This window comes from Rhododendron vialii, chromosome 13a (assembly GCF_030253575.1).
Source record: "Rhododendron vialii isolate Sample 1 chromosome 13a, ASM3025357v1".
NCBI lineage: Eukaryota > Viridiplantae > Streptophyta > Magnoliopsida > Ericales > Ericaceae > Rhododendron > Rhododendron vialii.
The window spans coordinates 28,045,254-28,186,633 of record NC_080569.1 but is presented as its reverse complement, the minus strand read 5'-3'; the positions used below and the strand labels follow the sequence as shown (position 1 = coordinate 28,186,633).

The 141,380-nt window shown below is 37.8% G+C and overlaps 12 protein-coding genes, 2 long non-coding RNA genes, 1 other non-coding gene and 1 pseudogene across 35 annotated transcripts; 9 read left to right on the top strand and 7 right to left on the bottom strand.

Moving 5' to 3' along the window:
* The first annotated feature begins 5,839 nt into the window (after window positions 1–5,839).
* On the top strand, window positions 5,840–7,762 carry LOC131312819 (senescence-specific cysteine protease SAG12-like). The gene is made up of 2 exons (XM_058340822.1): window positions 5,840–6,503; window positions 7,037–7,762. Exons 1-2 carry the CDS (start codon window positions 5,903–5,905, stop codon window positions 7,633–7,635), a joined length of 1,200 nt encoding a protein of 399 aa, XP_058196805.1. The 5' UTR covers window positions 5,840–5,902; the 3' UTR covers window positions 7,636–7,762.
* On the bottom strand, window positions 7,549–7,888 carry LOC131312825 (uncharacterized). The gene is made up of 2 exons (XR_009195988.1): window positions 7,803–7,888; window positions 7,549–7,768 (listed from the first exon to the last, which is right to left on the bottom strand). It is a non-coding gene; the product is annotated as an uncharacterized LOC131312825 (long non-coding RNA).
* A 10,667-nt stretch (window positions 7,889–18,555) lies between these two features.
* LOC131313394 (ervatamin-B-like) lies at window positions 18,556–20,254 on the top strand. The gene is made up of 2 exons (XM_058341682.1): window positions 18,556–19,051; window positions 19,472–20,254. Exons 1-2 carry the CDS (start codon window positions 18,613–18,615, stop codon window positions 20,065–20,067), a joined length of 1,035 nt encoding a protein of 344 aa, XP_058197665.1. The 5' UTR covers window positions 18,556–18,612; the 3' UTR covers window positions 20,068–20,254.
* A 12,847-nt stretch (window positions 20,255–33,101) lies between these two features.
* Window positions 33,102–37,936, top strand: LOC131312297 (putative transcription factor bHLH107). Its single transcript, XM_058339959.1, has 2 exons — window positions 33,102–34,415; window positions 37,276–37,936. Exons 1-2 carry the CDS (start codon window positions 34,095–34,097, stop codon window positions 37,747–37,749), a joined length of 795 nt encoding a protein of 264 aa, XP_058195942.1. The 5' UTR covers window positions 33,102–34,094; the 3' UTR covers window positions 37,750–37,936.
* Window positions 37,937–41,280: 3,344 nt separating this feature from the next.
* LOC131312295 (ubiquitin-like modifier-activating enzyme atg7) lies at window positions 41,281–52,672 on the top strand. 5 transcript variants are annotated; one of them, XM_058339957.1, is made up of 15 exons: window positions 41,281–41,359; window positions 46,913–47,121; window positions 48,061–48,275; window positions 48,371–48,562; window positions 48,646–48,700; window positions 48,788–48,882; window positions 49,014–49,203; window positions 49,317–49,422; window positions 49,500–49,644; window positions 49,718–49,876; window positions 50,282–50,470; window positions 50,622–50,822; window positions 51,393–51,508; window positions 52,078–52,237; window positions 52,320–52,598. In XM_058339957.1, exons 2-15 carry the CDS (start codon window positions 46,986–46,988, stop codon window positions 52,485–52,487), a joined length of 2,127 nt encoding a protein of 708 aa, XP_058195940.1. In that variant the 5' UTR covers window positions 41,281–41,359; window positions 46,913–46,985; the 3' UTR covers window positions 52,488–52,598. The 5 variants fall into 5 exon arrangements, with proteins under 5 accessions (XP_058195940.1, XP_058195938.1, XP_058195941.1 ...); XM_058339955.1 differs by having other exon boundaries at window positions 49,284–49,422; XM_058339954.1 differs by lacking the exon at window positions 41,281–41,359 and adding an exon at window positions 45,480–45,594 and having other exon boundaries at window positions 49,284–49,422.
* On the bottom strand, window positions 41,744–43,207 carry LOC131314077 (uncharacterized). The gene is made up of 2 exons (XM_058342571.1): window positions 43,028–43,207; window positions 41,744–42,146 (listed from the first exon to the last, which is right to left on the bottom strand). Exons 1-2 carry the CDS (start codon window positions 43,205–43,207, stop codon window positions 41,943–41,945), a joined length of 384 nt encoding a protein of 127 aa, XP_058198554.1. The 3' UTR covers window positions 41,744–41,942.
* A 1,567-nt stretch (window positions 52,673–54,239) lies between the features above and the next one.
* LOC131313171 (UBP1-associated protein 2C-like) lies at window positions 54,240–64,091 on the top strand. Of its 12 annotated transcripts, XR_009196094.1 has the most exons (6): window positions 54,301–54,869; window positions 55,846–56,577; window positions 59,469–60,633; window positions 60,690–61,007; window positions 61,157–61,238; window positions 63,580–64,091. XR_009196094.1 is itself a non-coding variant. In XM_058341320.1 (3 exons), exons 1-2 carry the CDS (start codon window positions 54,389–54,391, stop codon window positions 56,574–56,576), a joined length of 1,212 nt encoding a protein of 403 aa, XP_058197303.1. In that variant the 5' UTR covers window positions 54,240–54,388; the 3' UTR covers window position 56,577; window positions 62,319–62,578. The 12 variants fall into 12 exon arrangements, 6 of the variants coding, with proteins under 6 accessions (XP_058197303.1, XP_058197305.1, XP_058197306.1 ...); XR_009196093.1 differs by having other exon boundaries at window positions 59,469–61,007; XR_009196095.1 differs by lacking the exons at window positions 59,469–60,633; window positions 60,690–61,007 and having other exon boundaries at window positions 54,300–54,869; window positions 55,858–56,577.
* On the bottom strand, window positions 56,329–57,457 carry LOC131313172 (uncharacterized). Its single transcript, XR_009196097.1, has 2 exons — window positions 56,843–57,457; window positions 56,329–56,750 (listed from the first exon to the last, which is right to left on the bottom strand). It is a non-coding gene; the product is annotated as an uncharacterized LOC131313172 (long non-coding RNA).
* A 2,520-nt stretch (window positions 64,092–66,611) lies between the features above and the next one.
* LOC131314423 (uncharacterized) lies at window positions 66,612–73,064 on the top strand. Of its 3 annotated transcripts, XM_058343028.1 has the most exons (7): window positions 66,612–66,902; window positions 68,488–68,668; window positions 70,052–70,436; window positions 70,539–70,604; window positions 70,710–70,799; window positions 72,211–72,380; window positions 72,686–73,064. In XM_058343028.1, the coding sequence occupies exons 2-7, from the start codon at window positions 68,597–68,599 to the stop codon at window positions 72,866–72,868; spliced, it is 966 nt and encodes a 321-aa protein (XP_058199011.1). In that variant the 5' UTR covers window positions 66,612–66,902; window positions 68,488–68,596; the 3' UTR covers window positions 72,869–73,064. The 3 variants fall into 3 exon arrangements, with proteins under 3 accessions (XP_058199011.1, XP_058199009.1, XP_058199010.1); XM_058343026.1 differs by having other exon boundaries at window positions 70,052–70,604; XM_058343027.1 differs by having other exon boundaries at window positions 66,696–66,902; window positions 68,595–68,668; window positions 70,052–70,604.
* A 1,319-nt stretch (window positions 73,065–74,383) lies between these two features.
* LOC131312324 (uncharacterized protein YNL011C) lies at window positions 74,384–92,941 on the top strand. Of its 4 annotated transcripts, XM_058340002.1 has the most exons (15): window positions 74,386–74,506; window positions 74,738–74,957; window positions 77,351–77,467; window positions 77,917–78,049; window positions 78,980–79,076; window positions 80,012–80,055; window positions 82,947–83,103; window positions 84,584–84,655; window positions 85,479–85,562; window positions 86,722–86,823; window positions 87,296–87,343; window positions 87,610–87,735; window positions 90,471–90,563; window positions 92,034–92,229; window positions 92,506–92,941. In XM_058340002.1, exons 2-14 carry the CDS (start codon window positions 74,780–74,782, stop codon window positions 92,136–92,138), a joined length of 1,356 nt encoding a protein of 451 aa, XP_058195985.1. In that variant the 5' UTR covers window positions 74,386–74,506; window positions 74,738–74,779; the 3' UTR covers window positions 92,139–92,229; window positions 92,506–92,941. The 4 variants fall into 4 exon arrangements, with proteins under 4 accessions (XP_058195988.1, XP_058195985.1, XP_058195986.1 ...); XM_058340005.1 differs by lacking the exon at window positions 87,610–87,735 and having other exon boundaries at window positions 74,384–74,506; XM_058340003.1 differs by lacking the exon at window positions 74,386–74,506 and having other exon boundaries at window positions 74,685–74,957.
* Window positions 92,570–94,571, bottom strand: LOC131312326 (senescence-specific cysteine protease SAG39-like; annotated as a pseudogene).
* Window positions 94,572–95,745: 1,174 nt separating this feature from the next.
* LOC131312327 (large ribosomal subunit protein bL34c) lies at window positions 95,746–97,936 on the bottom strand. The gene is made up of 2 exons (XM_058340006.1): window positions 97,661–97,936; window positions 95,746–96,230 (listed from the first exon to the last, which is right to left on the bottom strand). The coding sequence occupies exons 1-2, from the start codon at window positions 97,845–97,847 to the stop codon at window positions 95,974–95,976; spliced, it is 444 nt and encodes a 147-aa protein (XP_058195989.1). The 5' UTR covers window positions 97,848–97,936; the 3' UTR covers window positions 95,746–95,973.
* A 12,503-nt stretch (window positions 97,937–110,439) lies between these two features.
* LOC131312673 (protein trichome birefringence-like 38) lies at window positions 110,440–115,202 on the top strand. Its single transcript, XM_058340593.1, has 5 exons — window positions 110,440–110,948; window positions 111,957–112,128; window positions 113,387–113,562; window positions 113,842–114,000; window positions 114,652–115,202. The coding sequence occupies exons 1-5, from the start codon at window positions 110,614–110,616 to the stop codon at window positions 114,941–114,943; spliced, it is 1,134 nt and encodes a 377-aa protein (XP_058196576.1). The 5' UTR covers window positions 110,440–110,613; the 3' UTR covers window positions 114,944–115,202.
* Window positions 115,203–116,344: 1,142 nt separating this feature from the next.
* On the bottom strand, window positions 116,345–120,135 carry LOC131312675 (uncharacterized). Its single transcript, XM_058340594.1, has 4 exons — window positions 119,700–120,135; window positions 119,502–119,578; window positions 117,190–117,301; window positions 116,345–116,601 (listed from the first exon to the last, which is right to left on the bottom strand). Exons 1-4 carry the CDS (start codon window positions 120,014–120,016, stop codon window positions 116,472–116,474), a joined length of 636 nt encoding a protein of 211 aa, XP_058196577.1. The 5' UTR covers window positions 120,017–120,135; the 3' UTR covers window positions 116,345–116,471.
* A 3,715-nt stretch (window positions 120,136–123,850) lies between these two features.
* On the bottom strand, window positions 123,851–129,451 carry LOC131313322 (uncharacterized protein At4g04980). Its single transcript, XM_058341575.1, has 6 exons — window positions 127,890–129,451; window positions 126,787–126,918; window positions 126,454–126,635; window positions 126,229–126,340; window positions 124,220–124,354; window positions 123,851–124,130 (listed from the first exon to the last, which is right to left on the bottom strand). The coding sequence occupies exons 1-6, from the start codon at window positions 129,198–129,200 to the stop codon at window positions 124,002–124,004; spliced, it is 2,001 nt and encodes a 666-aa protein (XP_058197558.1). The 5' UTR covers window positions 129,201–129,451; the 3' UTR covers window positions 123,851–124,001.
* On the top strand, window positions 124,903–125,010 carry LOC131315388 (small nucleolar RNA snoR100). The gene has a single exon (XR_009196722.1). It is a non-coding gene; the product is annotated as a small nucleolar RNA snoR100 (small nucleolar RNA).
* Window positions 129,452–141,380: the final 11,929 nt, after the last annotated feature.

Genomic DNA, 141,380 nt, shown 5'->3' with positions numbered 1-141,380 from the left:
TTATCTTTTCAATTTTCCTGGTGAAAAAACATAGAGGGTTCCTATATACTTCTAAATTCTTTGGAACCATAATCTCAAGGGTCGGCTTAGCGGTCATGGCCTGAAACGGTCTGGTCCCTCTTAAGATTTCCTTTTTGAAACTTTCCAAAAGCTATCAACTCGTGTGAGGTCAGCTCATACGGGGTTTTACTCCAGCTTTAAATGAGCTCTTGGCTAGTAGACAATGGGATAGGTCCACCAAGAATTAATCGAGGTATGCGTGAATATTGTCTCAAGCACCATATATTAAAAAGGGATTTGGAGATGCTGTAGGCCATCAACCGCCCTACAGCGTGTAATGCGGTCGATCTGGTCCCCGTTTGGGACCACAAAAAGATCAAGATCAGGAAAATTTTACTCCAGGAGCAATAATATACTGCTCCTTCTCACAAAAGTGTGTGGTCCTCCCTCGTACGAAAGCGTGGGGCCATAAAATATTCGAAGTGTTCCATTAGTGGAAAGTGTTTCTAAAATTGCCTGGTTGAGTGATGGATTATGAAATACTGAAAGTACATGCGAAAGCATTTTTTTTTTTTGGATTTTCTCAAGGCTCGGTCCAAATTTGCTGAGCAAAAGATTCTTCTATTTCTCTTAGGCCCGGGGTGCCTAGCTATGAATTTAGTTATACAATGTCATTCTTTAGGATTACTCTAAAAATAGACTCGCAAATGTGACATCGAATGCAATGATAGATTTAATTGAAGCATTTTTTAACACCGATTGATTTTAAGAGAGATGGTGAAAAAACGTTCCGACACTCTTTGGTAGGGGAATCTTGTTGAATCTCTTGGATTTTGTTTTGTTTCACAGATGTGTTTTCTCCACTGATTTTGAGATGTATACAGCAATTAGTTTCTATCAGTCCATCAGGAGTAATATTTTGATGATGGGGTTGCCTTTGAAAATGAAATTCAAGGTACGTAGGAGTATTTCTTTTGGTATTTGAACAGTATGGCTCTCTTGATTTTCATTATTTTCCTGAAATGACGTGCATCCTATTTTTCTTAAGTAGACTATTTTTAAGGGTCCAGCGCACCTAGGGCATTTAGGTCCCGTTCTTTTGAATTTAACTTAACCATAATTTATTTTTTCTCCTCTTTTGAAACTTTAATGAATTTAAATTAAATTCATCCATTCTTCTAAACTTAAACTTAATACACAATTACAATATTGCCCTTTCATTTTTAAATGAATTTAAGTTAAATCTATGCATATTCTTCTAAACAAATGGGTATTTTTGACATTTCACATATGCCTTGAGGCTGCTTTGGGAAGGATGAGAAATAAGTTAAATGTAGAAGAATGAACTGAATTATAAAAATGGTCTCGCTAATAGGTGCCTCTTGGGCATAAGTTTGGGGCACATGTTTAGGATTCTTTAAATGCTTTAGGTGCAATAAATTCATTTAAATCCATGAGTTGTGTTTATGGATACTCAATAAGCATTACTTTTCACCACTATTTTCTAAACTACCCGTAAATGTTTGTAATACTTTTTTTTAGTGACAATACTAACCTGATCATTTCCTTTAAAAAATGAGTTAGGTGAAAGGTTTTCAGTACAAATAAAAGGATTAGATACAAAGGGATTTATTTTTTTTCCTGTCGGCTACAAGGAGAGGAAAATGCTTTTGGAGTTGGTGATATGAGAAACATGCTCAGTTAGGTCAACCACATCAAAACAATGGTGAAAAAAAAACTAACATTAGAATATCTTATAATAAGGAAATTAACAATTGGATAATATACTATAAAACAAACAATTAAATAAAAATTTAGGAGTTTCAATTTTTAACGTTTCAAAGAGAAAAAGAAAATTACAATTGTATAACAACTGTACAAAACTTGGAAGAGTTGTTATACAAAACTTGGAAGACTACCATGGTTGGCATGTTTTTGAAGCTCAATGACCCGCATAATTTGCCTGATTGAGAAAGGCCTCCTTTTTTGAGCAAGAGGATACGCTTTTTATCCTCTTCCGTTTATAGTATGATTTTATGGAAGGAATCGGGTTTCTGAAGGGGATAATAACTCGTGGTTGTGATCAACAACAAATGGTGACATGTCATTCTTGTGGAAAAATATCAGAAGATTTTTGTAATTTGATACGCATATGAGCTTGACATCCACATTTCAATGATAGTCTGTTCCGTTCGGATTTTTGCCTTTTTGGTGTTCCATCCAATCTTTTACTCCCTCCGTCCGGATTTAATAGTCTTTTTTTGGAGTTCGTGTCATTTTTCAATCGATTATATCTTCCAATTTATAATGTTTTACGTGATTTTGAAAATATTGTATCATAGAATTAATCGAGATCTATCAAACAAGATCCATATTCCTAATATGAAATTATTTACGGATTTAAAGATATAACACATTTTTTAGCCGATTAGAATAGAACTAGGGACAATTAAATCCGGACGGAGGGAGTATTGGACACTCGATATATCCTTTGTCGAGTTTTAATAAAATTTTATTGCTGATAAAAAAAAAAAAAAAGAACTAATTAGCGTCCATCAAAGTACTAATCCCATGCACATGGGCAAAGTTTGATTCCTGTAAGTACTCATCCTCTACCCCAAGTCCCCTAAGATCAATAGAATAGATAAGATTTAACAAATGGCAAAAAAAAAAAATGCTAATCCCGTGCAAGTGGAGTGGAGAGCAATCAGTGCCTCCCTATACTCTCATACATATGGGCAGTGTTCAATTGCCATAAGCACTCATCTCCTTCCCAAATCTCCTAAGATAAGGTAGATTAAGTTTAACGCATGAAAAAAAAGAAGTAGTAATCCCTCAAATAAGTAGTGGGACGACAGATTAAGTACTCTGCCGGCTGCTGTACACATGCATAAATCAAAGAACCATTTATAAATTTGTCTAAGCTTTTTCATTGATGCTAAAATATTTGTAGTTTTCCTTCACACTGATACATTTGCTTCTACTGTATATACTACTTTTAAAACCACGAAGATGTTTAGTTTTTGCTTTCCAAAAATACCCCCACCAGTTCCTATGAATTTCAATCCTATCCCACGCCCCTTACCCACCCGGCCACCCCTCCCAACCAGTATGTGTCTTTTACCAAATTAAAACATTAACTATTTGGCTAACCATTGCCTAACCAATGGCAACTCTTCGAAAAAAGGTGTACACGGTGAGCAGATTAAAGCTAGAGTTGTTATGTGGATAAAGACAAAGTTCAACATTAAGGTGTACATGGTCAAGGAGTTTAAGGTTTTTTTTGGATGGAATTAGAATGTTGAAACTGTGAAGAGTTGGTTGAGGTGCTTGTTTTTTCTTCCAACTTTCTGTTGGAAGGCATTGTAAGGGGCCTGTTTTTTTTTTCTTTTTTCTTTTTTTGGTTTTCTGCTTGAATGAGTAAGTTTGTTTAGCTTACGACGTTCGAGCCCCCTTGATGTACCCTTTCAAGTTGGTATAATAGCTTCATTTGCCGAGCAAAAAAAAAACCCTTCGAAAAAAGGGAAAATAACTGTCATCTGTCCGTATGATATTAAAACAAAAAACAAATGGCCTTTGCAGTTTTGGTTACAACCAAGTGACCAACACATCTCGTAGCCCTTCTGGAATGCATCATGTTTGATAGTAAAGCCTCTTCCCTAGTTAGCATGGCGTTCCTCTCAATTTGACATAGTAAGGATTGAATAATCTGTTAATATTTAAGCGCATTTCACTGAGTCACACTGTTTCATCTTCTACCCTCCCGTGCATTTTTCGGCCACAAGTACCTGTTCAAGCTTGTCACGCGGCCGGGCTGGTTGACCAACAAACTTCAACTTCTCCAAAGGAACAAAGATCGTGGGTATTAGTGTCAATTTATTTCCCTTCGGTTTAATTTTGAATAGATACACATCAATACATATTTTTTTTAACATGATTAATTGCTCTCCCTTTGATTTAGATTTTATCATTAGTTGGTTTATTCCTGAGTAAAATACAGTGAGTTTAGTTGTACGTAGGTTGCACTCCAATTGCTCGACAAAATGTCTAAACAATAAATTAACAAGTGCATTGTTTTTTTAATGAGCCTAACGGCCCATCAACAACAGAGATTTGTTCCTTGGTTTGCAATTCTCGCATTTTTTTTATTTTTAGAAAAAGTACGATTCTGAAATGAAACATAAACAGTATTGACTCCAATGGTTGTCATTATAGCAAGAATCAGAGAAGAAGACATTGCATAACCACATGCTCGCTACGCTGCCTACTTCATTTGACGATAATCAAACATGGCATCCACACTCCTATTTGTTGTTCCAACACCGAATTTCCTGTCCAAATTGTGATACCAAGTTCATTGTTTCACTGGCTGAAGTAAGCCAATTTTTTTAAATTGAATTCTCAAGTTCTGTGACCAAGTATGACCCTTCAGTTGCGGGAGTCCACCCGCACACATAGCATATTATTTATTTGACTTCATGTCAATTATTAAATTTTGCCATTTGATACCCAAGCACATGGTTCCTACCAGTTGCAGTGAGCCCAAGAAATACATCCATCTTAAACTTTCATTAACCCAAAGTGGGATGAAACGCTTAGAGATTATAAAAGTGACTGAGTTGAAGTGAGCCACAGTCATTCTTATGACAGTTTTAACCAGTTAATGGCCCAAGATGCAAAAGAGGTCATATTGTTTCTTAAATGAATTGGAGTCGCCTTATGGAGTAGATGATAGGCAAAGTAGGCCTTCGTTGAGGCTTGCTTTAATTTCTGATTTAGATATTAGAAATTTGACGTCTATTTTTTTTTTTTTTTGGATGATCAGATGTTCGAGTCAGTTTTTGCTCACCTCGACTAATTCAATTTGCCGTGAAGTTAACAACCTAGCAAACCTTGCAATGACCCCAATGTTTAGCATGTTTGGCCTTCGTGCATGGGATTCGAACACACGATCTTCTGGAGGACAAACACTTATTTTCTTTCTCATACCCAATTGAACAAACTCCTTGGCGTTAGAAGTTGGAAGACTATTAGGATTAGCATGCTAACTTTTATGAGCTATATGCATGCCGAACTTATCAATTTTGAATTGTTGGCTTTTAGTTGCGGAAAATGTAAGATGGTTATACATTCAAGGAATTTGAACAAGCACAGAAAAAGTTGTATTTGTTTACATTAAGTTGAAGATCGCAAACTATTCATGTGCGAAGCAGGTGCATCCTTACTAGTATTCCCAAAAAAAGGAGATGGATTTGCGTGCTTCTATCCAACGCCTTCCAGTCCTACTAAACTTGCCAGAGATTATTTCAGACATTGACAATTATACCCTCCGATTTCTTCTTGATAATGGCCACTAGTCCTTGTCCAGTTATACTTTAATCACCAAATTCGTATTTACGTACTCAAATAGAATGAATGTCCCCCTTTCTTCAAGTGTACTTTCCGTGCCAACTTCACTGACTTCATTTTCAGGCATGGCAATCGAATCGCTTGATTTCAGAGGATAAAATGTACTCCCTCCGTCCCTATTTTAGAGTCCAGTATTCCATTTTGGGCTGTCCCTTAATAAGTGTCCATTTTGTAAAGTTAGTGGGTAAAAGTTAGTGAATTTTTCATTTTGCCCCTAAAAGTAGATTTCATTTTGAAAAGTTAGTGAGTAAAAGTGTAATGATGATGGGTAAGTAGGGAAAGTGAAGGAAAAAATTGATGTGAAAGGTATAATGATGATGTCTTTTTAATAAGTTGGAGTTACGAAGCAGGACACTTAAAAAGGGACGGAGGGAGTATCTGTTTTTTTCTTTTTCTTTTTAAGATGGGGATAACTAAAATGCTCTCTTTATATATCATCGAACTTCTGTACTTTTAATCCTAAATATGAATATACGATGGTTATATCTGTGGCATGATACATAACAAGCGGTGTACCTGCACGATACATAACGACGATAGTTTACGGGAATCTTGGCCTATAAAACCTCAGCCATGCAACGACCCACTGACAGTACTATCATCAAATTCCACAATATTCCTAGCTGAGGTGCAAGTTAGTAGTACCATGGCTTCTACCACGTCCTTCTTGGTCTTTGTCTTTGGAATTTTAGCCTCTCAATTAGTAGTAGCTTCCTCTCGCCCTATGACCGATGAGGAATACTCCATGCTAGAAATGCACCGGCAATGGATGTCTCGCCACGGGCGGGTTTACAAGGATGAACGAGAGAAGGGCGCCCGGTTTAAGCTATTCAAGGACAACATGGACCGTATCAACACGTTCAATTCCGGTCCGGACAAAGGATATAAGCTGAGCGTGAACAAATTTGCTGACCTAACCAACGAGGAGTTCCGGGCTTCTCGTAATGGTTACAAGAGGCAATCACCTAGTGAAGTGATTTCTGGCTCAGAACGAGCACCTTTTCGGTACGCAAATATAACTGTTATGCCATCTGCTATTGATTGGCGGAAGAAAGGCGCGGTTACTCCCATCAAGAACCAAGGCGATACATGTGGTAAGCATCAAAATATATATATTGGCATCATTAGTATATAGTACGAAACAACCCCATAGCCGAACCTGAATTATCAAAAAAAAATTTAAATCAGACACTAGTCTAAGCTTTAATTTTTTTCGAGACCTCAAACTCGTACGTTTGTTTTAATCTTGTTGAAGGGTCCCGGAACAAATCCTTCCTGTTTGAAGTCTCTGCATAAATTTTATGATTTGTCCATAAACTCCAAAGGCTTAGAAAACTTTGTTATTCAAAAGGCCAGCAAATTCAGACACTAGTCTAAGCTTTAACTTTTATGTTTTTTGATACATGTTGGGTCAAATATTGTGTCAAATTCTAGTAAAAGTGGTAAATATTTTATGTCAGTCGGGTCAAGTGACGTAACCCAACTAGGTCTTCTCCCCTCCGCCCTTGCTCATCCTTGAGAGCCAAGTCGATCATGATTCTGTCTACATAATACTGATTTATGTCCGACCAAATTCCCATGACATAAAATAGTTTTCCATTAATTATCGTCACAATCTTTTATACAGGAAGTTGTTGGGCGTTTTCAGCAGTGGCAGCCATGGAAGGTATTAACCAAATCAAAACCGGTAAGCTAGTATCCCTATCTGAGCAAGAGCTGGTTGACTGCGACGTTAAAGGACCAGACAAGGGTTGTGGCGGCGGGTCAATGGATTCCGCCTTCAAATTCATCAAGCACATCAAAGGTCTCACGACAGAAACCAATTACCCCTACGTGGGACGAGACAGAACTTGCAAAAGGAAGAAATTACACAAGCCTGCTGCTGCCAAGATAACGGGATACGAAGACGTGCCAAAGAACAACGAGAAGGCCTTGCTTCAGGCCGTGGCTAACCAACCGGTATCCGTTGCCATTGATTTCAGTGCGTCCGACTTCCAATTCTACTCCAGCGGTGTCTACAACGGAATGTGCAGCACGATGCTTGACCATGGTGTGACCACGGTTGGATACGGGACTAGTAGTGATGGGACTAAGTATTGGTTGGTTAAGAATTCGTATGGCTCAGGATGGGGTGACAATGGGTATATAAAGATGAAGAGAGATGTGGCTGCCAAGGAAGGCTTGTGTGGGATTGCTATGGAGGCTTCTTACCCAGTAATGGATTAGTACTGATCAGTGGAAGTGTGATAATGATATATGTTATTACAATTATAGCCATGATATATATTGTGGAATATTTTGGTTTCAAAGTTCTGGCCATTATATATTTTAAATAAGATTAGTTGCTACTGTATGTCATCTATTTTTTCTGGACTTGTATATTTGGTTTCAACGCCGCCAAAAGTCTATTTCGTTGTTGTAACTCTGGGAGTATCCAATAATTGACCGGAAATTTGTGGTTGCAAGTTAAGACTTCACCTTGTATTAGGCCATTCATGACCTATGAGACCCCCAAAAAAATGCCAACAACAGAATAGAACAAAAAGATCAGCTAAATCGAACACCCACCCCGAGCAAACGAATTTGATTTTTTGCTTAGGGCCGCGGCCACATATAGTATTTCAAAAACGACGACCTCCAAAACTTGTGCAGTACAGTATTGTATTATTCATTAGGTTTACAAAATTAAACCCGTTGAAAATAGATCTGCTAAAAAAGGGGGCTGAATCGCATAAAAATGCAAAAGTTACTTCTACTAATTGATAATTTTAAATGTTTGTGATGATGAATAGCTATTTAAATTTTTAGCCTACTGAATACTAGTAGAAATATTTTTGCTCTGTGAGTTGATTTATCTTTTCAATTTTTGTGGTGAAAGCACATAAAGGGTTCCTATATATTTTTTAAAATTCTTTGGAACCACAATCCCAAGGCTGGCTTAATGGTCCGGAGGCAATTGGGTCTATGATTTTCTTTTTGAAACCTCTCAAAAGCTATCAACTTATGTGAGGTGATTAGTTCATACGAAATTTCCCTCCAGCTTTAAATGAGCTCTCGACTGCTAAACAGTGGCATAAGTCCTCGGAAAATTATTTGAGGTATAAGTGAAAACTGTCTCAATCACCAGAAGGGCACCCACTGCCACACAATGTGTAATGAGGTCGATCTAGTGGGACCACAAAACGATAGGATAAGAAAAAAAAATTATATTGTGCTCCAGGAGCAATACTCCCTCCCACAAAAGTGTGCCTCCTCCCTCGTACGAAAGCGTGGGGCCATAAAATATTGGGAGTGTTTCATTGGTGAAAGTGTTTCTCAAACAAACTAACCGCAAAAAAGTAGTCCAAATTTGGGGGGTATAGTTGAGTGATGGATTATGAAATACTGGAAGCACTAACCAAAGTACAAAAATTCTAAGGTTCCGACGGAGGGATTCCGACCGGATTTCCGGCGGCGCACTTGCCCCACTTCGGCCACTGGACGGTTGATCCGATCCGCCCAAAAATTCTATAAAAAAAAAATTGAATGAGCCTTCGCGAGAATCAACGACATCCGACATGTGTAGGTGGCCGATTCAAACACTCTATTTTTGTGTGTATATATATATATATATGTGTTGATGATGGGGTTGGCTTTGAAAATGAAATCGTTTCATCTTCAAGGTATATATTTCTGATGGTATTTGAAGGGTGGCGATAATGCCACGACATCATTTGTTACTGCCACGAAACTAGCTATATACTGTTCGGACACTTTTGCCCTCCGTCTCTTCATCTGACTGGATCCTTTGCTCTTCAACTTTTTCTCTCACTAAAACTCGATCGCAATGACTCTTTGCTCTTTTAAATTTTTCTCTCACTAGAACTCACAGCAAATGGGTTGAATTGAATCTCATCCTTTCTCTGTCTTGCACCATAATCCCAGCAAACCTCATCGGCTCATCCTCATATCCGACAACGCTACTTCATTCAACAATGAATTGGATTGTAGATTCATTGAACTTGGGGTTCTATACATACATGAAAGTATGAAACACAAGTTTATACATATATGTTTGGAATCAATTCAATAAACAATTAATAATCCGCCTCTTTGATCATCCCCATGAGCCAACACCGCAAACGACAAGGCCGTTGCTGCTGTCCCGCTTTTTGTATTAGGGTTTCGAGTTGATCTGGACTTTGTTTCAGACCCATCGATCTGAATAGAGATCCGAGTTCGAGCTGGGTTGGGCTTCTGTCGTCGTTCTCGTCAAAACAATTGGAAAATTTCTCTCAACTCTAGTGTACGTGCTCTGGTACTACATGGATCGAAATTCGAAACAGTAATGAAGGAGAGAGAGGGTTATACTTCTGTTACCTTGCTTTGCACAGATTGCCAAGAGAGATGAAAAACGTGAAAAAAGGACAATAGTGTCCGAATAATGGATAGTTTCGTGGTATTAACAAATGATGTCGTGAACATGTATGGCTGGCGCTTGATTTTCATTATTCTCCTCAAATGACGTGCATCCTTGGGGCATTTAATTTAGGGTACTATTAGTTTAGTACCAATAAATGATTTTCATAAATCGGAGATAAGGTCAAAGAGAGAAAGGGAATCGAACATCTTGTGACCAAAGAGAGTCTTTAGTTGTTCTTAAAAAAATTAATTACTCGCTTAATTTCTCATTTGCTTGAGTCAAGTCTTTGAGAGCTGAAGAAACTTTTAGGTATACCAACCAAATTGCACAAAAAATCAAAATTGGGTTTTGATTCGGTGTGTTTTTTGATTCAGTTTTGGTTTTCTTCAATTTTCACATGTGCCGATCATGTATCAAATAAAGTCAAATGAACACAATTTTTGACATGATTAAGGTTCTTGCCGAACTCTATAAAATGAATAAAATCAATTATCCAAATGTGATCGGAAAATGAATGAGCCCGTTCTAGAACACTTTTTTAAAAAATAAGTACTTATTTCATATTTTCAAACTAAAAAATAATGTAAACGAAAAATAAATTTTTAATTTTTTTTGCACCGTATTAAAGATCTCATTGAGATCTCTTAAACAAGATCCATATTGCATAGTTTTAGATTTTAATAAGCCCATTATTTTTTAGCTTGAAATTGCCTTCTTAAAAAATAAGTACTTATTCTGCTTTCTGGAACGGAGCCTAACTCATCTATCAAAGTGGTAGGGCCGGTTTTAGGCAAACACTGAGGATGCAGCCACATCGAGACCCAAAAATTTTCAGGCTTTTAGGAAGAGGAGTGCTAGGTACCCTGAATGAATACACATAAATGATCCCGAATTTGAAAATCAATGGTCCAGATTCATTTAAGGTCAATCAGGACCATTGATTTTCAAATTCAGGGTCATTTCTGGATACTCTTTCGGGGTACATAAAATTTTCCTTTTAGGAAACTCCATTGGCTGGCGAGAACTAACAAAGAACTAATTACAAATTGAGGAAAATCTTTTCACGGAGCTTTCCATAAATAGTTGTTTACGGAGGAGAATCTCAAGCATCCAAAATGTTTTGGACAGTCCGGATTCTAATGAAATCAAATTCTTCCCCGGAAAAGTGTTCATTTAAATTCGAACTGTCCAAAACCGAAATCGCGCGGCTCTGTGAACAATCTATTTATAGCACGCGGCTCCGTGAATAAGTCTATCTCTTACTAATTAGCGTCCATCAAAATAGTAATCCCTCAGATAAGTAGTGGGACAAATTAAGCCAGCTGCTGGCTGTTGTACACATGCATAAATCAGAGAACCATATTTATACATTAATTATCCAAGCTTTTTCCACCCACCATTGATGCTAAAATATTTGTAGTTTTCCTTCAAAGTACTGATACATTTGCTTCTCGAGTACATATTCAGAGAAGAATAATGTGCGAAAAAAAGGAGATGGATTTGCGTGCTTCTATCAAACACCTTCCTAGACATAACAGAGATTTATTTTTGTCATACCCTCCAAGTTCTTCTTGACATAGAACTAGTCCTTCTGTTCGATCGCATTCGATTCTTGGAGACAAGCCGCAAGAGAGTAATTTCTTGTGAATTTTCTAATTCCGACGTGAAAGCAACTGGTTTACTGTATGATGTATAGGAAAGATATATTGATTCATCCTAGTACTTATGCTTGTCGTGAATTAATGGACAAAATCCTCAACGATCGAATTGTGGCTACTGTCATCTTTTTGTTGGTGCAAATATATACACGGATTTAGCTATAATATTATTCCACACTCCGTGTACATAATTGTTTTTGGATGTGAGAGTTTCGATTTAACTTTGAATCTTTTTTCTTTCCAACTTTAGATTCCAAAAAAGTCTATAACCGCAGCCAAAATGCAGCCAGAATGCACGCATACTTACACAAAGCGCACACATAAAATGTGTATGGCTCACGCACACTACATTATCAGTATGTGTGGTCTTATGCATTTATATGAGCTTTGTGCATTTGTGTATGTATTTTGGGTGTTAGTAGACTTGTTTAAATTCTTGTATAGTTGTTTGAGTTAATTTTTTTTCCTCGTTGCTCTACTTTTTGTGATTCTCAAGTATAACTGTGCATGTATTCATGTAATATGCTTAATCCTTTTATTCCCTTCAAGTTTTATTTTGCTCAAAGATTCCTCGTTGTACATCCTGTATTTAACTTTGTTGCTTTTTATTGCGTGTATTAGAACATCTCCAGTAGACCCCTCAAACAGTAAACATCATAAATTTACAGATTTTTGTACCTCGTACATATTTCAACAAGTACCTCAAATATCTCACCCCACTACAAGAAAAATGGTCATTCCCGGCATTTTTATTCTCGACATTTTAATTAATGCCGGAAAAGCCACTATTACCGGCATTTCAAGAAATGCCAAAAAAAAAAAATTATTACCGGCGTTTGTTTAAAAAAATGCCGGCAAAAGTTGAGTTTTCCGCCAAAATAAGTACCGCCAAACTATTACCGGCATTTGTTGAAAAAAATGCCGAGAAAAATCTATGTATAATATAAATATTTTTCATTGAGCAATATAACCCAATATGGTAGCTAGCCCAGTTGGTAGCTTCACGCGCACGTGAGGCAAAGGTCGCGAGTTCGAATCTTGGGGCAAGCAAATTCTTCACAAAATTTGCACGACACGTGGCGGACACATGGGCGGCACGCAAGCGACATGTGGCTGACACGTGGGCGACACACAAGCACCATGTGGGCGTCCCGTGGCGCCCATGTGGCATATTGTCTTACAGGGTACAATTTTTCTCGGCATTTGTACAAATGCCGCAAATGAGTCTATCTATTCCCGGCATTTATAGAGACCTTTCTCGGCATTTGTACCTTTACCGACATACACCTAGACGGCATTTGTTATAAATGCCGGTAATACTTGACAAATGCCGATAATACTCTTTACCTGCATTTTTTGAACTTTTAGGAGCATTTATGAAATGCCGGGAAAAACAAAATTTCTTCTAGTGCCCCTCGGATTTTTTTCCTCACCCTTCAGTGAAGATAACAATACACAAGAACACTAAAATTTAAAATTAAAGTCTGTTGGAGTGCACTTTGAAATCAAATTCTGAAGTTAGCTAGTAGTAGTAAAGTGCATTGTTGATGATAAATTTTGTAATTTATAAATCATACTAGTGTCCACTCTGAATTAGTTACGTACGTGTTCATGATAATTCAAAATTGTCAGCAGACGCTCAATTAATAATCCATAAGCACATCATCAGAAGTTGTCCCTGTGCTTGCTTTTTTTTTTTTTGTAAAGAACAAGATCATTCCAGTTATATTAATACCAAAAAAAAATAAAGTACAATCAAAACATCCAAACAAAATTTAAAAAAAATTAACAAAGCAGAACAAAGTACAAAGAAAAACTACATGACTTGATTGATGACTTGCTAAGGCACAAATGGGAGCATGAAGAGAGCAACTTTGATACAATCATAGACACTTACACATATAATCTCTCTAACTTTACGTCAGGACACATATAATTTCTCTCACATTAAGTCACGCTTGACTTTTTTTTTTTGCTCGATAGAAGAAAATTTTATTAAACTCAAAAAGGGTATATCGAATTTAAAATTTTATTAATCTCTATATTAAGTCACACCTAACTTAATATAGAAATTTTGTATTTATAAGTATTTGTGATCGTAAATTTATGAATAAGAAGGGGAGCAAACTAAGCGTGAATCCCAAAAAGCAGATGATGGGAAAGCATTATTCATAGGTATTCAAACACTCATCTACCTTTTCGAATTTTCAAGATTTCACATTGGGAATTGGGTTTTTCCATCTTTTGCCAAAAAGCAGATGATGGGAATCCATTTCCAACGTGAAATCTTGAAATCAAATATCAAAAGGCTTCCAAAATACAAAAATGCTACTCACACAACAATCTAAATACAACAACTTACACAACCTCTCACATGCATGTGGGCTCCACACACTGTGTGTGGAGCCCACATGCATGTGAGAGGTTGTGTAAGTTGTTGTGTTTTTTTTTTTTTTTGAAAAGAGTCATTCATTCAACACAAGCCCATTGGGCAAACAGATTCCAGAACAGATACAGGAAAGAACCAAAGTAACCTAAACGTTGATCTCAAGCACCTACTGCCGAAGCAGGCCCCGCGATAACGCCGGTACATAAAAGCCAATCTGGGTCTAGATAACAGAGGATCTAAAGATATCCACAGCTCAAACCCTAAATAAATAAGCATCGCTGAAATCTGAAGGCAAACAACAACAAATCAACTAAAATCTAACAGGTCTCATGGACAAACCACACGGGGCACCGGAACAGGATGAGCATTGAACACCACCAAACCACGGCGACCGAAGACCAGTCTTCTTCCAGCCAAAACTGCTGCGCAGCCCAAAACAAACACCACCGGACCACCACCAGCCCCAACACCACCACCGAAACCCACCAGCCCCAAAAACAGACATCCAAATACACGGAGATCACCAACATCGGACCATTCCTCAATAGGCGCCGAGTTATTTGCCCACCACCATCACCCACCAGATCTGGAACACTCAGACTAGTACAGAAACCGGACGGGGGAGACCCGCCGGTAGAAAACACTGAAAAACAGAAAACAAAACTCACATCCCGGAACACATCTCCCTTATTCAGCCGCATTGATGTCCACCGCTGGGCCGCCCTCCACACGCCGCTTTCCTTGCTCCGACTTGAACCTGGAGAAAAAACCAGACATCACGGACGAGCACCGCCACGGGAGCCGGATCTCTGGGTCAAAAAAATCAGAAATCAAAAACAAGCAAAACAGGGAGGACGGGAGAACAGAGGGGAAAACGACAGTGGGAGGTCAGGAGATGGGGGAGGGGAGGAGGAGGGGAGGTGGAGGAGGAGGGGCCAGCCCCCACCCCCCAGGAGAGAACCCTAGCCGCTGCAAAAGTTAGAGAGAGGGCAGAGGAAAAGTTAGAGAGAGAGAAAACTGTAATCGGTAAGTTGTTGTATTTGGATTATTGTGTGAGTATCATTTTTGTTCAAAATATAAATTTGGCAAATGCTAACGGTTGTCCCGGGCACAAGTTTAATTAAGCATATCAAATGACTTAAAAAGCTGGTAAACACCATTTTGACTAGTAATTAAGGATAATTAACTACATTGGTAAAGGAGGAATTCTCCTACTACTTTCATTTAGCGTACGTAGTAGAACTGAATATTATAGTATCGAATCTACTCTTGTTCAAAGTCTCTTCTTTTTTTTTCCTTTTTCTTTCATTTTTGAAAATATATATATTTTCTTTTGAAGTGATAATGAATAGGTTTTTGTTTTTAAATTAATCTCAAGATTTACTTTTGAATTATACGGGACTTACAAAAAAAAATTATTACTGAAATTTCCTCCAATTACAATTATGATGAAAATTTCTGTAATGAGGATTGTTAATTGACCTTATTGTTAGCAAGGTTGAGGACTGTTAATCATGCTATATTTTTGGTATTTTTTCGTTTTTTATTGCTGAATTCAATTATTATTTTTTGGATTAATCATCCATCTCAACAAAAGAGTCTAAAAAGTAAAACAAATGGGAAAATGACGGCCAAGAACGTGTTTGATAATTAATATCCGCCAAGGATATTTTCAACATTAACAAATATTCTTAGCATGTCTTTGGCTGGTATTAATTATCAAAACATATCCTGGACCGTCATTTTCCCAAAACTAATTATGACCAAAAGCCGAGAAATTCATTATATACAAATAAATAAATAAATATTGCCATCTTATATGAACATTCAAATTTCATATAAGATGTTGTGCACATCTGGCCGGGCATCTCAACCATCTGAGCATTCAAGCCATTTATTGCCGAGGTGAAATTTGGACCGTTGGATTACCGAACGAACAGCTCGAATGCGGACAGCGCACAGTGCCGTACAGCACCATCCCCCAGTTCATTTCGGTGTAGGGGTACTACCAGAAACAATCAGAACCTCAATCAATAATGTGTTGTTCTCAAAAAAAAAACAATTATTGTTTTGATGTGGTCCATTAATCCTAAACTAATGATAGCTCATGTTGATTACAATGTAGTGCATAATAACTTTCTAGTATAAACTTATGGCATTTCTTATCAGAAAACTAATGCCCCAAAAGATATTGGCCACTGATTCTTTACCTTTGACCCAAAAGATAGTGCGAGTCAAGCCACTAGCCAGAGTCATCGGCTCTTTTTCCCCCTACCCTCTCTGGTCTTCTTTGTACTGCAAATTGTGGTCAAATGACCTGGAGTCATCTCAATATGTAATCCCACTTTCAAAATAACGTGCAGCGTGGTGTGGCCCAGGCGCGACGTCTCCACCAGAGTTTGAGGGGTTCAAAAAATAAATTAAAAATTTGTACATTTTTGCGTGTAATTTGATATTTCTTGTTTATTGTTGGCACTAAATCAATCGTGCAGATCGAGCAGAGTAAGGGAAATTTTACTTAAATTTGTGAGTAAATAGATATACCATACATATAGCTCAACAAAGTAAAATAAATTAGGCTCGATAAGTCTTCAAGCAAAATAAACATAATTATCTTATATAGTGTTTTGTATGCAAAAAAATTTGTGCACGCTTTTGTCACCATTGAGTTAAAATTCTGTAGCCACTGCGGGTGTGGTCCAATATGCAATTCCACTTTCCCGACAACAATTTTTTGCACACATTCGCAGTCCACGCCATCTAGAGGGCGTACTCGATGGTAATGGTAATGGTACAATAGTAAATAAAAACAGTCGTTCGTGCAAAATGCGTCTAGACAACAACTTAACTTGTTCACACACTATCCGAAAAATATGTTTTTCCTCTGTGGATTCTACTCACAGAAAGTCTAATGGTACAAATTTATATCTGCACCAGTGGGTACAAACCCTATTTTGGGCCTCAAAAAATTGATCGGAGTCGCTCATTTTGTTTAAAATACTTTGCTTATGATCCTTGCAAAAAATAAGCTCAATCCAATATCGGCAAGTGCATTTACGAAACATCCAACTTTGCTTTCGAATTCAAGCTTAAATTTTGGGACAAAGTTGGACGTTTTGCAGACGCCCTAACCGATACCGGATTGAACTTATTTTTTGTAGGAGCTGTAAATAAAGTATTTTAAATAAAATGAGTGGTTCCGATCTTTTTTTTAGACTCAAAATGGGACCAAAAAGAGATTTGTACACACCAATAGCACCTCTCACTACTACTAAACGGTATCATGATTAATTGATAATCATGATTCACTCTCCCGTCATATAGCAACAACATAGAGGTCATTTCCCAGGTCACTTCTAAGCGAACTACCCATTTTTCCAGGTGACACTTTGACCCATTCTTTTTGAAATTTTGGATTTGAATTAGTAAGTAACGAGTGTTAAGAGAAATAGAGTAATGATTGAAAATAGGGGTAATGAATGGAGAGAGATAAAGCGAAAAATAAGATTAATGATTGGAGAGAAATAGTATCATGATTATTAGAATTCAAAATTCAAAACCCTTAAACGAAATGATCTTTTAGCTTCCGTCACTAGTTTTTCGAACCTTTTTTTGTTTTGTCCTTGTTCAAAAAAAAATGCGTTTGTTAATCTTGTGTCAAACTTTTGTGAAAAGTAATTCGTCTCGATGAAAAGAATTGGAAAAGGAAAAAAAATTACTTATGACTTTATACAGTATTTTTGGACATATCCAAGAAAAAACCCAAAAAACTTGAAACCAAAAAAGTTTGACGCAAAATTAACAAATACAAAAAATTAAAATTGAATAAGGGCAAAACCAAAAAAAAACCAACACAAAAAGCTATGGAGAATAACACCTTAAGCAAACTACTATCATATACTCGTGCTTATAAACTTTTGTCAATAGAAAAAATTCCATCTATAAAATGATAAAAAAAAAAATGCTAAAAACAGCCCAATGAGATTGTCTGTCATTAAGGTTTAAAAAGTGACGTAGAAAAAAAAAAGGTTTAAAAAGTATATTGAAAGTTTTGAAAAAAGCACTCTCTCATCCCATTTCGATAGTCCCATACAAAAATACCTGCAATTTTTGGATAAAAATAAACTACTTCTGTTCGTAGCTTTTTAAATTGAGGGGGCTTATTGAGGATACAAATAATAATTAAAGTAGCTGTCATTGACAATTTAAACTTTTTGACGAGTTGGTAGTTAATAATCTAATAAATGCAAGATATTTTGGGCCAACTTACGCGCACTTCAGACTAATTTCTACACTCTCTTCCACACGTTGATGCATGCATGGGAGTGAGGTGACCGCAAATGTTATTAACAATAAGAGTGGAACATGAAATCCTAAGAATGATTAAACTTCTAAGTCTCAGAACAAGCACCAGGCCAATTCATTGGGCTACATAGACTTTGTCTCGTCTTTAATTTGCTTAGAACCACTCACGGAAAAGAAATTCAAATGATATAACCTCAACTTTGTGTCATGATCAGAAAGGAACATGAGAGCCTGAGAGGCTAAACGGATTTTGTTGCACTTGTGGAGGTCTAAATCAGAACATTTCTTCCACCCAAAAACAAAAATATCAGAACATTCCGTGAGCTCTCTCTCTCTCTCTCTCTCTCTCTCTCTCTCTCTCTCTGCCTATAAAACCTGAGCCATGCAATGCAACGACCCACAAACACTATCATCAACTACCACAATATTCCTATAGCTTTATTAGTTCTATGGCTTCTACCATGTCCTTCTTGGTCTTCGCCTTTGGAATTTTAGCCTCTCAATTAGTAGTAGCTTCCTCTCGCCTTATCAATGAGGAAAATTCCATGCTAGAAATGCACCAGCAATGGATGTCTCGCCACGGACGGGTTTACAAGGATGAACAAGAGGAGGGCGCCCGGTTCAAGATATTCAAGGACAACGTGGACCGTATCAACGCGTTCAATTCCGGTGCGGACAAAGGATACAAGCTGAGTGTGAACCAATTTGCTGACCTGACCAACGAGGAGTTCCGGGCTTCTCGTCGTAATGGTTACAAGAGGCAATCACCTAGTCAAGTGATTTCTGGCTCAGAACCTTTTCGGTACACAAATGTAACCGTTGCATTGTCTGCTATTGATTGGTGGAAGAAAGGCGCGGTTACTCCCGTCCAAGACCAAGGCGCATGTGGTAAGCTTTAGGATATACAATATTGACATCAGTAAAATATACTAAATAAATTAGGTCCTTTTAAAATATAAATAATAAACTTGTATGTCTGTTTTAATCTTGTCAAAGAGGTCCGGGGAAAAATACTTCTTGTACTTCGAAGGATCAGCATAAATTTTTATGATTTGTCTATAAACTCCAAAGGCTTAGAAAACTTTGTTATTCAAGGGGCCAGCAAAACAATGGACGGCTCTTAACAACAACTATTTTATGCTAGTCGATCAGGTCAAGTGACGTGACCCCACTCTATGACCTTCTTCCCTCTGGGTCGTGCTTGAAAACCAATTCACTCTCTCTACTAATTAATTTCTGGCCCACAAAATTCCCATGTCGTCAATTGTTTGACATTAATATATTATTGTTACAATCTTCTATATATAGGAAGTTGTTGGGCGTTTTCGGCAGTGGCAGCCATGGAAGGTATTTACAAAATCAAAACCGGTAATCTATTATCCCTATCCAAGCAAGAGTTGGTTGACTGTGACGTTAAAGGAGAAGACGAGGGTTGCAGCGGCGGGTATATGAATAATGCCTTTGAATTCATCAAGCAGAACAAAGGCCTCACGACAGAAGCCAAATACCCTTACGTGGGACAAGACGGAACCTGCAAAAGCAAGAAACTACGCACGCCTGCTACCAAGATAACCGGATACGAAGACGTGCCAAGGAACAGCGAGAAGGCCTTGCTCCAAGCCGTGGCTAACCAACCGGTGTCGGTTGCCATTGAAGCCGGTGGAGACGACTTCCAATTCTACTCGAGCGGTGTCTACAACGGAACGTGCGGCACGATGCTTGACCATGGTGTGACCGCGGTTGGATACGGGACTACTAGTGATGGGACTAAGTACTGGTTGGTTAAGAATTCGTGGGGGACTGGATGGGGTGACAATGGGTATATAAAGATGAAGAGAGATGTGGCTGCCAAGGAAGGCCTGTGTGGGATTGCTATGTATGCTTCTTACCCAGTAATGGATTAGGACTGATTAGTGGAAGTGTGATAATGATATGTGTTCTTACAATTATAGCCATGATATATATATATATATATATATATATATATATATATATATATATATATATATATATATATATATATATATATTGTGGAATATTTTGCTTTCAAAGCTTTTGGCCATTATATTTTAAATAAGATTAGTTTCTATATGTCATCTATTTTTACTGGACTTGTATATTTCTTCGGTTACATGACATATAATATAGTCCATTGGAATTCCTTATTGAGGTAATCCATTGCGAACTTTAAGCCAATCATGACCATATAGCAGATCGCAAAGCCACAATGTAGGTTTCGTCACTAGGTTTCAACGCCAAAAGTCTACCTTATAAAATGTAAGATATAATAATATTTTTGAAAGACACGAATTTCGATAATTGGATAAACAAATTGGGACAGAGGGAGTAACAAGCAACGTTATATGTGTGTAACACAAAAGAAACATATAACATTATATATATGTTATTTTATCACACAATAACACATACACACAACGTTATACGTGACACTAAACAAACATTATTGCAATTTGAATGCGATTGAGTAATAGTTTCATTTCTCTCGATTTGTGTGTGTAAGCGTGTTTGGTTTTGATCCTTGGCATAGAATATTTGTGCATTTAAGCTTGTTTTTTCTTGTAGTGGCAAATAAGATTTTTCCCTTAGAGCCCAAATATTTTTCAAAAACATGGACCTCCTAAACTTGTGTAGTATTATTAATTTAGGACTACAAAATTAAACCCGGTAACAATGGGTATTTTAAAAAAGAGGGCTAAAGCATATAAAAATGCAAAAGTGACTTCTATTTGATAATTTTAAATGTTTGTAATGATGAATAGCTTTTTAATAGCTTATTGAATAACAATAGTATAGCTTCTTCTTCTTTTTTTGGTGAAAACACAAAGGGTTTCTATTTTGTACGAGTAAGTTTTTTGGGACAATTTTTCATGGTTAGCTTAGTGTTCAAGACCTGAGGTTTAGGGCTGGTGTCTACTCCCTTTGAAGAATTCAATTTCAAAACCTCTCAAACACTAAGTTTATACGGGGCTTTGCTCCAATTTTAAGTTAGCTCCTCGCTCGTAGATAATAGGATTAGTCAGTCAACCAAGAATTAATCCAGGCGCACGAAAATTGTCCCCACCAGAATTAAAAAGTTTATTTGGGACCACAAAAAGGTCAGGATCAGGAAAATTTATTTTATCCTCCTCCTTCTCACAAAAGTGTGTGGATTCCACTGGCAAGTGCGTGGTCTCGTATACTTTTGTGAGAGCGAGGAGTATGGTTCCCGGAGCGCGAGTTAATCTCTCGAGGATCAGCCCCGGTTACGTAAACCACGCTAGTTTTTGGTCCACACAACCTAACACCAGTGTCATGAGGTTTCACAATTGGGCTAACAAAATCCAGGTAGTGTGGGCTTCCAAAGCATAAATTCATGGGCTGTTTTCACTTGTTCAGGGCCTCAGCCGAATTTCCCTCTATCGAACCAACTATACATAGAGGGCTTCTTCCGGGCCGGTTCTGCCTCAGTGGACAACGCCCCAATAAGTCCTGTCCGTTATTTCCAAAAGAAGCTTATACGTATTACATATGCAAATTTAATAACAGAGTAATTTGAAAAAACAGAAAAATTAGTAAAAGATAAAACAAAAGAAAAACTGAATGCAAGAATTGTGGAGGTTATCACTTTACACATGGTTCTTCTCATAGTTTTAGAGAAGAAATTTATTAAGCTCGTAAAGACATATTCCTTTCAATGGATACCGTAACTGTTCAATTTTGTATTTCTTTTGTCTCAGTTGACCGAACGTAAGATTTGATCACTTCGAATTTGCAAAAACTCTTTCTATGATGGCTATTTATCTAGTAGACGAGTACAAATCAACGTATTTCTACAATTAAACAACACATGCATTTTGAAGGTTTATCTGTAGAGATTTGGTGCTTTCTGAGACATAATTTGAGATTTCACCGGCACCAAACAAACTTTGTCTGAGATTTTCTAGGCACCAAACAAACTTTGTTTGAGACACCTTTTGAACGAGGATATTCATACTCAAATATCCGGCATGGGTTTGGTAAAGATTTAAGATCCAAGTCACCACACTCTACACAATATGCTATGAGGGATCTAAAATCACAAAATGTTAAAATATGGACCTGACTCTAATTTTCAGCATCACAATATGTTGGTCACCCCTTCCCACTCTTTTTCCGGACATTCTATTTACTTTTATCAGTCAAAAGCACACATCATCACCAGGCTCAGCAACCCCAAAACATCATCTTTGTAGGAAAAAAAAATGGAGCAACGTATTGCGAACATTTGACTGTCTTTTGCCAAGCTGAATGTCCACTCAATGAAAAAGACTTGTTCATACAATGTAGTGGTCAGATAAGTCTAGTGGTCAATTTAAGAGTTTGTTCCTTCTCAAAGTCTCAGGTTCGAAACTTTCCAGTTGATGTTCTCAACTCTAATGAGTCTAGTTTATGTAGGATTTCATTCCGGCTTTAGTTGGACCCCCGCTAGTGAAAGATAGGATTGATCCCTCAGGAATTAGTTGATGTACACTACTTAAGCTAGCTCAAACACCCTAACTTATCGAAAAAACACAATGCGCACAATGGCCTTCGGCTAACTAAAATTTCAACAAATCTATAAAAGCCCTTATAGAACAATTGACACCATCACTTCACCACCGCATCTCCACCACCACCAAAGCTACCATCATTTAACACATTGTTGTACCTACACCATAAAAATTTGAAACTTCTCTTTATTTTCTGATCTACCACATGCACCACCTCCACTGCCACCAAAACATAGTGAGAATATTCTCAATCCAAAAAAATATTGACTTTTTCTAATTTTTCGGATTGAGATGATCTTTCCTCGGCACCAGACAAACTTTGTTTGAGACACCTTTTTGAACGAGGATATTCATGGGTTTCGTAAATAGTAAGGATTCGACTCTACACAATATGCTTCAAGGGATCTAAAATCACAAAATGTTGAAATAGGGACCTGACTCTAATTTTTAGCATCACAATATGTTGGTCTTCCATTTCCACCCTTTTTTCGGACATTCTACTCAAGAGCACACATCATCACTAGGCTCAGCAACCCCAAAACATCATCATCTTTGCCAAAAAAAAATTGGAGCAACGTATTGCAGACATTTGACTGTCTTTTGCCAAGCTGAATGTCCGTTCAGTGAAAAAGACTTGTTCATACAATGTAGTGGTCCAACCCCAACGGATAAGCTTGATGGTCAACTTAAGAGTTTGTTCCTTCTCAAAGTCTTGAGTTCGAAACCTTTCAGGTGTTCTCAACTCTTATGAGTCCAGTTCATGCACGATTTTGTTTCGGCTTTAGTTGGACCCAGCTAGTAAAAGGTGGGATTAATTCCTTCGGAATTAGTTGATGTACACCTAAGATAGCTCAAACACCCTAAACTATCGAAGGAACACAAAGCAGAAGTGGCCTTCAGCTAACTAAAATCTCGACAAATCTATAAAAGCCCTTTATAGAACAATTGACACCATCACTTCACCACTGAATCTCCACCACCACCACCGCCACCATCATTTAACACATTGTTGTACCTACACCATAAAAATTTGAAAGTGTTCCTTATTTTCTGATCTACCACACCACCTTCACTGCCACCAAAGCATAGTGAGAATATTCTCAATCCAAAAAATTATTGAATTTTTTTAATAATTTTTTGAATTAAGAATATTCATTCATTTTGGAGTATGTCTGCAAAATGAGAGAAATACTAAAAGAGCTTAAATTACAAATCTATCTAATTCCAACATGTGGGACTCCTGAGGTGATTTTAAAATAGGTCTGACTTTTTAGTAAAAACCTTACAGAAACCAAAACATCTGACTTTTGGTTACGGGGTGGTTCATGTATATGATGAGCAAATTAACTTGGACGAATTAGCTCTCCTTTTTTGAAATCAACATCATCACATTGATAAGTTGAATCTGGACAAAGCACCGCAACACCAGATTCATTTTCTTGTGGGTGTGCAAATTATTCAACACATGATTATCCAGTGTTCCCGAGTACTACTGTTATACAGTCTTGGGTATAACTCAACTCCAAAAGCTAGCTATTGAAGTAAAAGTGCATTCACGTTTATATTCTTCATATTACTTTGGTGCTCAAGCGATGTGGAACTTCGCTTCACACCTTCCTCACGCACGGCGTGCTCACTCGGCAGCACCTTCCACGTGCAGGGCAAGGACACGCACCGTACCCATCATTGGCATACCTAGCTTTGATACTATGTTATACGGTTTTGAGTAGAACTCAACTCCAAAAGCTAGCTTATGAAGTGAGGATGCCCTCACGTTTATATTCTAGCTTTTGAAGTTAAGTTCTACCTAAGATCATGTAACATTATCACATTGATAAGTTGAATCTGGACAAAGCACCCCAACGCCAAATTCATTTTCTTGTGGGTGTCTACAAATTATTCAACACATGATTATCCAGCGTTCCCGAGTACTACTATTACACAGTCTTGGGTAGAACTCAACTCCAAAAATTAGCTATTGAAGTGAGAGTGTCTTCACGCTTATATTCTTCATATTACTTTGGTGCCCAAGCGATGTGGGACTTCGCTTCACACCTTCCCTCACGCACGGCTTGCTCACTCGGCAGCACCTGCCACATGCAGGTCAAGGACACGCACCCTACCCATCCTTGGCATACCCAGCTTTGATACCATGTTACACGGTTTTGAGTAGAACTCAACTCCAAAAGCTAGCTTATGAAGTGAAGGTGCCCTTATGTTTATATACTAGCTTTTGGAGTTGAGTTCTACCTAAGACCATGTAACATTATCACATTGATAAGTTGAATCTGGACAAAGCACCCCAACACCAGATTCATTTTCTTGTGGGTGTCTGCAAATTATTCAACACATAATTATCCAGTGTTCCCGAGTACTATTGTTACACAGTCTTGGATAGAACTCAATTCCGAAAGCTAGCTATTGAAGTGAGAGTACCTTCACGCTTATATTATTCATATTACTTTGGTACCCAAGCGATGTGGGATTTCGCTTCACACCTTCCCTCACGCACGGCGTGCTCACTCGGCAGCACCTGCCACGTGCAGGTCAAGGACACGCACCCTACCCATCCTTGGAATACCCAGCTTTGATATCATGTTACATGGTCTTGAGTAAAACTCAACTCCAAAAGCTAGCTTATAAAGTGAGGGTGCCCTCACGTTTATATACTAGCTTTTGGAGTTGAGTTCTACCCAAGACCATGTAACACTACATGGCATTGCCTACGTACGCGATATTCTCAACCATTTATGTAGCGACAAATCACGTGACTGAGACATTATCATTCACCTATGTTGGGTGGTCGGGAGACAATTCGTTACCCACATTGCGTGATACCAGTTTTTTGTTTGCGAGGAATACCACGTGGCAATTTCACATGACCATACTCCCAGAGTACCCAATAATTGGCCTCAATGACATGACCTGATAATGGACAGTTGTGAAAATGCCAAGCCTCTAAAGTCCACTATTAATTGAAAGCAAGTGATCAACTAGTAGTAGTAAATAATTGGGCATTTGTGGTTGCAAAGTTTTGTTTTTCCTCTTGTATAGTTGCAATTTGGGGAGGTTTATTTAACTTCTAGTTGCTCTTGGCCTCTGGCATTACCTAAACAACACAATACCAGATTCAAACACAAATTTTTTATTGCTAAGAAAATGAGTTCCAAATTTGGCCTCAATTAGCTCAATTCGGTGATAAGGTAGACTCAATATCATTTGGTAATATTATCTTCACACCTTGCATCCCTCACTGGACATTGATGAAGTAAGAAGCTGCTATATACTACAACAAGAAACACAATAATGGACTACTATATATATATCTTTTGTAAGGGTTCACAATAATTAAATCAAACTTAACAATCCAACTTACCCAAGCAAATAATAAATAAATGAATAAGCCATTGAATAAATTAAAGGCCAAGATTACTTGTGTTCGGTAAAATTGAACTCACTAACCTCCCCCACGTACTAACCCAATAATTTTCCTCTGAGCTAATGTATACTGTATTGGCAAAACCTCCCTACGTACTTAAAATGCCGAGGGTAGCAACAACTAACTTCCGTCTAAAGTTCTCTTTCATCTTTCCTCTTCTTTCTTTTTTTACCCTTTCCATTCATCTTTCGGATCATGAAATTATTGGCTATCATGATTTTACTGCGCCTACAATTGACCCTTTTTTGAGATTTTTAACAGTTGTTATCACACCAAATTATTAACCAACTATATAATCAGTAATCACGTCCCGTAGTTCCATATTAAATTGAATGACAAAACTCCGAGGTTGGTTTGGTGGTCAAGAATTGAGAGTTAGGGATTTGCTCTCGATCTCCTTAAGATTCGAAACCTCTCAGGGTGCTAGTAATTCTTATGGGGCCAACCCGTACGGGGCTTTTTTTCGACTTTGATTGGATTCTTTGCTAGTGGCCACTAGGATTGGTTTCCCAAGAATAATTAAGTTGCGCATAAGCTAACTTGCATAAGCGAGTTATAAAAAATAAAAAAATAAAAAATTTGATTAAACAGAAAAAGGCACATATTACCATGTTTTATTTTAATGCTACAGCTTTCTTTTCTACATTATCTTAGTGCAATGCCATGACGTCCTTCGACTGATTTATATATATATATATAAAATAAGAACCTAGAAACTCACATTTAAACTTTCTGTGAGACATCATCGATGACATCTAATAAACCTAATTAATTAGTTGCACAAATGGAACCTAATGAGAACTCCAGTGGCATATCTACCACTTATGATAATTATGTTAGTAGACTCAGAACCTAATTATTAGTCCTGTACATGATTAAACTGACGAGTCAAGAGTTGGGATTCCTTTTTGAGACTGTCTTATTTACAGATATACTGTAAACAGTCTGTTCTAGACGGTCCGGATTTTAATGAAATTTTTTCGGAAAAAAGCTTAACTCTTTTCCGGAAAAGTTTCATTAACATCCCGACCATCCAAAACACGTTTTGACGGTCACGATTGAGTGTTGTAAACAGTCACTTGTTTACAACACTTCCGTAAACAAGATTTTCTCTTCCTTTTTTCTTTTTGGAAAACAAGATGTCCGGGCCATTATGCGGGCACCTCGATTGATTCCGGAGCTCTGAAGTTAACGAACCCTCTAGTGCCTTAAGATTTGAAATGTTTTGCCTCGTTTGGATGGACAATCACTTATTTGCTCATGCCTAGCAGCTTAGGCAAAATGCCATTTTTAGAAGTTTAATTTGGATTCTTTGGTACCAGATTGGATGGTTTTGACACCAGAAGATACTTTAATCACGGTTAATTAGCATGGTCTTTGTACGTCGCAGCAATTAGTCCAAAGTCCGGGCCTTGTTCGGTTTGGGGTTTCAAAACCCCTGAGCACGGTCTCTAATAAATTGTCTATTTCTCTCAAAAACTTCCCTCAAAATCCAAACCGTGCATGTCACCTTACTTATACACAATTAGGCTTTCTTAATAGTTTTTTTCTTCTATCACAGGATCTCAATAAATGAGCTCCAATAACAGGCCATTTCTCAAGCCAAAAAAAATAGCTTTCCCATGTATGAAGCCAAATTTGGCACAAGAAATGGCAAAGCCATGTAGTGCCACATTAATATAGGTGCGTTACTACATTTTTTTTTGGGGTCAAAATACCAATGTCAGTGATCTAACAGTCGTCATAAGTTAAAAGGGAAAAAATGGCTTTGACACCATTGGATTGGATCACCATTGTCAACTTTTGGCAAATACTACTGTAGCAAGCCAAAAAATAGTTTTGGCTGAGAAAAATAGCCCAAACCATTAGAAATGTTCTTAGTCACATAAGTTGTCCAATTATATGGTACCGAATTTTTCGTTCAACCGTTACCAATCGAGAATGCTTGTTCAAACTCGAACAGACTCCTTTTGTTTGGTGCGATAAAGCTCAGATTTTTAACCTGTTATGCAACTAAAGGTACTGTGAGGACAGCACAACAGTGGGTGGATTTGGCGTTAGTGGTGACCGGAGGAGGAAGAAGTACTAGCGCTAACATTGTGACATTGGGTTGAGGTTAGAGGTGGTGAGTGGATAAGGTAGGTGGGAGGCCTAGTGGTGGCGCTAGTTTGGGTGGAGATGACCTAAGTCACATAGACCCCGTTTGTTTAAAGATTTTGAATTTTGGATTCTAATCATTATTTTACTTATGTCCAATAATTTCACTCATTTTTTTTTTCTATTTCTCTCCAAACATTACCCATATTTTCAATTATTACTCTATTTTTCTCTGCACTCATTACCTATAAATCTAAATTCAAAATTCCAAAACCAACGGGGTCATAATCTTTCAGCATGACTTTCTGCTCTCGTGACCCATAATAATATTCGATATAGGCCCCTCCGTGTGCTTGGATTACACGGCCAGCCATTCAAAACCTTACGCATCAGCTAATATGTAATGATTGCATCAAAGAAGTGATGCAGCCAAATCTAAACCGTGGTTTGAAGCCGGCACGCCAGGAATATTTTATGGAAATTGATATTCGCGCTCCGAAAATTACTGATAGTGCTCCACTTTGTTCGTGACATTATAGTGGAGCATCATCAGTAATTTTGGAAGCGTGAATATCAATTTTCTATTTTATAAATGGATGTTGACCAGCTTGAGTGCATCTTGACTAATTTTGGAACCTTGAACTGAAAGACCGGACAAATCTCCAGTGGCCCCAAAGTTTGAAATGTTTGGCATCTGTAAGGAGCACTTATTGTTTTTTCGTATTCACTTGGATAAATCCCTTGGAAATTGAAAAAACCTTAAAGCAGGCTTTTCACGAGTACTAATTTAGGGCTACAAGCAAACCGAGTTGTTCATAAATTGTTCAAAACTTAACTCGACAAATACTTATTTGAGTTCGATTTGGATACTAAACGAACCAAATTTGAGCATCAATTTTAATTGTACATAATGAATTTTTTATATCTTGTACATGTGTAAACTTTCAAAAATACTATAAACTTAAATTTTTTGCACGTATTCTAATTTATATAAACTATTATGTAGAAAACAAAATTCATTTGCAATTTTAAACCTATACGAGAGTGTAAATATCTAATATTTTGATTTGTTAAGATTCGTAAACAAGTTCGAGTTTGAGTGAAACATAGGGAAGCTTGGCTTGTCAATTTTTTTTTTTTTGAGCTCAACTCGAGTTCATTAAAGTAGTTATCAAATGAGCTTGAACAATTTTAAGCTCGGCTCAATTCGGCTTGTTTATTGCCCGAAGTACTATCGCAATTGTTTCGACTTCTCCAGGAGTATTGGTAATGGGGTATTTAATCACAAAATTTTGACTTGTGAGGTCACATGTTCCATTTCTATAAAAGCAAAATATTTCAAATTTTGGGACCATTAGAGATTCGCCCGATTGTTAACTTTTAAATTATGAAATTAGTCAAGATGTGCTCAAATTAGCCCAGACATCTAGTTACTAAGGGAAAAAAAATCATTTTTCCCCCATGTGGTGGTCTCAAAACACGGCTTAAATTTGGCTGGGTCCTTATTAGCATTTCTTTGTTGTAATAGCAACGTGTAAGTTTTTGAATGGCTGGTTGTGTAATCCAAGTACACGGAGGGGCCTATGGAAAAAAGTGAAGTGCCAGAGAAAGAGTACAATTAATTCGAGGAGAAATTATTCTATGCCCTTGGGGCAACACGTCATTTTTGGCAGGCAGTACCTCACACCAATCAAATCCTGCCTTATTGACTTCTTGTCGGTTTTTTGCCACGTCAATAACTCTCAATGGCCAGCCAACCAAAACAAATAGCTAGGCACGGCGTTAACATCTTACCCACCCCTGTCTTATCAATTTTGAACCTTGCTATTCTCTCTCCTCCTTTAATTTTGGCTCACATTTTTTCCCTCCAGTTTTGGCCGCTATTTCTGCAATCCTATGTACAGTATATATGTTTTTTTTTCAATCAACAGAAAATATCATTTTACATCAGATACAAAATACAGAGTACAAACTCAGGACAACCAAATCCAACAATTTAATCAATAAAAAAAATAAGTCCATTATAGGGTAGAGACAAAGAGAGAAAGGAAAAACCCTCTATGGGAAAAACACTTACACGCAGATGGAGAGACTCAAACTTCTGAGTTTCTGATGAGATGCAAGAGTCCTGGCCAACTGATTTTTTCACAAGTATTTTGGGAAATATCCAAGTAAAAGCTCAAAATTTTTCCCTGGATATTTTCCAAAATATTTGTGTAAAAAATATAATTTCATATTTTTTCAATTCCTCTCGTCCAAACGAACCAATATTACATAAATGTTTGACGTAAAACTAACAATAGCAATTATTTGATATTTTTCGTCTTTTGTGATTTTTCTTTTGGGTCATAATTTTTTTTTGTAAATTGTCTCTTCGTGACAGTTGATTAATGAATAATAAAACAAAAATAAAAAATATCAAAATTTAGGCAGAATGGGTAGTATTCCGTATTTATTCTCGTCGTTCTTTGGTCCTTTATTAGTGGGGTTGACAATTTTGGCCCAATCCAATCCGTTCCCCAACCCAAATGGGTAGATAATTCGGAGATTATTTGGAGATTGAGTAGGGTATGGAGATAATTTTTAAAAATATGTGGGAAACGGGTAGGTGGTGAATATGAGTTAGTCCCTGCCCCGCCCCGATCCCCAACCCATCCCCGCCCCACCCCGCCTTGAATCCCCGTTATATATATATACATAAAAATTAAGAAGTTAGGATTTCATTTTTTTACACCTCCCACACACACTGACGCACACAAGATCTCCATTCCCCACCATCTCTACGACTCTACATCTCATTCTTGCTTGTGTTCTTGTTCCAGGCTTCTCTAATCTTCTTCAGACTAAAGCTGTTCTCTCTGAATCCGAATGGTTTGCTATTATGGAGAATAAATCGACTAAACTTAATTTCATTTGTTTTGTAATGCACTATGACAACCGCTATGTGACTGCTTTAATTTAAATTTAGTTTGTCATGGCACTATGACAGCAGATATGTGACTGTTTTTATTTTAATTTGATTTGTAATGATAGCCTAGATTTTTCTTTTTTTTATTTTTTTTGAATTTGATTTCATGGTTTGTATTTTGCAATAGCCGGTGACTTTTCTTTTTAAAAAAAAGTTTTGGAATCTTTGGATCTCCGATTTTCCGCGGGGATCCCCATTTCCCGTTTGGGGCGGGGATGGAGGGTAAAAATAAATCTTCGGTGGGGATTGGGGTGAGAATGGGGAGGAATTTGGGTTTGGGGACGGGAATAGTGGCATCCACCCTCGACCCTCCCCATTGCCATCCCTATTTATTAGGTCGGTTTGGCTTCAAAAGTCATTTTGACTTACGGAGTAATTTTTTTGTTTTTATTCATTTTTTTTTTTGCACATTTGTTAGTTTTGCATCAAACTTTTTGACTTATTAATTCGTCTTGACGAGAGAAATCGAAAAAGTAAAAATTTTTGATCGAAACTCATAATTTTTTTCAAAAAAAAAAAAGTAAAAATAATTGTCTTATTGACTTATTTTGTCTTTATTTAAAAATTTATGAGTTTCGATCAAAATTTTTTACTTTTTCGATTCCTCTAATCGAGATGAATTAATTAGTTATAAAATTTTGATGCAAAACAAATAAATACAAAATAAAATTTGAATAAAAACAAAAAAATACAAGTATCCCTTTAACTTTTTGATGCAGAAAACTTGTTGAGTGTTTAAATATTCAGATGTAAACCCAAAATAAACAAAAGGAAATTCAAATCTTACGCGCCTATTGTATTTTAGAGAGTGAGAAGTTAAGAGAGGAAGATTGAAAAGACGAGGAAGACTGAAAAGGCTTTGTGTTGTCAGTAACTATTATTGCCTCAAACGGTCAGTTAAATGTGTTTTGGGCAATGAGAGCAAGTTTACCGGTATAAAGGTAAATTATCCTGTGAACAGTTCTTAATTTTATTTTAATTATCAATTTTTTCTTTCGCAATTACACTAATATAATTCATTTTACCTATTATTTATTAAAGTATTATTTTTTTCTTTTTCTAATATTAAAAATAAAGAGAGGAGGAAGGAGAGAGAAAGAAGAAACAATAAAAAAGAAAAGAGTATGAACAGTACTTAGGTAAAAATGACTAAAAACTATTCACAAATGAGTTTTACCTCTTCTTTTACCTAATTTGGTGCAAATAAGTTTTTGTAATTTTTCTCTTCAAAATAAAGAAAAAAACATTTTACGTTATTTGATGTACTTGCTCTAAGAACGATGTTTGACGTGGAATGATGACCAACAATCTTTCCATAAGATATTCAATGATTGGTGTGAGACACCACTTGTCAAAAATAACGTGTTGCCCCGAGGGTATAGAATAATTTCTCAACAATAAGACAGAAAAGAAAAGGCAAAGAAGGAGAGCTATACAAAGAAAAAACGGGGAGGAAAATAGAATCCCTCCAACCAGTTCTAAAAATCGAATAAAAAAATTTAAAAAATGGCCAATTATTCCATACTTTCGGAGTACCACATGGTATCACCGGACACTGCCACGTGTTATTCCGTACAAATAAACGATCGCCACAATATAATGTGAGTCTTTCTTGTCTCCCAAATACCAAAGAAAAGTGAATATTACTGGCTTTGATCGTTTTCTATTTTAATTTTGTTTTGTTTTTGTTTTTTAATCATTACCTGAGTTTTTTAATTATTACTTTCATTTCTCTTTTTATCCCTTTTTACTCATTACTCGTCTCTCCAATTATTTTCTTATTTCTCTCTACACCCACGACCAAAACTAAAATATTCAAAGATGAAAACCAAACAAAACCAATGTACCTGCCGCATAATTTGCCCCAATATAAATGGTCACATGGTACTCCGGGAGCACCAAATAACATAATATTCCACCAAACTAGCACACTCTCTCTATAAGTTGAAAATTCAGAAGACCCAAAACCAGCATAGCTGTTTGTTTGTTGGGCGGCGCTATCTCCAAACTCTGATCAGATCTTCAAAATCTCTCTCAAACCCCAAATCTTTTGTCTCCTTCTCTGCACACTCTCACACATATTTTCTTGGGTTTTTGATTCATCCCATCGTAGATTCATCAATTTCCTCAACTGGGTCTCACGTATTCAAACCCCCACACATCGAAATGCTCACCATCAAGAAGAAAATGTGGATGTTTACGTGATCTTGTCTCCAAACCAGCCAAAAGTTTTCATCTTTCACGTGATGGCAGGTATGACCACACCCACAACGACAATAGCTCAATTCACTGCTTCTAAGCTCAAGTTTCGGCTCAGAATCCTCTCTTTCTGGTTTGCACCCACCACTCGCCCTCCTGGTTCCGATGACCCTTAGATCATCAATACCGAACAGTATTAAGTTTCTTTCTTCAATTGATACAAGGGATAAGTAAAGTCTCAATTTGCTCTTTGTAGCAGTAATATTTTTTCTTCATCGGTGAAAGTCTGTATTGTTAGAATAGTTGGATTAACACCTTGGAAGAGGGTTGAACTCCTCACCTCCTGTCTCCGTGCACTCCTGATGCCGTTAGGCCAAAGTTCTCTTGGCTCTTCGTAGCAGTAATATACTTTCTTTCTTTTTTTTTGTCTCGGTGAACGCCTTGAAAGAGAGTTGAACTCCTGATCACCTTTCTCCGTGCACTCCTGATACCGTTGGGCCAAAGGCGGGTTGGCTCTTCGTAGCATTAATATTTTTCTTGATCGGTGAAAGTTTGTATTGTTAGAGTAGTTGGATTAACCCCTTGGAAGAGGGGTTGAACTCCTGACGTGCTATCTCCGTGCACTCCTGATGCGGTTGGGCCAAAGGCCTGTTGGCTCTTTGTAGCGGTAGTATTAGAAGTTTAGTGTAACATTGAAACATGACTTCGTACTCCTGGAATTCTAATGTTTCGAATTTCCGGTCCAATTGTTTGGAGATGTTGGATCCGTTTTCGGGGAATTTGGGTGGGAACTGGGGAGGTGGGTCGGATTCGGTGTCAGTTGCGCAGTCGTTGGTGTTGGATGGGGAGAGGGGTGAGCTGGTGAAGGCTCCAACTGGTGTTGGGAAGAAGAGTGTGGGGGTGCCAGAGGAGAAGGTTGTGGCAGCTTTGAAGAGCCACAGTGAGGCGGAGAGGAGGAGAAGAGAAAGGATCAACGCTCATCTCAATACGCTTCGCGGCCTTGTGCCTTGTACTGAAAAGGTAGTTTGTTTTTCTATGAATTTGTGGTTTTTGGCTGATTTCAATATTGGGTGTCATCTAATTGTTTTCAAACTGTTTATTGCTAACTCTGGTGAATTGGGTAGCCATCAACGTTTCAGTATATGATTTTAGCAGTAGAACAGCCCCAGGATATGAAAAATCTTTATGGTATGCTTTAGAAAGCATTCTAAAAGGAAATTGAGGGGTTGGCTTGATGGTCAAGGCCAGGGACTTAGGGGTTTGCTCTCTCATAGGGTCTCATGTTTGAGAGGTGAAACCTCTCAGGTGCTATCACTGGGGCCATTCCACACAAAGCTTTGCTCTCGTTTTAATTAGGGTCACTGCTAGGATTGGTCTCCCATGAATAGTCGAGGTGTGCATAAGCTAACCCGGACACCTGAATTATCAAAAACTTTGATGTTTTCAAGTAGTCTGGTTCAATAATTGTAGATGGTTAGACTATACATGAGACGATTTTTTAACTGTAGCTAGTTGGATGGTCAGACTTCTATCTGCACATGATATCATCCGTTCAGTAATAATCCGGATATTATCCTGATTTCATTCCTTGAAATGTTGTGAACTTTGGGATTATTCGAATAGACTATGAGACACCAGACTGACAATTTTTCCATTTCATTATGCTTTCTTTTAGATTCATCGCATCCTTAGACGTCGTGAATGATTGAGGTGATGTGGGAAGCACAACATGGCTGTTTTAGCTTATATAATACATGAAATGGTTCTTGCTAAGTTGCTATGTGAAACTCCGTATACCAGTAATCCTTGTTCAACCTTGACATAGCTAACTAGCTAAGATACTTTGACCAGCTTAATTAGGTTCTTTGTTCATAAAAATACAATCGCTGTTCTTCTTATTGCATGCGTGTGTATGTGGTATTGGTATACCTTTCCATCCTTTATTTGTTGATGAGCTTTATTGTTACCTATTTGTCATCATAACATTAACGCTCAGACAATACAGAGTTGAATCCATGAAGTCTCCGAAGAGAGGCATTAATGAACTATGGTCAATTGGCATGGGCTTCACTATATTACAGGGGAACAAAGGGATCCCAACTTGACTTCATTAACAAAAGTCTCTTAGTGGAAAGACTGTATTAGGTTTTTTTACTTAATTGTTTGGAATCCGAGTACTAAGACTGCACCACCATTTGTTGTATGAGAAATAGCCAAGGTTATCTCACTTACCCGGGGTAGTTTACATCAACATTGTTTTCAGAGAATGGGTTATAATTAGAGTCATTGGACACTCTGCACACTTTAAGTTTGGGAATTGTTGAATGCGTTTTTTCCAAATATTGATAAGCTTTCCTTACTATCTTTGATCATTGCATGCAAATACTTTCAAAGTCAGTGGGGAGAGAGAGAGATGACATGCATCTTTACTCCAGTAAGTAAATCAATTATTGGTGAGAATTTTAACTCGTATTACATCAGGTGATCTTATGGTTCCTTGATATTTCTGATCATTGCATGCAAATACTTTTGAAGTCAAAGAGAGAGAGAGAGAGAGAGAGAGAGAGAGAGAGAGAGAGAGAGAGAGAGAGAGAGAGAGAGAGAGAGAGAGAGAGAGAGAGAGAGAGATATGCATCTTTATTCCGGTAAGTAAATCAATTGTGTATTTCAACTTGTATTACATGAGGTGATCTTATGGTTGGTTAACAAGAAGTACGCCCGTGAGAGAGATTTGCCTAGTTAGAGAGGTTAGAAATTCTGAGTATCAAAGGTGCAGGGGTTAGGAAATTATACAACAGTCGTCATTAATTGAATTTATCAAGATTAAATGCGTGGTATGTGCTAGGTGGTTTGATAAGGATCTCATCGTATATTGTGATGCTTATCTCGTGATTATCATATTTTATGGTGCCTGATCGAGTACGTAAGCACATACGTCTGGGGAAAGAACTGCCATTGAATATTTTACTCCTCTTGTAAAGTAATATATTAGCTTTCATCTCCCCTTTCAAGATGCCAAAAGTGATCGAAATTGGAATTATCTGGTGTATTACTCACTTTTCACGACTGTGTTCTCTCTTGATTTCAGCTGACTGAGTCAATTCTATTAGTTAAACTTAAAATGGCTCGTGATCAGTATGGAAGAACATGCTGCTACCTAACCCATAAACCTCTATTCTTTTTCTATGGAAACTTTGTTTTCTCAGTTGGCAGAAAATATGTGTTGGAATTCATGATCTCACGTTGTGCGTATTGCATGTAGCTCTGCTACTACATAAAACTTGTCCTTTGTCGACATTAAATTAAAATCCAGTGCCATTTCCGTGTACTCTTCATGTTAGAATGTTTGGGCTGAAAATGATTTTCTATTTCAACTGCTCAAAAATATTTCTTTCTACTAGAAGTGAAGAACAAATGAAACTAAGTTTTACTTCCTGCTGATCAATTCCTAAGGTTTTCTATTTCTGTTATATTTCCTATCAAAGGTAATTGAGAGAGAGAGAGAGAGAGAGAGAGAGAGAGAGAGAGAGAGAGAGAGAGGGGTTATTGTAATATTTTCTGATGGAAACAGATTACACGAAATTCAGGATTTGTGTCCTTGTCATGATACTGTTTTGGTCTTTATCTTTAATTTTTCGTACTGGGCTATTTCGACACTGTTTCTGGCACGGTGAGTTTATGCAAACAGAATTTATATATGCTCGCATTTGTTTATATCATCTCACTTTTGAACCAAAAACAGCTTTACTGGTCATAGTAATTGTACTTCACTTTTCAACTGCTTCAATCTAGTCTCCTCCATGAGATATTATTTATCCAAAAGATAAAAATGTATGTAGCATGATTTGAGCTTACTCTTAGTTTGAATGGTTGTTCACAGATGGACAAAGCTGCTTTGCTTGCTGAAGTGATCACCCAAGTGGAACAACTGCAGAAAACAGCAAGAGAATCCGCTACGGGTTTAATTATCCCAATGGACGATGATGAAGTAAGAGTGGAACCACATCACGATGAAGATGGGAGTTTTTCATTAAGGGTATCTCTCTGTTGCGATTACAGGCCTGAACTCATGCCCGAACTGAGACAAGCTCTTGATTCCCTTCATCTGAACACGGTGAAGGCAGAAATCTCAACCTTGGGGGAACGCATCAAAAATGTCTTTGTTTTCACCAGTAGGAAGGATATTGATAGCGAAAATGCTGAGTCGTGCCAACTACTTGTGAATTCTGTTCATCAAGCCTTGAGTGGTATCCTCGACAAGGCTTCTGCATCAGCTGAGTACTCGCCGAGAACAACATTACCGACCAAGAGGCGAAGGATTTCGTATATTGATTCTTCGAGCTCGTCTTCGTGAGAGTGGAGATCCTGGTTGGTGGCAATAGATATGTTCATATACTTTGTAACATAGAAGAAGGTTGTGAAAAGTTTAAAGACCTATGTGATGATGTATATGTTGTGATGGCACACACATATGTAGAACAGTATATTGTGTATCTTTATTTCGAACATGAATGTATGACAAATTTGGTACTGTTTAATGAGTCTTTTGTGTGTTAATAAGATGGTGGAAGTAAAGCAGCTTGCAGTTGGGAAGCTCGCTTGCTGGGATTAGTCCCTGCCCTCCACTTACAATTTACATAGCGGACTGCGTTTTCGTCTTTGTTGTTTGTTTCTTTCATTTTTTCCCTATGGTGCATTTGTGTATGCTTGATTCCTTGTTAAAAGTGGGACACTCTCTCTCTCTCTCTCTCTCTCTCTCTCTCTCTCGATTTTGCCTTAATTTAGATCATTTGTATGAATAATTATGTAGTGCTCGGGACTCCTTCATCACCACACATTAATGTGGAAACCATATCAATGTGTAATGATGAAAAACCTGGAGTACCACACCCCAAGAGCATCGGATAATCTCACACCTATAGTAGGTTTGTTTTTCATATCATGATCATGTGACAGGTATATTTTCATTGCATGAAATTGATTCTGGAGCACCTGTATATTTCTCTAATTCCTCTTGTCGAGACAAAAAATAAAAAGACAATTTTTTTGATCTGAAACTTGTAAAGATTAAGAGAAACATTAAAAAAATTGTATTGAAAAGTCTATGAAAAGTTAGGCTAAACTCACCCTTAATAATAATTACTAGCTAGAAGTTAAGGGGGTGTTTGGTAACCTTTTTATTTTCAGTTTTTGGTTTTTATTTTTAAAAATTAATATAAAAAATTTATTTGGTAACATATTTTTACTTTTTTGTTTTTATTTTTACTTTTAAGAATTTTTGGAAATTATCAAAACTAGTGTTTGCCCGTGCCTACGGCACTACACACCTCGGTTGAAATTGAAATTATCCTTTAAATCTTGATAGTGGCTCAAAACATTATTTCAATTTGTAAGTAGCTAAAATTTTTTAGGTAGTTCCAAATTGCTGGAAATTAACCCATTTTTCTTGAATGGCGAAGATTTTTTTTATTGATATAAAAAAAAGGATTACCCCGCGACAATCATCTGCAACTCAGCACAAATTTGATAAAATAAAAAAGGAACAGTACAAAGCAAAAAAGGAAAAGAGTTTTCAGATCACAACCCGACACAGAATGTGCATAAACCCAACTAAGAGATAGGAGAGCACAAACCAACTTGAAGTATTGATCCAAAATGAGCCCCTGTCTTGAAGAATGAAAATGCCGAGCACCACCTAGAAATTAGTGCAGCAACCAAAATCAGTATTGATCCAAGCTACCAGGGCATTGTCCATAAGCCATAGCAACCAAGCATTTTGGTACTGAATCATGTAAACACCATCAGGTGTCAAGAAAAGTTCATAAGAGTCTAAGGTACACCGAAATGAGAAGCTACAATAAATATGACAGTTCAAGTGTCGGCCTCCAAAAGAAATCACCTCAAGAAGGGAATCATTGAGCTACGGTCTCCAAATAAAAGACCAAAAAATTATAAGAAAAAAAACCCACCGAACCACCACATAAGCAACCCACTGAAATAAATAGAATTTGTCAATCTTTCTTATCGACACAAGCCAAGAATGTAAGAGCACTAAAACCATCAAGGAAGAAGGATTATTGGTAATCATTAAAGCAAAATTGGTCCCCATGCAACAATGTACAGTTCCACAGCATCAACCAAAAGTTATAATGTATAAGAAAGGTGTGGAGATTATTACTCGAAACAGCTAACCTGTCAACTTGTATATGCAAAAATAGGCTTTTTGACCACAATTTAAGGGAACAAAAGGAAAAAGACTAGCGGATCAAGTGAATCCGAGCCTCTGGGTCCCTACACTTCCTGCGATTTCTTTCCAAAACTATTTTCTGTTTTTCCTCGGGGCCTGTTCTGCTTAATTGGCTTAAGAATACTTCTCTTTCACCAGAATTGCCAATACGTACTGATCAAAAAAATAATGTTGGTAGGCCTTTCTTTTCTTTGAGTTCTGCTTTTCGTTTACAATTTGCTGCTTATTTCATTTCATTTCATTTTTTTTCAAAAGGGATGGGAAAAAATGCTTGAATGAGGAAAAAAAAGCCTATAAGCTGGGGAGTTTTGAATGATGTTTGGAATTTGAAGAGCCCATAAATTTTTTTTGATTTTGTTTCCTTGGCTTTTTTTAAGATGTTTGAATGAAGTTCATTCTATTTCTACCATGCATTTTAACAAACACCTTGAAAGCAAACGTATGCCATGGGTGATTAATAAGAAACCGAAAACCCAGCAATAATTACAAACTTCAAAATAGAAAAGGATGCTAAACAAATAAAACATTGAACTTATAAAGGAGGGAGAGAGGACGATGGTGATGGAGGTGGTGCCTTAAGAGAGAGAGAGGAATTCTGGCGTGGGGACCCGGGGGCTCTGCTGCCCACATGGGCGCAACAGTCCCTACCCAGGAACAAAAACGTTGCCCTTTTGCGGGAAAAAAGATTCTCAACCTCTATTTGCATTCCTATGGAGTATAAACGTTATTATGAGAGCTTTAAAGACAAAATTTGATTATGTCTCTTTAGAATAATAAGATCTTCACGCTCGTTCAAACGGATTAAAAATTGGAGCACTTAATTTTTTAACTATATTTTAATATATAAACCGTCTCAAAAAATGTGCACAAATTTTCACTCCGTTTGAATCGGTACAAAGATCTTATTATTCTGATCATATTATTCTAAAGGGTCATAATTAATTTTTGTCTATAAGGCTCTCATAATCATATTTCTGCTCCACAGGATTCTAAATAAATAACATATACTTAATATTAGAGCCCTAAAGATAAAAATTAATTACGACGCTTTAGAATAATATGATTAGAATAACAAGATCTTTGTACCGATTCAAACGGAGTGAAAATTTGAGTACTTAATTTTTTGAGAACGTTTATATATTAAAAAATATGGTTAAAAAATTAAGTGTTTCAATTTTTAATCCGTTTGAACAGGCGTGAAGATCTTATTATTCTGATGATCATATTATTCTAAAGAGACATAATCAAATCTTGTCTTTAGAGCTCTCATAATCACGTTTCTACTCCATATGATTGCAAATAGATTGTGAGGATTTTTTTCCCAGCAAAATGGCAAGTTTTTGTTCCTGGGTAGGGGCTACTGCGCCCCCATGTGGGCAGCAGAGCCCCGGGTCCCTGGCGTGGGGGTTTCGAAAGACGAAATATGAAGTACGGTGAATATGTCGTTTTGAAATGTGGTGGCGAGGCATATATGGTAGTTGTGTAATTAGATTTAAAATGTGGACTCTTTGATGAAATGGACTCTTTAATGAGATAAGAAGAATGTCTCTCAGTCCTTGAATTAAATCAATCCTAGCCATTTCAATAACTTGTATCCACGCCTATTCTGTTTTATAAATAGAGATAGAGACTAGAAAAGGGTGTTTTTCCCAGTTATGAAAACAGAAGTAAGGCCCGTCCGATTGTCATCCCGATCGTCTCTCTGGCGATTTCTCTGGTACGCTCCTCCCTCCCTCCCTCTCGCTCTCTCTCTCTCTCCATAACTCACTCGTCTCTCTCGTCTCTCTCGTCGCTCTCTTCCCTTCTCTCCCAGTCTCCTGCAAAACCCTAGATGGATCCCTTTGGGTTTGTGTGTTTGGTCCATTGATATTTGTTCCTCTTTATGAAACTCAAATTCTGCAGTTGTATATGTATAATCTATGTTCTTCTTGTAAATTCTTATTCATCCATTTTGAAGAGGAGGTACGGACTAAATCTATGTTCTTCTATTGTTACTTCTTACTTCTGCTAGGTTATGATATTGGTTCTGGGTAGTTCTGCTACTACTATTATTCTGATAATTTTGGTTGCTAATTGATGTTGTTGTTGTTATGTATCTGGTTGATATGAGTTATGTGTCAAACAATGACCTGGGCTTTCATTGAATTGCTTTTTTTTCCAAGCTTTTAGTTGATCTGTTTCATTACAGAAGAGGAATCACAAATATATACATGTAGATGAAACCAAGGAAATAAATCTGAGGTATGGAGGTGGTATGGATGTAGGCATGGATTTGGTGTCTGTATGGGTTATTGTGTAGGTTATTGTGTAGGTGGAATTGAATATACAATATATATATTAACAATGATCTTATCATAAGGCCCTTTCAAATACGTGTGTTTGTGGATGCTTTGGAATAACTTTTGCTTCTCAAAGAGAAGCTCTCTTGACCTAAAGGGTGTTTCAAATGCTCGTTCGGTTGTCGAATAGAAATATCTAATCTTCTGAAGTATGTGCAAGTAATCCTTTTAGATGTCACCAGGCAAAACCATGATGCAATATTCAATATTCCTCCTGGTATTAACAGTGTAGAAGGCAGGGTAGTAAGTGCATTACAGTACTCTTATGAAAGCATGAAACCGAAGAAAGACAGGTCTACTTCCATATTAATGAAAAATGACTCATCTTATTGGCCTTCTAAAGAGCAGAAAGATTCATGTCAAAATGTCCTTGTTCCTTTTTGAATAGGATACAAAGATTCATGACAAAACCTCCATAACCTCATTGCTTGCTTTTTATGAAATAATCTTGTCCTTTGTCCAAGCTGTTCGATTTCTATACCATCCCCTATATCTACTGTTTAGATTTGTTAACAATGAGGTTATGGAGGTTAGTGGAGAAAGTGGTGACGGCCCATGGCCAACTAGAAATGAGAAAATCTTCATTCGACTCATGGACTAGGAGGTTAAATCAAAGAAAAGTAGAGAAACTGACACTTTCACAGGAGAAGCTTGGAAAAGGATTAAGGGCGTGTTTGATAGCAGATTTCGTTTTGGGAGGATTCGTAATGTGATGGGATTAGGATTGGGATTGGTAATGAGGTGGGATTAATAATGAGGATATGAATCTTTTATTCATGTTTGTTTGGCGCAAGATTAAATCATGGGATTGTTAATAACATGTTTGTTTGGGTTAGAATAAGATGGGATTAAAATTTGTGTTTCCAATTTTTCCCTTACAATTAGAACTCTATTTACAATTTTGACTTGAGAAAAATGCAATTACTAATAAAAAAACCATTCTCTCTCTCTCTCTCACCCATTATCCTTTCTCTCTCCCCAATTATTGAAAACCAAAAAACAAAGCCCATATAATGTCACTTTCTCCCACAAACGCCCATACCCACCTTCTGGAAACTGATTGTCTGGAAACCCAAAAATGAACCCACCGTCCGGAAACCCAAAAATGAAGACGATAGGTTGAGAGAGAGAGAGGAGTCATGGTTGCCGGAGTCGAAGTAGCCGGAATCGTTGGAGGAAGGTCGGCGGAGAACTTGTTCTGATTTTTCAGGTAAGCCCAGAGACATTGTTCAGATTTTTCCGGTGAGCTTGTTCTGGTGAAATGGTGTATATGTAGTGGGGGTAATTGTGTCAATAGCTAAAAAGGGGAGGTCTTCCACATTCAATCCCATATGGGACAGGATTGTTAGTAACCCCCCCCCCCCCCCCCCCCCCCCATGGGATGGCTTATCCGGTGAAATGGGGGGTTTCACAATCCCTTCAGATTAGCAATCCGGCCTGCCAAAATCAAAACAAACAAGGTTTTTTAGTGCCCTCCACCTTCGTAATCCTATCCCATCCCTGAATCCGGCTATCATACACGCCTTAAGAGTGAGTTGAAAAGGCTAATCGCATACGATTATACGTGAGTTGAAAAGGCTAATCGCATACGATTATACAAACGAAGGTGAAAGAAAGTACTTCGTATTCTATTCAATAGCTTCAACTCATTGAAATCAAACTCCGGTGTTGGTTGGGATAGCACACTTCTGACCAAAATGCCCATTTCCACAATTAACGAAGTCAATTTTCTGGAAATTTAGTTCTGCTAACGTAGTGGCAAAAGCCGCAAAACTATGAATATCACCCTATAGAACAATATTTGAGACCAACAGAGAAAAACAAACGAAATTCCCTCTCCCTAGAATCAGATTCCCTAACCTCATTGGGGCTTGACTTCCATGTATCTCAATGCTAACACTCTATAGCAAGCACCTAGAATTGCTACATTCTGGTACTTGCTCTACCATTCGCGGCGCGTGTGAATAGCGCACTGAATTACTGAAACCTAAATTACCATGAACCCTAGCATCTCCCACCAAGAAAATCCTCAGATACAGCTCAAATCAATAGGACCGCTGATTCAATGTTCCTCCTAAGAATTAGCACCATACCTAGACTAGAACTGAAAAACTAAGTTCCCGCTACCAAAGACAACTAAGCACTGTGCCCCAATTTACAATGAGTTCCCTACGAAATCTAACCATATCAAAACTAGGAAACAACCGACCATTAAGTGAAGTTTCTTCAACAGAAGAATTAATTTGTTTTTCTTCTCTCTCTTTTTTTTTAATTTATAGCCAGACAGTTTGGACGCACATCGACTAATTCCAGAGCCTGAAGTTAACGACTGGGCAAAACCCTCTAGTGACCACAAAATTTGGAATGTTCGGCCGGATTCGAACATACAACCTCATCGCAGACAATCATTTATTGAGAAGCTTTCTCATGCCCACTTGGCCAAACCCCTTGGGGTTGAAGAATTAGTTTATTGATGTCGCAAAAGATTAAATCACACCTAAACAACTACAAAAGCAACTTTGAATCCAAAATCCAGATCCATAAATCAGGGCAGAACAAGGAAAAACCATCGACGAAGATTTGACCCCAAATTTGAAACATGCAAGTAATAAAAAGCAACAGACCCCGATTGGGTTCTACCACAAGCTGATTATATCTCTATAAGTTTCAGAAAACAGAATCTCGAAAGAACAAAAGGGAGTCAAAATTTCAATTAGACTAAAACTAAAGGGACTCACCTTGAAAATATAGAGCGAGAGAGAGAGGGTTATGCTTCGGGGATCCTTGTTTGTGTTCGGCGGGTAACATTCGTACTTACACTACCAATGGAGTATTATTTTTTACGGTTTAGCTAGTTTACCACTCCTCGACGAAGTTGTTCCTACAGCGAGATTACTTCGGCCTCTTCAACCTGGGGTGTTTTTTTTTTTTCATTGCTTTCTCTAAATATTTATGCTAGATTGGAATTGAATTTTTAAATTATATTTTTGTGTGTCGATGAAAGGAATTAGAAAATATAAACGTAAAGTCGAAAGTTGAATTTTTTCATATTGCGTTTTAGTGTTATTTTTCTCCTACCGGGACGGATTACTACTAAGAAAAAGATCCAAAAAAAAATAGCGTTCCAAAATTATCAAAAAAAATCTTAGCTTTTTCCTGTGTAGGAAAAGTGAGGGTCTAGTTTTGCATGATATTTTTTTGATAATTTTGGAACGCTATTTTTTTGGGGTCTTTTTCTTAGGAGTAATCCGTCTCGGTAGGAGAAAAATAACACTAAAACGCAATATAAAAAAATTCAACTTTCGACTTTACATTTATATTTTCTAATTCTTTTCATCGACGCACAAAAATGTAACTTAAAAATTCAATTTCAATCTAGCATAAATATTTAGAGAAAACAATGAGAGAAAAAAAAAAACCGGGCCGAAGTAATCTCGCTGCAGGAACAACTTCGGCGAGGAGTGGTAAACTAGCTAAACTGTAAAAAATAATACTCCATTGGTAGCGTAAGTACGAATGTTACCCGCCGAACACAAACAAGGATATCCCCGAAGCATAACCCTCTCTCTCTCTCGTTCTCTCGGGAACCCTCTGTTGATCGAATATTTTCAAGGTGAGTCCTTTTAGTTTTAGTCTAATTGAAATTTTGATTCCCTTTTGATCTTTCGAGATTCTGTTTTCTGAAACTTATGGAGATATAATCGGCTTGTGGTAGAACCCAATCGGGGTCTGTTGCTTTTTATTACTTACATGTTTCGAATTTGGGGTCAAATCTTTGTCGATGGTTTTTCCTTGTTCTGCCCTGATTTACGAGGTTGCTTTTCTAGTTGTTTAGGTGTGATTTAATCTTCTGCGACATCAGTAAACTAATCCTTCAACCCCAAGGGGTTTGGCCAAGTAGGCATGAGAAAGCTTTCTCAATAAGTGATTGTCTGCGATGAGGTCGTATGTTCGAATCCGGCCAAACATTCCAAACTTTGTGGCCACTAGAGGGTTTTGCCCAATCGTTAATTTCAGGCTCTGGAATTAGTCGAGGTGCATCCAAGCTATCCGGCTATAAAAAAAAGAGAAACAAACTATTCTTCTGTTGAAGAAACGTCACTTAATGGTCGGTTGTTTCCTAGTTTTGATATGGTCAGATTTCGTAGGGAACTCATTGTAAATTGGGGCACAATGCTTAGTTGTCTTTGGTTGTGGGAACTTAGTTTTTCAGTTCTAGTCTGGGTATGGTGCTAATTCTTAGGAGGAATCTTGAGGACCAATTGACATTGAAACAACGGTTCTATTGATTTGAGGATTTCCTTAGTGGGAGATGTTAGGTTTCAGTAATTCAGTGCGCTATTGACACGCGCCGCGAATGGTGGAGCAAGTACCAGAATGTAGCAATTCCAGGTGCTTGTTGTAGAGTGTTAGCATTGAGATACATGGAAGTCAAGCCCCAATGAGGTTAGGGAATCTGATTCTAGGGAGAGGGAATTTCTTTTTTTTTCCCAATTGGTCTCGAATATTGTTCTATAGGGTAATATTCATAGTTTTGCGGCTTTTGCTTGGCAGAACTAAATTTTCAGAAAATTGACTTTGTTAATTATGGAAATGGGCATTTTGCGTGTCTATGTTGTGAATCTTGCAATTTTATCATAGAAGAGCATGTGTGCTATAGTAAAAATCAGACGTTACAAGGTGTGTCACTGACAAACTGGTATGATTCTTTAGAATTGATGTGTCACTGACAAACTGGTATGATTCTTTAAAAGTTCATACATGGTCCTTTGTCTTGGTAAAGTCCGTATCTACTACTTTATGTAGTTAGCATCAATCTTGTATTTAGAAGTCTCACTCTCACCACATTGCAAGTTGTAGCTACATGCAAATGTTTCGACGTTCTTTAGATTGTGTTGAGTTTATTTGAACCAACTTTGTTCATTAACTAGGTTGCTGTTACATAAGGAACTTTGACTGCAAATCTCCTTGAGACATAAAGAAGGGTGAACTACAACAGGAATTATGACAGAAAAAGAGAGTGGATCTGTCCTTCAATTTGCACCCTTCCAAAGTGCTGTTGATGAGGGTTTCTGGCATAGATTATCTTCACTAAAGCTGAACAAGTTCGGTATTGATGAATCCCCCATCCCGATAACTGGTATGCATCCTTACTATCTTTTTCCAAAGATTTCACTCAAATTTACTGTATTCTGCAATTATGATTAGATTGTCGGATCACTGCAGCCACATCATGAGTGACCTAAATTTTGTTGAAAATTATAAACTGCGGCATGGATGGCCATCGTGTCATTCCATAAGCAAACGTTAATCTTGCGCGAGGCTTTGGTATTTGATTTATCAGTTTCTTCTTTTCTTGGTTGAATTCAGATAGCTAGAGAAGTTTTTCAAATCGCACTGACATGGATTGTGGGTCCTCTCTCTCTCTCTTCTCAATTTCATTTCTTTTTTATAACAAGGTATTGACATTGGGAAGCTGTTGAAAAGCTTGCACTATATAGTGGTGAAACAGTCTTTAGATATGATCACATGATGCTCTTGAAAGTAGCTCTCTTTGTTTTGCAAGTTTATAAGAAAGAGCTTGGCATAAACCGACAGGAGAGTTATGTCTGAATAGCCGTGACCTATTATCCAGCCTCTTAGAATCTTGCATGAGTCGTAGTCAGCTGACATCAGAATGCGAGGAAGTCATGAATTGATAGTAGAACTTCGTGGAAATCCCCCTAGCTGACCTCAAAAGTGGGGACTACTCTGAGTGTTATTTGGTACTTTTCCTTTGATTTCTGTAATAGAAAGTTTAAAGGGTTTTTTTTAATCTTTTAGAGTTGTAGTTTGGAAAAAATTGCGAACTTGATTTAATGGCTAATGTGGTGTATATGAGAAGCAAAATAATCATGTCACCTATGCTGTTGATTTCTACTTCAAGAGATTGGAGAGCAATTTGTGCTATGTAGATCAAGATATTGTTGGTTTTGCTTTTTGCCTATGTTGTACTTCTTGTCCCCTTTCCTCTCGCATCTTAATCATCCTTGTAGAGTTATTTTCTTTTTGGATACCATATTATAGAATAATCTGGCAGGTTTCTACACACCTTGCACAAATTCTCGAGTATCAAATCATTTAAGCCTTATTGCTGAATCCCTGCCACCTGAACAAAGTGAGCAGTCATCTGTAACAACAAACGTAGGCAACAGGAACAGATGTTCTGTCCCTGGCATTCTATACAATACAAATACGTTTGAGGGTTTCCATGCCCTCAACAAACAGGGGTTGCTAAAGGCAGAAGCACAGAAGGTACTTTGTTCGATCAAGTTTTAGTATAGATTAGCACTTGTGTTTTCTATTTCGAACTAGTATGATTTAACAAGTATTTTTAACATGAATATCAGGTTTGGGATGACATTCATTCTGGAAAAGCTGAGGAGGACTGTGCAGTACTTTCAAGGTTCCTTCTTATATCATTTGCAGACCTTAAGAAGTGGAGCTTTCATTACTGGTTTGCTTTCCCTGCTCTGGTGCTTGATCCTCCTGTGACCTTGGTTGATTTGAGGCCAGCTTCCCAGTGGTTGAGCCTAGAGGAGGTGCTGGGAATGTCTATAAATTTGCAAATGTAATTTTCAATTTTCTTAGCACTTTTTAACATAATGGTTATCTTGATATATAGGCTGAGTCACTGTCAGCAGCTTGTAATGAGTGGCGCAGCTCACGTGTAACGACAGGTAATGATCCCGGTATTATTTAAAACTCATTCTCTTAGATGTTGCATGTTGTTTGTATGAATTTCTAAAGTGTACAAGTCTGCGCAGATGTGCCATTTTTTCTGGTCTCTATTGCTTCAAATTCACGTACTACTATTAAACATCTGAAGGAATGGACATCATACCAACAAGATGGCAATAAGGTCTGTCCACATACTGGCTTTTTTGTACAAAATGACCAAGACAGTTTGTTCCGACACTCAGTGCAGTGAAACCTGATATGTCAAAGTTTTGGATACCTCTCATGTAATGCTTCATTGTATGTTACTGGCAGTTCCTATTTGGCTTTTACGACCCATGTCATCTTCTGACAAACCCCGGTTGGCCTCTTCGCAACTTCCTTGCGCTTATTGGTTCAAGATGGAACCTCGAGAAGGTTTGCTTCTTTTGCTATCGTGAGAATCGTGGATTTGCTGATCTCAGCTTGTCCCTCATTGGTGAAGCCTTGCTATCAGTTTCACAAGGTAGAGCGGCAGAAATGGGGTAAAACCTCTCTTCTGATTAACACTTCCTCTTTCTACCATTGAATTTGGTTTCTGCACAGGCTTTCTTGAACACAAGAACAATATTTGTTCAGGGTGGAAAGATACTCAACATGTGCCTAATGCAGTGGGATGGGAGTTTAACAGAGGGAAGAAGGTGCCAAGATGTATTAGCCTTGCTCAATCCATGGACCCAAAAAGGTATATTTGTTGGGTTTTCCACTCAATAGTCCAGATTCGGTTGCTTTCTTAACATTTACAGATCAAAATGTGAACAGGTTAGCAATATCGGCAGCAGATTTGAATTTAAAACTTATGAGGTGGCGTGCTTTACCCTCTTTGAACTTAAACATCTTATCTGCAACTAAGTGTCTTCTGTTAGGGGCAGGTACACTTGGATGCCAGGTTGCTCGCATGCTTATGGTGAGTGAATGAGAATTTGACATTTATCATCCATTCTGTAGAACATATAACAGATCTTGTCGTGCAATTGCAGGCTTGGGGTTTTCGGAAAATAACACTGCTCGACAGTGGCAAGGTGGCCATGTCTAATCCACTGAGGCAATCTCTTTACACATTGGAGGACTGCCTCAATGGTGGCAATTTTAAAGCAATAGCAGCAGTTAAAAGTCTCAAAAGAATCTTTCCGGCTGTGGTAATGACATTGCACCTTGTGTAGCTGCATCTAACTTAATCAACCTGGTCAATTTTTTGTACCTTAAACTCTTGAATAACCTGATATTCCTTTTGGGCCCCCTCGGTAATAGCTTAAGCTTGTCGTACAATTGATGGCTTAACATGGTATGAGAGCTGGTTTTTTAGAGGTGTTTGGGTTCTAGTCTCTCTCTTTGCATTTGTCACCGTTTGCATTCTTATTCTCTGTTTTCATTCTGCTTCTCTATTTAATTGGATCTTTGGATCTCCACGTGAAAGAGGGTGTTGCATGTGAGGGAGGGTGTTGGCCAACCTTATATACATTGTTGGGCCCTTTTCTTCAATGCTTAATTTTTCGGACAATCGGCGACTTAACATAAACAGCCCATCTCTGTTGGTTTCTCAGGAAGCTGAAGGTGTTGTGATGGGAATTCCAATGCCTGGGCATCCAGTGCCTAGCCAAGAAGAGGACAGTGTGCTTCAGGATTGCAGACGGCTACAAGTTTTGATTGATTCTCACGATGCTATTTTCTTGTTGACTGATACTAGGGAGAGTCGATGGCTCCCTACTCTTCTCTGTGCAAATTCTAACAAGGTTGATGTCTTCTATTTATTTCTTCAATGAAATTTGTACTGTGAACTTTCCCATCAATTTCCATTGTCTTGCTAACTGATCCCAGTTCCAACTTGTTTGTTGGGACACCGGTAATTAAAGGTTCTTATACACTTATGTACTTCAATGTCAGATCGCTATCACTGCAGCTTTAGGGTTCGATAGCTTCTTGGTTATGCGTCATGGCGCTGGTCCTATTAGCACCATTAATGACTTTAAAGCTGAGGATATGATAACTTTGGCTGCCGAAATGGGAAATTTCTCCCTGATAGATGGAGACAGAGAGCCAAGATTGGGTTGTTACTTTTGCAATGACGTGGTCGCCCCTGTTGATGTAATTTGTAAACCAATATAACACGATTTCTAATTTCGATTTATATATATTACGTAGATATCCATATATATATATACTGGACGGTTCAAGGGACACCAAAAAAAACACCTAAAAAAACACCCCAAATCTCAAACTCATAGTTCCCGATCAAATTTTTATGATCCGAACCGTTCAATGTGTGCAGAATGTGATTTTAAGGGTGGCCGCGAGAAATTAACAAAAAAAAATGATCGGGAAAGGCTTGATTTGAGCAGTTTTTATTTGAACCGTTCAATAAAAAACTGTTCGAAACTGTTCGGATCAAGCCCTTCCCGGTCATTTTTTTTGCTGATTTCTCTTGGGTGCCCTTAAAATCACGTTCTGATCACATTGAGCGGCTCAGATTATCAAAATTTGATCGGGAACTATGAGGTGTTTTTTTGGGTGTCCCCGGAACCGCCCCGATATATATATATATATATATATATGTGTGTGTGTGTGTGTGTGTGTGTGTGTGTGTATGTATGGATATGTTTTTTGTGTGTGTGTGTGTGTGTTTATATCAGCATTGACTGCTCTTTCTTTGTACAGTCAACTGCCAACCGTACTTTGGACCAGCAATGCACAGTGACGCGTCCAGGGCTTGCACCTATTGCTTCAGCACTTGCTGTCGAACTTTTAGTTGGCATTTTGCATCATCCTCATGGGTACAAACTTAAAACTGTGTTAACAAAGCTTAGTTATTTGCTGATTTGTCTGAGTTTGGAGAAAAATAGTGTATGGGGAAGTCTGCATGTTTGGAACTTGTGAAAGGAAAGAGAGAAGAATGAAAAGGAAACCCACCAGGATAGTCTAGCAGTTTTAAGGTTGTCGTTGGGACCAGCTGTAAATCCGAGGTCTTGTGTTCACTTTCCGCTGGCAATGCATTGACTTGCAAGATAAATGTTGCTTGTGGATAGTTGCAACTACGAGGTTTAACCTAGTTTGTCCAAAGTGCTTTGCATTGGAGGTGTGCTTCATTTCTAACTGGAAAAAAAGAGGAAGAAAAAAGGGAGGGAAAGGAATTAGTAAGGGAAATAAGTTTCGGCGTGCTTTTCATTGCTTTTTTTCTTCTTCTTTTCAATTGGAAACAAAGCAGAGCAAGGAAGGAAAGCCAAAAAATTCCTCGTGTTTTCTTCTTCCTTTTGCTTTCGTTCTGGAAGTCCCCATCACATCCTTAATTTAGGTTTCATTTCCAAGTCCTGGTCTATCTTCTTATTGTTGTTCCCCCCTACAGGATATGTGCCAAAGCTGAGTTTGCCAACTCCACGGATAGTGGAAGCACTGAGCAACCTCTTGGTATTTTACCGCATCAAGTTCGCGGATCGCTCTCACAGTTTTCTCAGATGACACTTGTGGGCCACGCCTCGAATAGTTGTACTGCCTGTTGCACCACTGTAAGTTTCTAGTACCATGAATTTGCGATGAAGTAGTTTTATTTGTCTTCGTATTTTCCCTTATATTTTCATTATATTTCAGGTAGTATCAGAATATCAGAAAAGAGGGATGGATTTCGTTCTTCAAGCCATTAATCATCCTACCTATCTGGAGGATCTCACTGGACTAACGGAGCTGATGAAGTCCGCGAGCTCTTTTCAGTTGGACTGGGATAATGAGATGGATGATGATGATTGTATTGAAATCTAGGGTGTTTTTTTGTTAAAGAAGTCTTTAATACTATCTGCTGCAATACGTTGCCAATTGTACAGAAACCGAATGCGAAAGCAACTTAAATTCACCTAATTCGCCATTTCCACATATGATTTCGGTATTCTTCTTGTATGGTGAAGTGATCGTAAATCGTAATGTAGCTTTTCAAAGAATTTTTAGGAGTTATTTAAGGAGGTATGCTGTCATCCTTTATGGTAAAAATACATTAAAGCATGAAAGTGAACTATAGGGTATATAGAGAATTTTGGAGATTTTCTTTCAGCTGCTTTTCTGATTAATTCGGTTGCAATCTTCTCAATTTTCTGCATGTTACGTTTTAAATATTATGTTTAGCAAATACAGTTAAATTTGCATGTATATATTAGGTTTAGCAAATACAATCATTAGAGTTAACAAAAATTCAAAAGGAAAATTAAAGAATTTACCTAAGGGCTGGAGAGGTAAAATAGTACCCTATAGACCTGGGTTTGATTATGTGTTTTTTCTGTTATCATCTTCTTTCTTTCTTTCTTTCCTTGTTTTAGTGGGCTAATAAAAATTAATGGGTATATTTCTTGGGCGTTTAATCAATTCTAAGAACATTCGATAGTGGGTGGGAACCCGTTGATCACATATATGTGGAACGGAAGGAACAAAATTGTCCTATGAGTAGAGGTGATAAATGAGTTGAGTAGTTGATTGTTCAAGCTTGGTTCAGAAACTTAACGAACTTCAAAACATGCTCGAGTTTAGTTTGTTTATTAGATGATCCAATCTTGAATGAGCTTTAATTGAGTAGCTTGAATTTTTTATACATTATAAGCTGAACGAGTTGAGTAGTAGCTTGTTCGAACTTGACTTAAAAGCTTAAAGAGCTTAAAAAAAATAAAATACAAGCTTGCTTTGATTATGTAACAAGACCGATAACGAACAGTTTTTACCGAACGAATACAAGCTCGAATTCGAGTAGGTAGGTTTGTTTGATTTTTAGTATTAACTTAATTTATTTATCAAGCCCTACATACAAGTCGATGAGAAATTATGAAATAATCTCAAAGCAAGGTCATGTGGGATTTCAAGTAGGGGTGCACATGATCTTGATTGGTCCAATTCTACTGAAATATCCAAGGGCCCCACCGTATTTAAGGGTTTTAAAGAATTGAGAATTATAACCAAACCATTATACATATGGAACCAAACCATTATACCACTTCAGTTCGAATTTGTTTCCGGTTTCAAATCATGTTAGCATCCAAAAATCGGAAAAAAATTAAAAATTGAATAACATAACACTAGCTCTTTAAAATATAGCTAACAAAATAAACTACAAAATAGTTGCAACTTCACTAGTTCTTTAAATCAGCTAACATACTAATAGGGTAGTGGGATGTATCATGTACACTCTTTATTATTACAGATGCAACGTATTTATTGAAAAAGTTTTAAAGACCGAATTCAATTCAAAGTTTTCAAACTACGATTTCCAATTATGGAACCAAAAGTGAACTAAAATATGATTCTCAAGTTTCTAGAACCAGAATCAATCCATTAAACCAAAGAACCTATCCAAAATAGACCGGTTCGGTCCGATTTTCTGATCATTTTGGTTTTCTTCAACACCCCTAATTCCAAGTGTATTGTGATTGGTGAAAATTGCGGCACCAATAGGCATGGAGCAATGCCTCAGGAGCACTCAATAACATCTCCAAGTCAATTTATAAGTTACCAAACGCTGCGTTTTGGTATATTGGTGTATCGTCTGCCCCCAAACCAACGCCATGTCCCCTGCACGCTATACCCAAAAATATCTATAAACCGCCAGTTCTGAAACCTTTGTGTTGAGCCTCTCTCTCTCTCTCTCTCTCTAGGGTTTATTACTCTCCCTCCACAGCGCAACAATGGAACTTTCGAAGAAACGCAGAGCCGACGAGAACGGCGCCACATTATTCACCCCCTTCGAGACCGACACCGCTCCTCCTCCCCTCCCAAACCCCAACCTCACCCTCGACGACGCCCGCAAGATCATCTTGCCCTTCACGCAGCCCCAGCTCCTCGACATCCTCGAGCCCGCCCTCCTCCGCCACCCCGACGTCCTCGCCGCCGTCCGCTCCATCGCCGACGCCGACCCGGCCAGGCGCAAGCTCTTCGTCCGCGGTCTCGGCTGGGAGACCACCACCGAGAAGCTCCGCAACCTCTTCTCCACCTATGGCGACGTCGAGGAGGCCGTGGTCATCACCGATAAGGCCACTGGGAAGTCGAAAGGCTACGGCTTTGTTACCTTCAGGCACGTTGATGGTGCATTAGTGGCCTTGAAGGAGCCCAGCAAGAAAATCGACGGCCGGATGACTGTGACGCAGCTTGCGGCCGCCGGAATTTCAGGTCAGTGATCTGCCGGCTCGGATCCTCTGTAATTTATATGGACTCCCAGCAGGGGTGGTCCCAAGGGGTGCAAGGGGACTCGGGCCCTACACAACTCCAAATAATCTTGCGTGTCAAACTAATTTTTAGGTTGATTAAGAAAAAGTTCTATGGATTAGCAAATTTTCAAGTCCTTTTGAGTGGAAAATCTTTTATTAAAATTCCTATATGGTTGGGGTAAAAATCCCAAAATTTCAAGTTATCAATCATGTCTCTTCTCTGTGTTCGCGAGTAGTAATATATACCTACAAAATAAATTTTTATTATCAAAATGAAAATACAGTATTACACATGATTCGGTCCCCTGCTGAACACAAAATCTACGTCGGCTACTGATTCCCAGTTTGTTCCATTTCATAACGTGCTTGTTTTAAAAACTATACACATAGGATTTCAAAGGTTCATTACCTTCGCTTGGCCTAATAAGTGCATCTCCAGCCCTTGCTCAAAATTACTCAAATTTGAGTAGGAGCTTCATTTGGTGTGAATCACTCCAATGGACAACTCTAATCTAAGCAAAAATTTGTGATTTTTTAACGGCATAATTGTAAATTGTGAAGAGAAAAACAAGCCTTTAAAATTTTGAGTAAAAGCTTTATTCGGTGTGAATCACTCCAATAGGAAAACTCTAATCTGAGCAAAACTTTGAGGAAAAGCTTTGTTAATGGCATAATTGTAAATTGTGAAGGGCTAAACAAGCCTTTGAAATTTTGAGTAGAAGTTTGATTCTCTCTTGGTGTTGAATTTTGAGTAAAACTCAATTTGGTATGAGTTTGGGTCAAGGACTCAAGTGAATTTTAGAGTTTTTACTCAGAATTTCGTTTTGAGCCAATTAAAAGGGTAAGGGCTGGATATGTTTGTTCATAAGATAACTACAAGATTATAAGTGTTTGCACTCCTAGATGAAATGGAAATCTTGTATTTGTTTTTGATTCAGGTGCTAATGCAGGGGTTGGTGGTGTTGATGTTTCTTTGAGGAAGATTTTTGTTGGTAATGTGCCGTTTGAGATTTCGTCGGAGAGGTTGTTGGGGCACTTCTCTGCATACGGAGAGGTAGAGGAAGGGCCTTTAGGGTTCGATAAGCAGATGGGTAAGGAGAGGGGGTTTGCGTTCTTTGTTTACAAGACGGAGGAGGGGGCTAGGGCTTCGCTTGTGGATCCGGCTAAGAACATTGATGGGCACCAAGTGATGTGTAAATTGGCTGAAGATGGGAAGAGGAGGAAGCCCAGTGGTGATGTTGGGGCTGGTGTGCCGCCAGTTGGGTCGGTGGGGCCGGGTTCACTGAATTCTGGTTATGGTGTGCCTGGTGGTGGCCCTGGTGGATATGGAGGCTTCTCTGGTGGACTGCCCCATCAAAATGCAAATGTCAATCCGGGATTTGGGAATCAGGGACAGTCTTCGTTTGTTGGTGCTGGTGGCGGGTATGGACCTGGTTTGGGCGGAGGTGGTGGTTATGGTGGTTCACAATATGGTGTGTCTGGTTCAGGTGAATATGGTGGATATAGGTTGCCCCCAAGCTCTATTGGGATGCCTTCTGGGGGATACGCAGAGAGCGGTAACTATGGGTTGTCAACATCTTCTTTTCCAACGCAGTTGCCCCAACCATCGTCGGGTCCTAGATTTCCTCCTGGTGGAATGTACCAGGGCGGCATGCAACCCTACTATTGAGGTATCTTCTTGTCAATTTATCTATCATCCATAATTCTGATGCCTTTTTTTTCCTCACTCACAGTTATAGTGTGGTGTTTCCACCTAGTTTTACTTACTTTTATCAAATTGGGAGATTTGCTTCAATTTGTAGTCAATTCATCCTTGTCCTTGATGATTGGCTGATTGCATCTCCTTGGCTGGAGGATGCACTACGCATATGTTAGTCTTAAGTTGATTGAGGTGGTTCTGTATCTTTTTATTTTGTAATTCCATCATAGTAATACTCCAGAATTGTCACTCCAACACTACATTTCTTCTACTCTAATGTTGTTATCTGTTTAGCTCGAATATGAATTATGATAGGATTCTGCTAGTATCTTTGTATTGCTGTGTCCATGTTGGAGCAGTTTAATTACTACTTTGAACTTTCTCTGCCTCATGAATCCTAAGTGAGTACAGTTACTACAGTATGATTCTCTCTTGTTGGTGACCTTCTTCGTGCTTATGCATGAAGTTCTCTTTTACTTAGTGTTGTGTTTCTAGAATTTTTTTTTTGTTGGATATTGTGACAGCCTTTGCATCAATTTCCACAATTTGGGGAATACTTATAGCTCATTGAACTTTGCTTTTGTGTATTCAATATTGCTTCTTAATCGTAAGTCTAAAAATAGCACATTCCTGAATCCCAATAACAGAGAAATACATACCAACTAAAGCACCATTCTAGTCCATCATAAAATGCTTTTGGGAGAACAATCAACATAATTTGATAGACTGAAGTTCATGAACTAATATGTTTATTTTGTCTCTTATTATATATTGAGTCAAGCATAGAAAAAACTTAGGAAGTCAATTCAAAAGCATACTTGTCTCAAAAGTTCAAAATAACAATCCACATTAAGATAATCAAATCAAAACAAAAATTACTATTCATCCTCTTGCTAGTATCAAAGGTACAAACCGTCAAGAGTGAAATCACTTTCTTGGCTCATAAGGCAATGGATACAATACAAGTACTTGTAGTTGAACACATCATAGTTAAAACAATTTTTTGGACTCACATGACAAGTTATGTACAACAAAGCTAAAGATACTATGCATATTGGTTCATTTGTTTCTGTTTCACAAACAGAAGATTCCTTATTTGAATTATCTTTAGTTTTTGCAATTTTAGTATTAGCAAGGGGTGGGCTTGTGGCTTTTTGTTCGAAATGTATTATCTTATCATGGATTCTGCTTTTCTAACAAGTAAGTTTCTATTACTTTTCTTTGCTTGGCTCAACATGCAAGTCGTTGCATACCCCTTCTGCTATTAATGAATTTTTATTTTTATGTTGTTAAGGGCCTAAGGCCTAAATTTGAAATATATAATTCTGATTCTTCATTAAACATTTTATGCTGTCAGTTTTTGTTACATGGTCTACGAAGAGTATTTTCCTATTGTCGTCTCTAGTCAATGGGTTTCTTGAAGTCATTGTTGTTTATTTGAAAGGAGGTATTTTCATACCCGTTGGCTGGACATATGACTCCCACTTGCCAAAAGGAAGCCAACTTTGTACGAGTGGGAAATATCCAGTCAAGGCCTGTTTTCAGTCAAAGAAGAAAAAATAACAAAACTATGGCTGATATAGATCACCAAACACGCTATGCTCGTACTGGCTATTGTCACTGCAGGGGTGGTGAATGCTGTGACTTGGAGGATAGCCCTTCCTATACTTTTGTTCTGCAATATTTGTGGACTTGAAATGATGAATTGAACTTTGTATGGGTTTTTGGTTCAGGTGTATGAAAGCTTCATGGGTGCAAATGCTGTTAAGTGGTTGGGGTGATTTCATGACTGCAGACATTGAGTTCTTTTGGTTGATAAATTGACTGCTGTGCATTTGCTGTTTTAGCCATATGTTTTGGGTTTTTCTAGTATCTGTGGCTGAAGTTGACCGTAGTAGTCTAATATCTGGACTCTGTACTTGAACAAGGATTGCAATGTTTGGGATATATGTTAAATTGCTTATATTTTCTTTGTTTCCCTTTTATTATTATGGAGTTGTTATTGCTGCTTTGGTTTGATTGGGTTTAGTCTTGGCTCTATCTTATTTCGACTTTCTCTTTGCAATTATTGTTGTTGTAGGCACGTGTTGGGAGATATTCATTGTCTACTTTAAAGTTTTCAGAGGCGAAAGCGCAAGGCGAGACGCTTGACCCTCCATGGGGCGAGGCGTATGCCCCAAAGCATTAAGGCATATGCCTTTTGATTTTTGATTTTTTAAATAATTAAATTAATAATAACTTAATAATACAAAAAAAATGCACATTTCATAAAAGATAGATTAATACAAAAAGATAGCAAAAAAATAGATTATCAGTTAGTGACTTACCTTATCAGTTAATAACTAATTGTGAAACCCTATAACATCACTTTATTAGTTATTAACTTTTTATCTTATTAACTTATCACTTTATTAGTTATTAACAGAGCACATTAATTCGTCACTTAGTAAAGGAAAATAAAGCACAACTGTTTAAAGAAAAACAGAGCACGATTGTACATGATGATCGACTTCAACAATGCAGCACAGACAGAGCGGGGGGGGGGGGGGGGGGGTGGGGGGGCGGAGTTGAATTACGAAATTACCAAAATTAGATTAGAAAAATTTCTCTCCTGACGCTTACGCCTCACCTATCGGGGCGTAAAAGGCAATCGAGGCGTATGCCTCGGTGCGCCTAAGGAAATTAGGCGACTGCCTTTGTGGTTCACCGCCTAAATTTTCACGCCTTGAGGCGTTTTGGCATTGCCTCACTGCCCCAACGCCCTGAGGTGAGCCCAGAAAATGCCTTTGAAAACATGGTACTTTATAGAGCTTGTTGTTGATCCCATTGGTGCAGTTGTTTATTAAGCGAATACATTTTTAGGTTTGATGATATAGCCTTCTTGCGACTAGCTTTTGTCCAAAAGGGCAGTGTGCAGTGGAGTGGACTGAACATTTTCTGCTCATCTCCAATTGTCTGAATTGTTTAAAGAATGAAACTTGCAGCTACTACTTTTTTGTTTGGTGCTGTGAACATTTTCGGCCTTTTGTTTTGTGTATGATTTTTCTGTTTGTTTTTCCGGGCTTGTGAATCATAACAATAATATTCTAGTACTCAAGTCATTAAAGAATGAATAGAAGATGTTTGGAGCTTGCAGTGCTGCTCTGTTTTGTTTATGATTTTTCTGTTTGTTTTTCCGGGCTTGTGAATCTTAGCCATAATTTTCTAGTGCTCAGTCATTAAAGAATGAATAGAAGATGTTTGGAGGTTGCAGTGCTGCTCAGTATGTCCATACCACCACTCCGTCTGTATATTGTCACCACCTAGCATATGTTTGTAACCCTATAGTCTTCTCCTTCATTAATCATGTAAGCATATTCATGGTGGATGCTCAGGGATGTTTGTTGCAGAGTAAGCCTTCAAAGGTGTACGACCTTGTGATGGTTTTCGCATTTGTTTGTTTTGTTTGTGTTTTTGTTGTGTGCATGTCTATGTTACCAGAAAATGCAAATATCCTAGCGGTTTACATATGAAACACATGTCCCGAATCATGGTACAATTTCATCTTGGAACGATGAATTTGGCAACCAAATCTACCCAAAACGTTTTACTGTTTATTTCTAAAGAATGTGGCTTTAGCAAGACAAATTGTGAAAAAATGGTCAATATACTCCTTTAAATTTGTTTGGAATGAATAATTTGATGGATTTGTATTTTAATATTATAATACATATAAGCCAATCCCTATCGTAGCACTCTTTAGGGAATGTGGCATACCGCGTTCCCGTTTCTTGTACATGAATACTCTGCATTCAACCTTGGTGCAACTCTTTCTTTTTGGTGGGGGAGAGGGGAGGAGATGCAAGCAAAGTTTTTAGAGGTGAAAGCGCAAGGCAAGGTAGTTGTCCTCTCATGAGGTGAGGCATAAGCCTGAGTTTTTGTTTTTTACATAATAACAAATAAAACTAACTAAAAATACCAGAACAGCAGGGAATAGTGTTTGTGCCTCTGAAAATAAGAAAATGGTAAACCGAATTTTAAAAAGCATGTTAAGGCATAAAAACATGGTGCATTAATAGATCCAACCTTCAAAAGCACTCTAAGGTGTCTTTCTAGTATGCCGAAGCCCTTCCTCCACGTCCAACAACTTGTAATGAACTGACTCTTCACTTACCCAAGAAAAAGAACCGGCTTTCTTCTGATGCATTTGCCTTTGTCATCTGGGCGAAAAAGGCATGAAAAGTGTATGATTCCATATGCCTTTGGTAGATGGGTGAACACCCTTGTGGTATGCTAAAAAATCAATGCCCCGGAGGACTTTTGCTGCGCCTCACGGCCCTCACCTCAAAGCAAGCCCCAAAATCGCCTTTGAAAACATTGCTGCAATGCTCTGGTTTAGTTCGGAATAGAACTTATGGAAAGGTAGTTTCCTTCTATTATTCCTGTACCTTTAAGATATCCTTTTTGATGTGGTAGTATCTTTTAGTTATGTTTGCTTTTAGGCCAAAAGTTTAATGCTCTTTGGGAGATGGAACTGCTTTGTGTAACATCTTTTGTCCATTGGCTAACAGGACAACACCTGAGTTTCCTCGACGTTTCGTTTACCCTGTGTATGATTGGAGGACCTCTCCTTTGGGTCCTTTAACCTGAAAGGTATCCAATTTTGTTTTACTATCCTTCTTTTTTGCTTCTTTCAAAGGAGCCTCAACACTTCTAAGAAAATAGAAGATATTGAATATCTAGGATTCATTGATGTTTCTGATACAAATCTTCAGTTGGCCATGATGAAGATATGTAATTTACATCTGTGTGACAACCCCAACGAGTCATTAAGTATTCAATGAATGTGAGAAAAGGAAAATATTAGGAAAATGCCAGTACATTTATTGTTTGTTCTTACATGTTTGTGACCTCAAGGGTAAACTATGCCAATATGCCCATGCCTCTCCATCTCCTCTGGCTGCATCCGTGCAATATAAGTTGTCTGTTGACTAATTGGCTTGTGTCTCTAGTTTTTTTGGTGCTGTTTTCCAAGTTGTTGTTTGTTTGAATAATTGCAGCCATATGGTTTATTAGAAAAGAATACCCCTATGAAATGTGCACTGACAATTCTGAACTTGTTTTCCTAAATATTACATGATTGTCTATGCTTATTTTGGCTGGCATTTGTAATTCTTGGCATGGTTTTGGTAGCATAAATAATGTTATTTGGTGCAGAACTTGCAGCATATCTTCTACTCTTCTCTATTTTGTTACTTTTGTATTCTTTGGGCCGGTCTTGCTTACATTGTAGTTGTAACTTGCTTCCGTTTCTGGTTAGGTTAGGTCTAAGCCTACTTGGGTATGTCATGTGCTATTGGCACGAATAAAATGGATGAGTCTGCAATTTTTGCTACGAAATTGTTGCTTGGAATGCAATGGCACATTTACACGTCTCTTACTCCCTCCATCCCATTTTGTTTGCCCAGTACTCTATTTTGGGATGTCCCAAATTGTTAGTGCTCTTTGAAAAGTCAAAGAAATATGTAATTGTTCACAAACTGATCCTCACAAACGTTACACAGTTAGACCACCGCGCTAATTGGTAATTGGTAATTGCTAATTCCTATTCATTTTGTTAGTGTTTTCTGTCTAATAACCTTCAGTCCATTACTAACATTTGTTACTGATTCGTACTAATGAGTTGTTGAACTTTCTTGCTCTTGTCTGATGAGAGGGTTTTTTCTGCACCAGCTGGTAAACCACAAACCACCCTTCCCCCGGTGGGATCTTTCTCTTTCATGTCTGATGTGAGAGTTTTCCTGTGCCAGTTTGCTAGGCGATTGGCTCTTTCTCTGTGACCCTACTGGTCTAACTCTGTAACTCTACTGGTTCAACTGGATTTGTATTTTAAGCGTCGCTTTGCAGACTTACGAAGAATTAAACTTCATGTATCATTTTTCTGATGAACTCTACTCTCTGCAATTCTATTGTTGTAATGTCTGCGTTAGACTTGTTCCTTGTGTAGGCTATTATAGCTGTAGATTGTATCAGATTTTAACTCAACAAGTGTGGAGCTTTCTCCTTTTTTTTTTTTTTTGGATCGGCAACAAATTTATTGAGGAAAATTTGACAAAGGGTACATCAAGTTGGGCGAGAGGGGATGGTTTGGTTGGATGAAAATAAAAAAACACCCATGGAGCTCTCTCCTGTTGATGTTGATGAGGAGAGGTATTCTCTAGCTCGGGAACTGATTTCTCTGGGAGACGGCCCAGACCTCCTCCCTCACTCCCACTGAAATTTTTGATCAATAGGAGCTCAAGCCCCCTTCACTTACCCCCACCCCACTATGTATACTCCCCCTGACTTGTTCTAGACTTATCTTTTTCGTTGTTTTGTTTTTGAGAAAGAACTTATATCTGTGGACTTTGGTTCTTTTTTTGTGTGTTGATGAACATGTCATTGGCGGTATAACTAGTATTGGCTCCCATCCAGTTTGCTACCATTTTTTCCTTAATTCTCATCATATTCATAATCTTGTTCTGCTGTAATCATACCTGATACATCTCATGCATACTGTTCATTCTGTTCCAAGTTAAACATCTTTGAGTTTTCACAATATGAATAGAAACGAAAAGAGTAACACAACTGCTTGATTTCATGTAAAGTTCCTGTGAGGTTTCCTTTTTTATGGGCGAGCTTTGTGCACATCATTTGCATACTTGGTCCAACCTTAACTTAGCAGTGATGGAAGAAATGGGAGCGTGTATTTGCATGTATGACCTGATTCTGTTATAATTAGTCGGCCCCAAGTTTTAAAATGGATTGTGGATGATTTTGAAGAAATCTGTTCAGGTTGCTGTTTGTCTATGCATTCATCTAAAAAGATGTTCAAATTGCTGTTTATCTTGGAATTCGCCATTTGATTTTCAACTTACAGAAATAATGCTTGCAAATTTGTAGGTGTAAATCCTTTGCAAAACGAACACCCAACTTGCTCTGCTTTTCTTTGTAGGTGCACTTAGATTGAGGTGGCGGTTTGGACGGGAGGCCTTTAACACGTATGCGAATAAAGGTAGATTCAACTCTGCTGTCAGCTCATACTCTTCAGGCCACGCTATTTGTGGTAGAGATTGATTAAGCACACCATAGGGTTTTTTTGACCCTTAACAGCACAGATGAGTTGCGCATTTGTCAGCTGCGTCTGCTGGTGTTTTGTTGGAAACTTCAGTTTGGGTGGAATCATTTCTGCAACTATAATCGAACTTCACGATCTTTTGTAATGAGGATTGTAAATTATCGTAGTAGCTGTAGAGATGTGTAAGACGTCAATTTATTGTTGTTAATTATAGTGGCATCATACAATCCGTTTTGCTGAATTAATCTGAAAATGTACGAGTACCGTAGCATAATTGACTGAATTAATTCCTTTTGGTGCCACTAAACAAAATGTACAAGTACCGATAGCCATGTGAACAAGTTAATTTTGGCATGTAAAATACACGCTCTACGTCACATTCCCCCTCTTTCTCTCTCTCTACGTCACATCCCCTCTCTCTCTCTCTCTCTCTCTCTCTCTCTCTCTCTCTATATATATATATATATATATATATATATATATGTCACACACCCTATTAAATTTCCAACGTTAACGTTAAACAGTGTGCGTGAGTCGAGATTCAAATATGGCAACAAAATAATCGTCTCTCTCTCTCTCTCGCTCTGATTTATGTAATTTTTTTCTGAAAATCTCATTTCTCTTTTTCAAAAAAATAAGATTTTCAAATAAATTTCAGATTCTGGAAAAAAGCAATCAGATTTTCAGATTTGCAAGGAGAGAGGTGTTCTTCTTCTTGTCGGAAAAAAATCCAGATTTTTTAGAAAAAAAAAAACCCTAAAAAAATAAGCCTTCAAATTAGGAAAGAGAGATCGAGAGACAGAGTGAGAGAGAGAAGGAGGTTAGGGCTTCGTTTTTCGAAACAAATCGAAGAAAATCCAGTCGCTCCTCTTCTTCGATCGATGTTAATGGAAAAAACCCTAATCAGACCTTGCAGAGAGAGAGAGAGAGAGAGCTGTCGTGGATGAGCGGGTTGCTGTTCGTTGTCTTCGTCGTCGTTCGGATGATTGGCTGCTTCTCTCTCTCTCTCTTGTTTGAAATGAGAAGTGATACAGTACGTTGGATTAAATCCAGGTTATGGAGGGGACACTGGCACCACACGACTGTTTCTTGTAACAACGTGATGGTGGAATTTCATGGCAACAATGGTGGTGCACTTGTTGGCGGGTTGGCTGAATGCAAGGCTCGTGTTAATATTAGGTTTTGGCAACTCTCGTCATATCACGTTTTTGTTTGTTTGTTTGTTTACCAAATTATGAGAATCAATTAAGGAAGTGATTTATTAGATATTCTGAGATTATGTTAATATCCTTTTTGTCTTTGGTGCTATATATATTTTGGAAAGCTTTGGCCATATCCTCACTGGAACAGTAGTATTACTAAATTTTGCTTATTGTGATTCCTTAATTAGATACGCTGAGATTATTATTATTCCTATAATAATCGTAGATACTCCCTCCGTCTGGATTTAATAGTCACTTTTTAGAGTTCGTGTCATTTTTCAATCGATTATATCTTGTAATTTATAAATTTTTATGTGATTTTAAAAACATTGTCTTATAGGGCTAATTGAGATCTATCAAACAAGATCCATATTGGATATAAAATTCATTACCAATTTAAAGATATAACTCGTTTTTTATCCAGTTAGAATAGAACGAGAAATTATTAAATCTGGACGGAGGGAGTATTAGGCTCAATTCATTAAGAAAGTAAATGTTTGACTCTAATAACTGTTTTTAGTAACCAAGAAAGATTATAATCGATCCTATTCCAAATCAAAGACACTCGACGCATAGTCAAGGAAGGCTGGTGTAATTTGCCCCCAATATTAACCCTCAAGGTTGGCACGGTCGTAGTCGCCTCACAATCAGGAGTATCAAGAAGCTTTTGATCTAGGGCTCCACACGTGTGCAATGTCAACTCATTCGAAGTTTTACCCATTTTAAATGAGTCCCTGCTAGTAGACTGTGGATCAGTTTTTAAATCGGTGGACTTATCACATCGAATTATCAAAAAAATTGACCCCGATTTCGTGATGAGGTCATGTAAATTCAACTTCAAAATTGAGATTTAATTAGGGTACATTACGAAACTGTACTAGAATATTAATGATAATATTATTGTAGGAATTAATTCAATAAGAAACGGGTCAAGTTCCTCACCATACCCAATCCCTCCTAGGGGAGTTACAAAAACCGACGGTCTGAAAAAATTCGAAAAAACCGACCAATCGGTTCGGTTTTTGGTCCAGGTGATGGCGGAATTTTTCCGGACCGGACCAAGCCGAACCGAACCAAACCGAAATCGGTTCGATCTTTTCCTGGAATTTTCGACCGACCGAACCAAACGACTATATATTTTATATATTTTACATATATACACTGAAAATTAAATGGAAAATTTATATTTCGGGCAGACCAAAATTTCCGATCGGAACGATCTCATCCCGAACCGAATTAAACTCAACTCTAGTCGGGATCAGTCCTAGAAATATTTGGACCGAACCGAATCGATCTTCAGAAATTTCACCCCAAACCGAAATCTCCTCTAAGATTCCCTCCATATCTCTTTGTACTCTTATATTGTGAGCCTATCCCAAGTCCAAAAGTATGATTCGAACCATTTGTTGCGCGAACCACCCGAAGACAAAACATGTTTGTCAAAAATCGATTTGATTAGATACCCGTAAGTATATGAATAAGTTACATTTTCTCTTATCAATTGTAAGGTTTACATTTAAAATATACATCCCATTCATTTTACATATCAAAACCTAACTTGTTCACATGGCTATCGGAATTTGATCTTTCTCACATGCAATATTTTTTTTTTTGCGTGTTCTACTACATGAACAGTTCGGACGATAATTTCGATTCCACAATGAACACACAAAATACTAACATAGGGTTATAGAAAAAGATTGGATACGCCGAGAGAGAGAAAGAGAGCTGATCTCCATAATAAACACACTCCTTATTACGGTAGGACTAGGCGCTGACCTTTTAGAATAACGGTGCTAAACACACTCTCTCTCCTCTCTCTCTCTCTCTCTCTCCTCTCGTTCACTTTCCCTACTGGGAGGAACCTTTCCAATATAAAAGTACAAAGTACAACTACTACTAGCAAACAGACGCACACATAATCTCCTTCTTCATGTTCCACTGATCATCTGAATTTTCCCACAGGTTTTCGCCTCTGGGTTTCAAATTTTAAGACTCGTAAGTCATAGTTTTTTTTTTTCTTGATTTAAGCTTCCTGTTTTTGTGCTTGTACATTCTTAAAATCTATTTTTGCTGAATTCTTGCCGTCCTTTATAAACTTTAATCTTCCTGATTTGGAAGTTGTTGGAACCTGAAATTATCGCCTGCTATTCTGATTTGTTGTTTTTTGGTACGCATTATTCTTGTTGCGCATATTCTGCTTCTCCCCTGCATCACTCTGCCTGATACTAATAGGCTCTGAATTTACGTTTTTGATCCGAAAATTTTTGTCAAAAGGTAAGCCGCAATTGTAAGAAGATCATGTGGATAATGTAGACCCGAATGCGGTCGAATCCTTCTCCTTCAAAAGATGCATAGGGAGATGATAATGCCAAAACTATTTTTGTTGATAATGCCAAAACTGTTTTTGTTTGTGCCAAAACTGTAGTGCATAAAAGCGTTGTACCCCACAGTTTTGGCATTAGCAACACCCTAGTTTTATGCAATATAGATTTGGCGCAGACAAAAACAGTTTTGGCATTAGCAACACCCTAGTAGTTATTTATAGTTTAATAGTAGGTAAACCCAATTGCCTGTTGAAGCATCTCTAGCAAAGCCCTAAATCCTAATGATACGAGGTTGAACTATTTAGGGTAAATTTGTTACCACCAATTTTGTTTCTGAATTTGTCATTGAATATAAAAGATTCGGCTGTGATTTTAAAGGAGCAATGACTAGCTGCTTGACATGGGTTCCCAGATAACTACTGGTTTTGGGGGAAATTTGCATTACTATTGTGAAGGTCTTCCAACTTTGATGACCTTATTTCAAGTCTTCTCATTCGTGTTTTCCATTGTATTAGAGGAGTTCGTTGAATTCGGGAATAACATGTGTTGAGTTCAGTTGTTTCTTGGTATCATCTCCATTTAGTTTGTCTAAGGTATTTATTGTGAGTTGAAACCGTCTCCATCGGTTTTGCGTTTATTGGTTTCATTACGTATATGTTTAGCCTTGAGTTGACCTTCAGGCTTCAGCATTGTAGCTGTTTCATGTGCTTCTTGTGTTTCTTTTGCTTAGTTATAACAATCAGAATGGCATCTTGCTAAATATAATGCAAAACACATGCTACTTTCCCTTCCTTTTTGATTCATGGGATTATGCATGGGGTTTGACTACATGGGACCACTTATGACGCACAGATACGGTCACGGGAAGACAGGACGCGAAACGGCGTTACTAAAAAAAAAACGTAAAAGTTGGATGTGGATACCTCCGGAATATGTTTGTGGAAGATGTATGTTTTTATATCTTGTACGTGTATGAACTTTTTAAATTCCTTGCGTTGAATACAACAATTGGTGGCGAGTGTGCATATACATAGATGGGACAACTGATCCCATAAAACGTAGGTTATACGATATCGCGGGAATTGTGGTATGGCCGTAAGGGGTACTCCCCTTAGTATAAGTCCGATGGTATTACTCATCCTGATTTATTAATAGTCTGACCAACCAAATTGAGCCTTAGTTCTTTTCCTTTGACTTGAGGCGACAAATACATGCATTAGTGCTAACCAAGTGTTCATTTGAAATGGATGTTGCAGGTGTCTATTGGTCCTTAGTTGGGCAGCAAAAAAAAAAAATACACTTTTGTTTTCTCCTTCCCAAAGATCTCAAGTGTTTGCATTTAGTGAGAATTTTTGGTGTAAAGGTATGGATTGGGTTGCAGACCTACGCCAGAAGTTTGAAACTTTATGCTTGGAGGTGGATGGTGTCATCCAAGAGGTACTGCACTTATCTTCCCCTTCTTTTTCCCCATGGAAACTCCTGTCCTTTTTTTTAGAGTTCATGCAATTGTTTATTTTATCTTGCCGACATGTTTTTCTAGTACATGAGAAAAGTTAGAAAAGCCACAACGATTGAGCAGCTCCCCTCCTCCTCATTTTCATCCATGACCCATACTTCTATGACTACCTGGAATTTGTTTGAGTATCTCTAAGAAATCAGAGTATAACTGGACTCTGGCCTTGGTAGGAAGTTCTTGAACAATGCCTTTGTATTGTTGCCTATGAGTCATGCTACAGATTTGGTTAGTGAGACTACTAAAACTGCTGTTTCTCAATTTGGTCAGTCAACAGGAAACCGTTAGACATGCTGAATGATGGCCACTTTTCTGTCACCTTCCAGTAAATTCGTATATCTACTGTAGATCTCTGTCTGCCTGGCTTCTTACCACGGTATAAAGGGGAATTCTGGGCTTGTTCCTACTGACTGAACAACTGATTATTCATGATTCCATACGGCCTTCAAATTAGAGAAATATTATGGTAAAACTTTGTTCGAAACGAACACTTATGACCTTCAGCTCCATGCCTTGCAGTAATGATTCCTCTGGACCTCTAGCGTTACGTCCTTAGCCAGGGATGGAGCCACCAAGTCATTGGTGGGGATTGGCACAAGTATACTAACATAATTATCCTATTTTGTCCCACAAACTTCAAAACCTTAATAATGGCCCCTTCCCTTCACTTCTGTTTTATATCCATTTACTTCACTTAGCTTTCTCTATAGAAAACAAAGCCTTTTGGCTTTTGCTCATTTAGTAAGAGATCCTTCTAATAGTTTTCTCGTATCTTGCTATCTGGGAATTTGATTCAAAGTGACGTTACTATTTCCTGTTTGCCATTATATTGCTCTTTTATTGTTTAAATTTCTGTAATTTTTCTCCCCTCCCACCTCAAAATCCTGATTCTGCCACTGTCTTTACCACAAGAGTGCTGTCCATAGGTCATATTATCTGGTGGACTGGAATTCACTTGACTGCCTACTGCTCCATTGCATGTCTTTGGTTTAGAACTTTTTTGTTGATCAACCATTTCCTTATTTTCCGATCGGCTGGGAGCGACAAAAGAAAGATATTGTTGTTTCTTCTACAATTTCGGACCCCTAGTAGACCTTTCTGTAGGATTCGATCTCAGATGAAGTTCTAACCATCTGTAAGAGAAAAAGGAACGAATGGATCTTGTAGGATTCCAAAAACAATATCATGATTATTTCCCCTTCATGAGGTTGAATAGTTAACTAATTTTGAGGTTTGCTAACATTGGGTCATTAAGCTCCTGATGCTGCTAATGAGTCTCATGTCAAATTATCTGGTTACTTGGACAGGACACATTTAAATATGTTGAACAGCAGTTGCAGGCTGTGGGTGGCAACATTGAACACCAGGTGCATACAATGGGTGCCAATATAAAACAACTCTGTTCAGAGTTTGTGCATGATGTGCTTCCTGCAATTTCGCCAGATTCCATTGAAGTTGCAGCTCCAAAATTATCTCCTCAACAAAATAAAAGTATGGATCTCGCCTATTTACTAGAACTTGTGGAAGGGCCGTATAGTGATTCACAGTCGAAGCAAAAGACTGATATTGACATGTGTGAAAATTTGCATTCGAGTGTCTTGGAAAATTCCTCAGTGGAGAAACCGTTGCCAACTGAGATTCCAGAAGAAGATGCCGCTGCAGAGGAGGATACATGTATATCTCTTGAAGAATATAACCCTTATGTGATGGAAGGGGAAACAACTAACCCTGTGAAAATCGTAGCTGATACTTCAAACGAAATGCCATCATCTAATTCAGTTATTTTAATTGAAGCCTCACTGTGTGGAGCTTCAGATATTGGATTTACTTCTGGTGCTGCCTCATCGGCAGTATCTAACAGTAGGTTCTGTTGTCCTATTTTATATGTGTTTCTTTCTTTTTTAACTTAATTTCCTCCTGTTAATTTCTGCCCTGGCTTACTTACACCTCCTACCTTCGATACAGTATCTGCGACAAATTCTTGTTCGGCTGAGTTTGAGTTGTCAAATGAAGTTTCTGCTGAATCTGAGGATTATGTTGCTGTTGGCTATCCTGGTAACTAGGCATTTCTTCACTTCTCTTTTTATTCATATTGTTTCTTTCCTCACTAGGACTAGCATTATTTTACTAATACATCTTCTTGGCATTGTGAGCCATATTTGTATGATAGATTCACAGTTTTTATACTTACTCATTTGTGTTTCAGTCTCTGGCATGTGTTGATTGAAAAATATGGAAACTGTTATATGGGATTACTTATTGGGAATTGGTAGATTTTCTTGGTTTTTAATGGTATTGTGCGCACTTATTTTACGAGTGGCCTTGATTTAGTTGACAGTGTAGTTTGTGTGATTGAAGAATCCATGGCCTTTTTCTTTTGGATGTCTCCCTTGCTGAAATTTCACTATGGGAAATCTTTAACATTCTTAGTGCGTGTTGGATTCTATGGATTTAAGCTGAAAAAGGGTCTAAATCCAATTCTAGAGAAGCTGGGTTTAGGGTGCTTTTCAGATTATATTACAGATTCTAAGCATTCTATAAGCTGATTTAACCTTTTGTAGTAAATAGTACCAACTTTTACTGCAGCTTAATCATACTACCTATAGAAAACATGTTTATCTGCTTTACTGAAACCCAAAATTTATTATATGCAGTAGAAATTGAAGCTATAATCTAAAATCTGTACCCACAGCTACTGCAAACATGCCCTTAATGCTAATCATTCCAATGCTGTGAGGCTCCTAGGGGAGAATTCCCACTGGAGTGGGAAATAAAAACTGAAAAACTTAGAAAAGTATTTGAAAGAGATTACAAAGGCTAACACACCATCATCTCTTCTGAAGTGTCAAAAGTTACGGCTTTCTCGTCACAAAAAAGCTAACCTCCAACTTTTAACCTTTCCTTTAACTTTTAATAAATATGCTGGCTTGGTAATCAATAAAGCAAAAAAAGAAGAGAGGAAATGAAAACTTCTCTTAGTTACTCTAGAGATAAATAGTGAAGAGTTCTCTCAGTATCTAGAGATGTTGGTGCTCGTTTCGTATTAGCAAAGTAATACTTCAATTGCATCTGATCATCTTGTTGGCTTATTGTGGTCCTTTAGTTTCCTCCATTTCAAACAAGCTAGCATGTATTATCTTTTGCGCACCTATTAGAGTTATCTTAGCTAGGCTTTTGCTCTGAAATATTGAAAATGCAGTTCGTAGAACAGGTATTAATTTTCTTTTGGTGAACTGATCCACTAGCAGTGGGAGTTGCGCATGTTTGTCGCATGACATCTAATTACAGATCCCCATCGATTTTCCCAGCTTATTACAAAGTTCTTCCCCACCTTATCATGCATCTGTTAATCATTCAATTTTGTCAATTTATGTATTTCTTGCATAGGGTTTAGTGTCATGATAAATCATAACGTACTTCTTGATCTTGATGATAACATGCATTTTCCTTCAATTTTGAGTCCCAGAAGGATCAGATTATGGTAGTGCAGAAACGTTCACGGATAGTTCTGTTATTGAACCTGGAATGGAAGCCGCCCAATTTCGTAAACTGAAGCTTGATGAGAGCTGTTTTGTGCGGGATATGAATAAACTTTGTTCCGTTTGTCTTACTGCGGCAAAAAGTCGGACTTCCAAGGTGCATCCATCTCTCTCCGGTGAATTTAGTACTGCATGTAAAATTTGGTACCTTCTTAGTTTCTGTTTGTACGTGTTTAGAAATCATTAGTATAAATATTCGTTAGGATATAAGCATGATGGACTTGATGCAGAGTTCTTACGTCACTATTTTCAAAATTGATTAATTTCATAGCAAGGTTGTTTTAGGTAGAACTAAGTTAGTCTCCTCCATGGTTTTCATCTGTTACTAAAATTTCTTGTGTTCCCTTTCAGAACATTAACTCCTCTTTCTTTTCTTTTTTTTGTGTGGGTAATTTCTTTCAGAACATAACTCGTGAGGCCTATACCACGAAAATGAAACCTACAAAAGAGCATGAATGTGGGCAAGCACCCAGGAATGATCTTGATGCGGGTCAAAACCAATGCAAAGGAGAATGTTTAGGGCTTGGAAAGAAAGTGGAGTGCGGGAATCATGTTTTCTGTGATTCTGACTGGGAAATTGTTTAGATAATTTATCTTTCTGCAAATAATTAACCAGGCAATTTCAACTGCGGTTTTCATAGTTTCTTTAAACAAAATTGTTGGTAATCCAAGTCCAAGGTGTTTAAGACTTGATGAGGATCCACCCTTTTTTCAACAGATTTATAGCCAGTTTTGTAAGTTCGGAGAGCCCTTGTGTTTAAAATAGCATTGCAGTCTCAAATCTCTGCAGTACTTGAGGTCCTTAATCGTTGCCCTGCGCTTTTGACATGCTTACGCGTGGACTAAAATGATGTTTTTACCTTGTTCATGTGAAGAGTATCTCCCATCATATTGAACACCTCAATGCCATGGCTTTTCAAGCAGCAGCTAAGCATTCGAAAAGACTGCGATGTTAATTTCATGTTCTCATTTCCTGTCATAGCAAATACAAAACAAATGTTTTGCTCATATTTGAAACTACGGTACTTTCCTATCTGTAGACCTCTCATTAGTTGTACATGATATTTAACGTGGCACGTACTCATAAAAGGGACTAATAATTTGGGACAGAAGAGTATTTGATCGGGAGTAAACTATTAATTCATCTCAACTGTAATCAATGTGGGTACGGGGCGGGTGACAATATGGGAGTACGGAATACTAAAACATAAACCAAAAGAAAATGCTAATTTCTTTCCCATTTTTGGCCCACATGCAACGAAAGAAAAAACAAGTAGAGAAATCACCCTAATCAGAGCGAGGTTGGGGTGGGGCGGAGAAGATGGTTGGGGTGGGGTGGAGAAGATTGCCATCCCCTGTTGGGATGTAATTTGAATTGAGTGAAGACAATAAATCTTTTCGATTGGCTTTGTTAGAGATCAAGGCATTGTGCACATTGTCTTATTTGTTAGGTGTTTTATTTAATTATTACAAGAAGAATACAAGTGTCCGAATTACATTAAACGGGATATAAGCATACAATTATACTAAGCCCAACTGAAGGCTTCAAGGGAAGAAATTACCATTTTTTTCTTTTGACAATAATCGACTCCCTGCCCTTCCCCGTGAAAGTTTTTAAGAATGTCTAACTAAGCTAACCCAGTTTGGCAACATGGAGTGGAAAACTTGATACTTTTGGTACTACTACAAAACAGTAAGGCTGATAAAACCAACCGAACAAGTTGAACAGTTGATTGATTCTTTAAATTTGGTTTGAAAATTTAACGACTTTTAAAAATATGTTGTTCGGATTTGGTTTGTTACCAAGACAGCGATTTCAAACGTGTTTCAATAACGTGTTTCAATCAAACCAGTAACAAAACGAACGAGTTTTTTTTTTATCAACATTGTATATATCAGCGGGGTAGTGGTTGGGTATATATCAGCGGGGTAGTTGTGGGGTATATATCAGCGGGATAGTGGTGGGGTTAGTGGAGGATGTTGGAGTTAGCATAAGAGATTCAGAACCTATTCATAACCATGGCCCCAAATGCCCACCCATTATGAGACTCAAACCCTGGTCACTTCTGGGGAGGAACATGAGCAACCAAATTCACCAAGTGGTTCTCAAACCAAACGAGTTGGACAGTTGATTTTAGTGATGTACTTTGAGCAAGTATGAAGAAGGAGACATACCCAGTGGTGGTTCTGCAGATGCCCAAGTTTTGAGAGTACTTCTCAAAGGTTTAATTTTTCACCGAGTGAGTATCCTGCAATAAGTGGGACCCGTGAGTGGTGTGGCTGCGCTAGTTCCGTCCGGATGTTTGGGTTACGCAGTCGGATCTGGTCTATATAATGGCTTGACTGTAGAGCTGTTGATCCATTAAATTTATAAAAAAAAAAGAGTATGAAGAAAGAGAGAGGGGTGTCTGTAATTTGATTCATTCATCCATACCATACGTATTTGATTGAAAGATTTTTTTTTGAACAGTGATTGAAAGATTCGTTAGCGGGAATATGGCGGACAGTTGTTTGGGTCCCCCGCTTTGGAAGTCCCTCCAGCTTCCATTTGTCAACAGCTCTCTCTCTCCTTTCCGATCCCTCCCCATGGCTTCCTCCCGGCCCTCGCTTCACCCCTGCCACTGCTCCTCCTCAAACCCTAACCCAAGTCAACCATCCTTGCTCGTCTTCTCAGGTCTCTTCTCTTCTCTCTATATCTCTACATTTCTAAATGAAGTTTTTTGTGTGCAAGATTCGTTTTTTTTTTTTTTTCTGGGTCAGCAAGATTCATGTTGTTTTGCAGGTCAGAGAGTGAAAAACCAAAATGTAATTGAAAAAGCCATTTACTGTTGGGAAAAACCAAAACGAAATTGAAAACATCATTGCTGAAGTATAGATTAATTAGCCTAATGTGAGCTTGGATATGCTCTGATGTGGGGAATTGCCTAGAGGGTGACTTTTGAGAGACATCCATCTGCTATGTAGCATGGATATGGACACGGACACGGCCTGAGACACGGATATGCATACGGGACAAGAAAATTCTTAAAAAATAGGGACACGGACACGACATGGATACATCAATTCTTATTAAAATAAGTTGTGTTTTTTATGCAAACAGACACTGTAACCACTAAAACATCTAGGTTAGGATTCCTATCGGATGCATTATGGACCAATGGTGTATGCTTATGAACATGCATGTGCTTTACATTATTTTGACCCGGTACTTTTGAAGTTATAAGTATTGTACCCTGAAAAAGCTTTTAAAGTTAAAGCATCCAACTCAAAACTATTTGGTAACGGGGGGAGAGGCTACCCATGCTCATATACTAGTTTTTGGAGGAGATAATTAACCGATGTGGTACAAACTCCAACAAAAGTTATATAAAAATCACCTTGCCGTGTCCTCAGTGTGTCTCTCAGCTTGTCCCCGGTGGGTCCCACATAAAAGTATTGTAATTTAATGGACACGCCACTTGGCATGTCCCATACCTGTCCCCATGTGAGGTGTATCCCTAGAGTGTCCAACATGAATACGACAATTTCTAGTTGTGTTGGTGCTTCATAATCCATCTTTATTTGAATTTGAATCTCCATTAAGTTATTTAATGGGTGTAAGATTCTTAGAAGTTAGAACAACTACGGTGACGAGTTTTGTACCAAAGATCATTGTGAGAAAATTTTGCGTAGTCATCGAAACAACCATTTCTTACTATGGCAACTTACTTCAGATTTAGTGGTGTATGTTAAGGAATACAATCCCGCATTACTTGGGAAAGGAATGGTGATCACTTAATATGATGTTGGGACCTCTCACCTCATAGCTTAAGCTTCTGGGTTGGATATAGAGTTTCCACAGTCTATATTTTGTTTTTTGAAGTTCAAGAAGCACTTTATTTGTCAAGATTGAAACTCTCCGGGTTATTTTAATTGATAAAAAGTTGTATAGTTTTCATTCGTTCATAGGTCCTCTATTAATGAAGACCATCACAAATTTCTGTTGTCTGATTTTACTACCCTTCATATTTGATAATTTGACAAAACGTTGAGGACTTGAGGGTTTTTTCTTGAACCAATCATCTGACTTCAGACTCGGGCTTGGTAACTAGGAATCTCTGATTATATGGTGCTTGTAGAGGAAGCCCCAGTTCCCCTGTTGGCAGTGTTAGATAGCTTGATATACATAGTAGGGCTATTTCCTAACAAATTAAGCTTGTGAGTACAATTGGTAACTTAACAAGGTATCAAAGCTCAGGTTGGGAGAGATTTTGGTTTCAAGTCTGTTTATTTGCATTTGTTCCTAGTTTCCATTATCCCCCCCTCTTGCATTCTATCACAATTGGTATGGATGTTTGCATCTCCACGTGCAAGATAAGGTTGCACGTGAGGGAGGGTGTTAGATAGCTTGATATACATTGATGGGCCCATTTCTTAACAGCGTAAGCTTTTGGGACAATTGGTAACTTAATAGGCAGATGAGGCTGCTCTCTCTCTCTCTCTCTCTCTCTCTCTCTCTCTCTCGCTCACTCAAGTGTATGTTACCGATCTGTAGTGTCTGCGGTTGATTTGGGGAAAAAAGTGGGATTCTCTGGTGCTCCAAAGTCCAAATATTCTCTCTTTTTCCCCCTACGGTCCTACCTAACCAACACACTGCCCCCTCCCTTCCTTCCCTATGAGTAGGTTCCCCGGTACAATATGAAACATTTCATCTCTATTGTGAAGGCCTGGATAATCAACAAATAAAAATTTGACAGACCTTGCTGAACCCAGGAAATCTTTTGCACTCATTAGCTTCATCTATTTGAATATGGGAAGAGGAAGGTGGCTAGGTGAGTTGGTGATACTGTTGATTGTTCTCCACTTCCAAACTAGCATAGCTCTAACTTCACATAGCCATAACAAGTCCCTGATTTCATCAATTTTTCTATTCGTTTGTTGGTAAAAACAAGAACTTTTGAACGTTGGGTTTATGGTTTTAGTGCTTTTTGGTTATGGTGTTAAGTTCGTTGCATTCTTTTTCCTGTTGCTTTTTTGTGAAGATCTATGATGCTTTGAGATTTATCCAGTAGTTGGATAGTGCAACAGGCGGAACTGCCTTTAATGGTGTTGTTGAAGAGCTCAAAAAGTTAACTACTCGGGTTGCACATGTTCTCCCTGTTTCTGATGATGGAGGAAGCACTGCTGAGATTGTTCGTGTGCTTGGTAAGTTTCCACAAGTACATGGCCTCGTGTTGTTTTCTGTTTGTCCATATTGTGGTGGCCCCGACATTCAAACGGATACCATCCAGTAGCAATAGAGCATATGGGAAGTGCTAGATGAAAACTGGACCTAGCAGTTGAGGTTTCTTTAGTATCACAACATTCTGATAGCAGTATGTTTAGTTTACCGCACTTGGAGAGGGTGTTTGCTTTGTATTTACTTTGTGATTATTATGCTGAGACAATGAGTTTAAGTATGATTTGTTCAGCTTGATAGCACAGTGCAGGATTTCTTATCTCAAAAGTTCGGAAACCACGTTAGAGTTGTCTCCATGTATGAATATATGAACCCCATTTTAGTTGCATTAATATGCTCTGTGTTCTAAAATTGACATACATTAAGTATCTGTTTAGCCAGGATGTCGGGAGATAACTGGATGGGTATGTTTCAGGTGGTCCGGCTGTTGGAGACATAAGGTCAAGATGTTTGAGATTGTCTGACCAGAGCACAGCTGAGGCGCTTGCTGTGCGAAGGTTGCTTGGTCATCGCTTACCTCTTGATGCACAAGAAGCCAAATCAGAATGGTAGGATCACATCTCTTGCTTAGATCTTCTTTTAGATGACCCGTTTCCGGCATCATTTTCTATAATATGTGGTATATTGTTTTGGATACAGCACTGGTATCATATGGACTGTCACCATGCTTCTGGTTTTGGAATGTCTGAAGCAAAATCCAGTTGTGCTTACTCATCGTGCCTAGTTTTACCATAGTTCACATATTATCTTCCGACGTATTAAAGATAAATATCCTGCTAAGGTTGATTGACATCATCTCTTAGCATAGAGCAATTTCCTTAGCCTCTGTTTCTCTACATGATTTCGGTAGTCATTAGAATATAGAGATTGAACCAAATCTGTCTGTCTGTCTCTCTCTCTCTCTCTCTCTCTCTCTCTCTCTCTCTATGTATGTACCTAAAATATCTCGTGTTTTTGCCAGCAGATTCAGAATCACTGTCATTTGTCACTATCCATGCCCCTATATGAAGTTATAGTCTCCTTGTTTGGAGAAAAGAGCAAAGCAAGTACTTGTATGTCCTATTTATTCAGCGTAGCTGTATCTGAGATTCTTAAGTATTACATGTGCATACTAAAGTATGTAGCTGCGAATGTGATTTTGATGGTGACATACTTCTAGGCTTACTATTATCCATATTTTCCCCATTTCATGACTAATGGAGTATGGTACTTATCGTCAATGAGTAAAGAGTTTTACATTTGGATGTAAAAAATATAGCAGCTATATGGTTTCCTTTCTGCTTTGACTATTAACAGCTAGTGGTTGTATGTTTTGTTGTATTCTACTGCTAAAGAAATGGACAAAGGGGTTTAAGACGATTGCACCTCATTTTAAATAATGGAAATAATGGGCCAAGGTGTAACGTTTTTCAACCAAGACATGATTTGTCAAACTATTTTAGCTCAAGGTAGACAGTCATTAAAATTCTTTTCCACAGGTATGCTATAGTGGAAGGCGAACATTTTCTGTGGAACGGTGTTTCGAAACCCTACAGGGAAACTATTCGAGCCTTTTTGGCTTACTTTCAGAATCAGGTTTGCTGGTATCACCAATTGTTAACTATTTGGATGCATCATATCTTGTCATTTTATTTAATGTTTTCTCATTTAGTAACTCATACTAACCTCCTGTGAGGTTTGAATTAAGTTAGATTATCCTCTGAAGTCCTGGAAATTACTTCTTACACCAGTCCCTTGATAGTTTGTCTTTTCAATTCATAATGTACTAAAAGTAAATGTTGCAGCACACTATTCTCAACCCCCTGAACTTTCAACTAAAGTGAGAATATGGATGGCTTCAGCAAAATTAATAAGAGGTCAAAATGTACTTTGCCCTTTATTTATTTCTAGAAGGTTCCAGACATCCTGTAAAATACTTGCTTTGCACCTCATTATCCAAACATTTAAAATCTAACCTATACATTGACCTAGCGTGCCAATATTCTGTTTCTTCATCTCATCATCTGGACATACTACGGTGTTTGGGTAGGCTGCCTTTGCCAAGCACACTTCCAAATTTTAGTTTCGGAATCTAACTGAAGGGCCTTCTGATGTTTGGTTGGACTTTGTGTGTAGATTCTTCTCGCTATCTTCTATAAGTCCCAAATCTTGGCTGCCTGATTTCTTGTGGATGCATTTTTTCTTGCGATTTTAGTAGTTTAGTTCTTGTCTTGTGATTCGTAGTTGTAGTGTTAAATGGCTTGGGATTCTTTGTCCTTCTGATACCCCTGTTGTAATTTTAGGACTGTTGTACTACACCCTTCTGAAGCTTTAGCTGCTATTATGGTTGCAATGTGATTCTCTTTTCTTCCTCTCTTCTATCTTAGGGTAATAAGAGCGTGACTTCTTCACTCCTTTTTTAATTCTGCTTTTTTCATCTGTACTTCCATCCTGTTACTCTTGTTATTAGCTCTTCTGAACCAGTTGGATAAGTGCATGACATGGGAAGCCATCAAAATTTCTGTGTGCAGATCCTTCGTCGTTCCAATGAATCATTTTGTTTCAGCAATGGAAGGTACTTATTTCCTTCTCTGTTTGATTATGAGATTCCATTTGCTGCACTTGAACCAATTTTTACAACTTCTAGGAATTATGTTTAACTACTTTTCAGTTATGAGTAGAAGTATTGTTCCCATTGCCTAATTTAGATTAGTATAAGTTTTCCATAGGAAACTGACTTTGAAGCATGGATTCGGGGTGGATATGTTCACATGAGACAATAATTCTAAAAAAATGTGGACACAGACATGGTGAGGGACACCATCGGAAAAAGATCTATATATATGTGTGTATATTTAGTTATTCATATGTATTCAACAAATACAGTACTAAATATACCCAAAACTGATATTATAATTTGCAATTCTTACCTTTTACTATTTGAAAATTGTAATTAAGAGTCTAAGACGAAGGCTATTAGAAGATTATATACTTTTGAGTTTGTGAGTGAGGGTAACTTAGTCTTGTGTGTCTTGTACTCACACTCTATATATATCATTAATATTTTTGTCAGGGTCAATTAACACTCTTAACACTACTTTTATTTGCAAATTTTTACCCTTTGTGTTTTGAATTTTATACTCTAGGTTATGAAATAAAGTGTTATTTTTCTAAGATGGTCCTTACATTATCCCATGCCATGTAACTTGAGAGACATGTGTCCCTGATGTGTCTCCTGCTTAAAAAACTGTCCAAGTAATTGGATACACCATGTGGTGTCCCATATCTGTCTCTGACAAGTCCAACACTGATAAGCAACTAGATAGGTGTGTTGGTGCTTCATGGAGGAATACTAGATAGGTGTGTTGGTGCTTCATGGAGGAATTCTATCTTTGAGGTGTTATTTTAAAATTTTGTACAATAATTTCTGTATTGGAAAATAAAAAGTTGATTTATTATTAATAAGCACGTCTAAGGAAGTTGATATAATTGTCTTTAAATCAAAGTAGTAAACTCCTGATAGTTGCTTACTGTACGACGTATGGTCGCTTGTTGCATTATTTGGTGGTTATGGGAGGCTGAACGGAGTGGGATTTTCTGTGGTGCAAAGAGACCATGTCTTCCAGTTGGGGTTTATACTTGATGGAATCAAAAAGTTCTGCAATATGTCACTGGAATATGCCCCCATAAGAACCGTAAGAAAGTTGATAAAACTGCTTTTAATTGTTTTTGTAGGGAGGAATAGATGGGAGGTTGGGGATCGCAAGATGTAAGAATACTTATAGGTGTCTAAAGGGAAGGGCGAGTTTTGATGTACTTTTGTGATGCAATAAAATTGAGGGTTTTTGTGTCATTATAGCATCCTGCCGTCCTCTAGTGTTAGTAGGGTCCCTGAGTCTATAAATAGTGAAAAGGTCTCTTATGTTGCTAGTTTTTATCATCTTGAATAAAATATATTAGAGCTTAGTTTTTTTGTATTCCTTTTGGGGATTTTCTCTCTCTTAAGTTTTAACCAATCGATGTTACTCGGCTCACAACCCCAGTGAACTCCCGTTTCCAGAATTTCTAGTATTGTTCCTGAATTCCGTTAATACGGCAGGAAGCAAACGTGATTCTGGGGATTGTTTGAAGAATTTCTAGAAAAACATTAAACTGTTGAACTTATCCAAATATAGCCTCAGGGTTTCCTAGGTGAGCAGGACTTGTCCTACCAGGCTGTGGCTACCACATCATGGCATCACACTGATATATGACCTCGGTTTCTTTTTTCTTTGAAGCATGCATTTCAGAAAGGTGGTTGTAATTTGGTATGACCTAAAGGTAATGTCAGGTCCAACTGAAACTTACAAAAGCTTTTTATAAGAAAGTCAAAGATGGGTTTTAGTTTTTACTTATGGAAGATGGGGAAATTTTAAATAGTGGTGGAAAGAATTTTAGGCTCTCACCGTGGTCACCATGAGACATTGCCAAAATGCTCGCTGGTTACATTTTAATGATCCCCAAACCAATGCCAATTAATGCATTCTCATAAATAACTCTTATAAGTTCAGCTGAAAGTAAAAATATTAAGCAATAAACACCAGCATAGAGGTTCCTTAATAACCGTCAGAGCTTGTCCCACATTGGTCAATTATTACCTCAAAAAGTAGTATATGGGCGACCTCCCATTCATTGCCTTTGGTTTTGAGTAGGATGCTTTAACATGGTATCAGATCTAGGCTTTTGGACAAGACTCTCTTGATTGATGACCCCGCTGTTTGTCCCTTAAGTGCACCTGATCTCATTATGATTCCTATGTTATAGATCCTTTGTTTAGCTCTCTACGTCCGAGGAAGGGGATGCACATGCGGGGAAATGTTAGAGCTTGTTATGCATTGGCTAACTATCACTTCCTAAACTAGTATATGGACCTTGGAGGCCTCTCTTTTCACTGCCAATTGTTTTGAGTTGGATGCTTTAGCAATAGCTATATACGATTTACAGCCTTTGATATTTCTGATTTCAGTTGATTCCTGGTGTGTTCGTCGTACCTAAAAATCTTGTACTCTTACTCATGTTGCTGCTAGAGCTACAATTGTCGTTAATATACCATGCCCTGCGATGCTTACCTATATAGGCTTTCCTTGGTCCTTTTTTGAATGCTTTCAATCAGCTATTCCACCATCCTTTATAGTGTTTTGCTTTTACAATGTCAACTGATCTTCTGTAGATAAGCTATTGGTATTTATATGGTGAGTAGTTATGTTATTTTCTGCTGGTGCCTTGTCATCTTTCATTCGAACCTTTACTGAGTTTGACTCAAAAGAGGTTCTGGGTGTATGTATTTGTTTTCTTTTCTTGTTAATTGTTTTCTGCTGTTGTTTAGTGTCCTTGTTAGTTATGGCTCCTATTTATGATAAGAATATTTCATTGTCAAGTTGACTGGGATGTTGTGGTTGCCGTAAACTAACACCTATACATTTGCAGCATTGGAAATTTTTTCTTTGCAGGAGCACGCATATTCTTTCAGTCTTTAGATGCTGCAATATTTTTGTTTTCACGCGTTTCAGATATTCCTGCTGAAAGTGTGGTCCTCCCGGTGATATCCACCAATGACAGGCTTACGCTGGGCTGTGAATTGTGGGTACGATTATCCACTTTTTTTCTGGATCTTAATCTTAGAGATATGTGCATATTTCCTCTCATAATGTATGGCTTACAGCCTGATATAGAGGTTCTTATTTGAGACCTTGGTTCGGGATTTAAAACAAGTAGTTTGAGCTTGACTTGGTAAGAGTTCCCCTGACCTCATAATCACCCAAATAAAGGAGCTTGAATTGGATTTTGAGGTTGCCTGTGACTGAGCCGCATGTGTTTGGCTCAGAAAGGCTTACCAGCCTTGGGGAACTGACATGATTTTCAACCAAAAACTTTGAAGGTATTGAATCTTTAATAGTCATGAAAATGTAAACATAAAATCGGTCGTAAGATTCACAACCAACCGTATTTCTTTATTCTCGTCCAAAAGTACATTTAGGTCGAAGGAGATTTTTGCAATTGAGCTACTTCACCTCATGCAATAGAAATATAGAAGAGGCATTTGATTGCAGTGAATTGTGATATGATATGCATGTTTTTACAAATTTAACCATGTCCCAAAATGTGAGTCATCAAATACGATATTAACATGCGTGCCATTTCGATTTTTAGTGGAAGCCTACAACCTTAATGGGATATTTTGTTACGTGGACTCGGGCATGAATATCGGTGCGGGATTGTGTCTAATTATCAGGTTCCTCGAATTTTCATTTCTAGGATACTGGGACACACTGGATAATTAAATATGTTTCGATATAATTCCTTTTTGGCAGCTTAAAAGGTGTTTACTAGTTGTCTTAGATCTTTATTCATATTTTCCTGAAATTATAAAATATGCTTTCTAAGTTTGTTGGAAAGAATTGAATGAAATGCAAGCCATGGTGCCACCTGCAAAAAGAGGACAGCATACATGTGACAAGAGTTCTTTTGATTTTTTTTTAGGAGGGGAGGTTTGGGGGAGAGAGAAGGGGTAGCATACATGATGGGACAGTGAGAGGTCATGAAAGAAGGGAAACCGCAAATGAAAAAGTGGTAGATATGCTATATCAGCTCAACTTGGCATGAGCGGAAGTCCCGAGTTCAGTATTTAATTTAGGACGAGACATTATGTAAATGCTGCTAGCTTATGAGAAAACAAAATGATAAAGAGGTTTTTCACGTGTATGTTTGTGTTTTGCTTGAGTCTTAACAGATAATGGTGCACGTTTGGATCCTTTCCTCTTATCTTTTTTTTTTTTCATTCTTGCTAAGTTTTTCTTCTATATATGCTATGAACTATGAAGTAAAGACTGTAAAGTTATAAACAATACTACCTTCTTCTTCTTTTTTTTCCCTCCCCCAATAAAATGTCTGAATGCTGCAGCTAACGTGTTCAATATGGACAGAAACTATCTACATTAGCTACAAGCCTGTCCTATATAGTTTTGACCTATCCTTGGCTAGTTTGAGTGGGAGTTTTACTTAGTTATCTTTACAATTCACATTCTCTTTACAATTGACATTTTCTTTGGTGTAACTATCTACAGGATGGTACCGTCATACGAGGTCAGAATGAAATATCTCATCCATCCAACGGATCCATGGAACCTATAAATAAGGTACCTCTATTATCACATGATGATGTAGTGTGCACCATTTTTTTCATGCTAATACCATTATGTTGCGAGCTCACATTTCTTGGTAGATTGCAAAATTGTAGAAACATTATAGCTAAGAATACTTGCGGATGAGAAATTAAGCTCACCTTGCTGCATACTCATACTGGATGCATCCATATATACGTTGGTGTGGGCGCTAGTTAGAGGGTTGGATGTGGGAATATAATGATGATAGATCCAAATCAAGCTCCTGCTGCTAACTCATTCTTACTACGGGCGGTACACCTGTAAAATGCCTCATAAAAAATTCAATTACATGACTTCCTGCAACAGTACAACTACTGAGCTGGCATAAATTGTCGTTGCAGGGATCAAAGAATGAAAAGCACTCCCTAGGCAATTGCTTTTGAAGACTTTAGAAACACCGTAATATAGCAAGGGCTATTTTGGTTGTGAAAGTCTTCAAGAGTTGACTAATCTTAGTTCCTCTTGTTGTGGTGGTGCATGCCAGTAATCATGATGGATTGTATGGCAGCGATTAAATTCATTGGAATCGGTTTTCTATGCCTTAAGAAGTTAGAATAACTTATTGAGTAATTTGGAAGTAAGGGCTGAAATCCAAATTCTTCCTCTATAAACTTCAGCCATGGTAAGCTGGATCATATGATATTCCCCAGAATTATCACTTGTTGAGTAATTTGAAACCAAGGGATGTATACAGACCTCATTGGTTGGAATTTTTTTTTTCTTTTCACTGTTTCAATTTTCAGCATATCTGTATTCCACTTTTCTTATTAATTTAACTACTGACTTTCATCTGTAGGTAAGCTCTTCAACTCCAGCACTTCCTTCAAGAATAAAGCGGGTGTTCTACATGTCAAGCGAGGGCAGCAATCTATTGCACGAGGTGAATAGTACATCACGTGCTTGTTGGCTGTACCATTTATAGAACAGACGTTTTGTATCGGTATTATCATCCTATCGTGACGTGAATTGTACATCACATGCTTGTTGGGTGTACCATCAACAGTACAACATGCAAGTGCATGGGTACTACCGCTTGTCAAACAAGAAATACACTTGTATACATGTCTCAGTCAGTATTCTGCTACAAACGCCCATGTTTTTGAAGCCACTATTGTCAATTTCGCAGTCTTGCAATTGAGAACTAAAAAGCAAAGACAAGTTTTGCAAAATTTTAGTTTGGTGCCATTCAGATGCCCTATGACTTGCAAATGATATTATTGTTGCATTTCCTTTTGGATGATTGGCATATCAATAACATGATCGGTATTTATCAGCTCCAAGTCTCCACTTTTATATTGGATATGAGTTCCATGAAAGTTAGATGTTAAAGTTCAAAGTTATCATCTTTTTCCCCTTTCTCTGACAAAGTATGTCATAATTTTACAGCCCATAATGCTTAACCTTTTCTTTCAAATAATAAGCAATGAAATATCTCTCACTGTGATGGTTTTCATTTACCATTGAAATTTATTTTTACTTTGTGCTTTTCGTTTTTATTAAATCTTGATACACAGAGTTGCCAATAAAATATGTACATATGTGTGAATGAATTTCGACATACATTTCTATCAATCACTAGTGTGACAAACACAAGTCCGCTGCAAACACAAGTCCACTGCAACCAGCAAGATAAGGCAACTCATACTCCCATTCCTCTAGTTCTGATGTATATAGTGAGCAAAAAGACTCCTGTATTTGTTATGATGGCCTCAGTCCAGGCAACTGGAGTTTGACGAACCAACAATGGCTAGTGGCGTGGTAAATTTTTCCTTAAAGATGGTTGTCCTTTGTTTCACGTTTGTCAGCTTTTTGTTGGACATACTTTACGTACTCCTTATTTTCTTTGGAGTTCATGTTCAGAAATTAAGACTTTTATTCCCCGCGGGTAAAAGCTATAGTGCTATGCTACTGCACTGTTCCTTACCATGCTATTTAGTTGGCATATTCTGCTAATGCATGGATATAAAATTACGTGTTAGTACATCTGTGATTCCTTTTATCTGCTGTTCTAAATAACCTCTGTGGCTTCTGTTGAATAGGTTTTTCCCAGTGTAAACCCCACTGTCCTGGACCAGTTGAGCACTGTTGACAGCGTCATTTATGCAATGGGGTCCCTTTTTACTTCAATCTGCCCATCGCTGGTAACACTACGAACCTAATAGTTCCTTTACCAATTTATCAACTCAGTATGCCCGGCAAAAATGCTTGGGAGTCCTTAATAAAAGAGGGATTTCCCTATTTTTTCTGGGTTCATATTATATTGCCACTGATTTTGTTTGGCATAACTGATCTGATTTAAGAACCTAAAATTTGAAAATAACCATGATCATGGATCTCATTTTCCTGCCTTATTTTGATCCCTTAATGGTTATTGTCCTCTATCTTTTGTTTTCTGCTTGCTACCAAACAGTTTATAATTACTGGTTTGTTATTTATGAGAAGGAAATTGATTTTTGCGCTCCACTTTTTACTGATGGCGCTCCACTTTTAACGTGAAGTTACTAGTAACTTCATGAACAAAGTGGAGCGCGAATATCAAAATCCTTATGAGAAACCCAGAAAAACTCTTAACGGTACTTTATTTTATCCTTTTAAACTATGCTCAATGCTTAGGTTTTACTTGGCATGGGGGAGAGTATCTCGTCACGGTCTTGCCCAAAGGTAATCTTCTACCATGTTTTTAGGTATGTGCTGTTTTAGTGGAAAAGATCTGTTTGATTTGCTGTAGACTTATCTATTAGTTCTTGAACATGAAGAAGCTAACTCCTTCATGATTGATTTTTCTGACAATTTTGAGGCCCTTACTTTGATACTTGGACAGCACTAATTATTTCACAAGGTTGTAGCTACAAACACCTGAAATGGCTGTAAAAATGCTGGCTTGTCGACGTTGTGGTGTTCTCTTTATGAATTTACTTCAATTGTAGGTACTTCTGTTGAATGGTACGGATGACAGAGAGACCTGTGGCTTTTCTGCTTCTTGCTTTGTAACTGCTATTACAGATGCTTTAAATCGTACTTATGGAGGGCCTCATAATTGTCTTAAAAACCAGGTAAATAGTTAGATTGACGTAGTTAATAACCCTTTTTGTGTCAGGTACAATTAAGTTGATGATGTGGAAACAAAGGCAACTTGCATTTGTTTTTGTACTTTCGTTGAAGTTTACTTGTTAACTTATAAACAGGTAAAGTTGCAGCGTTTATTAGCAATGGTTTTGTTGATTGAGCTCTTTGGTTACTGACTCATCTATATTAAGAATTTGATACTGGATTTTCAGAGGAGGGAAAAAAGAAACAACAAAATATTCGAAGCAAAAGGGATGAGTTCACCACTCGTATGGAACCCATGAAAGAGATGCAGAGTGAACTCGCCCTATTGGAAATCCAGTAAAACACAAGATGAAACTATCCTCCTCAATAAGCCAAAGGCTGTTACCTGGGAGCACGGACACTTCAGAGAAGGTTACGTGTCTGTCCGACAAGCGTCGGACACCGACACTTCTCAGACAGTGTCCAATACTCTTTTTTGTGTCCATATTTAAGATGCAAAAATCTTAATTTCGACACATGTCTGGCACTTTTTTTGCAACGTGTCCAACACTTGTTAGGGGTCCATGACTAAGAAACGAATGATCTAGTACGCGATCGACACTCCTTAGAAACTTGTGAATGAGTGAAATATTAGAAATTGAATTATAACTTTCTTATACAAGTTGGAAAATATCATCACATTGTACAAATTACATGCTACGTAAACTCATATGAGATAAAGCATATGATTTAATAAGTAAAGCACTATCATGAGTAGCATTTGGTAGCTATGCTCATGCTTCTATTTATTTTTATGGATTTCTGGAGTCCCGTGAGTCGGTGACCATGTAGATTCTTCATACCTTAATGTATCATATGAATTTTTTAACTTGGGAATTAAACTTATGTGAATGTATAGGCATAACCATAAATTTGTATTTACTTAACTCAACGTATCCATAATGTGTCTGTGTCTTACTTTTTAAAGAAATCACGTATTTCCGTGTTGATATCGTCTCATATCCGTGCCTCTTAGGCTGTTACACTCCAAATTCATTCTATCAAAGTTCATTGATGATCAAAAGATATACATGACTTGTCTTGGAACATCCCTCCAAGCATAGGTAGGAGAAACTTACATTGTCAAGACTAGTAGTTAATGAAAACAAAGACTTCGAACTAAAAAAATGACCGAAATACTTGTAAATTCAGCTGAAGAGTTTCCAAGGACACTATTGAAAAGGGGAAAAAAAGAAAGAAAGCAAAAGGAATCCTAAAGGCACCTCTTAGAAATGTGCTGGCAGCTTTGACTCCCTTCACGAAAATATTCCATTTCTTCCACCAGAAAACTTGAAATCGCAAGCTTTTTGGTAGAACTAGAAACATAGGTCCTACTGTTCACTGCATAGTTGGCGCGGTCAATGGCGCATAAAACTTACTTGTTGGCTTACACCATCAACAGTCATTTTAGGCTCCCTATAACCATTCACCAAGGGGCCAAGGGCTTTGAGATAAGCTCTCATACTTGCATACCAAACCATTTAAAGTGGTGGTCAAGAAACATAAGTTCCTTCTTCGGGCAATCTCCATAATAGCAAATCAGGGACTCGAATTTTGAAAATCATTTGAAAAATGTGAGCAGCCTGGCTCTGATACCAATCGATAAACAGGAAAGATCGCCTTTTATGATTTGCTTCTACTTTGATACGCAACGACCATTATTAGCTAGATAATTATATCTAAAGCGGTTAGTTAAAACTACTTAATCTAATCTTTGTGATTAAGCAAGACCGGAGTTGAAAAGAATAACCAAGCAAGCATAACACAGATATTCATGAAAAACCACAAAGTGAGGAAAAATCACTGGAGGCACAAACGAGTAGCGGATACAGACAATTCTTCTACAACCAACTATATGAACTCTCCATCTTGGCTAAGATCCTTTCCATTGAATCCATGTGAACTTGCTTCCAGTGTTATCTTCTCTTAAATTTGAGTCCTCAAACCTTTGATCTCTTCACAGGAATCCTCCTAGATCAACCTCCAATGCCTTTGAACTGCATCAAAGGGCTTCTTGAGTTGTTGATTATGAAAAATCAAACTTGAGAGAAGCTATTTAGGCACATAGATCTCAAAATCTCATCAAATCTCTCAACAATTCAATCTATAGATCCCACGAGGTATTTCGCTCTTCAGAATTCTGTGGCTGCTTAGATTGTAGGTTATGAACGTGTGTCGTCCTAGTTATGGACAATTTGTAAAAAACATAGGTCGCTTGAGTGGTCCAACCGATTTCTTTGTTTTTAGGCTTTTTCAGTCTGCAGTGCCTTGACACAACACTGAGATATAGAGTATGTCGAAAGGTCGCTCGAGCGGCTAACTGCTTGCTTGAGCAGTCAACCAATGTACTCTGGATCAGCTTCTGAAACATTCCTGCCCGTACTCTGGTCTTCACTCCAACCTGGGAACTTCTGAACCTTGATACTGAACTTGTCTGGATTAGTGTCAAAGAACAAAAACTAACTTCTATGAAACTAGAATGGATTGTCATATACATTGAGAATGGATTGTCATATACATTGAAAATGGATGGCCAGCAATAAATATGGGGCTTATTTGGAAATAATACGACCAGTCTCTTTTACTTGTTTATATACAAAACACCATATATTTAAGTTATGAAAGTCATCGTTTTGTGGGACTTATGTATTTGTAGAAACTTCTTTTGTATTTATACTGTCGTCGTTTTCCCATGCAGCCAAGTCAATACATCAACACGCTTTTGGTCCCCAAAGATGGTCGCATTCCAGTAGACGTTGACCGCTTGGCTGCTCAAGGAATCTTTCACGTAGTATGTATACTTTTTACCATCTCTTAGAATATCTGATGGAGAATATACCAACATGTGTTTGCCTGCTGTGAAGAAATGTAGCTTTTGATAGAGAAACATTACTTTATACAAACTTGTATGAATTGAGGTGTACGATGGGTTTCATAGTTCAGCCTTTTGATCCCAATGTAGAAGGGCATGAGATCGCAATCGCAACAGGGGCAAATAAAATCCACGTTTTTTTAGTTGTGTTCATTACTCCATACAACCAAGTATATAGTATGAACTGACTGTAAAGTGTGATACAACGAAACAAGTTTTAAACAGTCTGAAAATTTTGTGCCTTGCAGAAAATATCTTTAAACAGTATGAGCTCAAAATATTTATCTGCCACACATATAGATGGAGTGTAAATGCCATAACTACTACTTTCACTTTAACAAGTACTTCAATCATTCATGTAGATGATGTTACAAGAACGACTTAGGTGTACTTTATGAGACTAAAATGCAATGTTTTCTCCCTTTTTAAATTTTGTTCTTAAGTCTTGTTGAAAGTTATAGTGGGTAGCTTGTGAATGAAAAGCTACTTTCACTTTTATGGGACAAAAAGTCAACCATTGCTATGACAACGAATTGCGTGTACCATAGCCACTCAAAGCACATTGCCATCAAGTAGTAGCAGACGTCTTCGTGTTCAAATACTTTGGGGAAATGTCAGGTGTCCCAACAGAGTATGGAGTGATAAAATAAATGTATCTCATGTTAATTTGTTAATCATGGTAGTTCCTATGCTGTTTATTTATGTGTGTTCATAGATAAATCATGTGAAGTGAATGGCTTAGACTTCTAGTTCTAGCTCTTCATTTTAGTACGGATGATAGGTCTCTTACTCTATTTGGTAATGAATGAAAAGGAAACTGGCAAAGCAGAAGCCCCAACTCCACCTGTGTTTTTCAGCAGTTTCTCAACCCCTCTGTTGGAGGAACTTCTTCCCTCGGTTTTTCATTAACTCTTGATTAAAACTACAATCGTTGAGGCAAAAGCCAACAGTATGTGCTTTCGGTATTAAGATCCGTGATTATGAACTTTCTTTAAGAGAATGGTTAGAGATCTAAATAATATAGCCCTTGGAGAAGAGTATTTCATATGTAGAAAGCCTTCAGGTGGTGGTCATGAAGTATCTCATCTGTGTCCTCCTATTCAATAAGTAGCTGCCTAATTTAATAGAATAGTATCTGTACATTGTAAATCAAACATTTTCCTTAACGTTGCATAATGTTGATGAAATACTTCCTTAGGGTGGTGATCATGAAGTAGCTCACTGGTGTCCTCCTTTTCGTTAAGTATCTGCCTAATTTAGTAGAGTAGTATGTGGACATTGTAAAATTAAGATTTTCCTTAACGTAGCATCATGCATGATGTTGGTGAAATTTTTTATTTTTTTTCTTTGTGCACAGCTAGACAAAGTGTCCTGATTTGTATCTTGCAGATAACTGTTGACTCCATTCATGACCCAAAAGTTGGTGTAATTTTCCACCCTGAATCACTAATTCAAGCCCTCGGTGATTTGCTATCCTGGGAAGATGCACTGTAATGCACGAGCACTAATGTTGCTGCCGGCATTTAATCACTCTTTGATCGCACAAATGAAAAGCAAGGATGATCTGACTGAAATCTTGGCTAGAGTAGGTCTTCCTTCTTTCTTTTGTTAATTAATACTACCTCTGTTCCACACAAAATGAGGACTTGAAAATAATACATCTTTTTCAAGAAAAAAACTCATTTTTTTTTCCATAAATTAAAAGAACTTATTGATATCTAGTAAATTGTTGAAAGAAAATTGAATTTTTCTTGATATTTTTTTTTAATTTTAACTCCTTGTTTGCAGACCGGACAAACATTTTGGAACAGAGGGAGTACTTGACTGCGATTAAATAGATCTACTGTTTTACTCTCCACAGGATTCTGCAAATCTACTTGTAACTGATGGTTAAAATCTGGCAATATTATCTCATGCTACAAGTTGGTTTGTCTCCCACCGTTTGGAATGCACATGTGGGCTATTTATGGCTCAAAGGAACTCATAGCAAAATCTGTCTACCGGAACTGCATCTGCTTGAGAAAGTATTGGAGGGGTAATTTCTATTGTGAGGCTTTTAACACTCAGCAATATTTTAGTGTAGATTCTTTTCCGTATATTTTTACTTCAGCCATTAAAACAAGAGGTGTGGATTCCCTCCTGTAGAATTACGAACGGGGAAAGCATGATTTGTAGGAAGTCTTGAACCTTGTTTGATAGGTAGATTACCACATGGTCTGTAAATTTGTGCTTGGAATTTTGTTTCTGCAAGCATTTGAAAGAACCATTTATATCTTCGCAAGCATGGTTTTCCTCAAGTACTTGGATTCTTTTCAACCCTATAAATAGTTGAAGTTTACTAGTCTCACTGATCACTTGTAATGGCATGAAATGCTGGAGGGCTTGCAATTTTCGGGTGGCTGGATTTTAAGAAGACGATTTCCCTTTATTCCATTAACAGTGGGGAAATGAACCTTACAGCATTAATGATTTTACCAACACCAGACTTGAGTACATATAGGTATTGGTTGACATCTTTTTCTTTTTCCTTTTGAAAGAGGTATTGGTTGATATCTGTAGCTATCATTTAGTAGGGTAGGAAGCTTCCATGGCAATTCCACACATACCTTCCTTAGCATCGATATCTCTCTGCATCCTCATGTATCCATCCTCGCCCCAGTGGGTTCCCCATGAGTTCTTTATCAACAATACTTCAACCCATTATCACTGATGTTTCCATAACCAACCACTGTAACGCCATGGTCCAAGCTGGTGCCACATTTTCCAGTGAACACACCACTCGAATAGAACTGGAAGTCACTGCCACTAGCATCGACGGTGACTGCAACTGGTTGGTTTGCTACTGCCATCACAAGCACCTCCTCACTGTTAGCTGGAACGTTTTCATAGCCGGTGATCTTAGTCACTGGTTCGTCTTCTATCTTGGCGTTGCAAGTTCCTTTTCCTCCAGAATGATAGTTGGCTTCCGTAGTGAGGCCATGTCGTTTTATGAATTCAAAGGCTTCATATGTGGAACCATCATCGCAGCTAGGGTTCCCGCTCCTATTGCAATCCACTATCTCCTGCACTGACAAGGTGAATAACTTGCCTGTTTTGATCTTTGTTATCCCTTCCACAGCATCAACTGCAGAGACTGTCCAACCCCCTATGCATTGTTTTCCATCATGTTAGCTCCACAGAATAGCAAAGAATCTAGGAGTCACGAAATACGTTATCTAGCTTATGGGACTTACCGCATGCTCCGTCCCCGACGGGACTAACTGCTACTTTCTCTCTCCAATCTATGCTCAAAGGCACCGCAGTGAAATTCATGTACCTGAAAGAGGTAGCCTGCAATGACTCTCTCTTAGAGAAGCACCTGTATGTACCATGTGATGCCTTGAACTCTTCATTAGTCAAGTCCGCAAATTCATTGACACTGAGTCTGTATGGCTTGTTCCCCGCAGTATTGAATGAGTCTATGTACTCAACATTAGCCTTAAATATTCCGTAACGCTTCTCCTTCTCCACGGCATCTTGATAACTACGCCCGTAACGCGCCATCCACTGTTCGTGCCTCTGTGTTAGTGATGTGTCGTGGATTGCACGCGATGTGGCTTGAGAACAGTGTACAAATAGTTGTTGGCACTTTGATGCCATATTTCGATAAATGCTTATGTTGGGATTTTTGGTCCCACAAAATGTAAAAGCACACCCGAAAATTACTAACTGCACCTAAAGTTTTACGTAGTTCGCCACCCGAATTGCCTACCTCCATGACCAAATGTAAGTTTTTAGTATATTGAAGGAACTGCAATGGCCGAAAATTACTACCTTTAGCTCAATATATTTGCTCTCAAGTCTCCACACATCCGTTGCCCCATTGTGCTAAATTATATACTAGAACACACAAGTGGGTCATTCCTTTTTTCTTCTCTCTCTCTCTCTCTCTGATGAGTATGATTGGCTCATTCTGGGGCAAGACTCCAATTGTTCTTTCATAAGGAGCCACCTTATTGGACTCCGATTTGCTTCACATTTGTTTTGTCCAAACTTTACCAATCAAAACCGAAGTTGAATAAGTTTTTAGTCACTTTATTTCTTTCATTAAACAAATGCAAGATGGAGTAGTTTTAATGAAACAGGAAGCAATAATAAAAAAAAATCCTCTCACTTAAAACAACATCGATTGAAGACGCATTCTTTGACGAAACAATATGAATAGCATTATAAGCCCATCCTATTGAATTGTTCTCTTTTCCATCACGTAATTTAAAATGTAGTAACTTTATTCAGGCATTCAGCCGCCAAAAATCTTTGAATTCGAATCAAGACGTTTTCCTTTTTCAAAAGGATAGAACTGAACAAACTACTTGGCTAGTGAATTCAAATCCGACTCTGACGGTGTAAACCTCAAAAGAGAACTTATTAGGATACAGAGGTAAACATCATGAAATATCTGACCAAACTTTCGTGATCGTGTGAATCAGTGAATGGTATTGCTAAACCACAATAAGAGGAAGAGAAAAATAGTAGTAACAAAATAGAAGCCTAGAAAACCAAAATGAATAAGCCTAAGTAAGAATTCGTTCTTTCTTTCCCTTGAGCCTTGAGGAATCCAAAACCCAAACATAGCCTGATAATGGAAAGAAACCGCCTGTACCTGAAATTTTTTCTTTCAGAACTTTCTGGGCAAATTTGAGCGACATTAAAACTATCTAGTTGCGGTAGAATCTGTCAGCGGGAGCAACTTGTCAGTGAAGGTTGAATAGTTTTGTCCTACCCAAATGGTCCACAAGCTCTGGGTTCCAATGTCTCTGATCTAGAGATACAATTGCAGATTCAGTCGTGCTCCTAGGCAAGGTAATAACTTGTTCAGTAGCTAATTAAAGCTAGAGATCCTAGAAGTAGTATAAAAACATTACTACATCAATGAAGATAAAAGAATAGATTCATCAACAGAACCACAAAAAGCGAGTAGACAACCAAAGTGATTATTGCGAAGAAATTAACCTCCTAACTCGAGTTGTCAGTCAAATTAGTAGGAACGCTAAAAGACTCCAAATCAAACTCAGAATCGTCAACAAAGGCTCTCTCATCTCGAATTTGTGTTTGCACTTGGTTTAATAGCAAAATTCAAACAAAAAATTTACCAATTTACACAACAGAAGGGAGAACACTTCAACGATCGTTTAGACGGGAAGACTGAATTCCAAGTTTCCAATCAGCAAAATATTTCCCTGAATAAATTCAAGATACATTAAAGAAGAGGATAGACACAATTTCACATCTAATTAGTACACGTCATGGGATTTAACAAACCAAAATGGAATCCAAACAATGATGGAGATCAAGAACGTTTTCCACTGTTGGGGTTGGACTTTGGGCAAAGGACCCATCTTCCCTTTGCACGTCTACGCTTCAACACGGCTCTACCACTGGTGGTAGACATTCTTTTGCGAAAGCCATGAACTCGGGCCAGAGACTTTCGAGACCTGTTCCTTTTGGTTTGCCAACTTTGATACTTTATAGCCCTAACTACTAGACCGCAGCTTTTGCCCCTTCCCAGCCCAATGTTAGAATTCAATCCCAGCCCCTTTGAAAAACCTGAAATTTAAGAGTACTAGGGCAGATTAGCATAAGATTGACAAGGTGAAAGTGAAACACACCACAGCTAAAGAAAGTTTGTAAGTCACAGCACAGGATAGACAGTAGAATGGTAGATGGCAACTTATGATACAATGGGGTTAGGAGTCTATAGTGAGAATATTTGAGTTTCAGTAATTTTCCTTCCCAACCCAACAGTTAGATGACACAACTAAATAACGTGACACGGGAAAGCAATGTGCTCTCATGTTGTTCTCTCTTTTTTTTTGATTACCTCTCATGTTGTTCCATGAAGCAGCATTTATTTACATTCTAATTCTATCAGCAAGCTAGCATGCAAGTCTTCACCCAAGAAAATAAGATGAATAAAGAACCTACCCAAAGAAACACCCACATTTGCATCACTTAGAATACTCTGTAATTAACATCAAGTCATCAACCAAATCCTCTAATTGACATCAAGTCATCAACCAAACCACCATAGTTACTTGTCCAACAAGTCCCACTAGTCCAGTGACGGAACCAGACTATGATGGGGAGGGTCCACTAAATGGTGCTAAAGCGCAACACTAGACTAAACCCATTAAAAGAAAAAGATATATGTAGTTGTCGAAGAAAAGCGACAAAATCTGATGAAAATAATGTGAACATTAAAGAACAAGAATGCTATGTATTAACAAATAGACTCCCATCCCGTCCATTGTGAGATATTCGAGTCTTTCGTGAGACACATGACACCGTTATTTCTTGGTAATTAATGTGTTATAATCGGTATGAAGTAAAAACACACTACTTGTACCACTAAAAGGATAGTAATCTTTTGGAGGACCGAGAGGCTATGCCTACATTGTCCTAGTTCAACAGAAAAACACGGTCCTAGTTCCATCCCAGCTGGGGTGTAAACAAGCCGAGCCGATGGTCGAGTTCGGCTTGTTCATAAACAAGCTGAGCCCTTAACGAGCTGAGCTATGTTAATTTACTTAACGAGCCAAGCCAGGTTAATTTACTTAACAAGCCTGTTTAAATGAGCTGAGCATATACAGATGAGCCGAGCTTTGGAGTGTTGAGCTCAGCTCCTTTACCAAACGAGCCTAAAACTCAAGCTCGAGCTAAGCCTTACTGAGCCGAGCCACGAGCTAGTCACGAGCAGCTCGGTTCGTTTGCAGCCCTAAACCCAGCCCACTAGAAAGCTAAAACCTATCCAACCACCAAAATTATTCTAAATTTACAAACACCCATATCCAATCACATCCTGAATCAAAGCCTCCACCAACATAAACTTCAAAACATTCTAGAACAATGACAAACCCATAAAACCAAAAGGACCAGAAAACAAGAAATTATCAAAATGAAAAGCATCTGAGGATTTTCCTCATTGAACAAAGGATGACATGAAAAGGGTAAGGAATGGGATGAAATGTGTTGCGTACCTGAGAAAGGAGAAGTGGAGGAGAGAGAAAGAGGAGTTGTAGGGACAAAAGAGCGGTAGAGCATCCCAGGGCGAAACTGGGCGGTGGCGACCATACTCACAGACCTAACTGAGCTGAATCTTCTGAGCGAAGCGGTTGGGGTTAGAGTTCGTGTAGAACTCCATGTTCCCATCGATATGCAAGCCATTCTCTCTCTCTCTCTCTGACTTCCTCCCCTACCTTATCTTTGATTGCTGCCCCCTTATCGACTCGGCACAGACCAGATGAGGGTACAACAGTAATTTAGTTATACAATTCATAGTTCTATACCATTTCGGACAGGTACCGGTTTTTCTACTGGTACGGTACGTACCGGTACCGGTATCTTGTACCGTTTCGGATTTACCGCAACTACAATATATATAATAATTATTTATAATTATAATTCAAAAAAATCCCCCATATCATACAATTTATCATAAAATATCTCTAGTCCCACATTGCTTAGTTACAAAACTCTTTTCCACTTTAAATGACTTTGCACACTAGTGAACTTATGAATAAGGATCCAATGAGAGGTCTTGTGCGCTCGGAAAAATGTGCCGTGGCCGAAGGCAATTTGAAAAAATTGATTCGGAACCCAATTAACCGGGTGCGCGTCACGGGTTATTTGTGCGTAGGGTGGTGCAAATCCGAGATTTGAGCCTCGCGCACGTAGTATGGTTAAGCCCATGTTTTGCTAAAATTTTGAAAAAAGTTCTTTTATTTTTTTGGAAAAAAAATCCTGAAACGTTTTTTTTTTTGGGACCAGAAAAGAATAATGTAACGTAAAAAAAAATAAAAATTACACTCTGAAAAATTTCGGCCGGAAATTCCGGTATCCCGATACCGGCCGGTATTCCTCGAAAAGTCCGGCACCGACCGGTAAGGTCCGGTATTGGGACTAGAACGAAATTGGGGGGTTAGGATACCGGTTCTTCTTCAAAACGGTACGTACCGGCCGGTACGGAACGGTATCAATAACTATGATACAATTATACACATGGCTTATTTATTTCTTGGAGTCCTTCTATGGTTACACATTTACACACCGCCTGTATGGGATCCATCTTGCGGTTTCACACAAATAATCAAGCCATTTAATTTATTATTGTGAAAAATTAGTTCAGTCGGATATCGGTAAAGCTTGGTTGAAATTGAACAAAGAATTTATAAAGCCATTATATATATCCAAATGAACTGATTTTTTTATAGAGTTTCTTGAAAATACATTTTTACCAAAGTGAGCAGCTTCAATCATTTATGCGGAACCCGAGATAGATCATACACAATGCAACGTGTCATTGGTGTACATCAAATTGTGTACCCAGAGTTTAAGGGAATTGATTTTCACACTCTTTTTTTTATCTTTATCTACATGAATTTACTATTTTACCGTTATTTCAATACACTTTTCACACATTTAAGGACGATATTGTAAATTTATGTAAATAAAAAAAGAAGAAGAAAGAATGTGAATAATTAAAAGTGAAGTTAGAAAATCATTTTCCTAGTTTAAATGTAACTTCTTGTCCATGGGTAAATCTAAATTCTACTGGAGTATTGAATACGCATAGTGAACAGTTACTCTGTTGACCAAAAAACAAAAAAAAACAGTTACTCACTCAACAAATGGAGAGTTATCCAACCAAAATACCTAGTTGGGTAACGAATTCTCTCCGGTAACTGTTTGGGACAGTTGTTGAGAGGTGTTATACAAGTGTGGACCGCACAAGTATATTTTTACCTGTAAGAATATGATGTATCGTGAAAAAAATATGCACTGTCCAACACTATAACTAGATAAGATCTCAACCATGTTATCGAGTCTGTAGCACCCCATTTTTAGGGTCTGCTTAGTTGAGGAAAGGAAAAGAAAAGAAAAGAAAGTGTTGAGGAACATGAAAAGAAGATTTTATTGTGCTCAATGTTGAATTTTGTTACTTGTCAAAAAAAAAAAATGTTGAATTTTGTTATTCTCTCTCATCTTTTCTCTCAAATCAAAGAAGGGAAGGAAAGAGAAAATTGTTAATTTTTCTTTCTTTTCTCTTCCTTTCTTCAAGTTTCAAACAAACCCTTAAATGTGTTAATTTCGGAAAGCCCAATGAACGCCGAATTTTAAATCCTCAAGTCTTCCAAAATTATTTAGTCAGATTTCCAGCGGGCTATTTTTAAGTTTTCACAATTTGTTCGAGAATGATTTTTGAGAAAATGCCGGCTAAGGACGTGTTTTGATAATTAATACCCGCCAAAACATGCTGAGAACATTTGGACGTGTTTTGATAATTAATACCCGCCAAGAATATGCTGAGAACATTAACAAATGTTCTCAGCATATTTTTGGCGGGTATTAATTATCAAAACATGTCATTGGCCGTCATTTTCCCATGATTTTTTTTAGAATGATGACAAGTTTGAGAGCTAACTAACTAGCCCAAAGGCCTACTTTAAAGCCCAATTATCTGTCCAGTCCATTGAGAAGCCGAAGGAGACACTATTTCTGGGCTTTTGACAGAAATTTCAAACTGGAAGAAGGTTTTGTATTTCTATTTTAGTGTTTTCAGACGTTTGCAAGTGCCATTTTGGGAGCCCAGTATTTTTAAATATTCATACTTGCATTTTAGATAGTTGATTCTAAAATGCATTCTATTAGAATACATTCTGGAAAAAAAAAAAAAAAAAACTGGAGAATGCATAATCCAAAAATCACATCTGGAGAAATTTTTCGGATTCTTAATTATACTTCTACTCACAAAATCCTTCTACAAAATCTATGATGCATGTATCATCCAACGTCCACTTTTACAGATTCTTAAAATTCCATCATCTACAATCTACAATCTCGGATCAAAAAATTAATTGGCTCCCAAACACTCCCTATTAAACTCGATAAAGAGAACATCATTACCATAGAGCAGCATTTCCTTCCAGCTACCAACTATTTCACCCATGTTGTCAGCCAAAATAATGACGCACCGTTATTCTTATTTTCTTTTCTATCAGAACGCTTAAAATTATTTGACTGACATGAATTTGAGATTTTTCTACACGAATGTATTCATAACTCGGAAATTACCTAAAGTTCACGTATGTGTTGATTAAAAAAAAAAACCTACTTTAGGTATGCTATATGTAACTGCACAGCACCAATCCCCAATCCGTAAAGGACGTAGCGAATTCCCGGGAGAAGAAAGCGAAACCTTCCGTTCCTATACCGAGTTCCATCAACCCGGCTAATGGGTGTTTTGACTTTCGGCATTTCTAACCTTATTATTGCATGGTTAACAGGTGAGCAGATCTACGCAACTAGGTGGAAGAACAATATACTTGCGTATTATGACAGGGGATGCCACCGACAATCTCTCTGTAGATCGGTGTCGAACGGCTGATTCGACAGTTTATCTTGGCACAGACGGGTGGGATTGGATCTGGACGCATACAAATACGAACCATCTATTACTCAGTTATGATTCGACCCGTCGATTGCTGAGATGAACGGCCGGCTCGACCGCTCTGCACCTGCTCTATAGAGAGATGCTCGGCAGCATCCCCCATTCCCGTATTATCTCTCTCTCACAACTTTCCAAATTGGTAGTTTAGGACCTAGCTAGGGGTTGTTTGCATCGTTGCAAATCTACTACATCCAAAATATCGGTGATCAATGCAATTTAAGCAATTATCTACCGCTCGAAACTATTCAATTCCACTCATCTAGGCGTATCCGTATCTCTTGTGCCGTATAAGTTAGTGTGAAATGACTCAAATATTGCAAGGGGGAAATGGCCAAATTGCTCGGCGGAAGAGGACGTGTAATATCATATGTGAGTGATGATTGATAGTGCACAATTACAAAACTCCAATTGCATGGTCCATGGGGGATATTTACAAGCAGAAGGCAAGGAAAGCTATGTCACTTGTGCAACATGCCATATGTTATTTATTTATTTATTTATTTATAAATAACTCAAGTATCGGGATTAGCTTACGCTTAAGCTCAACTAATTATAGGATCCAATCTCATCGCCCATTTATGGGTAGTCTAACTAAAGCTGTAACAAAGCTCCGTATAGACTAACTCTGAAAGAGTTGATAACGCGAAATGTTTTCAAACCTAGGAGAAAGTAGTCTCAGGCCTTGACGGCTAGCGAGCGCCAGCTGCCAGTTGCAATCTCAGTGGCAAGTGGGGCACCAGCAGCCAGCTAGAAGCCCATTCTTCCAACTGTGGTCGACTGCCCACGTAGCTCATTTTGAACTAAGCATGATGTTCTCTCCGGAAATCATCCCCCCAATCTTCCAACTTTTGTTTGTCTCTCTTTGGCCCCCCTCCAACCACCATGGTGGGGTGGGGTAGAAACTAGAAAGTGCGAATGTGCGATGAACCCAATTTTTGGAGAATTTTTTATTTGGATACTTAATTATTTTGTTCTTTAACATGTTTTGAAGCAAAGACGATTTGTCAACTCATCATCTCATCCAAATCTTAATCTTAGATTGGCAGTTAAGCACTTGGTGGAACAGTACTCTTGTTGGGCCAGACCCTTATCAATTAAAAGGTGATGGAAGGTGGCATTTTAGATTTAGCAAAACAGCCTCTGTGTAATAATTGCTGAATTACTGATCAAATCAATCAATTACTAAAAACTTTAGACTTATAGCTTGCTACCCACTCTCAATTTTTTTGCATAACCTATTCGCTAAAAAGGAAAAATTGCCTGAATGTTATCACCTCTTATTAGAGCATCAATCTCCAATATAACCATTTACAAATATAGAGAGGGATAAGAGAGTTAAACTATTCATGTTAGTAGCTGTTTGTTTGGAAAGTAAATAGAATTCCTGTATTAAGTTGGTTTAGGCTCATTTAACTAGAATTTTTATTCTATGCCAGTTTAGGCTTATTCGTCTAGAATTTTTATTCTAGGTCGGTTCAAGTTTATTTTCAGTACTTTCCTATAAATAAGGACCTTGTGGGGTTCGTATTGTTTTTGTCCCTCTTGGGTCCATTAAGGAGAGACTCCTTAATTCGGGTGTTGTTGTGAAGTTCTTCATTCCTTTTGTTATTGGGGCTTGATATCAAGGCTTTTGTGTTGTATGTCTCTTTGAGTTCCACCAAGGATTCGTGCTCCCTTTCCGGTTCCACTAGAAATTTGTCCTGGAAAATCGTTTGGTGCTTCGTTGAGAGTTACGAGTATATATAGCTGACTCTTTATAATATCTCCTTGTTCATAGTGAATCCTCTCTTACTCTTCACCCGTAGAGTACGTTCTTACTTAATTTGTATTTGTGCGGAACCATGTAAATCTCTGTATTCTTGTTTTGATTGCTTGTTGGTTTGTTTATTCTCTGGTTGTCACAACATTAGCTCCTACTCTATAACTCCATTTCTTCAAGATTATACTCCATTACTATCGCAAACTCCAATAATTCTTCCATTCTCTTCAAAATTTAAACTGTTATTATCTTTAGTTTTACAAATAAGTATATAGCCAATATTGCTCCCTTATTAAAGACATTATGACTCCCTTCGAATAGTGTTTATTAATGTTTTTTTTTTTTTTTAAAATGTCAAATTCATTTCATAACAAGCCCGAAGGCAATACAGACTCCATTAAAGATACAAGAATGAACCAAAACTACCAAGACTTCGACACAGGCACCCCTTGCAAAAGCGCAAGATCGACGAAACGCCTAGATTAGGAACCAATCTAGGTCTAGGTAGTAGAGAATCCCAACGGACCCCAGCTCAAACCCGATGAGGCGCAAATGGAATCTGGACGGCAACACGACCGTGGACCAGCACCGCGACAGACGAAACAACCACAGCAACTGAGAACCACCACCGAGAAACCCAACGAACCACAACGAACCAAACTCCAAACCATGGAGACTTATTTTCCCACCACCAACACCCATCGGATCTAGGGAAACCAGACTGATACAGACTCGGACTGGAGAACCCAGCCGATAAGCTGGACAAACCGGCAGAAAAAGAAAACAGAACAGAAACAGGAGAAAAAAAAACCTAACCCATCTAACCCTAACCCCAACACACCATTATTTCCTCGCCGACAGCCACTTATCGCTGGAAAAGGGAAGACAAGGTGGAGACATGACGATTACAGCTCACAGGTCGCCGGCCGGAGGTCGGAGAACCCGAAGCTTGGTCACCACGAACTCAGCAAACTCTTGCTCTCAAACCGTAAAAGATACACTAGCGGTGAGGAGAGGAAGAGGAGGAGGGGGAAGGGAGAGGAGGGGAGAGGGAGGGGGGGAGGAGGGAGGAGGAGGCGGTGGCCCCCCTCCCCCAGTGTTTATTAATGTTATGAAACTAATAAATGTAGAAATTATAAATCTTACCCGTTTAGTAAGGAAAGTACTATCTTTCATATTTAGAGGATGATCGCGCTACTTTTTTCTCCCATCTTCTGCATTTGGAGGACAACTCTCATCCTCTCTAAAATGGAAGTGAGTTTTGGAGGCGAATGATCTTCGTAAATATAAAGAAATGAAGAAATGTAGGATAAATCGGAGATGCCCCGATTTTTTTTAAACACACATTTTAACATATCGCGCGAGGTATGAAATTTTCAGTGGGGTGATAATTGATGGAAGGCCATGGTTGAATGAGGGTCTTATCCACATAAAGCAAGTGGAAAATTAATGCAAGCTACTCATTAATTCGGGGCTTTTTGAAAAAGATGGAAATTGACACCGTTGAAAGCATCCTTCAAACCTAATTAATTAAGGACCACAAGACTCTAAAATATGACAAATTCTATGAGGAAACGGTGAAAGGTGAGCTGTGTTTTGCACCTAAAACAAAAACATGCAAGAAAAACAAGATAATGATCGAGAAGAAATTTCAATTCCTCAATCAAGTGATTTTCTGTTTTTTAGTATATTGAATTTCTTCACGATCGCACATTGCACCTAAAAGGTGATGATCCACTTGCCAATGCTGTATGCTGGCCTTGCCTTTATTTTTGGAAAATGACATATGGGTGTGAGCACTCCTTTGATAAAACGGCATCGGGACATCAGCCCACCAGGAAAATGTCGTTATCCACTCTGTTACATAATAATAGTGTACACGAGTACGATAGCAGCAGTATCAACGGGGATTGATTTAGAGGTGAAAACTCAGACTTGGTTGGACAAGTCCGGTTCATGCATGTTCGAATTCCTATAGTTTTTTATGGGACTAGACATGCTTCTAACAACACTCATACGAGGTAAGACCTTAGTTTAGCTCCGGACGTAGGTGCGGTAGACTCTTCCACAAATAGTATAATGTTGTGTGACGGGACAATACTTCCTGACGGAGGTAAGAAGCTAGGTATCATATTTGCAATTCCATTTTTTGTAAAAAGGGAGTATACGATAGCAGTCGCCAATTTTTTTTTTTTATTTGATAACTGGGATGTCCGTGTCAGTTTATGCGCACCATGACTAATTCTCATGAGATACTAGCATATCAACCCACCGCCATATCCCCCCTCCCCCACTTAAAATCATAGTTTGTTTCCAGGGCCAATCAAACCCTGCCATGTTACAGCGTATGTTCACTTTTACCAATAGGACAACCCATGGATGGATAGCAACCCATGGATATGTCACTTTTACCAATAGGACAACCCGTGGATGGATAGCAACCCATGGATATGGATAGCAGTCGCCAATATTTTTCTTCATAAATAGATTCCATAACGTGATTGATGGTTTGCTTAACTGTAAGGGGTCGTGTTCTCGTACTACACTAGCTATCACGGAATAGTGTAGCTAAAATAAGTACTTTGGGAAAAAAAAATTCATCTTTCTATTAGCAAGGAAACCCCTCTCTATAAGCAAACATTGGCCCTAATTTCTTGAGGATGAATTTTCTCTATTTATATACTAGAATAGAACGCACCCATTTCTGTGTTTCGTGTTGGTATTATCGACAAGGGAAAGTCTACAATACACACCTCTTAAAAGGGTGTACCATATGCACCTATTTTATGGTTCATTCATAACATTTTAATGTGTTTCGTAACTTTTATTCTAGAATTCATAACTTTTCAGCAATACGATTCATAACATTTTCATTGTGATTCATAATATTTTGGTGTATCTCGTAACCTTTATACGCTTCGTAACTTTTTAGCAATACGATTCGTAACATTTTCTCTACAATTCATAACATTTTAGGGATGCATATGATACACACTCAAATAAGAAAAGTGTATTGTAGCAGTCTTTTTACCTATCTGACCAATTTGTTCACGATTCACCAACCCAGTAACGGGTAGGTCCATAAATTTGGTGAGTGAATAAATTTAGACCTTTACGTTGTACAGTATTACATTTGGATAGTATTATTTCATCCCAGAAGTACTAGTGAGCGATTCTCAATACAAAAAGGATTTGGGTACAAATAGGGGGTCTGTGCGCTCGCCTACAGATCACTTTGAGGCCCGTGTCAGGTTACACAAATATGATCCGGGATCCCACATTTTGTTTAAGATATGTTGTTTAGGCTACTTGTGAGAAATCAGTTCAATCGGATATCAGATATCAATAACGGTGTTTTCGAAACATTAAACTTGCTTTAGAAGCCTGAAATCTGGACAAAAATTGGATGTCTCGTAAATACCTTTAATGACATTTGATTGAGCTGCATTTTACAAGAATCCCAAATAATTTTGGATAAAATTAGCGGTTCTGACTATTTTTATGAAACCCGAGACCGGCCCCAAAGTGATCTGTACGCGCAGACCTATACCTATATATCTCTAATCTGTACCCATAGCAGCGCTGTTCTCCTTTTTTTCTCTACAAGTGTAAGCTAATAAAACTGAGGCGTTTTTTACCGAGGTAGGTAGAGATGAGCTAAACGTTGACATGATCAATTTTTAAGTTTTCCAGAAGTGGAGGCCTAATAATTGAACCTGCTTTTACCTGCGTAAATTGAAGCTGGAAGTTGACATTTCATATGTATCCTAGGGGGAGGCTGGAAACTATCTTTGAGCTTAGGCTTAAAGGCTTTGCCATCTATCTCAAAAGGAGGATATAAATTGCAAGTTGTTGAAGGTTTGGTCCACTTTGGTCCTTGCAGTTCAATCACAACCGTTCATCTTTGCATCAAACAGTCCAAATTTTAAAAAACTTTTTTGGAAAAACTTTTTACCGGAAAAGTTTTTTTAAAATCTCGATCGTCAAAAAAATTAAAAAATTATTCTGTATAAATTAATTACTAACGTAAACACCCATCTAGATTGGTCCACAGAAAGGGTGATCCCACCAGCCCCAGCTAGCTTTGATAGTGTTGTTCCAGCCCAAGCAAGAGGGTCTGGCTACTAGACAATGATATACAAAATTGTTTCTTTCTATTTAACCGGTACATAAAGAAAAGCTATCATCCAACACATCTGCTCTATATGATTGCACTAGCTAGAACAAGCTAATTAAGCTAGCTAAAGCATCAGCACAACGGTTGGCTTCGCGGAAGACAAGATGCACCTCCGACTTGAGGCGATCGATTCAAGATTGACTTGCAAACACGTCACCTTTCCTAAGATGTTAGTCCTCAAAGCTTTCAAAATTTCCTAGAAAGCCCATGTAATTTTCTGTGATTGTGAAAAGCATACTATATTGCCCATTTGCCCCCTCCAAAGTTAATATTTTCCATTCAAAATTTAAATTTTGCAATTTGACCTTACCACATCCAATGCTTATATATACTATATATCAATATTTGTTTGCAGCTTTTTTTAGCATTGGGAAACGAAAAAAAAATGAACTATACTTGTCATTGAACTTTTTTGTTCAAATTACTGTTTTTTTTTTTAGTAAGACGTAGTGGTTTATAATTAAAAAAATATGATTGAAATTAAGCAAACTTGAATGCAACGGGCCACCCCTGGTCCCAAACTCCCATCACAGAATTATTGTTTTGCTTCCCAGTGTTCCCACGTATTTTTCTGGAGTATTATGTGCTGATTATCTTAAAACACGTGTACTTTGTTGCTATTAAGTACTTGTTAGGAGTTTGTCCAATGCATCGACCCGCAACTGAGTACTCAAAGCCTAATTAATTTGTATGGGAGTAACGGGAGAGAGTTCACCACATCACTTGGACTCAATCTACATTAAATGACTCACATCCATTTAGATGGCTAAGCCTTGCAAGTGGTAAGTCACTCAATTGTATATTAAGGTTTAACCATTTTTTCTATTTATCCAATGTGAGATTCAACCTTTCACATATGTTCTTACTCCCCCTTGATTTTGATCTACCCACTCCATCAATTCAGAGCCACCCATCACAGCACTCCATCATCAAGCCACTTTGCTTCATTGGGAATCACCTAGGATATCCACTCCGTCGATAAGAGCCATCAAATCATTCTTCCGTGAAAAAAAAGAAGATAAGAGCCATCAAATACAACACTCCAACATCAAGCCACCTTGCTTCATCGAGTTAGCTTGAATTTTTCTCACTCCATTGAGCATCTTCCATGCAAGCCCATACAAGGCGCACCGAGAGTTTGTCCATAGATCGTTAGTCATCGACTTTGATACCATTTGTCAGGAGTTTGTCCGATGAATCGACCTACTACTGCGTGCTCAAGGCCCAATTTGTGTGGTAGTAACGACAGAGAGTCCTCGATCCACATTACTTAGGCTTAATATACATTGAATGACCCATATCCACTTAAAAAGCTAAATTGGTAAGTCATCCAATTGTATATTGAGGTCCAACCATTTTTCTATTTATTCGATGTGAAACTCAACATTTCACATATGTTCCTCATAGTACTCTCTCCATCTCAAAAAAAACTATCCGGTTTGCAAACGAGAACATAAAAAGGGTAATTTATTTTGGTTCAAAAAATTTCATACCTTTTTCCCGCAAGATACTATTAGGTATGAACGAATTTTTTTTTTTTTACATTTTAAAAATAAAGTTTAAATTTATCCGTATAAAAACAAATTTTTTTTCAAGTTTTCAGTTTACAAATCTGACATTTGTTTTTGATGGAGGAATTATTTTTCTCATTTTGAGTGCCACCTCCAAGTTATAATTCTGATTTCGGCACTGTTGGTATTTCAATCCTGGTTTCGCCGCTGTCAGTACAAGACTTTTATATTGGTAATTATTACTAGTAAAAGGAGTTTAACGACTCTTGATCCACCATTGACTTCCATCTTCACCCAAATTCCAACGTTCATTTCATTTCATTTCTTTTTTTTTTTTTTTTGCAAAAAAAAGAGAAAAATTCAACATTCTTGAGTTTGGTGGTTCCCTAGACTAGACATTTTAAAAGAAACTTTTTGATTAAAAAAATGTTTTATCATCGATCCATCAATTCCCACCTCACAATGTGTGTCTGAACCTCCTATTGAGGAGCACTGGGGTCCAGAATTTGTATGATACGGAGGACATTTTTATTAAATGCAAAAATATATTCCGTATTTCGATTTTCTGTTCTCAATATTATAAAAGTGGGGCTTGGGGTCGTTGTTACTTGTTAAGAAATTCACGTCAAATGATTTTTTTTCTTCTGAAGGGGACGCAAAGGAATAAATAAAGGCGGCTCTATTGGTCCTTTCTTTCTTATATATATATATATATATATATATATATATATATATATATATATATATATATATATATATATAGTAGCAGCCAAAAACATGTATACAATTAATAATAATAAAAAAAGTAGATTTTAAAAAAAAAAAAAAATCCCACTGCAAAAAGTTTAGGTTTACAATTGGAAATTCTTTTCTTTTCGCTTACAAGATTATGGGATACTTATCCTTTGGACTAAGCCCTGTTTCGTTAAGGTTTTTATGTTTTAAGTAGTTTTTTTGTTTTTTTTAATTTTACGAGACAGGTCATTCTTTCCCAATACATCACCTTTAATTCACAATACATCATTTTTAATTTAAAAAATAAGTACTTATTTGATAAATAAATACTTATTTTAATTAGTGAAACACATCCAGCCTGCTAACTAGAGGGTGTAGTGAAAAAGTGCAGTGTGCAAAAATGATCTCCCAAACATGAGTCCAGATTCTCTCGAATCCATTAAATGGATTGGACAATACAATTTTAATCCGGAAAATAATTTTTCCGAGCCTACTTCAATGATCGAGATTGTTCATTTTGCTTAGCTCAGTAAAAACATCAAGCATACCAGGGTGGTTTTGTATAAAGAAGTCAAGTAATTTTTTTTTTTGTTTAGCTCGTTAAAAACATAAGCATACCAGGGTGGTTATGGATAAAAAAGTTAAGTAGTAATTTTTTTTTGTCTTTATTCATTTTTTTTTTGCGTTTATTTGTTTTGCGTCCAACTTTTGTGATTTATTGATTCGTCTCAACGAGATGAATCGAAAAAGTAAAAAATTCTGATCGAAACTCATACGTAATTTTTTTTAATAAAGATAAAAAAAAGGCTAAAAATTATGTACAACTCAAATTACGTAGTACACCCTCATACATGGTCCCGTGTCTTCTTTTTTTTTTTTTTATCAGTACATGGTCCCGTGTCTACCCATGCTACAAATACACATCCGATGTTGTATAGAAAAAACAAAAACAATAAAGAAATCAACACACAAAATTACGTGATTTTTTAAAATCGGGTACGTCCACTGGAGCGGGAGCGTCTGTCATTTTTCTTATTATCACTATAGTAAAATTTTTACACAGAATATTTATAAAATTTCTTAATATCTCTTCGTATTAACATATGAGGCATAAGTTCTCCGAAAACATTTTATCACTTCCCATGTGACCCCCCACCCCTAAAGAACCCCAAAAATCCTTCTCTCTGCCTCCCTCTCTCCAGAGTAATTATAAGTACCTCACCTAGCAGGCACTTAAATTCAGACAACTTTTGTGCACCGCTTCTTTATTCCTTACTACCTTTTATGCACCGCTATCCGAGATGGGTAGTATGTTGTACAGCCAGGCTCTGTTAGCTCTGTTTCTTGTTTCTCTGTTTCTGCCTTCTTCTCTGCAACAACGACAACAAGAAGAGGAAGTGAGAGCAGAGCAAATCTTCTTCTTCAATAATGTAAGCAGTAGTTTATTGAGAGGTAGGGGGCTAGCGAATGGGTGTAATTTGTTCCAAGGGAAATGGGTCGTGGATGCCTCGTATCCACTCTACCAGTCCTCAGGCTGCCCTTTCATTGACCCTGAGTTTGATTGCCAAAAGTATGGACGCCCTGATAAAGAGTACCTCAAGTTCTTGTGGAAACCTGACTCCTGTGACTTACCCAGGTACACCTCTCTCTCTCTCTCTCTCTCTCTCTCTCTCCACGTGAATATATTTACACATACGCATACAAATGTATGTGTATACAGGATTAATTTGGCTTCTATGAGATCTTGGTTTAGGCTACATGCAATCTCGGTCATCTAACTAAAGTAAGTACATATTTTTTGAATTAAAGATGATGTATTGTAAGAGTATGACATGTCTCGTAAAGTAGGTACTTAAAAAATAAGAACCTTAACGGAACGTGGCCTAAAAGTATTTTTAATGGTTCAAATTTGTTAAAAGATGATGACCGGTGAGAGAGCTTTTTACCGGTAAGAGCCTTGTCAATACAGACGGTTGAGATACTGAGATACGATTGCTTCTTGCAGTCCAAATATTTGAATACATTTCATTTCGTTTTGTGAATTATAAAGTGTAAGTTTAAATTGTATTTACCGTTCATGTGAGATACAAAATGCAATTTGTTCACGTGTCTACGGATGTCAATATTTGACAGGTTCTTCTTTAAGTATTTTAGGAAATGAATAGTTTGAATCATGGTTATGGCCCGCGATGAGACACAATGGGGGGGGGGGGGGGGGGGGGGGGGCGGGGGGGGGTGGTACGAAGGAGTGTTTTTTGTGGCTAGGAAGGAGTGTGGAGAGGAGGGGAGGAGCTGATCCCGTGTGTTTGAGTTGTATATCCGTTTGTGAAAATGCTCATACGGATGCATATTGCAATGAATATATAATGAACTATAAGAATTACTAGTCAAATTTAACGGACTACTTGAATTAATGGATCTCTCTGGTGAGCCGCTCGAGGGTTGTCTTCGTATAGGCTTGTCTTGGTAAAGGCTCGTTGAAACTCGTTTGGTAACCGAGCCATATGCTTGAGATCGATCAAATAGGCTTGTGAAACCAAAGCTCAATTCAGCTCGTTTGTTGCGGGTAATACATGCACACCCCATTCTGTATATAATCGAAATCTAATGCACAGTACCCATTTGGTTGTCTGTTTGCTGTTAGGTTTGATGGAATGGAGTTTTTGAGGAGGTGGAGGGGGAAGAAGATAATGTTTGTGGGTGACTCACTGAGTCTGAACCAGTGGGAATCCTTGTCCTGTATGGTTCATGCGTCGGTGCCAAATGCCAAGACAACCTTTGCCAAGAAGGATTTGCTGTCTTATGTCACTTTTGAGGTCACTTTAATTAGCCCTTCTCTTACCTAATTCTTTTATATTGTGAGAATATTGTCGTATATAAATTATAGGAAAATGATTTTCACGCTCTCCTTTTAACCATCCATACTTTTTTTGTTTTTGTTTTTATTCATATGAATTTACAATATTGTTCTTGAATGTGCGGAAAAAGTGTATTGAACAAATGACAAGATAGAAAATTCAAGTGGATAGAAGACAAAAAAAAAAAAGAAAAGAAAAGAAAAGAAAAGGAAGTTTGAAAATCAATTCTCAAATTATATTTAGAAATGCCTATGTCTCTTTGTTTCCAGTAATAATATCTTTATTTTTTCCTGGTAAAAATATCCGTACGGTTGAGACAAATTTAATGACTTTCTTAATTTTGTCTTGCAAATGTACTTTACAAATTTGAATCTATATTTTCAGGATAAATAATGAAATGAGTCCATCTGAGTATGTTGCCCAGACAAAATTAGTGTAGATTGTTGGATTTGGGAACGTTATTATGATGTTTCTTAATCTTGTTAATTTTCTTCTGGAGGCTTTCGAGTTGGGATTGGACCCTAATCTCTTGATTCATAGACGGAATTTCAAATAATAAAAAATCCCAAAATACCAAGCCCTCGCAATATTATGTTGATTACTTTTGAATACTGTATTTAAATACTATCATCTAATGTAGTAACACCTTACATTCACCTATTACATGTTACATATGGATCCGTCCAATGATATGATCAATGTCGTGTAAATTAAAGGCCACATGAGATTGTATGGAAATATGACATGCGTATTTTGTATGAATATTTTATAATAAAAAAAATGCTTTGTTCCAATTTTGGTTTTAAAGTTGAGTGCATAATGAGCTTTCCCTAGGTAGCTAGAAGTTAATGGCCTGGGTCCTTACGCAATGGCAAGCTTTTATCAAGACATCTACGTAGTAGTTTTCACACATTTAGTTCTCAACCAGTACCACTAATGACATGCTTTAGAAAGGATCCCGGCCTCTCTGTCTCAACAGTTGGACTGCCGAGAAGCAGATGCAGTTCAACTTCGGCCTTCATTTGAACGATTACTTGTTCAGATTTGCTCAAAGTATTCTACAGGTATCTTATCTGTAGAATATTTTGTGGAAGCTGAGATATCAAAAATATTCTTGGAGATGACTGTGGTAACACGATTCTTTAGACAAGTATGAAATGTCATTAAACTCCAATGGGCCAAAACAATTGGTTATAGTACTATTTTATATATGCAGGATTATGGAGTGACATTATACCTGTATCATACAACATACTTGGTGGATATAGTTCGAGAAAAGATGGGAAGAGTGTTGAAATTGGACTCCATCCAAGGTGGCAATGCGTGGAACGGAATGGACGTGTTGATTTTTAACACGTGGCATTGGTGGACCCACAAGGGCAAATCTCAACCGTACGATTTCCTCTCTCCTCTTCCGTGTGTTTTCGCCTGTAAATTGATCTTTACAATTACCTTTTACTATCCACGCTCTTTTTTTCGTTTTTATTCTTGTGAATTTACTATTTTAGCCTTTGATGTGCAAAAAGGCAAACTAATGAAACCGTAACATGGTAACTTCACCATAATAGAGATGAGAAATGATTGCGGATATTAGAAAGGGGAGGGTGGAAAACAATTCTCCTTTTGATAATTCTCTTCTTATTTTTGGTACATTTCGTTTGTTCGTTGCAGATGGGATTATGTGCAAGATGGGTCCACGATATCGAAAGATATGGACCGTTTGACCGCATTTTACAAAGGGTTGACAACTTGGGCCAGATGGGTTGACCAAAACATTGATCCTGCCAAGACCAAAGTCTTCTTTCAGGGGATATCTCCCACCCACTATCAGTAAGTAATCTACCAAATAGTAATCCTACCTGATCAGCCATAATAAAGAAAAGTTGTGTCTCAACAGTTCGTTCTTGTTGTTCAGAATTCAGCTTGTGGCTACCGGATCCGAGGGTCACTACAGGGTGTAGTGAGTAATCGCAGTCATCCAAAAGTATTTTGAACAGTCTGGATTTAAAAGAAACTCTTCTCTGGAAGAGTTTTTCTTTTCCCTAGAGAATTTCTTTTAAATCCCGACCGTTGATTTCTGAGATAGATGGCTGCAATTACTCACTACACCCTGGTTTGCCCACTGCAGGGCCCCACTTTCATAACCGGATCAATTTGTTTTTCAATCTCATGGCTATAGTTACAAAAAGTTTGTTTTTCCGAAAGGAAAAATCTGACTGGTTTATAGTCATGTTCCTTAAACATGATGGTTTTTTCGCTTGTTATTTCTCAATACCCAAATGTACTCCTAGAAGTCAGCCGTTCCAAAATATACTCTCGAAGGCATATTCGAAAACCAGACTTGATTTTGTATTCTTGATGTCCTGCGTTTGGTAAATAGGTTGAAAATCGCCTATTCCAGAAGAACAAAGACCTGCATTTCACCCTTGTTAGTGAGTAGTATCAGACTTGATTTTCATAATCTAATGCCAATGAAACCAGGGGAAAGGATTGGAAATCTGGAGCAAAGAATTGCATGGGAGAGCAACTACCACTGACCGGATCGACATATCCCGCCGGGACCCCTCCAGCCGTCGCTACTGTAAACAGAGTACTGAGCACAATCAAGAAACCAGTCTACCTACTAGACATCACAACACTTTCACAACTAAGAAAAGATGCTCACCCGTCCACCTATAGCGGTGAACACTCCGGTACCGACTGCAGCCATTGGTGCCTCCCCGGGTTGCCTGATACTTGGAACCAGCTCCTATATGCAGCTCTCATCATGTGAAGTCGAAGACTAGCTAGATCAGAGTCAGTAATTTCCCTCTTGTATCCTGTTTTCTGTCCGTTTCCGGTTATTCCGGGTAAATAACAAAATTGCACGACAACCGCTTGTAAAATCATTACTGGGTTGCCGTTCATTTGCTTAGATTGTATAGGAAAGAACACAGGAAATGATTTCAGCAGATGTTTATGTAACTGTAGTTGGAGATGTGTATTGTTGATTTTGTTAATAGTTACTGTCGATTCTACTAAGCTTCACCAAAGCTCCTCTCTATGGTATTCTAGTTCCAGCTTTGCAGTAGAAAACAGGAAGACTCTCTTTGATGCACAATAATATTGCTGGAGTATTTTTTTTTTCCCAAATACTCATGTTGCTTTTAAGTAGTTTCATTCTGTTCAAGAATTGCCTCTTCCAAGAACTGTGACAAAATATTAAAAGGAAAAACAGAACTGACAACAATCCCAAAAGTGTGTGCAATTGCAGATCGATGTGTTTGGAGGGATGTTTGATTGGAGGATTCGTAGTCTTTGATTACGAGGGATGAGTGATGAGAAAAGCAGTGCTCGAATCTCACGGAGGCCAAACAATCCAATTTTTGGAGCAACTGGAGGGTTTGCCCAGTTAGTAATTTCAAGGCTCGAGGATTAGCTAGATTAATCCCTGTCACCAGTTTGGTTGAGAGGATTATGGGTAAGGAGTGCAGTTCCCCAGTATTAGAATAGTCCCCAAATGGAGGTAAAGTAAGTGGGAGACAGAGTCCCATCCCCTAGACTCTTCGACAAATGTAGGAGAAACTATTTCAAAATGGTAAAATCCCCAACCCATGTCAGTTGGTGGTCCTGGACCTCCTGGTATTGCCCTCTCCGTAAAATAAAGCAGTCTCTACTGCATATTGTTTTTATTAGTGAGTATTAAACATACTTTCTTTGTGCATTTATCAGTGTCGTTAGACTAATTTGAACTGAACATGTGAGTGTGTGTGTGTGTGTGTGAGAGAGAGAGAGAGAGAGAGAGAGAGAGAGCACTAACTGATGATCCAAACTAAATGGTGTTGTTTGCATTGCTGCTTGTCTTATTTGCTTATTTTCTTTCTGAATGAGCAAATAAGACAATAAGCAATGCAAACCAAAACATGCCCTAGATTATCATGGCCTCTAGAACTCACGGGTAAAATGGGGTAGCTTGTTCTGTACCAATTTCTTGAGGACAAAGAGTAAGAAAGATACTCGACAGAGATAGTCAAGCATTCTCTGGTTAGATTCGTAAGAGGTTAAAAAAAGCAGAAAGTAGAACCAAGGCATGAGTTCCACATGAACAAAACATGATGCATGACTGCCAGAATGGAACAGTGAGAAATTAAGAACAATCGATCTCCCACACTCAATATAGTGAATAGAAACGAGACGCAGGAAAAAGTTATGCTTATTGCGATGCTGACCACAAAATGGATTGAAGAGATTTCTTGTTCAGTAGATACAGAGAAGAAAACGGAAACAGGAAAACACAAGTAACCTGATAGTTGAACAAGAACCTAGTAACCCACATAAACGGCTGCATTCACGATGTAACAGTCATCATTCTTATCTCCCATTTCTTCCACATGCACGCCACTTGAGCAAATCAGCCCTCCATCCACAACTTCAAATTTCATAATGTCCCCGCTGGCATCACAAGGTCAAAACACAAGCACATAAAAGACGCAGAAACAAGAGAGTAAAGCAAGCAATGCTGAAGAATCTTTATCTTGAATCTGAGTATAACTGGGGTCAGTGAATGCCAATGTGAGAAGAAAGGTTCCAAAGTGAAAATCAAAGATTAGCCGAAGTCTCTCTAGTTTCTTACAAATACACACTTCAGGAATATGTGTAGAGTATAGCCTTGTTAGAGAGTGTATCCGAAGGCTAGAATTTGCCAGGCATGCTTATTAACTAGCAACTTCCTTATAGACTTAAAACAATGAGGGCTAGGATTATCAAAATGGCCATATGGTATGGTAATCGCATCTTCTACAATAACACTGAAATGCCTTGAACTAAACGGTTCATAGTAACAAGGACTGAAGGTGATGGAAAACATGATACATGGCTACATTCCAATAAAATGAGACAGAATGAAGACTGCTGCAATCCTTAGAATAAATAAATGGCCTTTACTAGCCAAGACGTAATAGCGTGTCGAAACTAAAACGTTGCGACTTACTTAAAGAAGCACATACTGTAACTGAAAACCCAACTGTTGAGATTACTTACTAGGGGAAGATAGATTTGACCTTCTCAATATCTAGGAATTGTTGAAGAGGTTTAGGAACTCCTAGCTTAATCTGCAGTTTCATCTGTTCAAATGTCACACCAGGTATAGAACCTGCACCAATTGCATCTTACAACATGTAACTAAAAATTCCATATCAGAGGCGCATGCATAAATAGTAACCCTCAAAAAACACCTTTAATGTCACACAAAGAATGCTTGCACACATGCATCTCCAAGGGTGTTTTTTCCTATTTTCTGTAAACTAGTATCTGATGTTGAGTTGTTATGCAAATTTGATAGATTATGTTTGAATTGATTTTGATTTAAAAGCATGATTACCAACTTTCTTCTGCTGACAAGGATGAAAACATGTCCCAAGTTAGTTTTGAACTACTTCAAATATTGACTGATTTGAAGTTCAAACATTATATTAGTTTTGGCTGACAAATGGAAGACCAAAAGCAACTGAAGCATATACAATGAATCTTGAGTTCTTACTCTTAATTAGAATATAATATTTTCAATTTGGACAAACCAACAAACTTCCAACCCTTTACCGTATCCAGATTCTCCAATCAAACAGTGATCGAGGTAAAAAGGGATAGGCATACACCGTCTAAAGGTGAATAGTTTGAACTTAATTTAGCTCAAGGGAGACGAATATATTTCAAGACAGAGATAAAAGTAGTTGTCTTGCGATGGTTTTTTTTTTGCTCAGCGGTTGTCTTGTGATGTTTCGAGAAGAAAAGATAAAGGATTTCCTTTTTGTTCATCAAATGATGTGGCTCCACCAAACATACGTGTGCAAGGAGGTGAGGCAAAATGCACTGACCGATGAGGACAAGAACACATAAATATCAATGGTCAGTAGCATTAAGTTGTGTGGTAGTCGCATTAAACTATTTGAGGTTCAAATAAGAAAGTAAAGTAGCATGAGAACCAGTACACTCATGCAATCGGGAAATTACTCTTGTAACGATTAATAAGCAATTCCAACCACCAAGGCACCCTCTCACCATTTCACAATATTCCCTGACACATTCTTAGAACAGATCTCTAACTGAAAAAAGAGTCAACGTAATCTGTGTCCAATAAATCGCAACTTTTTGTTTCCGGCCACCTGCGTTAAGATTTGTCTCGTGATTGGCGGGAGAGGTATAGCGAAAACAAGTTGGAGTTCCCACTTAATACTCTCCTTATAAAAAAAAAATTCTCTAGAAGAAGCGGGGGTACGACCAATGAAGGTAAATCAACTTTGCTATCCCACAGCAAAAGGGACCATACAGCACAAGGGGTCATGCTATCTTGAGATCTCGGAAGTCGGAAGCGGAGTCTGAAGGCTTTAAATTAGACAGGTGGGAAGAAGATGAGCACCAGATTCATAACCAGGCCCTTCAAATTGTCCCCCTGCTATCAACATTAATAGGGAACAAGGCATATTTATCAACCTGTAGGAAGCCTTGTATTTAAGGTTCCCATTCATCTCAAGGAAGTTGTTGGCAAGACACACCTAGCATCATAAGATGGAGCCTCGGACTACAAGGTTGTTGCAAAAGATTTAAAGTATTCATTTTATGAGATCATATGTGGGATATTGGGCACCATCTCAAGATTCTTGTTGTACCAAATCTCTGATGAAACCTGATGTGGAAGGAAAAAGCGGGCACCAAGTAAATATCAAGTGAAACTTGTGACTTGACAAGTGTGAGTTTAGTTGCATCCAAAAAAAGTGGAGACTAGGTCCACAATGGGACATGTGTCCCCAAGAGACAAGCCTAGAACAAGTAGTACATTTTTGTTGATGAACTAAGGGAGTGGCCTAACAACTAGGAGGCTTTCATCCATACAAACTACAAAGGACGCATTGTCCAACAACACAAAGCGTCCAACACCACATGATCATCTTGTCAATCTCAATTTCAAGCTCTGGCCTCAATCAATTTCGATTTGAATGTGTATCTTTCTAGTTCCTTAGATGGTCCAGCACCAAAATTCCATCAATCAAGCTCTGCCTTTCATCTAACTTATTCAGCTTATCACAGTTATTTTAATTTTGTTCTAGTTATTCATAGTTGAGTTTTCTTTCGTATAACCATTGTGCACGATCCCACTTTCTGGATGCAGTTCCTCTCCAAAATCCAAGTGCTATTGAGTTTGCTACTTAATCCAGACAAGAGATATGTACACATAGTCAACATACATAACCACATTTGTGCACATCACATAGAATTGCAATTGCTTAAATGCAGATTTAGCAATCTAAATTACGTAATTTTAAAAATGACAACAACATTACATAGCTAAAGCTGACCTCTTCGGAAGGCGGGAATCGAATTGGAAGAGATGGCATCCCTGCAAGCCCGCATTGCAGCGGCTGTAACATCTTGCCTGTTATTATTGGGCATCCAATTAATAAAATTCCCGAAAAGACAACAAAAGTTTCGAAACCCCGATACATATACATATAAGCAAAAATACTACTGCAAGCAAATGGGTCGTATTAGAATACCCATGTTGATCGTAGCCAACACCCATCTCTACGAACAAGAGATTCATGGAAGCGTTGGGTACGCCGTCGACGGTGGTCCGGGTCTGATCGGCAGCCATGGAACTCGTGGTGGTTTGTGCAGCGGTGGTTGTTGGGCGAGAAACCCGAGGAGAGTGGAGAGAGGAGGATTGAGTGGGGAGATGAAGAATCGGGTTTGAGAATCGAATGTTCTTTTGGGTTTTGTTGGGAGGGAGACACCAGTGGTTTATAGTAGAAGGAGAAGGGGAAGGAGGAGGAAGGAAATGAAATGGAGGATTCAGAATGAAACAAGCCGTCATCAGTCTCTCCCTTCTGTCGCTTTGCTCTGCTGACTCAAACTTCAATTGAACAGGTAATCCTTCAAAACGCTCTGTCACTCTCAATCGTCCATGCGTTTTTTCATGAATTTTAATAATTTGGGATGTGTTTAAAAGATGTGCACGCTGATTATGTGACTTATCATTAGGGCTGTAAAATGAACCGAGCCATTCGCAAACTGTTCGAGACTCGGTTCGGTAAGAGCTCGTTCGAGTTCGATTCGTCTGCTAAACGAACTGAATTTGAACCTCAATTCTAGGCTCGTTCCGTAAATGAGCCGAACCTGAGCTTAATGGTATTCGGCTCGGTTAGGTTCGCGAACCTACACTTAAATTTAATTAGTAATTCAATAGGGGTCTATTTGTAAATGTAAAAAATTTTAAGGTTGTATATATAATTCAATACTTATTTTTCTCCCAAATTCTATACGATCAATGAGAGAGTTTGGGTTTGCTTGAGTTTAATGAGCTGAGCCGAATCAAACCTGAGTCTTGACGAGCTCAATTCGAGCTTAGATTCGGCTTGGCTCAATTCATTTGAGTTTAACAAGCCAAACTTGAGCCAAAATGTTCAAGGTCGAATCGAACTCGAGCCAAACTCGAGCCAGACTAGTATCTTAACGAACCCAACCGAGCCGAACCCGAGCCTTGAAAAATTTTAACGAGCCGAACTCGAGCCAAATTGTTCAGGCTCGAATCGAACTCGAGCCGAACTCATACCTTAACGAACCCGAGCCGAACTTAACAGGGTTCGGCTCGATTCGGTTCGTTTACAGCCCTACTTATCATCGGGCAATTATGAGTATTTGATTTTCAAATCAATACCCGAAACCGAACTAACGATATGATTTCCACATGTACACCGGGGGGAATTATGAATAGGAGTATGCAAAAAAATCCGTCCAAATTAACCCAACTTACACCAGCCCGCGCAGAAAATTACGGGTTAAAATCAAGAACGGATTGAGTTGGGCGGGTAAAACACAAATTTTAAACGAGTCAATTCGGGTGCGGAAAAAATTTCTCTTAACCCCCCTTTTAACTCGACCCATTCGGGGATATATGTCTACATGTGTAAGATAATACTACTAGAAAGTACTCCCTCCGTCCCTTTTTTTGTGTTCAGTATTCTATTTTGGGCTGTCCCTTAATAAGTGTCCATTTTGTAAAGTTAGGGGGGTAAAAGTTGGTATATTGTCTATTTTGTCCCTAAAAGTAGATTTTATTTTGAAAAGTTAGTGAGTAAAAGTGTAATGATGATGGATAAGTAGGGAAAATGGAGGAAAAAGTTGATGTGAAAGGTGTAATGATGATGTCTTTTTAATAAGTTGAAATTACGAAGCATGACACTTAAAAAGGGACAGAGGGAGTATAATATAGTCATATCTATGTTAGGGCGCACTCTACCACACTTTATTAATCCGACCTAAAGGAATATTTATGAATGCTAAGGTGTACTCCACCTGGATTTTGTACCACACTTTTTTTCCGAGCCCTCTGAGTTGAAACCGTAGAAAGGAAAAAAGAAAAAAAAAAAAAACCCTCTGGTTTAAGATGATGAGGGTTGGTGTCGGGTTAACAAATTGTCAACCTGCTAGTATGGGTTAGTTGAAAAATACGCCATTAAGGTCCCGTTTCGGAAAGGAAAACAAATCTTTATTTTTTAAGAAGACAATTTTAAGCTTAAAAATTATGTGCTTACGCAAATTATTTTTCTATCAATATGTATCTTGTTTGATAGATTTTATTGAGATCTTTAATACGGTGCAAAAAAATTTGAAAAATTAATTTTCATTTACATTATTTTTGAGTTTGAAAATGTGAAATAAGTATTTATTTTTTTAAAAAGTATTCTGAAACGGGGCCTAACTCGTCCAATCTGACCCATGTACACCCATAGTTATAGGGTATGACCACTCGAGTAGCTGACAGTCAACTAGCTAGTTTTTTTTTTTTTGGTGCAATAAATAAAAGTGCATGTGTGGGGTTCGCAGCACTTACGTCGTGATCAAGGGTGGAATCAGGAAATTATTCTACCCTAGGCTAACCAAATTATATACTCATTTTATTCCATATTGTTTGTCCGGTCCACAAAATAAAAACTTAAGAATAATAGAATTTTTGCAAGAAAAATTTCAATTTTTTCAATAATTCACTAGATATCGACGAGTTCTTTAAATTTATGAAAAAAATTAAATTTTTTCTTGAAATAAATGCATAATTTTTGCTTCGTTTTACGGACCAGACAAATATTTTGGGACAGAAGGAGTATATATAAACCAAAAAAAGGCAAACTTGTACATAAATACGCAAATGTTCAAAATAAATGAAAGAAAAGTACAAAGACGTACCTATTGAAGTTGTATCCTATGATGCTTCACAAAGTAAAATTCATCTATTATCGAATCTGAGTCAATATCTTAAACAAATTCTCAATGAATGTAGATAATCATAAAATTCTCACAAAAGATTATCCTCCATTTTGTTGAGAAGATTGGGCATTTTTTAATCAGCGGAGAGAGAAAGCCGATTATTTTAGGGAGGGAGGGAGAGACAGAGCTGAACACCGAACATAGCACAGCAACCCAGAGAAGTTTTTTTTTTTTTTTTTGATCCGCAACCCAGAGAAGTTGATGTCGCTGAAAACAAAACGGGTTAAGAGTAAACAGGAAAAAAATTGTAAAGGCTGGGCTAAATAAATGGGTTGGTGACTTGGTTGGTTGGGCTAAACAATTAAATGGGCTGGGCTAAAAAGCTTGGACAAAAATTTTACGTATAATTTTTTTTTGGTTTTCTGAAATCAACCCACCTCACAGTGGCTTGGTCGTGATCGAAACTAAAGTCCCCCTTACTCTATATTTCTATTTGAGAGTATCAAAGTATTCCAATCCATCCTCTCAACCCTCCTCCATTTGAGAGTATTGGATTTTGATTCTCTATATTTAGAGGGTAAGAGAATATATAAAGGATCATCTCCATAACACTGTTCACCTTTTTAAAAGACTTTTGTCCTTGTAAGCTTTTCTTACTAAATTTTTATACCAACCATTTCCTTATGAGTATAAAAAAAGGTTTTTTTTTTGTAAAGTGATTTTAGAGGGAAAAATAGAATGTTTGTGGTTGGAGTAAATAGGAATAGTGATTTCCTCTAAAATCACTTTATGAATAAAATAGAGTATTTTGATACTCTCAAATAAAGTATTGGATTGGAGATGCTCTTATGTGTCAGGAGTATATGGAAACTCGAATCTGGGCCTTTTCTATCTAAATTTGAATTTGCACCAATGAACCAGGTAGCAGCAACTGCCTACTTGCCCTGGGAATTGTTTCCTGAAAGGACCGGCTCAATAGTTTCTAAGGTTATGGGCCGGTCCGGATAAACTGTAAAGTAGCTGTTAAGTCCATCCAAGGGCTTTAGAAGACCGGTTTATTCCTCCATTTGAAATTTATACTAATATTGAATTTCCATGGTCACATTCTTCTCAAATTTACACAGCAAACGCAATTGTAGAAATAAGTGAAAAATGAAAGATTTCTTTGGCTACATTGAAGAAATACTGGTTACTGGAAGGAGATCCATCCATGAGTCGGCAGTTAAGCAAAAGAATGGGAATGTAGCAATTTGTAATCTAACTTAAGTACCAGTTTTACTACTTAGGCCTGAACTTCTTTCTCACTGCTTGATGGATTCTCAGAAAGAGCCAATGTAGCAATTTGAAATGGAACACAATTTTCCAATCAAAATCGTCTATCAAAGGTTAAGGGTCTCATCTTTCCATAGTTTTCAGTTCTGTCAGGAAATTCACAAGGCAAGAGTAAAGAAAGGTAGGCATTCATATGCCAAATTAATTAATATGAATAAATTTGAATACTAAATGGCTGCTGCCATTGCGTTTTCACATACATGATGTTTCTATCTTTACAACAAAAGGCTGGTAGCAATTCTGAAGCTGAGTTCGCTACAGATTCAGCAAGGTGCAGACCTGCATACGTATTTCTGTTGTTGCTGGTTTTGGCATTGTATATGACATGATCTCGCTTTGTCTCTCAACTCTTGGAATGCTTTCATTGTTTCCCCATCAAATCCTCCAGCAAACTGTAAAATCATCACATTCGTAAGGTAATGTAATCAAAAGTGTGCTGTGCATAACTGCATCATGTGCCGCAAAAGGTGATTTAATTTACCTGATGAACTCGGAAGGCAAACCTTACACCTTGAACTATAAGCTCTTCTTCTTCGGGCCCGCCACCGACTACTTCAAGTTCAGCTGATACTCTTCTCATGTACTTCATGGCTAATTGAACGGACGCCAACTTAATCTGCAAAATTTTACACGGTCATTACCTAGCCCTTTGGTGTTTGTCTCTCAGTTACATAATGGATGGACAGTATCCACCAAATTGACTTTCTGGCTTGAACTGAAGTGAAAGATAGTGTATACTAATATGTATTCGAACAACTAAGAGCAATTTGTCCCTGCTTTTCATCAAATTATCATTGAGGTAGTTCAACAAAATTGAATTTTCACCCATTAGTTACGTGAATAGATTTACGAAAGCATCCTGCCAAATTGACTTTCTGGCGTTTGTATTCTAACTGCCATGGCCAAACTTACAAAATTATGGACAATCTGGTGTAGATTCAAACAAACCAACTTGAATTAAGTGAACGTAGCAAAAATTGAGGACTGAAATGAATACATGTAAACCAGTTGACCTTCAATATTTATCACTTCACAAAGTACTTGTGGGTGGAGCAAACACAAGCCAGACTAGGTAGCAAAATGCAGCTAAAGGAAAAATGGTGGAGTGAGCTGGGTGTAAATCTACGAGTGTCTTGGTCTTTTTATTTTTTATTTTTTTTACGTAAGTTAAAGTGGCATGGTAATGTGCATATAAATTGATTTGGGTCTCTAGGCCTGTCCTCTCTGATGCCATTTGGCTTTGATATGGGGGCATGATTTTACAACAAAACGTCCTTGTAGCTCCTCGGTTATTGGCGGTTTAGGAGGCCACTGTTTTAATGGTATTTTGAGAACAGCCACTTTGTGCATATATTGCAAAAGATTAGGTCTGTCTCCAATTAGGTCTGTCTCCAATCATCTCCTGCTCATACCCCCAATGATTGGGGACTAGATGGGTTATGTTATGTTGTTGTTGATGTAAGTTAAGGTGGCCAGTCCAACTAATGCCCACGTTGACTATTCCTTACTCCCGGGGGACCAACTCCACCGTTAACTAGGAGACTCAATAAAAGTTGGGACAGAGCTTAGTATTATAAGCTGGCCCAACAAGAGTCAATAGCACCTAGAGTTTCGAACCTAAGACGTAAGACTAAGAGAGAGCTTTGGCCAACCTCTCAGGGTTCGGGTCTCTTGGTCTATTATACTACTAAACTCTGGTTGTTAATTCATTAATGTCTACGAAAATGCGTAAAAACAAAACAAAACAAAAGCAGTCCTCCAACTTATACGACTATGCAACAGGAAAGAAGCTTCCAAATCTCTCATTTTATTAACATCAGAGAATCTTGTGATAGTTTTTTACTCATAACCCCAAGTAAACACAGACCAGACAAAGCAACAACTACAGCTTAGATATCTGGGAACTGCACATGTGCGCATGCAAGCCTGGGCAGCATAAATGAGGCAAAAACAACTTTCCATTCATTTTGTCATCTATAGTAACCCCAACTTTTGTTAGTATAATAATAATTAGACTTAGCCTTGCCTCCCCAAGGTTACTAACTATGGCTCAGTAATTAGGGGAATGGCCAAGCATCTCCCTGTAGAGCGTTGCAAAGCGGCCGATCTTAATCAAGCAATGGACGGTTCAGATTTGTATGCGCTAGATCCGAGTCGTCCGTGCCGAGATGAACAGCCGGATCGACTGCTCTGTACCCGCTCGACAGGGAGCTGCTCAGCAGCATTCCCGGGTCCATAATTAGGACCAACTGACATTAATTAACTATGTAATTCTTTATATCCATGGTCCATAGGTTGCTAGTTATGCTTGATAATCATTGAGCAAATAACATATATAATCTCCATATTGACCAAATGTCAGCTATTCTTAATAGTTCTTCCAGACAGATATAATTCTAATTATAATTAATGATCATTGATCGATGAGTACATAATGTCAACTCCAATCAAAGGATGCAATAGGAAAAGTATGAGGAATGAACAAATTACCTGACTAACATATCCAGTATCAAGCATCCAATCTGTTGGAATATGAAATACATTGTATCGCTTCGCAGCCGATTCTCTAATTCGCGAGAGATTGTAAACGCCATGCTCTAATCTGCATTAATCACATCAACTTTAGTATCAACAAACTACCACTACCCCAACATTGCGCAAATATAAAGTCCAATAGTCTAATTATGTACAGTTAGGTCTAAGAAGTTCTCATACTTCTCAAATAAGGCCTGCATTTTCTTGAGAGCAGAAGAACATGGCTGGCGAGGACCGTCACGGAACGATGATGCCTCGGAAACAAGCTTCTTGAGATCACAATACCCAAATGCTGCCTCCCGTAATGCATCGGCCTTTTGCTCTGGCCAGTCAAAATGTTTCAGAACAGCCCTTTCGTCAACCTGAAGAATCAAGATGCCAAACCAAAGCCACAATATTACTATCACTACACAATCCTTACAGAGTCAACACAATTTGATTACATCCAAAAGCGTTTGTAACATCGAACTATACTGGGTAAGATTGGCAAACGGAAATAGTTAATTGGATTACCAGATAAGAGAGCTCATCATCGAGCCACTTAACAAATGGGACAACATCTTCAATGTCTGTGAATGCAGCATTCTCCACTTCTTTGATCAGAAACCTAATGAAATCGCCCTGTGTCTCTACATCATTCTTAATCTGCAATTCAGACATTTAAACAAAGAATTATCAGCAGCCAAGTTACAGCCGAAACACCCCAAATGTTACCAATTAATTTCTAACATTTGACACTCTGTAATTCTCACATTATTTTTTCTGATGACCAGATATCTGGTCAAGTATGCGCACACCTCGACGTCTATTTCTGGGTCTCAGAAGTTAACGACTGAACAAACCATCCAATGGCCTCAAGTAAATTCGCTTTATTAGTATTACTACCAATGATAACCTGGACATTAAAAATTTGTCCTAGATCTTATATGTTTTGAAATTGAATAACGTGACCTGGAGCCAATAAGGCTCCGTTCCGGAACTCAAAATAAGTTCTTATTTTTTAAGAAGGTAATTTCAAGCTCAAAAATTATGGGCTTATTAAAATCTAAAAATATGCAATATGAATCTTGTTTGAAAGATCTCGATGAGATCTTTTATGCGATGCAAAAAAAATTGAAAAAGTATTTTTCATTTACTTTATTTTTGAGTTTGAAAATGTAAAATAAGCTTCTTATTTTTTAAGAAGGTTTCTGGAATGGGGCCTAACTCACATTGGATTCATATACCACGTGATGAAGTCTCAAAATGGCCAATTGAGGCCATTAATATCACAGCTTTTTCTTCCGTGATCTTTTCGAATCCAAACACTGTCTTATATTGCAAAACATGAATAGGGGGTAGCCCCACCCACCAAGAATGGTCACTTGTCACTGACACTGCCATAAACCCAACGCCAAAAAATGGAAGAACCCCAAGACTGAAAATGCAGTAAAAATTATTATGGTAATTAAAAATGCTGCAGATTTTGTAACTGTTTTTTTTTTTTTTGTCAGCGCAACTTTTCCGCAACTTTTCCCCGCAAGTATATTTTTTGGTGTAAAAATACAATTGCAGGAAAGTGGCGTTAACAAAAAAGAAAGAGAGTGACAAAATCATTTCTCATTAAAAAAATTTACCGCCAGCAGGTGAGCCGACCGGTTCTCGATCTCCCCGATCATGTCACGTGCGTTCGCCGCCGCCGCTTCGCCGCCTCCGTTGCCGGACTCCCGCCGCGTATCCCGCCTCATCAGCGAGTGGTAGAACTCCACCACCTCCGGCACTCTCCTCACCTTCGCCGGTACACCCTTCACCCCCTTCGCCGGCGGCGGAGGGGGTGGCGGCGGAGGTGCTGTAGCCGGCGCTGCCTTCGACAAAGGAGGAAGAGCCAGCTGCGGCGGTGGCGGGGGAGGAGGAGGCGGTGGAGCCGCCGCCGCCACCATCAATTGTTCCGTCAATAAACTGTTCACCACAACGCTGAGTGAACCGTTACAAGACGACTCTGAAGAAGACGACGACGACGACGACAATGACGGCGTTGGTGGCGTTGACGAGGGCTTGGGCGGCGGTTTGGGAACCCTGGGCGCCCGAGATCTCATGACTGGCTCACAAGCGTAGGAAATTTCTTCCGAATTAGACCGAGAATGTCTCGGCCGTTCAATCTCCACAGCCGCCTCGTTACCAGCACTACTGCAACTACTATTACTCCGGAAGAGACTGTTATCGTAATTTCCACCAATCTCGCACGATTTCACCGCTCCTTTCTTCAAACTCCTCAGCAGGTTCGATTTCACAGACGCATCAATCAGTCCCTGAAACCTCTGCGAAGCCGATAACTCGTTGTTGCATTCATCGATATCCTCCTCATTGTTTCCAAATCTCTTCGATTCGATTCTACTACTACTAGCACTACTTCTAAAATTCAAAATCGTTTTATTAAGTTCTTTTATCTCAGTCTCCATGTCCTTCATCTTCTTCTCGTACTCTCTCTTCTCCTCCAGAGTCTTCACGTGGACGGTCTCTAAATCCAGCCTCAGCCTCTCGTTCTCGGCCTCCAAGCACTCGATCTTCCTGGCGTTGCGGTCAATGTGCTGGTCCCTCGAGGCGATCTCCTTCTCGAGGACGGGCACGATGGCCGCGGACTCCCTGAGGAGCTTGTGCTCGAGGAGCTGCGTCTTCAGGAGGGACTCGCGGCCGCGGAGGTCCTCAACGAGGCGGAGGAGCTCCGCGACGTCGGGCGGGCGCGGCTGAACCTGGGCGGAGGCGCGTGGGAAGTAGACGCCGAAGGAGCGCGAGAACACGGCGCCTTTCTGCGGGGTTTTACCGCTCGAGGTCGGGGAAGGGAGTGGGCCGGGTGGGGGCGGCTTCGGGGAGGAATGCGTTGGTTGTTTGGGAGGATTTGCTGGTGATTTTTGCAGGCCCATTGCAAGTTTTACCTTGCCGGCAACCATTGTTGCTTCACCCAACTCTCTCTGTATCTCTTGTCTGTATCTATCTATCTGTCTATCTCTATGGTTTTCACAAGATTTTTTAGGGACCAGTGGTTTGAAATCTAGAGGCAAAGGCTACAAAGGCGAAAGTAGCAGTGCAGAGACAAGTTGGGGAGTTTGTGACTTGTGAGAGAGGGAAAGAGGTTAGAATTGAGAGAGAGAGAGAGAGAGTGAGAGAGAGGAGAGAGAGAGAGAGAGAGCACGGGTAACGAGGAACGGTCTACTTTTACTAGATTCCGTTCAATTACTGTGTTAGAAAAAGTTCGATTGGAGTGTCTTCACGCGCTTCTATTCACGCGCCAAACGAATTCAAATTGTGCACCGTTAAGACTGTAGTTTGTGACTCTTCCTGGCTTGTGATAGTAAAAACTAGCGTTTGTGTTTATTTAAGGCACGGGATAAATTTGGTTCTGATCGAAATAGCACAATGCTGGTTGATAAATTGGTTTAATATTTTTTTGATTCCGTATTCGATACATGCTAGTATTAGTCTTATTTTTTGCATTAAAAGATATATTTGTGATGAAAATTGAATTTAAAGTACCATACGACAGTGCCCTAAAAGCATAAAATGATTTTTTCTCTACATTTAACCCCCATGTTTCTCCCTCCAGAAAATTAAAGAGTTAGATTTTGATTTGAATGTTTTTGAAGGCAAAACATATTTGTATGTAGTATGTATTGGTTTTTTTTTTTTTTTTTTCTGCTAAGCTGACACAAGAGGAAAGGAAAAGAAATGTAGTATGTATTGATGATTCAAGGAAGACACCCGAATTTGGATAAATACAAAAAGAAAAATGACTTTATTTAAAGAGTTAGGTTTTTCAATTTTATTCAAAAAAACCATGTTTCGACAATAATTTTTCACTTTTTTGATTTTTCTATTCGAGCCAAAGCAATAATTCACCTAAATTTATGCAAAATTAACAAATAGAATTTTTTTGATAAAGATTTAAAAAAAAAGTCAATTAATTTATTTAGACACAAAAAACCCCATTACTTGGGTAATCGTTTGGTAATGTGGATTTGATTATGTAGAGCCGTGGGGTATCTGCGCGTGGGTTTGGTACTGTGGATTTGTGGTCTTCGTTTAGGAAATAAAGTATGATTCCGAAAACCAGAAAATCAAAATGACAGTTTAGAAAAGATTTGGAAAGTCAGGACCAACGGTCGGCTCATTTAATTCGAACGACTATATTCTCTTGAGATAGTCTCCTCTTTTCTTCAATATGGAGATTTGGAGTATGGTTGGAGAGAGTGAAATGGAGGAAATCTTTCATAAAATTTTAGTATTCCAAATATGGGAGTGGAAAATCAATCCTCCGAAATAGAGATAAATATGGAGAGCACTACTATAGGTACATATGGTATGTACAGAGTATGCACACATGAATTTTGTGAGGCCTATTTTGGATTTCAAAAATATGATTTAAATCGTCTATTATTTTTAACACATTTTTTATAGAATTTTCTAAAAAATCAGCTTAACCCGATAGCGGTAGGATATATATATCTATGTATTGAATTTGTAGGGGCAAAATTGAGTAGTTCCGAAAAAATCTCTTATCGATATCGGATTGAGCTGATTTTTTATAGAGCTTCATAAAAAATATTTTAAAAATAATGGATAGTTTGGATAATCTTTGTGGGACCCGAGGTGGGCCCTACAAAATTCATTTTTGTATTCTCTTAACCCTTAGATGAATGGAGGGAGATTTGGAGTTATAGAGTATGAGTTGGAGATGCTCTTAACCCTTGGAATGTTAAGTCCCCATTTTACTTATCCTTCATTTTTTTTTAGTGATTTTTGTACTCTTTTTTTTATCATTATATTTTTTAGTTGAGATTTTTGCACTTTTTTTTGGTGAGCCATCCAACATTGCATTAGGACTTATAATTTGTCTTGTTTATTCGATGTGATATTTAATATTCACACATGTTCTAACAAATCTCTTACTCATGTGTCAATCATACATTGAGCCTCTACGTACGATGGAGTATGAACAAGTTACCCACGGATTTTTTCGACTACCGCATGTCTATGTAGGTGTATATATTTCCACACAAGCATCTCTAATATTTTCTGAACGAATTTCCTTTCTTATATTTCTCTCATTAGAGATGTAGCCACTAATTTGTTTCATTTATATCCACCCAAGATGCGTACGATTAAATGGGATTTTCATTTCTTTTTTTACTAGATCGGATATGAAACTGTCAAATCTAACTGAACATGTAGTCCTTGACAGATTAACACGACGGACAAAAATATATGTAGGTTAATTTACCTGAATGATTTAGATACAAAACTTATTTAATTATCTTAATATTCTATCTCTTGATGTTTTTCTACGAGTGAAGACAACTCACCAATTCCGCCTGCAGTTTGATAGAGTTCAACGCCGAGGGTTATTAAGAATTTTTTTTTGACAATCTAATTAAAGTTTTTGATAACTTTGGTTATGGGACATTCGATGAAACTTTCCCTATTGATATTCTGCCCATTCTTGAATAGGAGGTTGGATACATGTTTTAGTACTCCTACGTACGTACCTTCTCCATTGTCATGTCCCTGGCTTGCAACAGAGGTAAATTAGGAGTACGTGCTGGCTCTTTTCACATTTCACAGCTGCAAATGAGCTGGTAAAGGGGTCGGATTTATGTTCTCTAGCTTGGACGCATCTCAAGATTTCATTGATGAGGAATGTTTGAATGACCTCATTATGTACTATATATATAGTTCGATCCGGTAAACATTAATTTGAAGTGATATATAATATAGTTCGATCCGGTTAACATTAATTTGAAGTGATATATACTTACACATATGAATGAGTTCGGTATTTCAAAATTCTATCGATGAACACATCCGCAGATACACATATCCGAAGATAGTACTCAAAATGTGATTCCTCCGGATTGAGTTACTGTATGTTTATTGAGTGTTCGTTGTTTAACTTGTTTATCTTTCAACCAATTCTAAAAAGAGCTGATCAGAAGTGAAATGAAACTAGAAATATTGGTTGATCACATGAAAGTAGAATTCTATACACAACGAAAAATTGATGTAGAATTAAGACATATGCATGTTGAACTAATACGATCCATATTTGACTTGTAGTATATAGTTTTTGGAACAAGTAAGAAATATTCATTAGTACTGAGGATGTAAGTCATATAATTTGCATGCGCGTGATCGCTAATACGTCTGTGAAATACATCTCAAATTATTAACATGCACTAAAGTGAAGATTAATGAGAGCATGAGCACAATGCACGAAAAAAAAGAAGAAAAAGTGTGAGCGCAGGGCATAAGAATTATGTGACTAAGGTAAGGATGCCAATCGAGGCCGCCAAGATCACTTGGGCTAATACTCTACTCACCAAACCGTACAGGCTGGAAAGAAAGATCTGGCCTCTGATCATAATGATCAACCATTTGCATTAATACACATTTAAATTTAACCATACAATTGATGATATGAACCGATCGAGTGAAACGGAACCCTACTTTTCGTGGGTTACAAATTAAAATTTCCCTGAAATCAATATTCAAAGATACTTTACTATTTTTTTCGGACTAATTAAGAATTTCTTAATTGTAGTGATTTGGGCCAAATTTGCCGAGGTTAATTTGCGTTCTCCATGCTCTTTTTTGCAACTAGCAATGTATAAACCATATTACTCAAAACCCACATGAACGATCCCGTACGTCCCCAAATCCGAGCAGAAAGATTTGAGACTCAGTTACACAGATTCGAAACTTCTTAAGTACTTTTAACAATTAATGTAGATTAGTTCATGTGGGTATTATATATCTCCGGTTATCCAGATGTGCACAACCTGTGTTATAAAACAAAGTACTAATGACATTGTTCGATTATCTTATCATAATACTCCATTTTATGTGCAAGAAAATGTCCAAAATTTTAAGTGGGCAATTTCGGAAGAAGCAATACTAACTCTTACAATTAAACTTAAGTGTACATTATGTACGTACAGTTCGATCTAGACAAAATCATGCTCAACTGCGATGGAGAAAAATGAAAGCAATGCATGCATGTGAACAGCAATGCATGTGAACAGCGGTGTGCGACAGAGTAGGAAAGGAACGTGACCGGAGAGGATCGGAATGAATAAATGGCCGCGGTCCTCCCAAGCCCACACCTAGATATAGCCTATATGCCCGAGCTTGCAGGGTTATAATAGTAGTAATGAAAACGCATTTTCCCCCCCTTGTTTGATAAATGAGAAAGTTCAGACTAGCTTATACGTAGCTCAAATCGTTTTGAGATCCGAAACCCACCTCTATTCTCCTATTTACCAAAACCCTCTAAGCCTCAACATTTTTGGTTCCAACTTAAACCCGCAACTCAAATCGTTTTGTGATATGTGAGACGCATTCGTAGTGCTAGGATTAGTGCAAGTCCAAAAATGTTGATGTGGCGGCTTTAGCCTTTAGTGGGAACGAGCTCAAGTTGGTGTGGCGGGTCCATCCAGGAAAGTTTGCTCTGTGTTCATACTTGACCACTCTCTAACCTCCCTTCACGAGTGTGATTGACGGGTCCGACTCCAACATCTTGGCTCCAAGGGACTTTTCTTTTCTTTTTTGTTCGTTTTGTTGTATTTTGTTTCAGTTTGTTGTTTTCTGTATTTTCGGACCGGTAGTGTCCTATTTTATTGCACTATTTTTTTTATATAATATCTGGGATGATCTTATTTGTTGAAAAAAAATGTGGAGACATTTTGAGGGGTTTGATGGATAGGAGCATGGAGGTGAGCTTGAAACCTCACTTATGGGATCACGGCTATGTGCAGGGAGGGGGCTACACCTGCAATGCCAACCAGGCATGAGTATGCCAACAAGGGGTGCAAATGGAACAAATGTCTACACATGTGGTTTAGGTTTTATTGGAGCCATTAATTCCTGCTTTAGGATTAGGGGGAGTCGTGGGGCCTAGTTGTCACGTGTTAGGATTAGGGATAGAGTGTTTGAGCAAAACCAACAAGAACAATGACCCATCGTGCACCATTTATAGCCCTCACCACCTAACATATCTCAATGCAGCTACCGATGACAAAAACCTCTTTCCCAAGCAATAAGAGCAAGAGAGAGAGGGAATAAGGAAATAAAGTCTCACATTGCTTGAGAGTGAAATGAATGATTATTTAATAACATTTGAGACATTTTCACTTATTATCAATTGATTTTAAGATGGATATAAAATTTTTACACTCACCAATACGTGTTTATAAAAAATTCAAAGATATAACAATTTTTTTGTTCTAATTTTTGAAGTAGAGTATAAATCTTATCATGCCGAAGAGTTCTCTGCGGTAGTCATTTTCTTCGTCGAGCCCGATTGTTTGCGATTTGATTTGATTTGATTTATTGTTTCTGGATCAGATGGTTTCGATTGCTCATTCATTCACTCACTCTGCTTTCTCCGGTATCCTCCTTAGAGTGGAGAAGAAGAGTTCCCTCTCTGGTCATTGGTCTCGGTCAATCGTAAATCTCGTTGCGACCGTTGAAACTCCGGCGGATCAGCTGTCTTCAAATTAAGCACTCCTGCAAAATAAGTCCAAAGGATGGGGGTGTTCTCGACAACTCAACGAACCCTCCGACGATTTAGCTAGTTATATAGGAAAGTGCACGAAGGCTCTGCAAAATAAGTTACCATGAATACTCTTAACAAAAAATTTGGCCATGCATGCATGTAGATTGTAGACGGAAGCGGGGACTGTGTTGTGCTGTGCACCATTTGGACCATTCGTCTCGGTAATCAATGATCCAGATTAAAATAAATTTTTTCCGGGGAAGAGTTTCCCCGGAAAAGTTTTTAAAATCTGGACCATCCATAACACTTTTGAATGGTTGAGATCGCACAGCATCCATGGCCGGCTCTGAGATTTCAGAGGCCTAGGACGATCCTCGAAAATGAGGCCTATAATATCTTATCACTTAACGTTTAATTCCTTCTTCATTAGTTCGTTGTGTTTGTTTGCAATGGGAATATCGTTTAAAGGGAAAAGATGCATCCATGTTAATGATTCACTCACCGCACTGAATAATTTTTTCAAAGATCAACGATCATGATGTCCCGTTATCTAACTTTATTCTCGTTTTTTGTTTTTAGTCCTCCTTTCCATTTTTACTTGGCCATTAGGTCTTATATAAAATATATTCATGGATTAAAAAATGGGCCATATAGTAACACATATACATTAGGTACTAAAAACAAGTGAAAGTCCTAGTTTTTGGACATTTTGGAGGGCTTAAGGCTTGTGCCTCATGGGCCTTGGCTTAGAGCGACTATGACATCAACGTGTTGTGCATTAGGTGCACAGCACGCGCCCGCCCTGGTCTTACATGGCATGCACGCATTGCTTTAGAAAAGCGGCATGCATTTGCCTTCTACCGTTCTTTTCCCTTGATTTTTTTTTGGCAGGGATGCAATCCAGAAAGTCTACTGGTACAGAATTTTGATACAGATTTTGTACATAGATTTTTCGTGGGGCCCACTACGGGTCCTACACAAATAATTCAAGTCGTTCACTAAATGTAAAACATTTTTTCAAGGGCTCTCACTAAAATTCAGTTCAATCTGATACTTATAAATATTCGATCAAATCATCTAACTTTTTCATATCCTGAAATCTAAATGAAAAATTAGATGATTGGATCGAATATCTATAAGTATCAGATTGAGCTGAATTTTTGCGAGAACCCTTGAAAAAATATTTTACATTTAGTGAACGGTTCGGATCTTTTGTGTGGAACCCGTAATAGACTCCACGAAAAAATCTATGTACAAAATATGTACCAAATTTCTGTACCCATAGACTTTCTGGATGCAATCATGCAAAGCATTGAACAAAGAGACAACAAAGGAAATCAGAAGCAAAAGATTAACAAGACGGCCAAAGATTATCCATTTCCAGACGGAGGAAAATCATGAGCCCCAAAAGTTGCTCGAGTACTTTCAATGATGGTTGTAGAACCAAGAGCCTTTTCTAACGAGATTAAATTATTTACATCGTCGGCGTAAACATTTGTTTCTTCGAAATCATTTACATTGCGTCACGTTGCTATGTTTTATTAATTGGAATCCACTGTTTCGACAACATTGAGTAATTGATTTGGAGGAAATAAATGTTTACTCCGCCGGTGTATATAATTTATTCTCTTTTCTAACGCTGTGTTTTGAACTTGACGAAAGTGAGAGAAACGGGAAAAAAAAAGGGGAGAAAAACGAGGAGAATTTCACTTTGCAGAATACTTTATTTGGCTATTTTCCTTCATCCTTCTCTCCAAATCAAACAATGAAACAGAAATTTTGTTAATGTTATTTTCCATTCTTTTCTTTTTTCACAAGTTCCAAACAAACCGGATAAAAAAAAAAGAAGTTCCGAACAAACCCAAAGTTCCCATCTTACTTGAAGATGCCACCCAGTCGGCCCATTAACACAAATTTAATATGGATACAGGTCTTTCTTTTCCATTTCTTTTGGGAAAATGACGGTCAATGACGTGTTTTGATAATTAATACCCGCCAAAAACGTGCTTTCAGCAGGTCCTTGATGTGTATTAATTATCAAAATACGTCATCTTTTTTTTGAAAGAATCAAAACACTTCTTGAGTCGTTATTTTCCCTAATAATATGGAGTTCTCCAGTCTGATGGGCATGGGTTTAGAGTTCCCTGGTGGGCCTATAAAGCCCAAGTTATATGAAAAAGGATGGAGATTCTCCAGTCCGATGGGCATGGGTTTAGAGTTCCCTAGTGGGCCTAGAAAGCCCAAGTTATATGAAAAAAGAAAAGGGAAAATGACGGCTCATGACGTATTTTGATAATTAATATCCACCAAAAACATGTTGAGAACATTTGTTAATGCTGAAAAGGGAGAATTTCAAAAAAACCCCTGAACTTTCTGACAATTCGCAAAAAAACACCTGAACTTTCACTATTAACAAAAAAACACCTGAACTTTCTGACAACTCGCAAAAAAACACCTGAACTTTCACTATTAACAAAAAAACACCTGAACTTAGCATTCCGTAAACAATTAGACCCCCGCCGTCCAATTCCGTTAGTTTGTAATGGATGGAGCTAACGGAAGGCGTTAACTTTTTTTTTTTTTACTTTTTACATTAAAAAATTACTTTTAACTCTTTCTTTTTTTATTGGTAAATAAATATGCAATAAAGTTCTTTTTTTTTTCTTACTATTTATCAAAAATTACTTTAACTCTATTTTTTACTATTTACAAAAATAACCTTAACCACCATCTTTTTTGTTACTTTCAAATTTTACCTTTCCCCTTCTCTCTCTCTCTCTCTCTCTCTCTCTCTCTCTCTCCCTCTTTTTTTTTTAGAACTTTAACCCCACTCCACCAATCAACTGCCAAAACTCTAGCTCTAATTTCAGAAATTCAAAATTGCTTTTAACCTCCTTTTTTTCAGCATTCTTGTTTTTTATATTTTTTACTTCCAAAATTACTTTTAACTCTTTATTTTTAGTAGTAAATAAATATGAAATAAAGTTTTTTTTCTTATTATTTATCAAGAATTACTTTAACTGTAATCTTTACTATTAATAATAATAACTTTAAGACCCATTTTTACTTTCAAATACTCTCTCTCTCCACTGATGAAAATCCTCCCTCCTCTTGTCTCCACCGATCAGTTTGGAGAAACCCAAAATTCATCTATCAGTTGGTTGTGGGGTTAAATTTGAAAGTAAAAAAAAAAAAACGGGGCGGGGTGCGGGGAAGCAGGGGGTGTTAAAATAATTTTCGTAATAGTTAAAAAATGGGGGTGAATAATTTTTGAAAAAGAGAAAGGAAAAAAGAACTTTATTGCATATTTATTTATGACTAAAAAATGAATGAGTTAAAAGTAATTTTTGGAAGTAAAAGTAGTAAAAAAACGAAAAGGTTACAAAGAGGAGGTTAAAAGAACTTTTGAATTTCTGAAATTGTGGCTAAGGCTTAGGCGGTTGGTTGTGGGGTTAATTGGTGGTGTGGAGTCGATTCTAATAAGAAAAAAAGGGGGAGAGAGAGAGGGGGGAAAGGTAAAATTTGAAAATAAAAAATAGGGTTAAAGTAATTTTCGATAAATAATAATAAAAAAAGAACTTTATTGCATATTTATATACCAATAAAAAAAGAGAGTTAAAAGTAATTTTTTAATGTAAAAAGTAAAAAAAAAAAAAAATTAACGCCTTCCGTTAGCTCCATCCGTTACAAACTAACGGAATTGGACGGCAGGGGTCTAATTGTTAACGGAATGCTAAGTTTAGGTGTTTTTTTGTTAATAGTGAAAGTTCAGGTGTTTTTTTGCGAGTTGTCAGAAAGTTCAGGTGTTTTTTTGCGAGTTGTCAGAAAGTTCAGGGGTTTTTTTGAAATTTTCCCTGCTGAAAATGTCTTTAACGGGTATTAATTATCAAAATATGTTATTGGCCGTCATTTTCCCATATTATTTCTATATGTCAAGAAAATTACATTGAAAAAAAACAAAAAACCATTCAGGATAAAAAAATGAAATTAGTACTACAAGAAAAAAAAATACGTTGAGATAGTCTCTGAAAGTGCATAATACCCTCCTGCTACTGCTACTCGTAAATTCTCAGCTCACCTCTCCACGTCTCGGAATTTTTCTTTCCTAAAATAAGAAGGAAAAATATAATTAGAAAAGAGCTAATTTCACAAACAAATGCTTGAAAATCGCCCCTTTGCCTCCATTGTGGCCGCCCAAACACCCCAATGCCACTGCTGCCCGAAAACAACTCCCAAAACAACCAAATTAAGGATTCGAATGTTTCGATGTAAAATAATTTTCATGATTTTTTTTTTAAAAGTAAATTTAAAATTTTATTTTCAGATGTTTGGTTAGCACATGAAAAAATATTATCAGAAATTGACAAAATAGTGTAGAGAGAGAGGGCTTAATGGTGGAATTCAATTCAGAATTAAGGAAAGAGCGAGAGAGGGAATTGAGTGTGAGTCAGAACCGACGATCGAGGAAATGAGCAGTGAGAATTGTAGTAAAAAACAACGGATAAAATATTTTTCTCCTTTTTTATGCAATCAAACACCGGAAAATAGGTAAAATACTTTACGCCCAATTGGCCCAAACAAACCGAGCCTAATTGGTTGAGAGTTAACCAAAGTTGGACTCTAACCCAAAGTAAAATGAGCAATTATTTATGATTGTTTACACGACTTTTATGGAAACGCCACAATCTCTTCTTTTACAATCGGAATCATTAAATTTCATTGTGGAAACTTCGACGTAATATGCATAGATGTAAAATACACATTGATCAGACCGCGGTAAAGACTCGTTCGAAATACAATTAGCTTAAAAGCTAGGAAAGATCATAGTAGGTTCAATATCGAAACACATATATGAGAGATTACATGCGAGACCATCACGTGAGAATATCTTAATCCCCTTTTTTTTTTTCTGGCTTAATGTTATCACTTTATTCGAAAGGGACGATTAATGTTTAAGATAATATATAAGTACTTGCTTTTCATTTCGTGAATGTACGTTTATGTTTCTATATATCTAAGTTTGACCAATAAGCCCAATGACAAACTTTAAGATAAACACAATTTATGTACTGTATAATAAGTCTTTGCTTGCCGTTCGGCTTTCTTTTTCAACCTTCTTTTTTTTAAAAAAAGAGGGTAATTTCAAGCTTAAATATAATGGAAATATAAAATAATTTTTTAATTTTATTTTGCACCGTTTAAAAGATCTCAATAAAATCTATCAAACAAGATCCATATTGGTAAAAAAATTATATATTTACGTAAACACATGATTTTTGAACTTTAAATTACCTTCCTTTTTTAAAAGTTCTTTTTTTAAGATACCAGAACGGGATCATTTCTCATCTAGAGTTTGCTGACGACTCCATCATATCCGGCGATTGTGCGGTCTCAGAAGTTACATATATCAAAAGGACTCTATGCTTTCCAACCGCCCCTTGGGCAAAAATTTGGCTTTCTGACTTATTTTTGGTTTTTTTTTTCAAAAAAAATTTATGTTTGAAACCACAAATTTTAATTTTTTGATTCCTCGACGAACTAATAATCACAAAAATTTGATGTGAAACTAACATATGTGATTTTTTTTTCAATAAAAACAAAAAAAATCAAGTCAAGTGGCTTATTTAGCCAAAACACCTCTAAGTCAATTGTGTTGTGTGGGAATATGTGCGGCTTTTGCCAATGAACACTGCTATAGATACATATGACATGTACATACCATGCGCATATGAGTTTTTTTGGGGCCCGAGGGAGATATATGATTCAAACCGCCCATTATTTTTAGACATATCGTGCATATGAGCATGTACATACCATGCACAAATTCAGAAAAAATCTATCGGATTGAGCTGATTCAGAAAAAATCTATTGGATTGAGTTTTACAGGGCTCCAAAAAAATGTTGGACCCGAGGTGCGAATATCTTGGGGAGCTAATTTGAGCAATTGCCAGGGATGCCCTTGGGATCAAATTCTAGAAGGTTATTGGCAGCAACCAATCATTTTCCACATAGATCTAACTATACTAATCAAAGTGATTAGATTTTAAGTCAAGTTAACTGAGGTAACACTTACCCAAGAAAAAAAATACTCCCTCTGTCCCTAAATAAGTGTTCGGCGCGCAAAACTAAACTTTACAAAACATGCATATTTTTTATTAAAAAATTTAATTTTTTTTCACAATCTAATATAACTCATTGCTATCTATTGATTTGTGAAAAAAAAATTAATTTTTTTAACTAAATCCATCTTTTTGAAGGATTAATTTTGCTCGCCAGACACTTATTTAGGGACGGAGGGAGTAATAATAATCGAAATAAAGTTCGGAATGTCACAATTTAGTGTAGTCGCCAAATTTAATTTAAGTTCTAATCTAAGCTAATTACACGTTGAAGCTATATAGCTAATCAATTACTCCCTTGTGATCTATTTGATTTCTATTCGGAAACTAACTCATAATATAAATAATCAAGGGCAATACGGAAAAAAACCAACTCATAATTCATTTAAACATTTTCATCCCATATCTCTCAAACACTACTCTTGTTACAAAATGTATTTTGCACATATCGTCCAAACATTTTA

Bases quoted from the DNA above. Each gene is read 5' to 3' on its own strand.
- LOC131312327 (XM_058340006.1), bottom strand. From the start codon at position 97,847: ATGGCTTGCATATCGATGGGAACATGGAGTTCTACACGAACTCTAACC. The intron at 96,231-97,660 runs GTACGCAACACA...CTTAAATTTCAG, and splicing joins CTCCACTTCTCCTTTCTCAG to GTTTTTCAAAGGGGCTGGGA.
- LOC131314423 (XM_058343026.1), top strand. From the start codon at position 68,597: ATGGATTGGGTTGCAGACCTACGCCAGAAGTTTGAAACTTTATGCTTG. The intron at 70,800-72,210 runs GTAACTAGGCAT...TTTGAGTCCCAG, and splicing joins TGTTGCTGTTGGCTATCCTG to AAGGATCAGATTATGGTAGT. The intron at 72,381-72,685 runs GTGCATCCATCT...AATTTCTTTCAG, and splicing joins CAAAAAGTCGGACTTCCAAG to AACATAACTCGTGAGGCCTA.
- LOC131312819 (XM_058340822.1), top strand. From the start codon at position 5,903: ATGATACATAACAAGCGGTGTACCTGCACGATACATAACGACGATAGT. The intron at 6,504-7,036 runs GTAAGCATCAAA...TCTTTTATACAG, and splicing joins GAACCAAGGCGATACATGTG to GAAGTTGTTGGGCGTTTTCA.
- LOC131313171 (XM_058341318.1), top strand. From the start codon at position 54,389: ATGGAACTTTCGAAGAAACGCAGAGCCGACGAGAACGGCGCCACATTA. The intron at 54,870-55,845 runs GTCAGTGATCTG...TTTTTGATTCAG, and splicing joins TGCGGCCGCCGGAATTTCAG to GTGCTAATGCAGGGGTTGGT.
- LOC131312295 (XM_058339955.1), top strand. From the start codon at position 46,986: ATGACAGAAAAAGAGAGTGGATCTGTCCTTCAATTTGCACCCTTCCAA. The intron at 49,423-49,499 runs GTATATTTGTTG...AAATGTGAACAG, and splicing joins CAATCCATGGACCCAAAAAG to GTTAGCAATATCGGCAGCAG. The intron at 50,471-50,621 runs GTTGATGTCTTC...CTTCAATGTCAG, and splicing joins TCTGTGCAAATTCTAACAAG to ATCGCTATCACTGCAGCTTT.
- LOC131313322 (XM_058341575.1), bottom strand. From the start codon at position 129,200: ATGGTTGCCGGCAAGGTAAAACTTGCAATGGGCCTGCAAAAATCACCA. The intron at 126,636-126,786 runs GTAATCCAATTA...TTGATTCTTCAG, and splicing joins ATGATGAGCTCTCTTATCTG to GTTGACGAAAGGGCTGTTCT. The intron at 124,131-124,219 runs GTAAATTAAATC...ATGATTTTACAG, and splicing joins TTGCCTTCCGAGTTCATCAG to TTTGCTGGAGGATTTGATGG.
- LOC131312673 (XM_058340593.1), top strand. From the start codon at position 110,614: ATGGGTAGTATGTTGTACAGCCAGGCTCTGTTAGCTCTGTTTCTTGTT. The intron at 112,129-113,386 runs GTCACTTTAATT...TTATATATGCAG, and splicing joins TGTCTTATGTCACTTTTGAG to GATTATGGAGTGACATTATA. The intron at 113,563-113,841 runs GTACGATTTCCT...TGTTCGTTGCAG, and splicing joins CACAAGGGCAAATCTCAACC to ATGGGATTATGTGCAAGATG.
- LOC131314077 (XM_058342571.1), bottom strand. From the start codon at position 43,207: ATGTCTCTGGGCTTACCTGAAAAATCAGAACAAGTTCTCCGCCGACCT. The intron at 42,147-43,027 runs GTGGGTATGGGC...GACATCTAAAAG, and splicing joins AGACAATCAGTTTCCAGAAG to GATTACTTGCACATACTTCA.
- LOC131312675 (XM_058340594.1), bottom strand. From the start codon at position 120,016: ATGACGGCTTGTTTCATTCTGAATCCTCCATTTCATTTCCTTCCTCCT. The intron at 117,302-119,501 runs GTCAGCTTTAGC...CAATTGGTGCAG, and splicing joins GATTCCCGCCTTCCGAAGAG to GTTCTATACCTGGTGTGACA. The intron at 116,602-117,189 runs GTAAGTAATCTC...TTGTGATGCCAG, and splicing joins GTCAAATCTATCTTCCCCTA to CGGGGACATTATGAAATTTG.
- LOC131313394 (XM_058341682.1), top strand. From the start codon at position 18,613: ATGGCTTCTACCATGTCCTTCTTGGTCTTCGCCTTTGGAATTTTAGCC. The intron at 19,052-19,471 runs GTAAGCTTTAGG...TTCTATATATAG, and splicing joins CCAAGACCAAGGCGCATGTG to GAAGTTGTTGGGCGTTTTCG.
- LOC131312324 (XM_058340002.1), top strand. From the start codon at position 74,780: ATGGCGGACAGTTGTTTGGGTCCCCCGCTTTGGAAGTCCCTCCAGCTT. The intron at 83,104-84,583 runs GTACGATTATCC...AACTATCTACAG, and splicing joins CGCTGGGCTGTGAATTGTGG to GATGGTACCGTCATACGAGG. The intron at 87,736-90,470 runs GTAAATAGTTAG...TTTCCCATGCAG, and splicing joins ATAATTGTCTTAAAAACCAG to CCAAGTCAATACATCAACAC.
- LOC131312297 (XM_058339959.1), top strand. From the start codon at position 34,095: ATGACTTCGTACTCCTGGAATTCTAATGTTTCGAATTTCCGGTCCAAT. The intron at 34,416-37,275 runs GTAGTTTGTTTT...GGTTGTTCACAG, and splicing joins TTGTGCCTTGTACTGAAAAG to ATGGACAAAGCTGCTTTGCT.